Raw genomic sequence first — 144179 nt, forward strand, 5'->3', positions numbered from 1 at the left:
CGCCCTCTTCATCAACACAATTAAAGCCAGCAGGTGGGAGCCACAGAGGTCGAGGGCATAAAAAAACCTGATCAACTCAATTTTTCCCTACATCTTTCATAGCACCTTGTCCTCCTTGTGAGAAGGGTGAGCTCATGATCCAAACTGGGTCCCTCCCGGCAACTTTCTAAATATAGTGTAAATTGGTCCCTTTTAAAACTGTAAGGAGGTAGTTGTGATGCTGTCTCTGGCTGTGTTCCCTGCTAGTTGAAGAGATTTCTCTGTCAACAGGACAAAGGTAACTTTGCATGCAAATGAGGATTTTAGGCAAAGAAAATAAAGTGTGTCTAGAAGAGAGAGAGAACATGCCAGCCTTGATTAACTGCAGGAAGGTAAGCATGGTGGAGAATAAGACACAACGAGGCTGGAGAGGTGAGCAGTGCTCGAACCCCAAAGCTAAGAACAGGGTGTTAACTCAAGGCCATGGGAAGGAGTTGGAGGGACTCGGTGTTTCATGAAGTGGCAATCAGTGCTGTTGGATGCCAGCAAAGGTAACTGACATGGGCAGGAATGGAAGTTAGTGGTAGAATATTTATGGGTTAGTTTTGGAAATATCAGAACTAGAGAACAGAATTTAGAAAATGGACACCAACCAAGGGAGGCCAAGCAATAAGGACAATCCTGCCAGTGCTTTGCAATAGATATGGCTTCACAGAAACATACCACAACCAGACCCATGGCATTCTTATGGATGCCAGTTCCATCATGCTGAATAGTGTCCCCACTGTTCCTACAGTTAGGTGTCACTTCCTCCTCCTTTGGTGTCATATTCAAAGTTTTGGAGGTGATTGATGGCCACGTCTGAATCACAGACCCATAACTTAGCTGCCAAAAGACTCTTAGAATATCTAATTCCTATAGACTTCAACAATGGGGGGCTGGCTTCCTTCCCACCCAAATCTCACAAGGTGTGGAATTCTCCCACAAAATAGACAAAGGAAGAAAGAGTGGTTAGACTATCAGGCAGCCAGGAAAAGAGGTAAATATCTTATTCTCATGATTATTTTAGAGAAATCATTTCTTCTGCTTTTTCGGGAATGGAGGGGTAATGGTGGTGGCTGTCATGATGATCCAGATAAAGAGAGACAGTGGTGTCCCAGGCTACAGACATAGCATATGACAGTGCACATGGATTTAAGAGACCTTACTGATGTAAAGTTAAAATGGCTTATTGGTCTGGAGGTTGTGGGTGGTGGTAAAGAAGAGCAAGGTGTGAAGGAGACAGTTTCTAGGTTGGGCAGCTTGTTGGATAGTGGTATTTTCCACTTACAAAACAAAGAGATGGAACAGACTCCCTACAAGGTTCATTTTACCCCTACTTTGCAGATAAGAGACTCAAAAAAGTTAAATACCCTGCTTAGTCATCACTCATGAGTGACATAAGCAGGGTACAGCCCAGGCTTGTTTGAATAAAAAAAAAAAAGCTCCTGTCCTTTCTCTTATAACAAAGTGCTCTGAGTATCAGAATAGAAAGATTGGGTAGTCATCAATTAAAACCTTAGTCTTGGGGGCCTCCCTGGTGGTGCACGGGATTAAGTCTCAGCACTATCAAGCTATTGGCAGCCACTGCAGCATGAGTTCGATCCCCAGCCAGTCGGGGAGCAAACCCACATGGTACAGCAGACCTCTCCTGTCTTGCTCACTGCTTCCCTCAGAAGTGAATTTCAGTAGATATGCCTGTTCTGCTCCCCACTCTGTCTCTGGTGAATCCCCTGTACCTCTGGTCTACACCTCAGCTCTTGTATGCATTAAAAAAGCTCTTAGTCTTATATTTGCACATTCATATTTTCCTAAGAAATGTTTCCAATTAAAAAAATTTTAATGGAAGTTTTATTTTCATAGGAAAACAAATTGTTAGAATTTTTCAGTTTGTGGCCAGACTGGTCTTTCATCATACTTTATTCTGCATTGTTTAGTGACTAAAGTTACTTATATTTACACTTGTATATTATTATTATTTGGCCTTGTCTTTCTAAAGGCCTCTCAAATGTTCAGGGGTGCTTAAGTTAGCTAGAGAAAATGTCAGTTGTATATTATAAATACTCTAGAATTTACATGAACTTAACAAATATTTATTTTGTACTGCTATGTGTTCTAGGCACTGGGAATGAAGAAATAGGGAAAAATAGTCTGTGCCTTCATGAAGTTTCTATTGTAGCTGGCAGAAACTGACACTCTAAAAAATGAATATATAATGTCTTTGATTGAAAAGGACCATGGAAAGCGTGAGTAAGAAGTTCTGGTCATGTAGAGTAGAACGGTAATTCTTATTTTATTAAGGTAATACCTTATCAAACTAAAGGAAGAGGAAGGAAGTGGTCAATGTACCTGGAATAAGAGTTTCTTGGGCCTCCCTGGTGGCGCAGCGGTTGAGCGCTGGGTTGCGAAGCTGCCCACAGACTCTGCAGCGCTGGTTCGATCCCCTGGTTCGATCCCCTGGTTCGATCCCCTGGTTCGATCCCCGGCTGCTCCCTGGCCACCGAAGGAGGGTCCCACATGGCGCGCAGACCTCTCCTGCCGCCCGCTGCCCCCCTCAGCAGTGTACTTCGGTCCTTCTGCCTGCTCTGCTCCCCGCTCTGGCTCTAGTGAATTCTCTCACCCTCCCGCACTTCTGACTGTACCCAGTGCTTGTATAAATAAATAAATAAATCTTTAAAAAAAAAAAACAACTTATGCTCTCTGATAAAAATATTAAAAAAAAAAGAGTTTCTTGCTTTTTTTTTTGGCAGAAGGAACAGAATTGCAAGTGCAAAGGCACTATGGCAAAATCATTTTGACCTCATGTTTCACAAGTACATTGTCTATTCCCTTTGCCACAATGGGCAAAAAATGCTAGAAAAGAGGCAAAGAAAAAGGTATGTGAGGTTTTTGCTTGACTCCAAAACATTTCTGAATGTTTTTCCTCAGTTGTTTCTAGAGATATATCTGTGAGAAAGATGCTTTTCAGGCTTATGAGTTAGCAGTAAAACAAACGTTGAGTCACTGTGCCAAAAGAGCTGAGAGCTTTCCACAGTCTAAAATCTTCTGCATTTAGGTGCAGATCAAATTGGTCATGTGAATGATAGAAAAGTTAATTGCTATTGACTGTAGAATAGACTTATTTCTGAATTTTCTCTAATAGTAAAGACAGGTGTAAAATCATTCCTAATTTTGAGTGTTAAATATAGGAAAAAAAAAAACAATTGATAACTTGCTTTTATACCAGTTCTTAAACTCTGGATGAAACTGTTGAGTGTTTTTTTTCATGGTTCCATTTAGGCTTAATGTTTTGAAACTATCATTAGCACACTAAATAGTCAAATGGCATGTCAAGAACCTGTGCAGGACCATGAATGCACTCCACAAATCCTTATTTGCTTATACATGATGGAAGAAAATTGTTTTTATTCAATAATTAAGCATGAGGTTGCCTTTTGATTCAAGTTGTTTCTTTTTTCTATTTTATTAGAAGCTACTGTCAAATCTGTTTTTACTAAAGATTTTTTAAATCTAGGAAATGATTTTAAGCATGTTTTCTTTTGCTAGGATGATTGCAGCTTTCTGCAGTGATCATGTAATATGATATATAAAATTAGATTTTCTCATGTTGCATCATCTTTGCCTTATACTACTGATTTTAAAAAAATGACTTCATTTATGTCTTTTCAAGAGATTCTTTAAACGTGGCTTTATGTTCACAGCAAAATAGAATGGAAATTACAGAGATTTACTATATATCCCTGTCCCCATTTATAGCCTGCCCCATTATCGATAACCCTTACCATAGTAGGACATTGTTACAATCAATGAACACACTTTAAAACATGGATTGCAATTGTATGGGGAATATAAAAATAAAATTTATTAATTAAAAAAAATAAAACATAATTATTACCTTAAGTCTAAGGTTTACATTAGGGTTCACTCTTAGTGTTGTACATTCTATAGAGTAGTAGTAATGTTAATGAAAAGGATCACAGATTGACTGGTTTTGGTTAAGTATAAAATTAAGAAGTTTAGTTTAGCTACCAATTAAAAGTAGGCTTTGAGAGCTGGACCTCTTTGGCAGCCCTTAGAGAAGGTATCATTTGTGGCTGCAGAACATTTTAACTGATGATTGCATTTTATGGGTGGCAGAGCTACAAAGAGGACTGAATCTACAGTCTTGACAGGACACCTATACAAAGATGAAGAGGAAGGAGTAGGACTTCGAGACCTATTGTGGGGGAAGCTTAAGTGGCTAAGCCTAAGGTCCCCCTAAACACTCTGGGTTGACAGAAGCATCACACCTGGCCCTGATAAGAAAGAGCAGCTTCATCTTACCTAGTTACAGGCATACTGTTCACAGATGGAAGACATTTACTATCAGTGGATATCTCCTATGATGTTTTTCTCCCCCAGATAAGCCCCCACTTCCCTCATAGATTCTACACTAACTAGGATGAAGTGACAGCATGGCTAGAGGAGGAAAATACAGTTGTACTCCAGGAGGAAAGAACATATATAGAAAACCAACTGTGGCACCTACTGGCAGAAGCTAGAGAGCACATTTGGGCATGGATATTGAAAGTACTGGCATAGACAAGGCAGAATATATAACTGAAGAGGGTAAAAATTATTAAGTAGGTGCTGTCCTGTAGATTGCAGTCTGATATATGATTATGGTACCACTGTAGGACACCTGTCATTTATTCTTGTGCAACCTGAATAAGTGCGGTGTGCATCTGGGGCTGATAGAGAAATGACAGCCTTTGTTCAGGAAGATAATACTGAATTCTATGTGGTTCATCAAAGAATTCCTGGCATGATAGAGCTCTACATCCAAAGCAGTGTCCAATTCCATGATGCATGTTTACACTGGCTTTCTCTGCTCTGCTTTCCTTTCTCTAATTTCTCACTCCTCACTTCTGCTTCCAGGATTTATTCCTGAATAAACTGCCTGCACAAAAGTCCATGTTTCAGTCTCATTTTGGAGTATGAGGGAGCTAAGGTAGTATGTTATGTGGCTAATCAGTTCTTTGGATTGACCTCCAAATTGCTTACCTTATAATGCCTCTTTTTGGTTTATTTTATAGTCTTTTGTTAACTATATTTTCCCAGTACCCTAAGCTTAACTCCTTGATTGTCAATTTCTTATTTTTCATAAACAGCAGTCCCCTCTTATTCATCCTTTCACTTCCTGCAGTTTCAGTAACTGTCAACCATAGTCTGAAAATATTATATACAATATGATATAAAAGGGAACGAGAGAACATTCACGTAATTTTTATTAAAGCATATTATTATAATTGTTTTATCTTATTATTAATCTCCTGTTCATAATAGTTTGTTTATAAATGTTAGTTTATAAATTCAACTTTATCATAGGCATGGACATATAAGAAAAACCATAGTATAATGGATTGGTTTCCACCTATGGTTGAGGCATCTGCTTGGGAACTTGAAATAAATCCCCTGTGGACAAAAAAACTTAAGATTGTACATTTTCCACTGAGTCTGTTGTGATTTCTCCCCTTTCATTTATAATCCTATTTATATGTGTTTTCTCCCATTTTCTTCTTTGTGAGCCTGGCTAGAGGTTTGTCTATTTTGTTTATTTTTTCAAAGAACCAACTTTTGGTTTCATTGATCTTTTGGATTTTTTTTTTAATTTCTATTTTATTTATTTCTGCTTTGATTTTTTATTATTTCCTTTCTTCTACTGGCTTTAGGTTTTTTTTTTTTGTTGTTGTTCTTTTTCTAGCTCTTTGAGATGTGAGATTAGGTTGTTTCTTTGAGTTCTTTCTTGTTTCTTGATGTGAGCCTGCATTGCTATATATTTTCCTCTTATTACTGCTTTTGCTGCATCCCATACATTCTGGAAAGTGGTGTCCTCCTTGTTGTTCAACTCAAAGTATTTTTTAATTCTTCTTTGATCTTCTCATTAGTCCAGTGGTCTTCCAGTAGCGTGGATCTCCATCTCCATGAAGTGGGAGGGTTCCTTATTTTCTTTTCGTGATTTAGTTCTAGTTTGATGTTTTATGATTGGAAAAGATAGTTGGAATGATTTTGATCTTCATGTCTCTGTCGATGTTTGTCTTCTGACCCAGTATGTGATCGATTCTGGAGAGTAATCCATGCAAGCTTGAGAAAAATGTGTACTCGGATTTTTTTTTGGGTGCAGTGTCCTATAGATTTCTGTTAAGTCCATGAGTTCTATGTCTTTATTTAGGGCTCTAGTGTCTTTATTTTTTGTCTCGGTGATCTGTCCATTGGTTAGAGTGCGGTGTTGAAGTCTCCCACTGTATATGTATTTTCTTTAATGTCCATTTTCAGAGCTGATAATAACTGTCTAATATATTTTGGCGCTCCTTCATTTGGTGAGTATATGTTGATGAGTGTTATATCTTCCTGATGTATTATCCCTTTGATCATAATGTAGTGTCCATGTATGTATCTTTTTACTTTCTTTAATTTGAAGCCTGTTTCATCTAAGTATAGCTGCTCCTGCTCTCTTTTTTGGTCCATTTGTTTGTAGGATTGTTTTCCAAACTTTTACTTTCAGTCTGTGTTTATCTTTTGCGGTTAAATGTGTTTCCTGGAGACAGCAGAAGGTTGTATTTTGTTTTTTTAATACAGCACATGCTACTCTGTGTCTTTTTTATTGATGAGTTTAGTCCATTTACATTTAGAGTTAATATTGATATGTTGGCATCTGTATTTGCCATTTTGTTTGTCTTTTTTTGTGATTTTATTCCTTGCTTAATTCTGTTCTTCTTGATCATTCCTCTGTTGATTTTGGCTTTTGGACTTCTTGTAGAATTTTTTGGAGTAGGGATTTAGTTGTAATGAATTTCTGTTTGTCTGAGAAGGTCCATATTTTTTCTTCATAGCGGAAAGAGAGCTTTGCAGGGTAAAGTATTCATGGTTGGCATTTGCTATCTTGAAGTTTGTTGAATATGTTACTCCATTCTCTTCTTGCCCATAGTGTTTCTTCAGAGAAGTCTGAGGTTAACCTGCTTGATTTTCCCTTATAAGTTATCTGTTTCTTTCCCCTTGCCAGTTTCATTATTTTTTCTTTGCCTTGGACTCTTGCAAGCTTTACGATTAGGTGTCTTGCTGTAGTTTTCATTGTGGTAATTAGGTTTTCTTCTCACTTCTTGAATGTCTATATTTGTCTCCTTTTTCATGCTTGGGAAGTTTTCTTCAATTATCTCCTTGAACAATTTCTCAGTTCCTTTGTCTCTCTCCTCACCTTTCGGAATGCCTATAACTCTTATATTTCCACTCATAGAGTCTAATAATTGTCTAAGGGTATTTTCATTCTTCTTCCTTTGCACTTCTCTCTCTTTTTCTCTTTTGGTTCTTTTTATTTCTGTATCTTCAAGAGTATTGATCCATTCTTCCTTTTCCTCGGTTCTGGGTTCTGTTTTCAATGCTTTTCCAAGAGCTCTTTGTCTCCTCCAGTAATCTTTTAGTCTCCTCCTTTTCTTTTATTTCCTTTCTTAAGGTCTCATTTTCTCAGTTCCGGCAGGGAATCAGTTAGTTGGTGATTTTGCGCTAATCACTAGGTGGCGATAGAGATCTATACTTGGGGACCTGTGCTTTTCCCCTGTAGTTCGCTGAGAAACAGAGAGGGGGAGGGGAGCACCTTCACACAGAGGCTATTGCTCATGCTGGGTGCTGTGTCTGCCGGGTGCTGTGCCTGTGTGGATCCTGTATCCTGAATTCTGTGCTCTAGTTCTCAATCTCAAGGTCTCAGATCCAAAATGACTGCTGTCACCCTGTGCAGTGCCCACCGTTATGGTGCTTACCATGCCCTGGATCCCATGCCTGGCTCTCAGTTCCCGGATGGGGTCTTGCTCCACCCCTTGTTTCCCTTCTTACTCCCATTTGCATGGTCCACCCACTCTCAGAGCCTGACGATGGGAATAGCCAAAGTACTACTGATGAAAACAAAGGAGAATGGAGGTATCATACTTCCAAACTTCAAGCTATACTACAAAGACAAAATAATAAAAACAGTTTGGTATTGGAACAAAAATAAACACACAGACCAATGGAATGAATAGAGTCCCCAGAAATAAAACCACACTTATATGGACAACTGATCTTTGACAAAGGAGCAAAGAATATGCAATGGAACATGGACAGTTTGTTCAATAAATGGTGCTGAGAAAACTGGACCACCACATGCAAAAAAATGAAGCTAGACCACTACCTTTCATTATGCAAAAAAAATCAACTCAAAATGGATAAAAGAACTGGACATAAGACTTGAAACCATAAAATGTATAGAAGAAAATATAGGTAAAACACTACAAGACATACATCACAAAAACATCTTTGAAGACTCATCACCCCAAGCAAAGAAAGTTGTGGAAAAGATAAACACCTGGGATTACATCAAACTGAAAAGCTTCTGCACAGTGAAAGAGACATTAACCAAAACAGACAGACACCCCAATGATTGGGAAAAAAATCTTTGCACTCCAGTCAAAGGACTGGATAAGGGACTGATCACAAAGATATACACAGAACTCACGGGACTCAACAAAAAACAAAATAAACAATCTAGTCAAGAAATGGGCAGAAGAACTTAACAGACATTTCTCCAAAGAGGAAATGCAAGTGGCCAACAGGCATATGAAAAAATGTTCAACATTACTTATCAGGGAAATACAAATTAAAACCACATGGAGATACCACCTTACACCAGTAAGAATGGTACATGTCAAAACAACAACAACAAATGTTGGTGAGGATGTGGTGTAAAAGGAACTCTCCTACATTGCTGGTGGGAGTGCAAACTGGCCCAACCATTATGGAAAGCTGTCTGGAGGTTCCTCAGTCTACTAAAAATGCAGCTATCATATGACCCAGCAATTCCACTACTAGGGATCTACCCAAAGGACACAAAAACAATGATTCAAAAGAAGACCTATGCACCTATGTTTATTGCAGCACTATTTGCAATAGGTAAAACCTGGAAACAACCCAAATGCCCAAAAATAGATGACTGGATCAAGAAGATGTGGTATATATACACAATGGAATATTATTCAGCAATCAAAAAAGATAAATTCATGCCATTTGCAGCAACGTGGATGGAGCTAGAAGGAATTATGCTCAGTGTAATAAGCCAGAAGGAAAAAGAAAAATATCAGATGGTTTCACTTATAGCAGGAATATAGGGGAACCAAATAAGACAGCAGTGTAAAAAAAATAACAGTACAAAACACAACAAAGCAAAAACGGACAATTATATATCAGAGACATACTTCAGGGGAGGAGGAGGGAGAGGGATCAGAGGAAGGAAAGGAGGAGCACAGGGGACTGAGGTGATGGTGCACGGGTGCATTGGTGAAGGAAACTCTATGGGGACTACACCTGAGGGGGTGAGGGGGAAGCAAATATTGTTTAAAAATTAACAATGATGTAAAAAATTTTAAAAATTAAAAATATATAAAATAAAATGAGATACTAAAAAAGAAAAAATGACTGTACATTTCTGTACATTTTCCTGCTTACTATTATTGGTTCTGTCTAAATATTTTATAAGTTTAATTAAGATGATCTCTTTGATCTATGAATTATTTGAAAGTGTGTTTAAGTATGGGGACAGTTTTATTAATCTTTCTGCTGATCTCTAATTTTCCTGCTTGTAATTAAAGAACACAATCTTTAAATATCCATTTTGCAGGATTTGTTGGGGTTTTGTGAACTAGAATTTGGCAATTTTTTTTAGAGCACTGCATGTTAAATTCAGAATAATGTTTTTCAAATTGTGTTCTTTAGTCCATTTTTCCCAACTTTTTTTGTCCCAAGAAAAAGTTGAGTTTAATCTATCAGATTTGTTTTGTGTAATATGAAGTTATGTCATCAGTTGTTCCACAGAGTCGGGATTTTTGTCTCTGCCTACTGAGGTGTGCTTTGTGTTAAGATGAAAATGATCCTCTATTTCTAATAATACTTTCTACCTCCATGGCTTTTTTGTCTAATATTGTTTTAGCTTTCTTTTGATCAGCATTTCTTTTGTATATAATTTTTAATATGTTATTTTCATATTTTCTTATCATTTTAATCTATTCTGTGAGATTCTTTCTTTTGTATTAGTATATTTATATTCATATGATAATTGATATATTGAAATTTATTTATGCCATTTTATTTTGTGCTTTATTTTTGACCACTTCTTACTTCTCCATCCCCTCCTTTTCTGTCTCCTATAGAATGGGTAGATTTTTAAAATTCTCTTTTCTCCTTTAACTATCATGATTTTACATAATAGTGGATGTCTTTTTTTTTTTTTCAGCTTTATTAAGGTACAACTGACAAATAATATTGTAACATCTTTAAAGTGTAAGATGTGATGGCTTGAATTAGGTATACAATGTGAAAGAATTCCCACAGTCAATTAATTAACATAGCCCTCACCTCATCTATTACAGTGGATATCTTAATATTTACAATGAGCATTTTTGACTTAACTGTGTATCAACCTAATTACTATTCTACCGACATCCTGAAAAAGATAAGGAATTAACCTGCTCTAACACTGAGAGCTCCTGTTGTCTCTCATGCTATTATTGCCTACCATCTCATTCCTTTTTTCTGGGATCAATTTCTTTACTCCTGTGTTTATAATTTTTCTTTCTAACAGTCTTTGTAAGCACTTTTTGCCTCATCCTTACCTTGGCTTGATAATTTAGCCAGATATAAAATTTAAGAATGATAGTTATTTCCCCTGCTACTTTGAAGATTCAGTTAACTTTAGGGTTCATTTTTTGCTGATGAGAAATATTTTGTAATGTAATTATCATTTCTTTGGAAGTTACATTTATTTTGTCTTGGGCTGCTTCTAAGACTTTGTGTTTGGGGTTCTGCAGTTTTATTACAGCACATGTAGATTTGATTGTGCTTTTTCCCAGTTTGATTAAGGTATAGTTTACCTATATCACTGTACTTGTTTAAGGTACACAACATCATGGTTTTACTTACACATACTGTGAAATGATTGCCATAGAAACTTTTGTTAGCATCCATTATCTTATGTAAATATAATAAAAAACCATAGTGTGAAAATAATATTTTCCGGTGATGAGAACTCTTAGGATCTATCTACTCTCTTAACTTTCCTATATAATATAGAACAGGGATAACTATTGTGATGTTATAGGTATACATCTCTAGTATGCATTTATCTTATAACTGGAAGTTTGTACGTTTTGGTCATCTTATAATTCCCCACCTCCTACCTCTGGTAACTGTAGGACTGTTCTCTTTTTTCTATGAGGTGGTTGTTGTTGTTGTTGTTGTGTGTGTGTGTGTGTGTGTGTGTTTAGATTCCACATATGTGAAATCATAGAATAGTTGTCTTTCTCTGTCCATGTCATTTGGCAGAATGCCTTCAAGTTCTTTTCTATGCTGTTGCAAATAGCAGGATTTTTTCATTTTTATGACTGGATATTCCAATGTATTTATACTACAATTTCTTTGTCCGTACATTGGTTGATGGTCACTTAGGTTTTTCCCATATCTTGGCTATTGTGAGTAATGCTGTAATCAACACGGGGGTACAGCTATCTTTTTAAGTCAATATTTTCATTTCCTTTGGATATATTCCCAGAAGAGAAATTATATATCATACGGTTGTTCTATTTTTTTTTTGAGATATTTCCATATAATTTTCCATAGTGGCTGCAGCACTTTACAATTTGATGTATTTTTATTCACCTTGGTCAGTATGTGTCATTTTTAAATATAAGGTTTCAAAACATTAATTCTGGGAAGTTTACAGACTAGCTCTTCAAATATTACCTCTTCCCCATTCTCTCCTGGATACTGGATTAAGAAAGCCACAAATTGTTGTTTCTCTTAGAGAGGAAATCTAATTCATTTCCTTTCGAATATATGCTAGACTCAGAGACTTATATGACATATAGAATGTGGTGGAAATAATGTTCTAGAATTTCCAAACTAGATCATAAGAATTTTGCAGATTGTCCTAGGAGTTTAGAGCATTTTCACTGAGAATTGTGAGCCTCTATGAAAGAAGTCTGCCTACTCTGAGATCACTATGCCAGAGAATTCATGTAGTTCAAATATTGGCATGATAGTTGACAGTCTCAGCTGAACTCTTCCTTTTAGCCATCTATATTAAAGGACAAGATAGGTGAGTGAAACCTCCAGACCACAGTCAACACCATGTGAAACATCAATATCACCCAGATGAGCAAATACTAAGTAAATTACAAAATATTTTTATATTTTTATCTCATTTTCAGTGACATTCTTTTTCTTTGAAATTTTTACGGCACCAGAATAGTTATCACTTTCTTGTCATATACCACAGGGCATCATTAGTAGTGAGCTAATCTTTATATTAATTCCAGGCCCACGTGGGCAGGGTAAAACTGAATTTCAAACTCAAATGAAGCAGATTTTAAACTAAAATTCTTTCACCTAGAACTCAGGCAGAGACAAATAATTGTCAATGTGCAGGTGTGTGGATCTTTGTTTTTCTAGTTCACATACTTTGTTTTTAGCAACAATAAAAAAATCTCTGAGCACAAATTTTAATTCTAAGTCTGTCTCACCAGAAACCCAGTGTTCTTATTCCATTTACAACATAGATGTTAAAAGCAAACTTTTATGTTATCAGGATGATAAAAAATATATTCCAGGTGAACTGCTGGTCAGATCACACACTTAACTGTTATCTTTATGTTCTTCTTCAGTTCATTCCTCATTTCTGGAGCTGGGACTTTCCCTTTCTTTTTTGAAAGCTTAGCTATACATTACTTTTTTTATTGTTATACTTTGTAAAACATTTCTAAGTGTTTGTAACAGATCCATATATTACTGGAATATGTGTTTTTCTATCTTTAGCTGAAAGTCTGAGCTTTCTTTCTCCTCCACTCTTCTTTGGAAAATTTTTTGAAAAAAATTTTTTTGGCTAATAAACTTTTCATGATTTTACCATATATAGTCACCCTGAAAGATGAGGAAATTAATGCACTTTCAAAACATCCAACATTATTCTTATTTATTTTCCATTATTTACCATGAACTGGTACATTCTTTCCCAGATTTATTGCACCAATTTATTTTATATTTAGGTAGCAATTTTTAAAGAAAATGTAACATTTATATTGTAGAATTCTATTAGTTATATTCCATTCTAATATAAAAATAACCTATTACTCATCTGAGTATGTTACAATAAAGAATTCTTCATGTGAGTTCCTTATTTTGATCCATGTTTTATGGTTGGGTTATAACTCAAATTGATTTTTTCAAAGATGTATTATTATTCTGAGTCCTAAAATATTTGAAAATTTCCTATGTAAAATTATTTGCTTTCACTTATGAAAACTGTCCTAGCTGAGTACAGAATTTTGAGGTCACGTATTTCCTGCCCCCAAATACTGTAAATATGATTTTGTTCCTTTTTGAACCAATTATATTGAAATAAATTCAGAAGCAAGATTAATTTTTACCTGTTTCTTTTGTCTGGATGCGTTTAGGATTCTTTCATTGTCTTTGAATAATTTCTGCAAAATAACAAATCACGACATTAGTTGTTTTCTATTAAATTTCTCTGGAACGCAATGACTTTGGAAAATGAAACTCAACATAGCTGCCGATTCACTTATATCAGGAACATTTTATTCTATCATATACTTATTATACTTGTTAAACATTTTTAATATTTCATTTTTATTAAAAAAAACCTAATAGGCACATGCTATATTTCCACTATCTTTGATACATACAGTTCTTGTCCTAATCAATGTATTTTTCTTGTCCCTTTGTGTTTTCTGCAATTGTCATTAGCCCAAATCTATGACTGATTCAGACTTCTGCCATCTTAATTCTGTCCCTTAAATGTCTAAGACAGTTGTAAGTTCTACAATTTTTTGTTTTGTTTTTCACTATCATCAGCCATCAATTTATAACATTGCTTTGCTCTCTCTGCTTTCAATTCCTATTTCTCCTTTGGGTTCTTCCATCATAAAGTTTATAATATATTTAATTTCCTGGGGTGTATAAAGTGATTGTTATTTAAATATTCTGTTTCCTGGAATAAGTCTTATTCCAATTTATTTTATTTTCATTTTTATTGGTTACATTCCTTAATCTATAATTTGCAGATCTTTTGCTTATTGTTTTCTGCTACTTTCCATGAATGTTGTGAATAGAAAATCTTTTTATATTTACCTACTTACTGAAGCCTAGTTTTGCATTAAGGATTTGCTACTGGAAACAGTTACTTGGTTATCTACTTAAAGTTTAAATTGTATGGAATAAAAGGATAGGGAAGAGAAGATGAGAAAAGAAATATGGCAGATTTAGATATGAGAACTCTGCCCTGAACTCCTAGCTCCAAATCTGTTGAAACAACTGGAATTCTGCCTGGACCTGCAAATTCTGCAATTAGGTAAAATGCCCTGGGACATACATACTCTTTTAGTATAAAAACCAAAGGCTCAAGGGCCTTTTGATTATTTAATATGTAGGACAGGTGCTCACCTTTCTTTGACTTTAATCACTAGCTACAATATTCTCTTACAACATCTCCTCTCAAGGTTAGCATTAACTCTAGGTCATAATTTTTTCAATGGACTCATTGGAAACAGAAATACTGGTTATCATCTCTCTTAAATCTGCAACTGTGGTCATTCACACAGGTTGCTAGTCACTTTTGTTGTGATCTACTCCCAGCCTTAGTTATTCCAAACTGGGTAATAGTGGAGCCTTCAAAAAATTTTTCATTTTTTCTCACATAAATTTAAGATCATAAATAGGAGAGATGAGACTTGAACTTGGCATTCTTGTCCAATAGGTTCACTTTAACAGGCATTCCTGGGAGTTTTTTAGTTTCAGGATAAATGGTATCCATTTCTCGTTTAGTCCTTTATGATCTTCCACGTGGACTTCAGGGACAGGAATTTTAGAAGTTTGAGTATTCTATACATTAAAAATCTGCTTTAAAATGTGAACAATCACCTTTTTTTTGTTCTGTAATTTGAGTTATACTGCAAGTTGGATTTCTAATATATATAAGACACTATGGTATTTGTATATCATCCTAGGTGGGTTTTTTCCATACTGTAGGGTTCCTCTTCCCTGTCTCCCTCCACACCTCCTCTTAACCTCAGAGCCCTATTAATGTCCACTGGCTTTTGTGAATATTTTACTTTGTCAAATCATGCTAAATTATGTAAATGTTCAGTATTTAGTATTTGTTTTTGTCATTTTTACTTTCTTTATTATACAAAATTCCCTCAAATTCCCTCCATTTTGCTGTAAATGGTGCATTTCAACTTTCCTTCTGGATGAATAGAATTCCATAGTATGGGTATGCCATGCTTTGACCCAGTCATCTAATGTTGGGCATTTTGGCTGCTTCCATGTCCTAGTTATTGTAAACAGTGGTGCAACAAACATTTCATAGCACATAGGTTTTTTTTTTTTTTGCATTAATTGTTTTATGGTCTTTGTGTAGATGCCCAAGAGTGGGATTACTAGATAAGGCAGTATTTCCATTTTCAGTTTTTTCAGATGAATCAAGATCACTTTCCATAATGGCTGCACCATTTGACATTTCCACCCACAATCGGTATAAGAGGGCTCCTCTTTCTCTACATCCTTCCCAGCACTTGTTTTCAAGGGTGTTTTTTTTTTTTTAATTTATGCCATTCTTCTGGGTGTAAGATGGTATCTTTGTGTTTTTTTCCTGCACCTCTCTTGTTGGAAGTGATGCTGAATATTTTTTCACATATCTATTGACCTTCTGGCTATCCTCTTTGGTAAATTGTCTGTTCACATTTGTTGCCCATTTATTAATTGGGTGGGATGTTTTTCTATTGTTGAATTATATATGTTTTTATATTTCTTGGATCTTAACCCCTTGTTAATTACATCTCTCTCTCTCTCTCTCTCTCTCTCTCTCTCTATATATATATATATATATATATATATACAGCCATTTAAGAGCTTTTTAACTTGATATACTCCAAATTTTTTATTTTTATTTCCCTTTCCAAAGAGCTCAAATCTTCAAAAAAACCATCTTTATCATTGCTGTCATGGAACCCATTACCAATTTTGTCTTCTAAATATTTTCTTATTTCAGGTCTTACAGTTAAATCTTCAATTCACTTGGAATTTATGTTGTGTATATAGTCAGAGAGTGATTCAATCTCTTTTTATGTGTGATCTTCCAGTTTTCCCAGAACCATTTATTAAAGATACTCCTTTCTCTACTGTATGGTTGTAGCTGATTTATCATAAATTAATACTGATATGTGGGTGGATTTATTTTTAGGCCTTTGATTTTGTTCCACTGATCCATGTATCAGTTTTTGTGCCAATACCATATTGTTTTTAATACTGTTGCTTTAAAGTTTCCAAGTCAGGTAAAGTGATTCCTCCATTTCTCTCTTTTCTTAGAATTGATTTTGTTATTTACTAGGTATTGATTGTATCTTTTAAGTTAAAAGACTTTATACATGAACTTGCTTCAATTTTTTATATTCAATTAGAAATGGGCAAAAACATCTAATAAAACATATTTGAAAATACACCCCTATGGAGGGTTGTTGAGCTCTTAAAGTTATTTATACTTTTATTTCTATCCCATGATTTATTGAGAATATGCCGCCTTGGCTATACAATCATTATGAATTTTCTCCCCAAGGAATAGTTTACTATTTATAAATGTGGTATTGTCCTGCAGTCCTTTACAAAACCCTAAAACCAATCAAGTAGTCTGGAGACAATGGCAACCATTCTTTCTAGAAGGCAAACTTATTACCCAAATGAAGGAAGTGATTTTAGGTTCATAAATTCCCTTTGTTTCTGAGAGAATTTCTACCTTTCCCCTATAGTGAGAGTTCCCACTGGTGTACATCAGGGAATATTATAACACTTGGTAGCTGGTATTCTTCACAAATTCATGCATATTGAAATGTTTAAAATTGTACACCAAAAATGAGAAACTGCAACATCCAGGGAGAATTTCAATTACTTGGACAGTTTATATATATCAAAATGTCCCAATCATTTTTAAAAAATGTTATTTTATGACGATAAGGGTATTTGTGATGATAAATAAAGTATAACAAAGGCAAAATGAAAGGAATGACAGGCCAATGCTGGGCAGACTGGCTGCGAGAGGCAGGTTCATGCATCAGCTGGAGGTTTTGCACAGCAGCCTGAGTTTCTGTTTTGATCCTATGTCTTAGCAATATCTCACATTACTGCATGGCACAGATCTTTAGGGTTGCTGGTCAAACATGTTAACATGAAGTTATCAAAAGCACACTTTTCCAGGGTTGGTACTATGATTGATAATATCAAAGCAATCATGTTTTTGTCAGGTTCTTTTATCTTTCAAAAATAAGCAAGGCAATTCATATTTTAACAACCCACTTTTTCAGTTACAAAGCTTATGTTTCCTTCCTGTCGAATTTTAACACTTGGTTCAGAATTCCCAAATTTACACTTGGTTTTCCAATTAAAATGGACTTTTGTGAATCCCCTGCTGATAGCCACCGGCTTGATAAAAAGTAACTTCATTTTCAGCAAGGATGTTTAGGGAGCCCAGGCAAGGCTGACTCCTCTGCTATTGCCTTGAGCCCAGCTGTGCTGAAATATTAAACTTTAGTAAATTAGGTGAAATTGCAGCTTCCTGGCTGATACAATAATGCCCCTTTCTTTTTCTGCAAAGCAACTTGAGTCTGAGTTGTCTGCTCAGTTCTTCTGTTCTAAGAGAGGCAATATTCACACTATTTCCCCAAATCTACACAACTTTTTCATTTTCAGGTAATTGTGCCATCTCCTGCTTATCTAACTGAATGCTTAAACTTTCAGACAGATAGAAATGAATCACTTTATTATTTTAGCTCTATCTGATATTGCATTACTGTATCACACCACACTCAGATAATCATCTGGACCATAAACATGTCAGTCTTATGTACAGGTAACAACTTTAACTTTTATTGATTAGTTCATATTTTAACAGGAATAGTTGCACTTTGGAAGGAAATACTATTTCCAGACACATTTATTTTCAGATTTTTGCAACTTTTTGTCCTGAAAATAACACTGGTTAGAAAGTATGTTATTCATTGGCCAAATATCTATTTAGCAATTACTTTGTTTAAAGTTTCAGTTTATTTTCCACCAAAAATTTTTAATTAAAATAAATGCAGAATTAGCAAAAAGGAGCTACACATCCTTGTATTTCTCTTCTTGAGATGCTATTTTTTTCTGTGAGGAAATCACTGAGTAACAACTTTATTGAGTAGTTCAGCCCACTGGCTTTCTCCTAGATCCTCCACTGGTCTTTCAGATTAGTACCTTATATCCTAGAAGACTCTAGTTGAAATATATTTTGTTATTTGAGAAAATGGACTGATAAAAACCTTTTCAAGTTTAAGCCTTTTCTCAGTACCTTTATAAAGGAGCTAGCAAGATGATTAGGTCCAAAGGTTGCTTTTGCAGTTACAAAATAGTTTAATGAGCCCCGTAGAACCATGATGAGATTTATGGTTTTACTAACGTTTCCAGAGTTAGGGACAAAACCTAGAGCGATTGCACAGTGAGGCCTTGGGCACTGTGTGGGCCAGGTGAGGACAGCACAGAAAGATGAGAGACTCCCCAAATAATTGGGAAGTCAGACTATGCCATGAGATCGCTCTCCTGCCATAAAGGAGATACTTACTGATAAACGAATCTGATGTAGACCAAGATGATTTAGACCAGGGGGTTTGAACCTTTTCTGAAAAGGGACAGATAATAAATACTTCAGGCATTTTGGGCCATAGGATTCTGTCACCCCTACACAACTCAACTCTTGTACCTTAAAAACAGCTTTAAATAAGACAACCCTACATAGCCCTTTGATAATACAAAGGAATGGGCATTGAGGGGTTCCAAGATAACTATTTACAAAAACAGCAGGGGCTGAATTGGGGCTGTAGGAGGTAGTTTGCAGACCCCACTCGCTGCCCCTCTAATCTGCCTATAAGCAAAAGGTTATTGGCTTCTATTCGGTACAGTGAACACAACTGCCAAGTTCCCAGCAGCCTTTCTGCGTGGGATGATCAGCAGAGCGACTAAACAGTTTTAAAACTTTTTGACATGGGCCCTTTCCGTCTTCGCTTCCGCCCCCCCAAGTCCTGGCTCTCGGCCTCAGGGGCGCGCGCGCGGAGCTGTCGGTACCTGGTTGGGAGGCGTGGGCTCGGGCGCAGAGCACGCGGGCACTCGGGAGAAGGTGAGGGCGTACAAAAGTTGGAATCCAATCAGCAGGAGTCGAGCTCCGGAGCCCCAACCTTCAGGTGACCCCGCGCGGCAGCGCCAGCAGCGCGGCCACCAGAGCCCGCGGCTTTACGGGGCGCCTCGGGCAGGAGAGGCGGCGAGCGCCGCGCATCGTCGCTGCCATCCGGAGCCCAGTTCGGCGGGCCAGGGCCAGGGCCGGGCGGGAGAGCCAGGACGCGGCTCCTGCTTTGGCCCCAAAGCCGGGCCGGCTGGGCCGGGGGCGCCCGAGAGTGCGGGCCGCGCCGCGCGCCGTGGTCGCCCCCCGCGGCTGCCCGGAGACCCTGGAAGTGTGCGTGGCTGTGGCTGCCGCGGCGGGGGCCGCGAGTCGGGGCCGCTCTGGCTGCGCTTCGCCGGGGCGGCGGCGACTGCGACGGCGCCTGTGGCTCAGGATGCGGCCGGGGGGCGCGCTGCTGGTTCTGCTCGCCTGCCTGCTGCTGCTGCTGCTGCTGCGTCTGCTCTGGGGCTCGGCCGACGCGCCCGCCCGCTCCAGGTAACGCGCTCGCTGGACTCCCGCCGACCCGCCGGTTCCAGACACCCCCAGCCGGCTCGCGGGGTCCGCGCGGGCTCCCGGCGGCGCGCCCCATCTGCCCAGCCGGCCGCTCGCTGGACTTGGGCGCGTAGACTTTTGGCCGCAGCGAGACAAGCCGACGGGGTGCAGCGGCCTGAGGGTGGAGTGGGATGGGGCGTCCTGGAGGCTAGGAGGGATGGTGGAGGGTGTGGGAGAGGCGACACTCGGGGCGGGGCCAAGTGTCCGGGGGTCTGTAGGGCTCCAGCGGGCATCGCCCCGGGCGAAGGAGCTGCGGAACAGGACTTGGTGTCGGGTTCCGAGTAAGTGTTCAGGGCTCCCCACATTGTGGTCGGTGCCTTTCCTTCTTCCCGCCCTAAGCCCCTTCAAACTCCGGGCTTAGAATGCTGCCCGGGAGCCAGGGCGCGCGAGGATGTCCCGGCCAGGCTGAGAGCGCGAAGCTGAGCCTGCCAGACAGCTGCTCCCCGCGAGCTGTAACAACTTAGTTTTCCTCCTGGCTGTGCAGGCTTTTGGTGGAGGAAAGCAAAGAAGCCACTCATGGCACCCCTGCAGCGCTGAGGACGCTCCGGAGCCCGGCGACCCCGCTACCGCGCACCTGGAGCAGGTACCCGTGGCCCCGGGCGGTGGGCGGCAGGGGACTCTGGCTTTGGACCGGGGAAGCGGAGTGGCTGTGCCCGCAGGGCTTGCTTCGAGCTAGAACCACACGATTAAGTGGATTTGAGCGAGCGAGCGAGCGAGCGAGAGCGAGAGAGCGCGCTTGTATGCGTGTGTGTGCCTGTGTGTGTGTGTGTGTGTGTGTTTGTATAAGTGGGAAGGTGTGCACGTGCGCGCATGTAAACGCCTCACACTCCCTCAACCTTCCCTTTAAAGCCTATTCCTCCATTGGATGCTATTCCAACCAAGGAAGATAGTAAAGCAGCTGCACTTTAAAAAATGGGTGCTGGGTTCCCCTCTTGATAATGCGCTATTGAAAACCCCGGAGAGAAGCAGCTCAGCCTGTCTTTATTCAGGGATTTAGTTGGCTTGCTTTTGTTTTCTGTGCTTTAAGGTGCACCGGTGTAAGATGCTCCTTTGGGAGAATGCAATTCTGTGCACAGTGTTGAGAATGTTTTTCATCTTAGTGTATGGAGACTTAATTTTTTTCTTTCTAACTCGGAAGACTATCCAGGTAAAATAATTACTTGGTTTTGATCTTTTTTTCTGATTATAAAAGTAACATGCTTAGTGCAGAAAGTCAGGTAACATGGGAAATATATTAGGAAAAAACCCAAAACTCCCAGAGTCTCACCACTCAGAGATCCGATTAAAGTGGGGGTCTGTATTCTTCCTGAAGACATATGTTTTAAGATATACTTAAAGCTATATTTGTAATTTGTATTCTGCCCCCCATTCATATGCACATATATGTCATTAAATTTTTCCCAAAACATTGCTTTTGATTGTTGCATACTTCATCAAATGAATGTACCTTTCCATTTTCATTTGATTTGATTTTACATTCCACCTTCATCCTTGCAATAAATCTTTATCTTTATTCTAAATTAATTCTCCAAAATGGACTGACAGAAATTGTATTGTTAGGTTAAAGCATATGCTTTGGGTTCTACATGCTTATGGCTGATTGCTTCCTGGAAGAGTTGAGTCCAGCAGAATGTACTGCTTTATCCCTCAGCATTCTATTGCAATATTGTAAGTGGTCTCTTTTCCTCTATCCCGGAGAAATCCCGGAGGAACAAAACCTTTAAAAAAAAAAAGTTTTATGTTATACAGAGTTATGTGTATATTGGCCTAACTTTCCAGTGAGTGGAGAACTTTCCATCTTTTTCAAACCTCTGGGCCTAGTGCACATTCTAGGGTAGCTCTGTGGGGAAAGTTTGAAAAAATGTGCTAATTAAATGATCTGGTCCTAGGCCTTTTATGAAGTAATTCTTTGATGAATTTTTCAGTTTCTTTTGACATATTCTTTTCTACTGGGCGTACTGCTTGAGCTAATATAAGCAATACATATATTTTTCAGCATGTGGTCCATTTTATTACAATATTTAATATTTATTCCATTCCTTTATGCTTTTTAAAAGAAATCTTAAATATGTTTAAAAATATTTCTTTTAAAACATTTCTTTCTGCTTTTTATCACTTTTATCATTTATGATTTTGTTTTATAGCAGGGGTGCAAATTTTAATCCATACTATTTGATTATATAAAGAAATAGTAATTAACTTTTCAAATGGTTGAGTTGATTGTCCTCCATGAACCTCATATTCCAGGTAATAGATACAAGTGATAATATGATATGATTGATATATAATATAATATAATATAATATAATATAATATAATATAATATAATATAATATAATATAATATAATGATAATAGTAATAAAAATAGCCAGTACTTATTAAATCCTTCTTATGGTCCAAACTGACCTAATCAGAAAAAATATTATGCTTATTTTATAATGGAGGAAACTGAGACACAGAGAGGTGAGTTAATTGCCCAATGTTATAGTTAACAAATCATGGCACCAAGACTCAGACCCAGGCTATGTGTGCCTAGAATCCAAAATTCTTCATCTTCCTGCTGTGTAGCCTTCATCAGATCAGTGCTGGGCAAGATGGGGTGTGAGTGTGTGTGTGTGTGTGTGTGTGTGTTTCCCAGTCAGGTTAAAACTTAGTCAGATGTGACAGACAATTTAAGGAACTGTTTTTGGTATTATTTCGTATTTTGAGAAATAATTGTCTTTCAGATTGCTTTCACAATCCCTTCTTACTCTAAGATGATAGCCAGGTGGAAGGACAGGAGCTTAGATGCAGTTGTAGAGTCAAGAGTTGGGCTTTTTGATCCTGCTACCTTTGACTCCTCTGATTTCATTGGTGATGTTCATTTGCCATCTGATGACTGCTTACCCTGTTGACAGCCAATTTTGAAAACTGCAGCTTGTGGCTTATTCTCTCTCTTTAGACAGTCTACCTCCTAGTACTCCCCTTCCATGGTCTTGACCTCATCTGAGCTCCCACTGTTGCTACCTTTTAGGGATCTGTAGAGATTCTTTTTTCTTTTTTTTTTTTTTTTTTGATTTTCACCCTGCAACACCGTGCAACCTAAAATGCTATCTCATTCAGTTCTGGTTAGACACCTGCACAGATAGTCTCCCAGCTATTTCTGGGACCCATCTAAACATGTGGGGCCTCCCTGGTGGCTCAGGGATTAAAATCTCAGAACTATTAAGCTATCATCAGCCACTGTGGGATGAGTTCGATCCCCGGCCAGGGAGCTAACCCACATGGCGCAGCAGCCCTCTCCTCTCACACCTGCTGCTCCCCTCAGCTCAGCAGTGTATTTCAGTAGATCTGCCTGTTTTGCTCCCGACTCTGTCTCTGATGAGTCCTCTCACCTCCCCACACTTCTGGCCTGTACCCCAGTTCTTGTATGCATAAACAAATAAAAATAAATCTTTAAAAAAATCAATAAACATCCAAGGACTAAAGATGGTTCAGGAAACTAAATATCAAGACCTCCTGTACTAACCCCAGGAAGTGAATGTGATCCTGTTCTAAGTTAACATCAAGATGGAAATTGTCCAAGAGATGATCTATTTTCAGAGTCCTAACTGGGAGAGGAAGCAAAGCCCCCACTAAACTTAACGTTACCCTAATTTTTCTCTCTCCAAGTCAGAGCTAGCCTCATCCTCTCTTTTGTTTCTACCCTTTCTCTAGGCTGGAAATATACAGGCATCCCTCTGCCTCATGTTTCCTTTTGTCCTGTCTCAAACCTCCAATCCTGACTCAAATGCCTTCATGGTAGATTGTGGACACCAAGAATGAAGGATTGGGAAAACTCCAGGAGTTGTGTTTTCTAGGTGAAGTGGTTAATGTGCTAAAGAGAGGAATGAGAGGAATTTGGAAAACTTTAGAGCTAAAGCAAAGCCTATTTTGCTTGTCTAAAGCTGAACATTACCTTATATTTTCTCTGCATTCTTTCTTAATAAAAAATCTATCTATTCAATACTTCTCCAAAGGATGCTTCAACCTAATTACAGGAAATTCATGTCAAAGTCAGAAAGACAAAAGAGATAAATATGCTAAAAATTTTCCAAACATGGCTCCCATTACAATGGATTCTTTCTCTTTCCAATAAGCTTTGTTAAAGTCAGTCATCAGTTTTCTTGATTTTCAAACAACCAGCTCTTGAATTTATTTCTCAGTTCTGATACATTTCCATGTGTGATTTCCTTTCTTTTTTTGTATTTTTTAAAAAAATTATTATTGAGGTAACATTAGTTTAAAACACTATATGTGATTCAAGGGTATAGCATTGCACCTCTTCAGATGCATGTTACCAAGGCACCCTCAGCCTTCTAGTCTAGTCCTTCTTTGTTTTTCTCTTCCTGTCTCAGCCTCAATTCCATAATTAGATCTCTAGGACTTGTTATTGGTTTGATTTTGTCTGACTCTGTTTTGTTTCTTCTACAAATAAGTGAATCCATCTGGTATTTGGTTTTCACCTTATGATTTTGTGTTACTTTCATCTTTTAAAATATAATTTTTTCGAATTAATGCCTTCAAGTAAATGCCTGGTTTATTTGTTTTCCCTTTTTCTTTGTAACAAAAATATTTACTATGAATTTTCTTTTTAATGCAGCTTTGGACTTGTTCCTTAAATTTGGCTACATAGTGTTCTGATTTGTAAAAATGTATTTTAAATTATTTATGATTACATTTATATTATGCATATGAGAACTAGGTATAAGCCAGAAGCATAGGGGATGAGTGGATTCACCAGAGGCAGAGTGGGGAATAGAACAGGCAGACTGACTGAACTATGCTGCTGCGGCAAGTAGCAGGTAAGCAGGAGAGGTCTGCTGCGCCATGTGGGTCACCTCCCTGGTTGGGGATCAACTTATGCTGCAGAGGGTGTGGACAGCTTCATAGTGCTGTGACTTAACCCCTTGTACCACCACGGAGACCCTACACTTAAAAAAATTTATCTCCATAAATACTTAGAAGATGACTTTTAAATTTCCAAGGAGTTGGCTTTTTCCTTAAATATTAAATTTTGATTATAAAAGAAACTCAATAAAATCACATCATAATGTCATAGATTGAGTTCCCAAATATTCAATCATTAGAAGTAAGAGGTTGCATTATTGTGAGATTGATGACAATGTAACTAGAGAAAGTCAGTTAATGTAATTGCTTTAAAGTTCTAGAATTTTTCCATGGGAATATCCTAAGTCCTGGTTGTGGTTTCACATTAATAGTGGCAGTGTCCATAGTGACAATAGGGATCCTTTGACTGCCTGGAACTTTCTGATAGTAGCAGCTTTTTCTTTTTCTTTCTTCTTTATCTTCTTCTTCTTTTTTTTCTTTTGGTGTCTTAATTATTTGGTGGCTATTTGATTGACCATCTGAGATAATTGGATTATGAGTTGACCACAGATATGAGAGCCCACCTCTACTTCTCTGCTTTCTTAAAGAGGTTTGTCTGCTATTTCCTTTCACAGTCTTTCTTTTCCCTCCCTTTTACCCTGCAGTAAAGTTTGACTTGTTCATATTTGAGAATTGGTGCTTGTGGAGGGCAAACATTAGTCAATTGTCTTATATCACAACTCACAATGTTATAAGGAGTGTTATTATAGAGATTTTATTGCATCTTTTTAGAGGAATACCAAGAAAATGATAACTACCTTTAACACTATGATTTTAACACTTCAGTGGTGTTTCATTACTTTTTATGCACATTTCTGGTAATTTTCTTTGCTTATTTTAATAGTTTTTAACATCTTAAATTTTCTTCATGACATTAATATTTTTCTGCAATATAATTTTTAGAACATGGTGTTTGAATATATGCATGTACCATAATCTATTTATTTGTCCTTTTTGAATATGTCAAAAGGGGTGGACTTTTTATTAAGTTATTACTCTTCTATTATATATGTTCTCCTTTGAGGATTTTTTAAAATTTTGATTTAAGCTCTTGCTTACAAATTGAAAAATATGACTTGGATTTTCTTTTCAATGCCTGACGTTGAAAAGATGCTTCACATTAAGTGATCTGCTCTCCCGTCCTTTAGTTCCCTTTGTTCCCATTGCTTTCTTGACCTGTTGGCATGTCTTCTAATATTTTTAGTCTTGGAATGTAGATGATAGTATTTCTGAAACTTTAGATATTCAGGATACAAATCTTATTTTTCTTACAAATACTGAATTGTTGTATCACAGTTCTAACTTTTTTTGTCTTAAATTTTTATATGATGTTGCTCCTCCATTTTCTAACATTAAGGGCTCTGAAAAAGAAATAAGAACAATTTTACTTTTATTTCTTCAAAAGTAGCCTGTTGGATTATTTGTCTTACTGAATCCTGATAGAATTTTTAATTTACACTTAGCATTCTTAAAATTCACAGTGATATGTTTATGCAGTGACCTCTTTTGATTAATTTTGTTGGTAAGCCTTTTTAATCCTCTGGCTTGGTTACAACTAAATAAAAAATGTATTATATCTTTGATTATGTGATGTGTTGCACGTATTGTAGTTGCACTTTTGAAGTGAGTCTTCATTTTCCATCTTCTATAAATTCATTTCTCTTTTCCATAGCTGTTTATCATCCCTACATCCCCTTCCCATGTAAACAACTTTATTGTTCTTTCTGCTTTTAGTTTTCTCTTTGGCCTTTTTCTTCCTCCTCTGGGTTCATTTCCCATATTTGCCCCTTATATTACTGAACTATTTTCTGTAGTTTCAATCCTTTGTATTGCCCTGTCTAAAACAGTAAATTGATAGCATTTTATTCTTTATAATCTTTTTTCTTCTTTCAGCCTACAGCGTATCACTTTGGTTTGCATCTTAGAAAGCATCTAAATAACCTTTTAAGCCTCATCTTCCATTTTTTAGTTTATATTTTCTTGTACTTTATTGAGAACACAAAGAAATGCTCTCTAAAAGATTTCTCCTGTTCTTGTAGTAAATATTTTCAAGAGTATACTTTTATCTGCATCTTATGTTAGAGAATCTTTTCATAAGTTTTGTGATTTCTTTGGCTTGATTTTCATTTAGATATCCACAAATAAGAAGGCCTCTCTAGCATTTTACTCATTAGACAGGATTCCCGATAACTCCATTCAGTCTCCACCTGGGGCTGAAAGATTCTGTTTTGTAGTGCATCTATCAGATGAGAGGCTGAGTCATTTTACTTTAAAACAAATGTCTAATGCTTATAAAGTTGAATTTTTCAAAATATTATGGTAAAATAAATAATGTGATATTTACTAATTTGAACGTTTTTTTTTTAATACTGGCATCTCTAAGCTATCTTTTGGCCCCATGTCTTGATCTCATGTCTGTCAGAAGGCACATATATTTCTGGGTGATCCTAGTCAACATGGACTGCTGTTGCCAGGAATGGCGCATGACAAATGTCACCTGAAACCCAGAAAGGGGTATGCTCCTGGAGTTCTCTCCATGTCTGCCATCCTGTGCACATCCAGAGTACATCAACTAACTCCTTTTCTGCCCCCTTCCTTTCCTTCATTGTTGCTATATCATGTGAAATCTCAAGAAGACCTAAAGAAAGCAGTAGCCAACAGTAGTACAGATGCACCCCCACCCCCATTCCCCAAAGCCCCTACTGCCTCAGGAAGCAGGTCCTTCCAGTGTAGAAATAGTCACCTGATTTTCTAGTTGGGGCAGACTCTGTGCTCAGGTAAAGAAAGACAGACCATGGCAGTGGCTCAAAACTTGTCTGATATCCACTCCCATGTATCTGCTCTGTTTTATAGGTGAAAATTTACATCAGCTGATGGTAATTCATTCATTTTGTTGATAGCATTTCTTCCCCAAATCTGACAAATTTCTGAAGCAACTATCTGTTGCCATCAAAATGTGTGGCAGTCATTTTGTGCAGACTTGTGTATGTTCATAAGAATGTAAATAAGGGTATCCAAATTTTGCCTCAATTAAAAATAGAGAAAGAGAAGATTGTAAATAATCTGGAAAAGGAAGAATTGGGCATTGTTTGCTCTCTACTGTCTTGCACTGAAAGTTGTAACAATGTTTTATTTGACAATTTTTGGTTGTATATGTTCACACAGGGATCATAACTAGGAGCTTCAAGATGAATATGAGCTAGAGCTTGTAAAAAGAATCTTGTAACTAAACAAAACTTTGGAAGAGCTGATTTTAATCCTCTTACCGCTTCCTCTCTACCCCATCCTCCAAACTGTTGAATATTGCTTTCAAGAACAATATCAGCTTTTTTACTTTTATGTCTTTCCTTCTTTGCTTTTAGAAGTAATGCTACTATATGTGTCCTGATTTGAAAAATTTAGTATGTTTTAAAGTTGCCTTGAGTCTGCTTCCTGAAATGAGGCTATCAATCTTGCATTCTGCTTCTTTTTCTACTTCCCAGTGCTGTGTCTTCCTTGCAGCCCTTCTCCTTGAAGGTTTGGAGGGAGCTCTCCATTTCTGCTGTGGGATTGCTCTCTTCTTTCCTCCTTTGGGGCCTTTGGTTTCCCAGATTGGCACTTTTCAGCCCCTCTATTCTCTGGCACCCATGGCACAGCATTGTCTGCTCTGGTCTGGTGAAAGCAGTGGGCCCGATTGTCAGGAACAGGTGGGGGGCATCGACCTCAAGAGAGCCTCAGTCACTCCTAGGCTTCTCTGGGCTCATGGCACATAAACAGGAAAGCCAGGAAAAGCTTGAAGGACCCAAACAAATGCCCTTCTCTTTCCTTTGCTTTGTGGGGCGGTAGGATGAAGAGAGGCAGAGTTCATGAGGAAATGGTGTCTGCGTGGCCCAGCTCCCACTTCGGTGGTTGTGGAAGTGGAATTTTATTTTCTGTTACACTCATATAATGTCATTACTTCCTTGATAGAAACTCACTTTGCAAAGAAGCTGGGATGTTTCTTTTTATGACTTGAGTTGCGACGTTTGGCAGACAAGACTGTTCACACACGTATGTCAAAGTGAAGGTGGTTCCATTGCAACATAAATCAAGTTGCTTTAGGTTTTCTGGTCTTGTATATTAATTTACTGTGTTCTTAAGAGACATTTTCCTTGAGCAAGCAGACATTAGGGTGAATTGGAAACAATGATAAAAAGCCTGACTGCATGGTGAGGGGAATGGAGATTTTTGGAGGGAGATATAAAGGACCAAACATTTGGAGAGGTTAGGTGCTAACAAAGAAGATAGTGAGAAGAGACACTTGGGCAGGGTGGATGGGATATCAAGAGGAGGAAAGGAAAATAAATAAATCTGTCAAGTGCAGTGATTCTTTTTAGAACCATCAGTCTTTAACTGCTCTGTCTTTTAATGGTGTAAAGGTCCTATCACCTCTTTTTTGGAGTCAGGAAAAGTTGCTGTTTAAGGAGCCACTGAGTAAACTTGAGGGAAGTGTTCTTGTGTCCTGATATCTTATTTTATGGCTTCTTTTTGCTGCTAAAGAGATGAGTATTGCTGTAGTGTATTTACCTGTACACACCTAGGACATCAGCTTATCAGGGCATTAAATCTGTCTTGTCCATAACTTCATATTTAAAAGACTTTATTTTGCCTCACAAAGTACTAATAATGATTTGTGCTTGCTGTAGGTAATCAGTCAATAATTCCTGGACTCCCAGGAATTCATATCAAGTGGGAATACTATTTCTAAGAGTAATTTTATAGGATATAACCTGTGATTTCTAAATTATTGTAAAATAATTTCTACTAGTTAGTTATTGGTAAAACAAACTAGAATTCTCTAACATAATACTTAACAGCAATTTATTCCAGTGGCTTATAAGGTGTATAGCATTATAATTCAACATCTGTATACTATATTATGATCCTACCAAAAGTCTCATTTCCATCCTCCACCACTGGTCCTCTTTATGCATATGCCCACCCTGCATCTCCATGCCCCTCTGGTCACCACCATTTTGTTCTCATAAGCTAAGAGTTTGTTTTTGTTTGTTCAGTTGTTTTCTTTCTGGTTTCAGTCACCCAGTTTTGTATTTCAGCATCTGTATATACTACATATGATCACCACCAAACATCTGGTTTGCAGCCAACATTGACTCCCTTTGCCATTTTACCCACCTCCAACACTCTTCCCCTCTCATAACCACCATTCGGTTGTCATAATCTAAGTTTGTTTTGCTTTTTATTTGCTTTGTTTCTTTATCTTTCACATGAGTGAAATCATATGGTATTTGTCTTCTTTCTGTCTGACTTGCTTTGTTTAGAATAATACCCTCAAGGTTCATCTGTATTTTCACAACTGGCAAGAGTACATGGAAAATGTAATTTTTAAACTGTAGCATCCCAAGAAACTGAGGTTGTAGGTTGTAAACACCATGCATTTTCAAAATGCTGGAACCTCTGTTGGAATGCAAGTGGTATGTTTTGGTGCTATATTTGGAGGATATATTCTTATATAATCTTTTTAAGATTGTATGTCATCATTTTCTTGCCCTATTGGATAGAACATATCCTCCTCACACTTTTTTCAGAATGTATCCTTTAATGCTGTACTGTGCATTTTGTAAGATATTTGATACTTTGTTATTCAGTCTGCCATACGCTGCATGTTTATATTTGTCAACATAGTTTTACTAGTTGCACGTTAAGTTTGTGGGCAATATTTTTGTGTTTTTTGATTTGGGAATTCATCCATATTCCCCATTCATTTGAGGGTTACCAAAATACTCATATTTTCTATGTATGGAGAATATTATTCTTCAATAGATTTTAGGAGGTCTGTGCCTTGTTTATTTCTTTCACTACAGCCTCCTAACTATGAGTGGCAACTCCCATATATTGGGATTTGAGCCCTTTTGCCATGTCTAAATAATGGTACTAGGTGTTTGAAGGTAGGCTTTATCATGTTGCATTGCAAGATAGACAGGTAGTGGCTTTCACATGATAAAATACTTGTGATAGTCAAACCTAATTTTATAACTGTATGCTTGTGTATGAATATATAAGAACAATTTTGAAACTGGAGGAAGATGGATTAAATTTGGATGGTTGAAAGTAATATAATCATTTCTTAAAGAAAAACTTACAGAATCTGAATAAGCAGATGTAAAGTATTATATTTGTACTTAGAATTTTTTCCAATAAAAATTTCAGAAATTAGTGATTGCATCTCTTTGCTGTCCATTTTAGAACCTTTGCTCTAGAGGGATTTTAAACCCTCTTTGTAAAGAACCAGAACCTTAGAAACATTTTTTAAAAAGATTTATTTATTTATTTATTTATTTATTTATTTATTTATTTATTTATACACGCACTGGGTATAGTCAGAAGCGCGGGAGGGTGAGAGAATTCACCAGAGCCAGAGCAGGGAACAGAATAGGCAGACTGATGAAATACACTGCTGAGGGGAACAGTGGGCATGGCAAGAGAGGTCTGCGCGCCATGTGGGACCCTCGCAGGTGGCCGGGGAAGGAACCGGTGCTGCAGAGGCTGCGGGCAGCTTTGCAGACCAGCGCTCAACCGCTGGGCCACCAGGGGAGGCCAACCTTAGAAACATTTTATAAAATGTAACTTTAAATAAATAAAAATTAAGAAAATGCATGTCCAAAATAAATATCCATTGTTGCTTAACTTTCATGCTGTTTCTGCTGGAAGTTCCCTTTATAGCAAGATGGCAAATTGTGTATTCTAAGCAATGAGGCTGCCACATAAAAATTTTAATTACATAACATATTATCTATTCATATATGTAAATCTTTTTTTAAAAAATCTCTAACAAAATAAAAAATATATAGATTTTTACACAATTTTTAACACTAAGTTTTTTTTAATATTTTCATTAATAGTATTGAGAATAGGACAGGTATTACATTTAAAAGATTGTTTTATATCATCTGTGCTATGAAAATGATAAAAATCAGGACAGAGCTGTTGTTTGGGGTACTTTTGAATGCAGGACTTTCAGATAGATTTTTTAAAATAAGTGTAATTTTATTTAGCAGGGCAAATTATTTGAAATGAAACAAATCAGTTAACAGATCAGAAGTGGACTTCCACACGGTAGAGTAAGGATAGTCTGTACATGCAACTGGATCTCCTCATGCAAAATGATGACTTTAAACCCATACTTCACATTATATCCCCCAAATTATCTCAGCATGGATCATAGATTTAAGATCTTTCTTTCTGAAAGAAAACATAACACTTTGGTGCTGTTGAATCAGTGTAAGCAATAGAGGGAAAAAATAAGGGGGGTGCAATTGTATGGGGAATATAAAAATAAATAAATTTTAAAAATTGAAAAAAAAAAGTTATATTTATCAAAATTAAGAGCATTTGCGGGGCCTCCCCGGTGGCGCAGTGGTTGAGTGCTGGGTTGCGAAGCTGCCCGCAGCATTTGCAGTGTCGGTTCGATCCCCGGCTGCTCCCCGGTCACCTGAGGAGGGTCCCACATGGCGTGCAGACCTCTCCTGCCGCCCGCTGCTCCCCTCAGCAGTGTACTTCAGTCCTTCTGCCTGCTCTGCTCCCTGCTCTGGCTCTGGTGAATTCTCTCACCCTCCCGCGCTTCTGACTGTACCCAGTGCTTGAATAAATAAATAAATAAATAAATCTTAAAAAAAAAAGATTAAAAAAAAGAGCATTTGCAATTCCACATATACTTTAAGAATAAAAAAGATAAACCACACACCTATTTGTAAAACATACATCCCATAAGAGTTGTATTCAGAACATGTAAAGGACTCTTACAACACAATGACAAGAAGACCGTTAACCCAATTCAAAAATGGAAGATGATTTGAAAAGGTATTTCACCAAAGAAAATATACAGATGGTATAGCTGATAATGACCATATGAAAAAAATGCGTTAACAGTAGTAGCAACATCATTAGTCATTAGGGAAATACAGATCAAAATCATAATAAGATAACCATTTCACACCTTCTGCGACAGCTTTTCTAGCTAGTCTGCCATGATGAGGGGCAGCCCCTCTCAAGGTTAGGTTCTATTAGTGAAGCTCATGACAGTAATCCTTTAGTGTGGCCAAAGAAAACCTTATTACTCAGGTAGGGAAGTTCCAAGGTGGGGGAGGGGAGGATGGGTCTCCAGGAAAGGTTCTGCAACAGAGACAGTAGCAAGTGCATGAGTTCTGTAGATTCCTTGTGAATCTGGACATCTTTCAGACCTAAGGCAAAGCTTTACATTTGGCCATAAATTACTACAGAAGTGAGGGGGGAAAAATCAGCATTTCTTTAGCTGCTGTAATAGTGGTGGAATAATTTCTTATTTCTTCTTCTTATGAGCATCGTGGGCATCACCATCCTGAATCTTGCAGTATTTCTTCATTCAAATCACCATAATAGGCTGGAGTCAGAGCTGGTCCTATTTAAGAATATTGGTGCTGGGTATTAATTTAAGATATTCCTTTCCTTGTTGAAAGATCCATGTAGTTATAGGGGGTGTTGAGCCTCTGTTATACAATTGAAAATGCCTAAATATGTGTCTGTTATAGCAAAGATTGTGATGAAACCCACTCTCATAGTTTAAAAGAAGTCACTGAGACTTCTGTTTCCTTTGAAGAGGGACCTTCAATTAGCCAACCTTTGAAACAGTTATACTGGAGAGGAGAGGAAGCTTTGGCAGACATATTTCTTATGGCATGTATAGTAGCTTGTTTCAGGGGTTAGAACCCCTGCATTTTCAATGGGTTTTCTCACTGTGTTATCCACTTCAATCTGAGTTCCAGGTTTGAGAAGGGGTGTCACAAAGGGGTGTTGTTTTTAAGTGGGAATGAGAGTTTTATTTGTGTATTGTAGATCTGTAGGTGAGAAATGTCACTGTTTATGGATATAATGATAAGAGGGACCCTAGTTACATTTTGGTAGATGCCATAAGACCTAAAATTCAAGCATTCAAAGCAACTAAGGCACAGGGGAAAAGAGACATCCATTTGGGAGACCATTTTGTATTTTTTAGAGGGTGCCTTTCAGTAGGTCATTTTATCCCTTTATTAGAACTCCGTTAGGACAACAGACTATGGACAATAGGAAAAATGATATTCCAAATGATGCCTTGTTTTAAGATTCATGCTTGTGCTGAATGAGTAGCATATACTCATATCAGAGTGCACAATATTGGGGCACAAAGGGAACTGACAAAGTTTTGTTGAGCTTTTACTTTAGCAGTGTCAGCAGCAGCACATTAGGAAGGATAAATCCAAAGTAGACCCTTATAATTTTTAATTATTGAGAGGGCAAAGTGATTTGTGCTTACGTATTGGAGAAATAGCCCAATAAAATCAATTTGCCATGGAGTGAAGGGGCATTTACTCCTGGGTAGGATCCTCAGGGATCATGATACTGGAGCAGAACATTGGGAGGCTCAGGAGGATTTTTGGCTCCATTGCATTTGGCCCCAAATTTAAAGGTCCAAAGACCACAGTGACATGACAATTAGAGTCAAAAGAATGGGGATGCTTTATGTGCTTGCTTAGGAAATGTGAGCATTGGAAGGAGCCTCCTTCCCAGGACCATAAGGATGAATTGAGACATGGAGACATTAATTATAATAAATGAGATCTCAGTGACAATATATTTCCAAAGTGGAAAGTCCCATTGGGAACTTCTTGAATGTGAAACCTGTTTTGTGCCTATTGATCAGACCAAACAGTGGGGTCATTAACCACCATCCAGGAGGGTGTGATATATAGACAATTCATATAAATCTTGAAGAAATTCTCCAATAACAAATGTCCACCCTTGAGTTCCAGCCTTTATCAATGACGTACTGGAAAGAAGTAGCTCTCTCGTGAGTTTTATCACATGCGATGATGGGGCTGTTGACGGTAAAATAAATGGATTTCCTTTATGGTGGACCCAGGGCACCTTGCAAGTGGCCAGTGAAATCAAGCAAAAGGCAGTTTTTCTTGGATTATAGATTTGGAAAAGGAGACTCCAGAAAGTATGAGAATTAGTGGCTAGGGTTTTCATAGTAATGGAATCAACAGATGAGACTAATGACACTGTAATAAGCTAGATTTTTGGGTGGCCTCAAGGTCCTGTTGTTGGTGTGACCTCCACTGAAAGTGAGCAAGTTATCTCATGATTGCTTGAATAGATTTTAATGAAACACTGTATATAGGAAATATGTTGTTTCCAGAATCCTAGTAGGCAGGGAGATGATGAGAATGGGATTATTGACTGAATTATTGAGAGTGATGAGAATGGGATTATTGACTGGATATAATATAGAGCAGCCTTCTGGGGACCAAATCATGCCCCAACTTTAACTAAAGTGGTGGAAACTTGGATCTTTGGGGTGTAGGGTCCCAACTGTAGTTAATCAAATCTCAACCACAGTTCAAATGTCTTGTGCAATAGCTTCATGAGTAGACTATCCTTCGGTAGAATATTGTTAGTATAAGGCCAGGGATGGGTTCTTGAGAACACAGGAAGTCTGTGAAGGTCCTCTCTGCATATGTGGTGGGGATATTGATATATTATAGCCCCTAGGTAATTAGCAAATGCATTTTGGGACACCTCAAAGGTGAATGCAAATTTTAACTGTGATGCTGAAGAAAATGGGAACAAGATAAAACACATTAGCTAGATCAGTAACTCCAACAATATGCCTCAGGGTATTTACCATCCCATTACAATAACTCTATGCATAGATATAATTCTCAAATGTTGGAGTTTGGGCTATCATCCTTAGGCATCTGTCAAGTTGTTAGAGTAATAGGACAATTCATAATCCTTGTTGATTACCTTTATTTTGGCTTGAGTGTGTTCATTTCCTTGGGATACTTAGGAGGTGAGGAGGGTGATGCATCTAGAACTGGTAGCATATGAGTTTTAGCTCCTGGGTGCCACGATGAATCTCTGTGTAATAGTGATGATCAGAATCTTTATAGCAGTATCCAGGGAAGACATAGCTACAAAGATACTTGGTGCTGCTAGTGTTCTAATTAACCATTTCCCCTCAGGGTATGAGCCTCAGCAGGTCAGACAGTGATAGTGCTGCTGCACAATTCTTCATCTAGGGTACCCCACTGATGCACTGGGGTGGTAGTGGTGAAATAAGCTCATTAGGATTGTGTGAAAGGCAATAGACAGCAGTGGGAGATGAGACTTAAGGTTGCTGGCACCAAATCAATCAGTAAATCAGTCACTGGAAGTCCAAGTGCAACTATTTTGGAATTGAGTTGAGAATTTCTTAGTAAATTAAAGATAAACTTGCCATATGACCCAGAAATCGCTCTCCTAGGTATTTACCCAAGAAAAATAAAAACATACATCCACATAAATGACTTATATATGAGTATTTATAGCAACATTATTCACAATAGCCAAACAATGGAAACAATCCAAATATCCAACAGCAGGTGAACAGCTAAGTAAAATGTGCTGTAACCATACATGAAATACTACTCAGCATTAAAAATAAATGAAATATGAATACACTACTATATAGATGAACCTTAAAAACATTATCATAAGTTAAAGAAGACAGACACAAAAATACTGTGTGAGATGAGACAAAAAACAAATAAGTAGTTGTGTGAGGCTGGGGGTGGGTCTAGGGTGAGAATTGGGTACAAGGGATTTTTATGGAGTCATGGAAATGTAAAGCTGGATTGTGAAGGTAGTTGCTTCAATCTATGAAGTTACTAGGTATCCTTGAATTGTGCACTTAAAATTTTTATGTGCAGGAAATTTTGTGAGAAAATAACGTGCTTGCATCCATGATTTTGCTCTTTGTGTAAGCTTTATGTATTGTGTGTGCATCCGTGGGTGGGTTTTAAATATAGGAAGCTGATGCATAGAAGTAATGTTGTGTTGTTGGGATATGGAGAGGATTTAAGTAGTTTTGAAGCACACCAAATTAAAAAAGTCTTCTAAGGCAACCTACATAGTTATCAACAATATCCTGAGATGAGAAATAGACAAAATGTGTAAAATTCCCCACTAGCATTCAGATTGCCTACATATTTTTTTTCATGTTTTTCAAACAGTTCTTTTCAGGCCTAAAATGCTGTTTCAAACCTGTTTGTATTAATAAAGAGAATTGTCTCTCTGATGTGAACTGCTGCAATCCACATGGCATTGTGTCCAGTTCAACAAAACCAGGAGGTCTAGCAATAATTGCACTGTTAACATATGCCACAACTAGCAACTTTTGTGTATGACTTCATCTAATTCTCATGGCAACACTATTGTCGGACTATTAATATTCCCATTTTACAGAAAAAGACACTGAGATGCAGAGGGTTTTGTTACACAGGCCACATGCCAGAAAGGGGCAGCAGACTGACTTCTCAGGCGGTGCTCCAGATGGAGAGACAGTGGCCAGGCACACACTGTGTTCCCATACTAAATGTGGAATGATCTTTTGGAACATTTAGTGGTCTTGGGAGAGGAACTCAGAGGGTGATCACTAATTTCTGAGCTTATGTGGATGAGAGCCTGGGAGACACCGTGTCATCCTGGCAGATAGGGAACCAGCCCAGAGGAGCCCTTCGAATCCCTTTTGACTGTGAAGTAAGATTTAGTGATGTTAAGTGTGCTGCAGCTGGGAATGCAGACTAGACCAAGTGTGGAGATGGGAGTTTCAGTCAGCCAGCCAAGGACTGCACACCCTGTGCCCCAGGGGGCTAAGCCAGGTCCAGGCCATTCTTGAAAAAACCCAAGGAGAGCATTCCTCGGCATGGAGTCCTTACATTCTTGCTGATGGGAGATGAAGCCTCACTAGGGTGTGTGTGGACAGAGTCTGTGCCTGGCATCAAGGGCTGCAAGCTCTGGGGCCCACCTCTGGAAAGCAGTATCTTAGCTACAAGGGAAAATGCAAATCTCATCTGAGAAAGTGCACTGAGACCTCATTGTTTAGTTTACCCAAATTGAAATTAGCCAATTCAAGTCAAATCACTTCTTAGCTCTCTCTGGCCAATTTAATTCTTGTGTGTGTGGTGTGTAGTGTGGTGTGTGTTTATTGTGTGTTTTGTATATATGTTGTGCATATGCATCCTCCTCACAGTCATAGGTAAGGGTCACCTTTATTCCTGCACGAGTAGGCCATATTTGTGAGATTTCACTGTCCGTTGAGGAAGTCCAAGGAATACATACATCCATCATACTCACCCTGCTCTGAATCTCATTAAGAGCACGTCCCCCAAGAAAAGAATGAATTTGTATCCAAACGATTCTATCCTGACTTGCTCAAAAAGGTGATTTTCTTTTCTTTTGAAAATATTCTTCCAGCAGTACTGATTCCGGCACACAGTCGAAGGTTATTAATGGCTTCATTCATCCATTCAGTGGGTATTTATGCTGCAGGAAACCTGCACTGTTATCTGAGAGCTGGGTGCCAGGAGGGTGGATATGCAGGTGGCACCTAATTAGATTTGGGTAAAAACAGCCTTCCTTCCTTAGGGAGGCAATTGCTAAGTTCAGCTCAGCATTTGTGGTAAAGCACATCAATCCTCTCATCTCCACACATTTTCTGAGGCCCTTCTCTGTTCAGCCAGAGTTTCCCAATCTGTGACATTGCCCTGAGAAGTGTCAGTGACTGCTAAGTCTCAAGGACTAGAGAGGGAGAGACAGGCACCCGTGATGACCACCCAGTATAAACACTGTCATGGAGACAGGTCCAGGCCAGTGTGACAGCCCATAGCAAGGAGTTCAGGGAGGCTGAACAGGTGATGGTGCCTGCATTTGAATCTCAAAACATAAGCAAAAGTTCCACAAGCAAGCAAAGAAGAAAGTGGCTATTCAATACACATGTAATGTCCTGGGGGATTTATAGACCACATTATCTGGGAAATTGAAATTCTTTCAGGGTAGCTGGATTCCAGATGTGAGTGTAGGAGTTGGGAACAAAAGGTTGCAAAAGTAGGCAGGTACTAGAAAACTAAGGGATGCTCCTAGCTGAATAATATAGGTGTTATCTCACAGGTCAACAGAATCTGCTGATAGGTTTTCAGAAGGGTGATGTGATTTTCTTTGTAACTTAAAAGAGTGGACTCTGGGGCTAGTGTAAGGCAGGGAGGTGTTCACCTGGGACAACCATACCAGTTGTTCAAGTAATGGGAGAACTGCAGCCCTGGACCCTGGTGCTTCTCCCAGGACATCACAGGCAGCTACCTGCTGGGCCCCTTGCCTGGAACCGTGGGCTTAGTTCTGTTTCTGGATGGTTGGGCTCTATTGTGAGCATCCTCCTTGTGAAGATGATGGTTTGACAGGAGAAGAACTGGAAAACCCACAGCTGAATAGGCTGGACCTAAATAAAATACATGTGATGGGATGGATGGGAGTTTAAGAAGAGACCTGAGAAGTTTGAATTTCCAGGTCTTGATAATTAGATTGGAATTGCCAGGATGAAAAGTACCCAGTCAGTAACTTGGGTACAAAGCAATTATGAGCTTCATTATTCTGCTCTGGCTTTTGTAACAATATAGCAGTGTAACAATTGTAACCAATGTAACAATAGATTCAGGGCCTTAAATAACAGAAATTTATTGTCTTGCAGTTTTGGAGGCTAGAAATACAAGATCAAGGTGTTAGCAAGGTTGGTTTGTTCTGAGGATTTTGAGGGAACTGACTGTCCCTGACATCTGTCCTTGGCTTATAGGTGACCATTTTCTGCCACTCTCTTCTGATGGTCTCCCTCTGTGTGTCTGTGTCTAAACTTTCTCTTTAAGGGCACTAGTCATGTTGGATCAGAGCCCATTTCTATGAGCTCATTTTAACTTCATTGCTTCTTTAAAGGGCCTATCAACAAATATAGACACTTTCTGAGATACTAGGGACTAAGACCCCAACATACCAGTTTTGAGGATGGAGGGACACAATTCAGTCCAGAGCATAGAGATATAAACAAATTCAGTAAACATTCTTAAGTCATTCATTCTGAGGGCTCATATAATGGGGTTTGCCTATATTTCCAATGACCTGAATTGATGTGTGTGATTTGGAAGGTGGGAGGGTGACTGTCATAAAAAGAATCCGCTGACCTAAGTTGCCACAACAGATCTTAACATAGTCTAGGAAATTCAGATTTTCTCAAGGTGAGTACAATTCCTTTGACCGCTCAAAGATAATACCTTGAAGAGCTAGCAGAGTGGCAGTGGGTTTCACCCAGTGACTCAGGAATGGTTATAGTCTAGCAGTTGGAGCTCTTTATGGGGAGTGTGTGTGTGTGTGTGTGTGTGTATTGGGTTCTTTTGAGCTAGGAGAAATAGAGCTGCCAAAGAGGTAGGGTGAAGTCAGGTGAGCCTCCTTTTCTATCTTTTCTCAGCCCATCTTTCATAGTTAGCTGACTCAGGCTATTCTAACAAAATACCACAGACTGAGTGGCTTAAACAACAGAAATTTATTTCTCATAATTCTGGAGGCTAAAAGTCCAGGATCAGCATGGTTAGGTTCTGGTGAAGTCCCTCTTCTGGAGACAGGGAGAGCGGGAAGGGAGAGAGGAAAATCTGTGGGGTGTCTCTGGAGTGTCTCTGGGGACACTATTCCCATCAGAGGAACCATCATGACCTCAGCTAACAACCTGTTTATCTACCAAAGGCCCCACTTGCAAATACCAACATATGGGGAGTTAGGGCTTACACATATGAAGTTTGGGAGGAAGTTAAACATTCAGTCCATAACATCATCTTAACTGTGTGACCTCAGGACATTATCTACTGTCTCACAGTCACCTAGATCTATCTTTAAAGGTGATAGGGAGGGTTAAATGAGATTATATAAGGAACTCAGAGCCTAGCACAGAGGAAATACTAAATTGAGCCTCTTTTTGTATCTCATCACAGGAGAACATGCAAAGCAAATTCTGCCTCATTATGGTCTGCCTGTGGTGTTCCAGATTATTAATTGTATTTGATCTAATAAGAATTGAACTTTGTAATTTATATACACCTAACTCCTGTGCATAATTAATTACATAGATTGAGACAGACTTTTTTAAAGTCAATTTTTTTTTTAATAGAGGCATGTTTTATTTATTTATTTATTTATTTATTTATTTATTTATTTATTTATTTATTTATTTATTTATTTAGTTTATACATGCACTGGGTACAGTCAGATGCACGGGAGGGTGAGAGAATTCACCAGAGCCAGAGCGGGGAGCAGAACAGGCAGAAGGACCGAAGTACACTGCTGAGGGGAGCAGCGGGCGGCAGGAGAGGTCTGCACGCCGTGTGGGACCCTCCTCAGGTGGCCGGGGAGCAGCTGGGGATCGAACCGGCGCCGCGGAGGCTTTGGGCAGCTTCGCAATCTAGCGCTCAACCGCTGCGCCACCGGGGAGGCCCTAAAGTCAATTTTTATTGCTTATTAAGTAGTGTATTAAATAGTTAAATATCCAAAGAGCACTATTAAGTAATATTTTGCTCTAGAAAAAAAAGTGACTTTGACTAGTGTATGTTACACAATTGCTAGTATTATTTAAGTGTCATTTATAGTACTAAAAATTTTAGAATGACGACTAGCAATTTGCTCCCATTTTCCCCTAGGTTTAAAACTAGAGTTATATTAAAAACTATGGCAGAAATAGATTTATTATTTATTTTAGACATTACAGAATGTATATAAACTTCATTCATCTTATTTTTTATGGAATGGGAATATGTACACATTATTCATTAATAAATGCTAAATACTTTAAATTCACAATCATATTTTGCAGAAACTTGAAAGCCATTCCAAAGAAATGAAAAAAAGTACAGAAAATTTGTTTTTGCAATTTAAAATATAACTTTTTTTAAGATTATTTATTTATTTGTTTATTTATACAAGCACTGGGGTATAGTCAGCGGCAGGGGAGGGTGAGAGAATTCACCAGAGCCAGAGCAGAGAGCAGAACAGGCAGACTGATGAAGTACACTGCTGAGGGGAGCAGCGGGCACGGCAGGAGAGGTCTGTGGTGCCATGTGGGACCAGGGGTCGAACCAGCACTGCAGAGGCTGCGGGCAGCTTCACAACCCAGTGCTCAACCTCTGCGCCACTGGGGAGGCCCTCAAAATATAACATTTTTATTGCAGTCAAAACCTTTAATCAAAAATTCAGTCCGGTAGTCTCATAAGTTTAACAAAATGGGCACATTAAAATTTAATTATTTTGATTATTTCCACTGGGAGAAAACATCTGGTAACTCCTAAAACAAGGTAGTCTAGCGAGTAGTACAGTTATCTCTTCTCTGAACTCAAAGCTTAAAAATAGATTCAGTCCTTTTTACTTTCCCTCCTCCTCACCGAAAGAAACACAGACATTCCACCATTCTAATATAGTTCTATCAATTTTAAAATTAATTCTTTATGAAATTTGTATTATATGAGTTTGTAAATATTGTTCACAGCTGAGACATATCCTGGACCTGATTAGATCTTTTGTTTTCCTTGTGTTTTGCTTTAAGTCCTTTTAGTTGTTTTAGAACAGTTGTAAGTTCACAGCAAAGTTGAGAGGAAGGTACTGAGATTTCCAGTATACTGCCTGCTCCCATACTTGTACAGCTTCCCCTGCTATCAACATCCCCACCAGAATGTTGCTTTTTTTTACTGTTGATGAACTCCATTGAGCCATCATCATCACCCAGAGTTCATAGTTTACATTAAGGTTCACTGTTTGCAATGTATAGTCTCTGGGTTTGGACACATGTATAAAGACATGTATCCACCATCATGGTGTCATACAGAGTATTTTTACTGCCATCAAAATAACTCCAGTCATCACATATTGACAATTTAACTTTGATGGCCTATTGATATAATTCTGGGAAGATCTATTTTTCCATCTTAGATTCCTGTAAGAATTCTTATTTCATCACTTTTCCTATATCAGGTATTATTTTATTTTTATTTTTTGTTAGTTTGATGCATGTAAACAGTATGTTTTAATTTTAATTTCTTTGATTTTTTTTTACTAGTTGAATGTTATAGCTATCTTAGCACTTTGATCTAACAAATGGATTAATGATGCTCTGTCATTTTTTTTTTGACATTTGTCTTCAACAATTACTAAGGCAAGGGGTGTGCATGTGTGGGTGTGTTTGTATGTATGTGTGTTTGAGTTGGGTGTTTAACAAGGTGATGTATGGTGTTGTCCTGTCGAGGAAAGGTAGAGGTTATTATTTTTATCCAGATGTAGAATGCTAACAGTTTCTTGAGTCATATGAATAAGACAGAAAAGTCAGAATGTGCCTGTCCATGGTTTTACACATCTGTTTCCTTGGGCCATTAAGCAGGCCCTAAATGTGACACCAAGCTGTTGTGGATTCTTTGACAAGCTGAAAAGTGCATTTTCATTATCCCTTGTGAGCTCCTCATAATACAATATTGTGTTTGTTGGCTGATTTTTTTTCTCGCTAGAGTGTTTTTTACCATAAAGGTTATAGACCGGCAATAATACTCAACCTTAAATGCCTTCCATGTTTTGAAACTTACACTCATAACATTACATCATAGTGGGGCAGGAAAGGCACATATCCATCCACCTGGTAGGATTGTTGTAACTGCCTGTGAACGCGGTCCCCTCTCAAGCTCAACACAGTGAACTGAATGGGCTTCTTTTAAATGTAAACCCTGTCATGTCACTTTTCTAGTAATGCCTCATCTCACTCAGAGCAAAAGCCAGGACCCTTTCACAGGCCTATGAGTCACTGTAAAATCTGGCCCCACTGCTTCTCTGACTTCATCTCTTTCAAGTTTCCTCCTGGCTCACTGCATCACATAGAAAGCCTAGCTGTTTTAGAACACAGACAGTGTGTCCTCTGCCCAGACAACTGTGCCCCAGATCTCACCCCCAAATCTCCACCTGCTAGTTCCTTCCCCTCATTTTAGATAACTGAGGCATTCCTTTTCACTCCATTGACCACAGAAGTCACCATTCCATAATCCTATTCTCCAGTTACCCTTTCTCTGCCTTTTTTTTCTATACCACTTTGCATCTTATGATATGAGGTATATTTTACTTTCATTGTTTTTTCACTGTATTTTCTTGAGTCATTATTTTGGCAGGAATCGTCACTTGTTGCTTATATAGCTGCACATGGAATAATACCTGGCACATAGTAGACCTTGAATAAATACTTGCTCAGTTAATCCTTGTTTACAAGTGAAGAATACAGGATGTAGAGAATTGGAATGATTTATCTAATATCCCATAGGTAACAGGTATAAGACTTGTGACTTGAGCCAAGATTCATTCCCCCAGGGATATTTTTATATCAGAAAGTGTTCAATATTGGCTTTCTGAATTCTCCCTTTGTTTTTACAGTGGACTCTGATGCTCTTCTAGTTTATGTGTAACCTGAGTAACCTATATTTTTCAAAAATCCAAATAAATCTAACTTATATCTCCTCCCTTTTAAATTAAACTTTCTAAAATAACCTGTTTCAAATCAGTGCATCATTATTTTCATCACACCTTGAAGTGATGTGCTTAAAATACCTTTAAACAGCTCTGTGAAGAAATCCCTTTTATATAAAGGTTATGAATGTGGTTTAAAATATATACCCCAACTTTCTTTCCTTTATCCTCCATCTAGGATGGAATCTGCCAGATCTTTGGAATGGACCACAAATATTTCCCCTGTGTTTTCTGCCATTCTATTAAAGTCATGCTGTCTTTGCTGGAATGGAGTCAGGCCACTTGGCTTGGTGATGCCTGGAGCCTCTTGGCTTGGTGATGCCTGGAGCCTCAGGCTTCCTCAGAGGAATGTGGCAGGGTTAGAGGGATTAGGTGGCACTTTAGGTCCCCATTCTGTTTCAGTCAGAAGTGTGTTTCTTTCTTCAATTTGCTATGTTCAGTATTTGTATTTAGTCATATTAATTAAAAAAAAAGCAAGAAATTGTCCTGCAGCAAAAGAGTTTGAGAGCTATTTAGTTAGTTACTTAACAGCTGAGTCTCAGGAAGCTACTGACTCAATAAGTTTCTTTCTCATTCCAGACTTCCCTTCACTAGCTCAGGGTTTTATAGCCTTTAGCAGAGTTTTAAAATGGAAAAGCACATGCATATTTATCACCTGAGGTGCTAATTAAAAATGGAAATTCCTGGCCCCCATTTCAGATCTATGGCTTTAGAATCCCTAAGCCGGCTCCCAGGAATCTGTATCTCTAAACAAGCCATGGTGCGTCTGCCCTGGTGTATCCTGGGGCCTTCTCTCAGTGTACACTCCCCTTGCTTCCGGTGCTCCCGGCATCAGGGCCTCAAGACCCTGCCTACTCTTCACTGCCCACTCTTGCACCGTCTCTCCAATTCTCCCCCTCTGTTCCTCTCCATCAGTAATTTTATATTACTGGTGGTGGTAGGGTGAGTATTAACACCCCACATTTGCAGAGCTATGACCCAGGCAGATATTTTCTTACTCAGACAAGTTTTTCTGGTTCCTTCTGTGGTTTTTGCCAGGAGTCAAGAATTTCCAGGACCTGTGTGTAAACTGGATTTCAGGGTTATCTGGTTAGAGAGGTCTTATCAGCAGAAGCTGTGGGGGTACATGAGGCAGCAGTGCAACAAGGTGCAGTTCTATTTGCATAGACTTAGACCCTCCAAGTAGTAGATTGTTAGAGAGGAGTGTGGATGCCCTAGCCTCCCCAGTCTCAACAGGGCCCACAGAACAATGAGAATGAACCAAGTGCCTGTTTTCTCATGGTACAAATGTAGATCTTCTAGGATGGTCTTTAATAATGAGTAACAGAGCATAGACAACAAAGATTTAACTTCTCACTGTGCAAAAAGTGCTTAGGTAGCAGTCCAGACTGCTGTGGCAGCTCCCCAGTGTCATCAGAGTCCCAGTCCCTTCTCTCTCCATCATCACCTGTGTGATTCTTGTCTTCATGTCAGCAAGTGGTGGCGGCCCACTGCCCTGTACATTGTAGTTTGGAGGAAGAGGGATGGATTGAGGGCAAAGGGCTTTTCCTAAGAAAGCTTTATCTTTCCACTTGCAAAGAAAATGCCCACCCGAAGATTTCTGCCTAAATGTTTTGGCCCATAGCTATCCCATATCCAGCCTGGGTAGAAGGAAGTCCAAGAAAGAGAAATGTTCCATTTTTTTTTTACCTGTGTGGTCTTTACAGGAAGGCCAAGGAGAAAGGACTTTGCGAGTGGCTTTGGGGCTGTTGACCCACAGTCTGTCACAAGGGGGAGCCCTGAGTCACATGAAGCAAGTATACCAGAAGAATAGAGCTACTTGGAAGAGGAGGGGGTACCACAAAGAGGAGGGGTTACCACAAAGCAAAGCTCCATTTAGCTAAATGGAGCCCCAGGCCGTAAGAATGTGAGGTCCATATCAGAGTGGAGTAAGTACCCAGGAGCATGTGAGGTATTGGTAGTGAGCGGTGGCAGTGGTGTATCCTGAACGGAGATTTAAACTTGTAAAGGGTCATAAACTGTAAGGACAATAGATGTATTCTAAAATAGGAAACATGGATGTCAAAAGACATATCTGCAAATCCCAGCTGTGAGCCAACAGCGGCCTACCTCTGTGCTTACTATATGAGATCTTGGGTATCCATGACTGCCAACACGAAGGGAGGTGGTGGAGATGGTGGTGCAGCTCAGGCCTCAAAAGCCACCTAGTGAGTCTATGCTTGACCTAGTTCACTTCCCTAGAGCCCTAGCTCAGCTGCCCCTTCCCTTGCGAACCCTTCCTTTTGCTCCCTCTTTCTAACTTCCTCCCTTTGTGTCTCTCTGGCGGAGCTCATTATCACACTCGAGCAAATTGACTATTTTCCCATTTCCTGGGGAGACTGAAAGCTATCTGTGTGAGAACAGGGACTACCCATCATTTTTACGTCTCCAGCATTTCTGTCATATCAAAATAAGGGGAAATATTTGTTGAATGAATGTATTAGGATCTGTAATGCACTTTATCTCTACAGGGAGAAGACACTTATCTTGTCAAGTAGTGATGAGGACAGCGTGTGGGAGGGGCAGGAGCCGTGGCAGCTCACACTGGCTACAGTGGGAGGCCCAGCAAGAAATTCACACTTGTTTATCATCTCAGTGGAATACATGTTAGAATATCTGTGTTATAGAATTTTATAAGGTGGACATTCAGAAAGATTTAGTTACTAGGCTAATAAGTGAGGAAAACTTGTAGAGGATAATAGTAGAAGTTAATAAGGCTTAAAATGACATCAAAATAATGCCTTGAAAGTCCCTGACAATAAACAAAATGATGTTTCTTTTCTTCATACCAGAGAAGGATGTTTCACAGATTTAGGAAAAACCTTCCCTTCCTATTGACTCCCTCCCTCCTTGGGCTCCTGGAAGGTGTCTGGCTTTGCCCTCACAGGGGAAGGCAGCAGGAAGACAGATGCTCATCTAGATTTATAGACAAGATTATGAAGTGGACCATACAAATCTTCCTTCCTTGCCTCAAGCATTGTTTGCTCCTTGGACTGTCCATCTCCTCTAGATGTTGTATTTCCTGTTAGTGTTTCGGGATCTGTATTGAAGCATCTCGCCTAATCCTGATTTGTCACTGCTTCTCCTCTTATTTTGTTTTGCGTGGAGTTACCCATCCCTTAGCAAACAGTATCACATATTAATTTCCATACAGATATTTCTGCAGGGTTCTTGCTTGGTATTGGGGCTACTTACCAACTCGATCACAAGTCACTGGGAGTCTCTTCAAAATTGTGTCCTTGCTGGGAAAGAGTGAATGTGAAACTGAATTTCAAATAGACTGGATTGATCTATTTGGATCCGTCTCTTCTTGCAATGCTCTTTTAAACATTATGAGACTGAAAAGTGCGTATTCTGAATATATTTTATTGCTCAATGCATACCACACAAGAGGCACTCAATAAACATTTGAGAAATGAAAACCTTATGAATGGTGATACTAACCCTCGCTGTGAAAGGTCTGGGATTCTAGAGCTTTTGAAGCCAAATTCCTCTGGGGGCTGAACTTTGGGTTTCAGTGGGGATTTTGGGGAGGAAACACTTCCTCCATCCTGCCTTGCTCTCTTACACCTCAATGGACTGCTGTGATGGGCTTTCATTGGTCACTGGATATAAAATCTCAGGACTTGCTTCCTGTTTCTTTTCCAACCAATGATGATTTACTAATTGCTTACTGGGCATCTGAATTCAGAAGCAAAAGAATAAAACACTAGTCAGGGTTGTCCTCTTTTCATGAGCAAGTGGATTTCCATGAGGCCAGGACACCAGGCTATTGCCAAAGGCAGCAAATGATTCTTGCTGGACTAAAGAATGAAAGGATTAAAGCACCGAAACACAAGGCATCCCCTTATTAACATCCCCTTATCAACCCACGCCCAGTTGTGACCTGGGAATGAGTGAACCTGACTCCAGTCCCAACATCGACTCCATTGGAAACACTTGTCACTCTGCCCAGGGAGACAATGTCCATGTACACCAGACCTTGGGTGGAGGCATGTTGAATTGCTCTCCTCTTGTGCTTTTCCCCAGACTGTCTCCTTGACTTTGATCTATAAGGAAATCTCACTATCTCTGCTAATTACAATGTAGCAAAGTAAGCTGATGATTTTTCTTGTGTTATTTAACCTTATGCTTTATTGTTTATCCCAGTGTGGTAGAAACCTGCTCTAAGGTCATTTTGGTTTTGTTACTTTCCTAGCATTCAGCACAAAACTCCATAACTCCACACTTCCAGGCCTTTGATGGCAAAACTTCAGTCTAGAATCCAAGGTGGTCCTTTGTACCAGCAGCATCAGCATCACCAGGGAAGTTGTTAGAAATACAGATTCTCAGGCCTCACCCCAGACTACTTAATGAGAAACTGGAGTTGAGACCTAGTCCCTCCATGTGATTTGGATACATGTTAAGGTCTGAGAACCACCAGCAGAATACTTCATTTCTGAATGGTAAAGATTAGAGGAAAGAATTGGGACTTTATCAAGCTATGATCATCAACATGTTTTTTTTACTGCAAAAACCTACATTCATACATAGAAATTTCTACTAAAAAATTCACAGAGTCCTTCTGTGAATTTTATAGAAGAATTTGGGAACTATAGGATTTCAGCATAATGGATCATTGCTCTTTGTTAGTTACATAAACTCCCGGCGTGGGAAGGGGGACATCGCATGCCACATGGGGCCAAATACTCAGGAACACAGTGAACAGGCAGGGAATGTGGGAGGCAGGATACTTTTTTTTTCCCTAAAGATTTATTTATTTATTCATATAAGCACTGGGTACAGTCAGAAGCACAGGAGGGTGAGAGAATTCACCAGAGCCAGAGTGGGGAACAGAACAGGCAGACTGACGAAATACACTGCTGAGGAGAGTAGCGGACGTGGCAGGAGAGGTCTGTTGCAACATGTGGGACCCTCGCCAGTGGCCGGGGATCAAACCAGCGCTGCAGAGGCTGTGGGCAGCTTCACAGCCCAGTGCTCAACCGATGCGCCACCAGGGGAGGCCTGAGGCAGGATACTTTGTGGTATCAAGAGGGTACGGTGACTTGGGTTCTTATAGGGGACTGTGATTTGTTTGTTCAAATAATTCTACATAATGGCAAAGAATGAAAGCTCAGGGGAAAATGGGGGCTGTCTATTCCCCATGATAAGGGAAACCCTTTGACTGAGGGACCTTATCTATGGGAGAAGACTAGGAAGGGGAACTTGCACTTAGGCCATTCAAGATCCTCATCATTGTTCCAAATGTTAAGGCACACATCATATTGGACCTTGTGTTAGGACTTATGTCTCAATATCTGAACATACTACTTACATTTGAATCTTTGTCTCATGGTCTGCTTTTGGGAGAATCCAGGCTTCCACAGCCATGTGCAAGCTTGTCCTACTACCTGGCTTTTTTGTACTGACCAGTATATTTTGTAGTTTCTGCAAATCATCTTATTTAATCAAACATTCTTAAGTTGCAACTTCAGTTTTAAATCTCAAGTTGCTGGTGGCAAGGTAAGGTAGTTCTTTAGATGACCACTTATTTATGGTAACACCATAATGTTATATGTTACTCCTTTCTAGAAGAAAAACAAACAAACAAAAAGTGAATGCTTGCTAGATGCAAGCTGTAAGTAAAAAATTGACATATATTAAATCACTATGAATAAGTGGAGAGGAAATCTCATGTCTTGGGTAATGAAAATAAAATCTTCTTTTATAATTGACAGTAAGAGTAAATCTTAAAATGATAGGTTTACACACACACCATTTGTGCAGAATAAAGGCAGCATTGAAATATGGTGTCTGTTACAGTGACAATCAGGCAAAAATAGAACTTAATTGACTTAATGCTATAAATGCTATAATGCAATAAACGTTGTTTAAGGTAAGGGATGGGTATAAAGCATGATATGGGGATCATGGGAGGCATATTGCTACAAAACATAAAGTTGGAAAGTATAACAATAACCTTAGCTGTACAAAAATAATTCAGTGAAAATCAGTGATACATCTATTCTTGATGTTGGATAATTTTATAATAACTGGCACATGGTAGGTACTCAGTTAAAACCTGTGATTTCTGCATCAATTTACTTTTCTATAAAGAGCCCAGTGGAATATATAGTGTTGTTCTGAAGATGATTTCACACAAAGATGTAAGATTCCCCTTAAGATTATTGCTTATGTATTTCGGGACCCATCACAGGTGCCTGAATGCACTTGAATAAGTGATCTATTTCTGTGCGCATAGAACAAAGGGGTAGGAGGGATATGTCCCTTTCCTGTACTTGTCGTGTTGTTCTAGGGATGCTGTCTGCTATTGTATTCTCATGCGAGTGGTAGCAGAAGAGAAAGAAAGAAAGTCTAGAGAACAATGCAGGAAGTAGCATAGACAAGAAAATGGAGAAAATCGTTGATGTGTCGAGATCATTCACTTGCATAAAAAGTATATTTGGAGCTCCTGTGATGTATCACACACTGCACCACCCACACAGGGAACCAGTCCTGGGATTTCTGGCCTAAATGATGTGGTGGCCCAATTGGGGGAGGGGAACATTAACACAGAACCCCAGCAATATCAAATTATATGAAGAAGAAATAAGTAAGGGACTATGAAAATAAGGAAACCAGGTCTGCAAAATTCCAGAAGGCTTCCCTGAGGAGATTATTAGGGTTTGGAAAATAAGAATGAGAGTTAGAAATGCAGTGAATTTTACAAGCTTCCATTTACTTGTTGTCTATGGTTGGAATTTTGGGGGTGGGCACTGCTTCTTGTGCGTTTTCAATATTTCCATCTAATTGCTTGCTGATTTGGCTGCAAAATATATCAGGCACATATTTTTTGTTACCAAACACTCTCTGAGTATCTTGTTGGCTCTGGTGCTGCCAAATGAATGGTAACAGTATGCTATTAAATATTGTTCCTGTGCACATTTCTTTTCTGTCCTATTGAAAAAGATTTCCAGCATTTTTTAGTCAGTTCTATTTAAAGTGAAATTACCATTACCCATCATCCTGTGTTGTTCACGTTGTTAAACAATTTATATATTTTCTATCATTCCCTTCCCTATCTCTTAGCATGCTTTATGTTGTTTAGTAGTTCTTGTTTATTTTTTTCTTGAAAATTTTAGCAGAACTTTGTGGACTTTGTATGGTATGGGAGCCAAAAAACACATGTATTTCAAATACATGACTGTAAAAATATAGATACTGCTCTGTTATTAAAGAAGGAGAAGATGAATTGTTGCCCCTGAGAGTCAGTAAAACAGTGTGTTTTCACTCCATTTCACTGAGTGTTTAGAAGGAGTATTACCTTGATCAATCAATATATTGTGAGCCATATTAATGCATATTCACTGTTCAGCCCAAGGATGGTGGTAAGGGAGGAGCAGAATTATTTAAGACTTGGTTTGCCATGGACAAATACAGTATCTGTTTGTTTTTTTTTTTTAAAGATTTATTTATTTATTTATACAAGCACTGGGTATGGTCAGAAGAGAGAATTCACTAGAGCCAGAGCGGGGAGCAGAGCAGGCAGAAGGACCGAAGTACACTGCTGAGGGGAGCAGCGGGCGGCAGGAGAGGTCTGCGCGCCATGAGGGACCCTCCTCCGGTGGCCGGGAGCAGCCGGGGATTGAACTGGCACTGCAGAGGCTGCGGGCAGCTTTGGAACCCAGAGATCAACCCCTGCACCACCAGGGAGGTGCTACAGTATCTGTTTTTAATGAAGGAAGTAGCTATTTGCTACCTTTTGATAAAGAGAAGATTGGCATTGTGGGAAGACAGAAGGAGATTATATAAATTTTGTCTCTCTGTAATTGCCTCTGACTGGCTCAATGCTATCCCATACAATATTTCCTACTTGTGGGGAGTTTCTTTAGGGAAGATGAACAGAAATTCATTATTTTGGAGATTAAAAATATTTCATATTTCCCCCAAAGTTTAAAAAAAATTTTGTTCTTAAATAGCAAATGTCTGATTTTGTAGCATGATTTAAGACTGTTTCTACTGACTGAAAGATTGTTCATCTCTTCATTAAGTGAAATGAGGGTCCTAATATCCGGTGCTCTTACTTTAAGATCAAAATTCTCTATACATTTGACATAAATTCTATAATATTATATATAGTAAATTAACAATCTATATTAGATTCAGAAAAGAAATGTTTTATAAATTATACATTTGTAGAAACTTTATGTTTCTCCACTTTCTTCCTTTATATTTTGGGGGTTGTACACCTTCAGAAAATGTTTATCTCCAAGAGGAAATAAAATGTAGTTTGACTTGTTCTAACTTTGTATGCATCCTTTTAATTCTGAGATCAGGTTAATTCATGTTTAGTTAATTAAGCAGTTTGTATACATTTTTTCTATTAACCAATTAGAAGCACAAAGAAATTGAGTTATACACTATATACTTTCTAATGTATTCGGGATTGTTGGGAGTTGAATTCCTTGGGAAATAGAGTCTGGGATGGAGATTTGCATGCAGAAAGTGTACTAGGAATTGTTCTCATGAACAATGCCTGTAAGGAAGTAACGGAAGCATGATGGAGTAGTAGGAGGAGTTGAACTTCAGTCCAGTTGCAAAGGAGGACCATGAGAAGTTGGAATGGCCCCTCTGAGTTGCACTGAATTGAGGTAAAGGACTGGGACATTGATCATCTTAGGATGCAGATGCCCTCTTCCCCCTAAGAATGTGACCTTGGGGGAGGCAGCACCTTTTCCCTGGATGGACCCTTAGGGGCCATCAGCAGACAATAGTCTGAGCAGCAGGATGACTGAACAGTTCTGAAGGAAGCATCTGGGCGGCACCCCATAGCATGCTCTGTGTGTGAACACTCATTTGTTAGCACTTGAATATTTTAGCACCTAAATTACCTCTGAGAGCTTGTCCTCCATATTTGTTTCCAGGAAAACCCCCATTGAGCATTTTTGGGGTGATCACAAATGATGCAGGTGTTCACAGTACATTGTACCACCATGGAAAAGTACACTTTTATTTATTTATTTATTTATTTTAGGTGTCTATATTTTTTTTTAATAATAAACTTTATTTTTATATTCCCCATACAATTGCAACCCCCCCATTCTGACCCCAATCCTTCCCCTCCCGCCCCCCACCCCCCAAAAAGTGTCTCTGGTTCATAGTTTTTTGTTGATTTTGATTTTCACTTTCTTGTAGTTATTCATTTTCCTGGTCCCTTATTTAAGTTTTCTAGATTCCTGCTATGAGTGAGACCATCCGGTATTTTTCTTTTTCTTTTTGGCTTATTTCACTGAGCATGATCCCTTCCAGTGCCATCCATGTTGCTGCAAATTGCATGTGTTTATCTGAAAAAGTACACTTTTAAAAAGCACTTCAGAGTCATCAATCTTTGTGATTATACTCTTAAAAAATTAACTATTTCGTAGTTATCATTTAAAAACCTCATTCTTATCTCTTCAGAAAATGTGTTTATTTAACAACTGCCAGCTAGAAAAACTCTTTAAAAATAAAATTCTGAAGATATGAATTCAAAATAGTATGACTACAGGATCTCAACTTCAGAAAAGGTGAATGGAAAAAAAAATAAGGGTGTATAATATATGTACACCAAAGAGTGGCATGAAGATTGAAGAAGATTGTAAAAAAGACTTAAGGAAAGAATACAATGAACTGATATTTTTGAATAGCCATGTTTTAAGCAAAAAAAAAAGAGACAGGGATATGCTCACCGCTTGCAGGCAGATTGGATATTGTTCCCTGCAGTGGGGAAATCAGAACTATTTCTTTTCTTTTGTGTTTCCAATTTCCAGTTCAAGAACAATGATCTTCAACTCAGAAGCATCTCACTCAGTAGAGAGAGAATGGAACCAAAGACAGGTGAAGAGATAGTCAGAGATCACACTTGTCATTTTAAGTCAATTCAGTTCTCTAGACGTAGACATGTCATTGGATGCCCACTACTGATAATATTTAAGCAATCATGGAGGAGAGAACAGGTGATAGAAAGCTATGAAGGGAACAGATGTTATTTTGGTATTTATTGGGAGGATAATGATATATTTTGGAGGCCACAAGTTAGTGAATTTGACTTAAATTACTGTGAGTAGTTATAAGGGAAAATGGCGACCATTAGACGTCACGATGCTTATTAGAAAAAAGACAAATCTGATTAACCTCATTTCTTCTTTTGGAAGGGCAGCAGATGGTGTAGGATTATTAACCAAGGCCTTGTAGGTGGAAGTCCTGGGTTTGAATCTTCATTTGTCACTTTTTAGCTGAATGACTATTTATGTCACAGTACCTCCCAAAACTTCATTTTTTTCAGATATAGGTGATCCTACTGAAAACAACTGCCATGTAGCTCAAACCCAAGCTGGTATTTAAAAAAGCACAACTGAGACCTCCATGGTGGCACAAGGGGGTAAGCACAGCACTTTCAAGCTATCCCCAGCCTCTGTAGCATGAGTTAGATCCCCGACCTGCCAGGGAGCTACCCACAGGGCGCAGCAGACCTCTCCTGTCTCGCCCGCTGCTCCCCTCGGCAGTGTTTTTCAGTCAGTCTGCCTGTTCTGCTGCCCACTCTATCTCTGGTGAATCTTCTCACCACCCCCCACACCTCTGACCTGTATCCCAGCTCTTGTATGCATAAATAAATAAATCTTAAAAAAAGAAAGAGGCACAAAATAATATGCAAAAAATTATATCCTTACTCTCCTTTCTCTTAAAGTAAGTAAATGGGGTTCAGTTCAGAACCCTTAGCTATGCTAGTCAATCCCATTTACTATTTTTCAGCCCTCCAGAAGCTCAAATTTGACAAATGCTCAATGTCTCTGGCTTCTACCTAGACCAAATGTATTTTTCCCCCTTACCAACGTTCCCTCCTTACCAACTCCTCCCTCCTCCCTCCTTGCCACATCTCTACTCGTTATTATTTTTGACTGACAACCAATTTCTTCAAGTCGTTTCCTTTCTGAGACTTTCAGTTCTATCTTCCTCTATTAATTCTTTGTCAACTTTCTGACTCTGATGTACAAAGAGGCTGGAACCATTCTGGCTGTAACTATTCTCCTTAGAAAATAGGTGGGGTGGGACAGATGTAGGATTGGGGAAGGCAATTATGGACTTCTTTTGGCAGCCTGAAGAAAGGTGAGAGTTTTTTGATTAATTTCATTCTTTCAGTGAGTTTTTGTATGCTTCTGTTAGTGATGCAGCAAGGGGCATGGCGGATCAGAGCTCTACCCTCAGAGCACACTGTGATAGGTGGTATGAAAGAAAGTCAGAGCTGGGGAAGGGTGTGAGCAAGCATTAGCTAGGGAGTAGGAAAGGTCACTTTGAGAGGCTGACATTTGAAATGAATGTTCATGGCAGAGGGAATGGTGAATACTTAGATCTGAGTTTGGTATATTTTTGAAAGGCAGAAAGAATGGAGCATAGAGAGCAGGGTGGGTGGGAATAGTGAGAGAAATCTGAGAAATCTGGTAAATCAGATAATGTTGTAGGACACAAGTCTTGGTGATGATTTTTTTTTTTTATGATGAGGGAGATCACTGAAGAACTATTTATATTCTACCTTCCATGCATTGAACAAGGGACTGACACATGATTTAAGTTTTTAAAAGATTCTTTGGATAGCTGTATAGAGCATAGATAACAGTAGGTTCAGAAGAGAAACATAAAGACTGGTTAAGAGGCTGTGACTCCAGTTCAGACAAGAGAAAGATGAGTCTTGGACAGGAGTAATAGAGGCAGAGTTAAAGGGAAGTAGATAAATTTGAGACAGAATTGCCAAAAGACTGGATGTAGCAGGTAAGAGAAAGGGAAAAATCAAGGATGATAAATTTTTGACTTGAGCAGTTCACAGCCATTTGTGGAAATGGGGAAGCCCGGGAAAGAGAGAAGGAAGTCAAGGGTTATGTTTTGGTGCATTATATTTGACAGGATTACCAGACATCCCAGCAGAACTGTCAGATAGGCATTCAGACCATGTAAATGAAGCTGGAATTCATCAGAGAGGTCAGAGTTGAAAGTATAAAATTGGGAATCATCACCAGAGTGTCAATATTCACAGTGAGGGAAGCTGGATGAGATCACTTAACACTCGAAGGAGCTGGAGAAAAGAAGATGATGCAGGAGCAAATTCTAGGGCATTCAATATTTAGAGGTTCGAAAGAGACACAGAAGCTAGCAGAATCAAACTAGGATCAGGTCCAATAAGAAGACAGTTTTCAGGGAATGAGTCATCAACTGAGTCAAATACTGCTGAAAGATGGCATAAGATGAACGAAGTGTTCATTGAATTGGGAACATGGGGGATACTGAGGAAACAGTATTAGCCAGATGGGGGTGTTCTGATAAGTGAATAAATAGTTGAGGGGGGTGGGGCAGTGGTTTTAGATAATTCCTTCGAGAAATGTTTCAGAGGAAGGGAGAAAAATGAGTTGGAAGGTGAAAAAGGATTGTTGAGTCTAGGGAGACACATGTTTGAATGCTTGGGAAAACAACCCAGTGGGGAGAAAGAAACAGACTATGCAAAAGGACAGGGAGGTGAGGGGGTCAGAAGGCATAAGGATTATGATGTAGAGCACATTGGGGCTGTTGGCTTTTGGTGGGAGCAGCACTTTTCTTTGTTGTAAGACTTGGTAAGATGAAGAAGAGGGACACTGTTAAGGACTGGTTTGGTCCCCCAAACTTATAAACTGAATTTATAAACTGAAGCCCTAACCCCCAAAGTGACTATTTAGAGATGTGGCCTTTAGAGAAACAATTAAGGTCAAATGAGGTTATAAGGTTGGGCCCTTAATTCAGCATAACTGGTGTCTCTGTAAAACACGGAAGACACTCCAGAGAGTTCTCTCTCCATTTGTGTGCACACAGAAAAAGGCCATGAAAAGATTCTATCTGCAAGCCAGGGAGGGAGGTCTCACCAGAACCAATCACATGGTGCTTTGATCTTGGACTTTTAGCCTCCCGCACTGTGAGAAATGAATGTCTGTTGTTTAAGCCACCCAGCCTGCAGTATTTTGTTGTGGCTGCCTGAACATATTAATAGAGGCACAAGCTGACGGGTTTTAGATATAGTGGAAGGCATGTGAAAGTGTTGCCCTCTGCAGGCTTCTGTTTTCTCAGTAAATCTTGAGGTAAGACCATCAGCTGAAGTGAGTGGGGAGGTAAGAAGCAGGGTGGGAGATGATTTGGAACAGAGGGAAGAAAAGAAAGTAATGGTTTCGAAAGAGAAGAATGCAATTTATCAGGGAGCCAACGTAGGTTTGCCAGGTATCATTAAATGTCCGTTTGGAGTTTGTAAAGCTGTATAAAGTGAAGTCACTGAGCAGAGTGATGTGATTTTTCTTCAGCAGGATTTGGCTTGTTGGGGGTAGGTCCAGATGGCATAGTTGAGTACATTCAGGATACCAAAACTGCCAGGCAAGAACAACAGCGTTCAGAGATGCAAGAAAATGAAGAATGTTTCTTGAGTCGGGGAAGGAGGCAAATGAAAATAGGACATATGTGTTGGGGAGGGGAGGGGTTTGTCTCAGCAAGATTAAAGAATTCTTGCCTAGAGAATACTAGAGTAAGTGAGCTAGACAAATAGAATACATTAATAAATACATCAGTAATATAGTAATAAGTTAAATTCATGCTATGAAACTGGTGATAAAAATACTTCACAAATTCATTCCAGGGATCAGATGGAATTACATGCTAAAGGACAGGGTGAGTGATCAGCCTGGCAAGCTAATGCAGTGGATAGGATGTATCTTCATTTCCTTAAGGCGTTCTGCACAGCTGTAGAAACCATGAATAAAATCATATTATGTAAATAATAACACATAAGCTGGAATCATTAATAACTAAATAATTGCATCAGAAGCTGCTGGCTTTTATCTTTGTGCCAACTCTCTTAGCAAAATGATGGTCAGTACTCTAATGTCAGGCAAGTGAGATGTTTGGGTGGGACACTGAATAAGTGGGTTAGTAAGGTTTTGGTGTTTTCCAGACACCAACACCATAATATATCAGATGTCAAAAGTCCATAGTATTTATTTTAGGACTCATAAGCAAAAAGCTACAGAAACTCTGAATAAATGTATACAGTCTTTAGCTTTTCTCTGCACTAATTTTCTGTACTGAGAATTGCTCAGGCAGAATGAGACTATGATAAGACTTGTAAATTCCAAATTACTTTCAATTTGATCTATTAAAGCAACTTAAACAGCTGAGAAAATACAGATATTATTACTGGAAAAGAAATAGAGGAGTTGAGAAAAAAACAAGTAGATGGATTAGATGGAAATAGTTATTGCCTAAAGAAAAATGAAAAGCTATAATAAAAATAATCATTCTGAATATTATATTTCTTAAATTAAAAATGTATTCATGTTTTGACAGAATGGAATAAAAGAGGTGTGTTCGATAAGAAAATGCTGTGTGCATTTATCTCAACTTCTTGAATCTCATACATTAATGGAACTTGCATTGATTACAGAACTATTCCTGTACATTCTAGTCAAAGTTCCCAGAAGACCTGCATGTTAGGAAAATGCAGGTCACAACAAAGAGTCCATACCAATGCAGTCATTTTGACATAGCAGTAGCTGGTCCGCTAAATTCAAATTAAGGATTCTCAGCAAATGGTCTTTACTCAGAGTCATCCTGTTTGTGGCTTTGTTAAGCTCCCACCTATTACCTGACACTTCATGCAGGAATGGGGGCTCACATGGTTTGGTTTTAGGTGGGACCCATCTCTTCAAAATTTGGAGCCTACTTCAGTCTCAAATCCCTACCTTAGCATCTTTGATTGAAATGCTAATTTCTCTGAACTGAAGTTAAGAGGGGCTGTGAACAGCCTGCTTGGTAGGAGGTTGGTTGGTGGGCTGCAGGCAAGTAGGAGGTCAGAGGTGGGAGTAGGTGGACATCAGGTACTGTCCAGAACAACAAGAGCCAGATGTCAGTGATGTGAGGGTGGCCACAATGATTGGTAACCATGGCCACGGGGATCCCCCAGGAGACAAGCCAGAAAAGCAAATGTATCTAGTGGGAGTAGGACTGGCTGGAAGTTGAGAACTGGGTAGATGTAGACATGAATGCATGAAGAGAGGGGACAGGGCCCCTCCCAAGGCTCACAGTGTTTGCAGTCCTAGGACCAGTCATGAGCAGGCTCACTTTTCATCTTCTGAAAGAAAGGCAACAAGGTTGGGCATAAGGGCAGGAAAATACATTTTTTAAAGCATTTTTAAAACGCAAATATGTTTATTGTAAGCTAGGATCCATTAAAAACTCATTAGAACTCATTACCATGTATGATCCTACTCACAAAGTGTAGTTTTTCAGATGAATAGAAAATGGAACTGGGAATTAGTTAAAGAGCAAGAAAGAATATCTGTTAGCTGGAAGGTGCTTTGAAGGAGAACCTGAGATGAGTGGGGAAAAGATCCTGCTGCAAATGGACTCAGAGTGGTTGGGCTCTGCTGAGTAGAAAGACAGCACAGCAAAAAGTAAACATCCAAACCAAAAAACCCATGACCAGGGCCTCCCTGGTGGCGCAACGGGTTGAGGACAGTGCTGTGAAGCTGTCCGCAGCTTCTGCAGCGCGAGTTCCATTCCCAGCCGGCCAGGGAGCTACCCACATGGTGCAGCAGACCTCTCCGACTCACCCGCTGCTCCCCTCAGCAGTGCTTTCGGTCTGTCTGTTCTGTTCCCCACTCTGTCTCTGGTGAATCCTCTCATCCTCCTGTGCCTCTGACCTGTACCCCAGCTCTTGTATAAATAAATAAATCCTAAAAAAAAGAACTTGTAACCACACAAAACTCTGATTTTCCCTAGAGATTATTCCAAATTTTAAGTGAAAGAGCAGCAGGACATTTTGTTGGCTGGGAAATTGTGAATATACAGATATCAGATGAATACAGTTTAATCAAGAGTTCAATATTGTTGAGTAGGTTTATTGCTCCTGAGTTGCGTGAAATGAGTCTTGATTGACTGCACTGCTCAGAACCCAACACCACATTCGAGTAATTGTATTCCATTTTTTTGAGGATTATTACTTTGTGCTGTTTCTTGTTGAATTTCATCTATAATTATATTGCTCCATTTTGAGATAGATAGGTCTCTTAGGACTGTCTCATAACCCTTTCTAATTACAGTTTACCTAAGCACAGTAAATCTGGTTAGCCAATTCTCTTACACTTTCATTCAATATTAATGAGAACATTTGGACATCATTTTAAGTACAGTAAAATCTCAATTAAATAGAATGAACAAGGACTGGGTTCTTCCTTTAATTAAATCTTGTAATTAGCTAGAGGGTTAATCAGAAGACTCATAATTTCTAATTTTTCCTATTGATTTTCTTTTTTTTTTTTTTTTAGAATTTTAATTTGCTTTCAACCTGTTTGGCTCCAAAATCTATTTTCACTCATTGAGTTACAATCTTACAGTTCAGTTATCATTTATTTATTCACGCATTATTATTCAAATTTACTAGGGGGCTACTTCAGATGAAAAAGACACATCATGTAAAAGACAAACATAAAAGCGGTATAATATTGAATTATGGACACATTCTAGAGATTGCTATTGAATAAATTCTAGTTTATAGGTTTTTCATTGTTGGCTTACAAAACGTGGGTCATAGAAAAAAAATCTTGATTAATGGGGAGATTCTGGTATGCTTCCTGCTAACTAAATGAAATAGTTGCCATCTTTGCATTTTATAATTTTGAAAATCATTATAGTTCTATGACAGGACTTTTGCCTCATTTCACATTTTTAAAATTGTACAATAAAAGGTAAAATGTGCCATTTGTTGTTTTTTTTTATTTTTGTATATTCTTCTTGCCATTCCATTTCCCATTTTAGGTGTCCCAAATGTTTGGCTATGATTTCTGAAAGATTTTTTGCACTGTGTTGTCATTCTGCTGACACGAACCATACAAAAACTCAAATGGCCTCTGTAAAATATAGGACCATCCACTTGTTTTAAATGCTGAATCAGTAAATTTATGATTTTGCACGAATGTGTGCAGTGGCCAGTTTTTATAGTATATGATTTCCCAGATTTCCCAATATCAGCATCCAGTCATGGCACCAGTTTTCATTGCTTCAAGTTTTCCTTGCTCCGATGATCTGAAACTGTTTTATCAACTTATTCAACTTCGTTCATTTTGGTTTATTTTTAAAAGGCCATTCCATAAAATTCTCTATCTGAGGTCCATTGTTTTTAAACCTCATGCTTCCCTGAAAGTGAGTCTGAAATATGAATATTTAAGATTTGAGCCATTGGGGTCCCCCTGATAGGGTGAGGGGTTAAGCACCACATTATGAAGCAATCTGCAGCCTCTGCAGCACGAGTTTGATCCTCAGCCAGCCAGGGAGCAACCCACATGGCACAGCAGACCTCTCCTGTCTCGCCCGCTGCTCCCCTCAGCAGTGTACTTCAGTCAGTCTTCCTGTTCTGTTCCCCACTCTGTCTCTGGCAGATCCTCTCATCCCCCCCCCCCCACATCTCTGGCCTGTACTCCAGCTCTTGTATGCATAAATAAATAAATGTTAGCCCAAATGCCCAAAAATAGATGAATGGATCAAGAAGATGTGGTACATATATACCATGGAATATTACTCAGCATTCAAAAAAGATAAACACATGCAATTTGCAGCAACATGGATGGCGCTGGAAGGGATCATGCTCAGCGAAATAAGCCAAAAAGAAAAAGAAAAATACCGGATGGTCTCACTCATAGCAGGAATCTAGAAAACTTAAGTAAGGGACCAGGAAAATGAATATAAGAAAGTGAAAATCAAAATCAACAAAAAACTATGAACCAGAGACACTTTTTGGGAGGTGGGGGGCGGCAGGGGAGGGATTGGGGTCAGAATGGGGGGTTTGCAATTGTATGGGGGAATATAACAATAAAATTTATTATTTAAATAAAAAAATAAATTTATAGCAAAAAATAAATAAATAAATAAATGTTAAAAAAAATATTTGAGCCATGGATTTACAGGTTATAAGGAAGTTTTTACTCTTTGATGACTAAACTTACTTTTAAAATGGACTTATGGTTCAAATATTTAAGTGTTTGAAAATCCTTGAGTGTTCTACAGTGATTATATATTTATTATTTATTTATTTATTATTTATTTGACTATATAGTTATTATTTCAAACACAACCATAGAGTCAACATGGAATGAGGAAAAAAGTTGTTTTCTCATGGAAGTTCTCATTGCAGAATGCACTTCTCTAAGTTTTATTGAAGAAATATTTAGTTGACAGAGAAATATGTTTATATTTTTGATTGAGACAAAGACCTTTTTGATTGGGATTGTTTAGCTAATATGGACACTTAAACATGAATTTCAGCTGGCATTTTAGAGACATTTTCAGAACTCATGTCCTTTGGCCTTTTCTCAGAGCGGCCAGCTTCCTTCAGTTATCATGTTATCATCCAGTTTGCTGGAATCATGCCCACTGAAGGGGAGGGGGTGCTGCCTTTGAAGGGCCAGGTGGAACTGAGGGGAGACAGCGATGACGGAGCTCCCAGGAGGATGAGCTCAAGAAAGCAATTATGTTATTCCCTTAAGTACCTTTTTATTATTTCCTTTGTTATGCTTTTCATCTGAAAATTAAAAAAAAAATGCACCAAAAATCTTTTATTGGTGACAAAGTACCTTAGCTCATTTTACTCTTCCTGTTTTTCAAGTCGATTTATTACCTTTCTCACTAATGCTCTGGCCATAAGACAGTCCCACATTTGTTGAAAGTTTTGCTTTAGATTGACATGAAGAGCTAGTATTATCCCAATTTGCACCATCAACCTTAAAAAAAGAGGAGGTAAATGACTTTCTTGGGACTAAGGTAGTATGGAGTAAAACTGGGATCTGAATTCATTTGCCACCCAGATTTGTCCTCTTGACCAGGGTTAATGTGTCTATTCAATTCACAATTATTTTCAGTACTCCCATTCAGTGTCTCCCTTCAATAAAAAGGGAGACAAAGCTAATTTTTCCATCAGGAGTGGGGAGAGTTATCTCTCTTCAGAACGTAAGTCACGTGCATGCCTACAGACAAGAATTATTTTGTGTTGCTGTCACTTTGCTACAATTTATAGAATCACAAAATAGCTCTGTTAAAAACAATTATTCATGATGCTTGTTAAAGTAATAAGGCAGATTTATTCAATAATGTCGCGTAAGTACAGGGACTGCTGCGGTGGGGTTTTGCAATAGGGCAGAGAGACTGGACTCAACTCTGAATGCAGCAAAGAAATACAGGAATTCATAGTCAAAAGTCAGAATAGAGGTCAGTAGACGGAACTTTACAGTGAGAAAGTGTCAACAAATAAGAGAGATCCTGACTTAGCCTACTTGAGAGGATTCTTGCTGAAGGCAAGTCAGGGTGATTGGACACTACCTGGGGGTGGTGGAGGATGAAGAATTTGATCAGATACTGAGGGTGATCACATGTGGCTGATGGGAGATCCTGACTAAACTGACTTAGCAGGACTCTGTCCAGTTTTAAGGATATGCCCAAGGTTGGAGCCCAGTTCCAAAAGAGTTCTGAGGAGCCTTGTAGGAGAAAATCTATGTCAGACTCCACAGACTCAGAGTGAAGTAACCTGAAGGGGGTGGTGATATGATAGACAATGAATAACTCTCCATTGAAGGGCAAGTTCCCCCCTCTCTTGTAAGAGGAGGTAGGGTGTCATAATGGCTAAGAACACAGAACCATGGTGTTTGGGTTTAGAACTCTGCTCCACTTCTAACTAGCAGAGTGACTTTGGAGATATTATTTAATCTTACAGCGTGCCCAATTTTCCTCATCTATAAAATGGACACAATACCTGACTTGTACAGTACATTGTAAACAAACATATTTAAAGTGTGAATTGTATATGTAGATGTAATTACATATGCATATACAAATAACATCTGTTTAAAGTGTTTAAAACAATACCTGGCACCTAATGACCATCCATTATCTGTTGCTAACATGATCCCTATCCTTAACTGGGAGAGCATACCAGAATTTTTGCATAAAGAAATGTGGATATTAGCGTTAAAAAACACTCAGTTTATCTGGTGTTTTCAAATTCAAAACACGTTAAAGAAAGGTCAGGACAATCTTGGCTGTGTGGAATAAAAGAGTATTGCTGGAGGTTAAAAGAAAGACTTAGAAACACTGACTATAAATGAATTTCACTCTGATTTTACACTTCTGAGCTTGCGTCAGCCCCTGAGGATCGATACTGAAGGACAAGGGAGGGAGACACAGATGCTCCTTGCTGTCATTATTTTCTTCTGCTTGTTCCCAAGTCGGGTCCTATTTTATCTCTACCTGCTAAAGACTCCACTTCCAATTTAGGACCCTCCTCTTCCCTTTCTGGATTTAAAGTTTTAATAAAGCTCCATGTCAGTCTTGATCTTTGGTAACCTGTTTCTCAGTGATTCCTCTCTGTCCCAAAGGACTCACCTGAGTCACGTCCGCTGGAGACCTCAGGGCAAGCAGGGGACTGAAATTTAGAGGGCGAGTGAATTAGGTTCCTCACTGTAGAGCTTTCCTTTAAGATTAGAGTGATGGACAATGATATTGTTAATGGTTTAGAGAAAATTTTGTGCTTCAGTGGGAAGTGCTATCTCTTTCATTGAGGTACTATTGTCTTAGAATAGAGTGTGTCAGGAGTATAGTTTTATACCTCAATAAATGTATGTACTACACCACACCCACCACAAATGTTAGTCACCGTTTGCCTCTGTCAATTAGCCCCTTTGACCCATCCTCCCTCCCTCTAGCCCCTTCCCATCTGCTAACCACTATTCTGCTGTTAGTCTTAGGTTTTGTTTCTACTTTGTTTTATTCGTTCATTTGCTTTGTTTCTTTAATATTCCACATTTAATAAATCATCCTGTATTTGTCTTTCTCTTTCTGACTTGTTTTGCTTAGCCTAATCCCTTCAAGTTCCAGCTATGTGGTTGCAGACAACAGGAGTTCATCTTCTTTCTATAGCTGAGTAACTTCTTTTTTTTTTAAGATTTTATTTTTTATTCATACAAGAGCTGGGGTACAGGCCAGAGGTGCAGGAGGGTGAGAGGATTCACCAGAGACAGAGCGGAGAGCAGAACAGGCAGACGGACCAAAAGCACTGCTGAGGGGAGCAGTGGGTGAGACAGGAGAGTTCTGCTGCGCCATATGGGTATCTCCTGGGCCGGCCAGGAATTGAACCCACACTGCAGAGGCTGTGGACAGCTTCACAGCACTGTACTCAACCTGCTGTGCCATCGGGGAGGCCCTATAGTTGAGTAATTTCAATGGATAAGTTTGCATTGTTCAGGTCACACACCTGAGTTATCTGATTCTGATCCTATGTGAATAATTTTACAACTCTGTAAGTTGTAGTTAGAACAATGCAAAATAATTTTTGTCCATAAATATGCAAATTATATCCTGTCTGGTAGAGGTCCAATTCACTTCTCTGCCCCCACTCACCTCTTGCCCCAGTTTGGGCTTCATTTGCACACCCATCTCAATATTCCTGATCTAGAAATGTGTCTGTGTTTTGGATTCGTCTTTGAACCAGTTTCCTTATGATAAATAAAATCAAATATTTAATGTGTTCAGTTCCTACTTGTACAGGATTTATTCTTTCATATGCTTGAAAACTACCAACAATGGTAGGAAAGCCAGAATGGTAACTGATTTAGTAGTCAAGAGCTAGATAATTAAACTTTGTCAAGGGTAACCAAAGACAGGTAAGAGTTAAGGTAAAACCATGTTAACAGTATTTGCAGAAATGTTTGCAATATAAGTTGACTGCAGTGTTTATGTATAAAAGAGTGAAGTTCTCTATGGTCCTTTTAAAAGCAGTTTCTATGCTTTGAATTAAATGACACCAACCAAAACACAGAGCTGTGGTTTCATGAAATTAATATGATTATGGAAGATAGCCAGCACTCATTCTGCAGACTCAGTGTGGTGTTTGTTTACTTGACTGTCGACCTCATTACACTCTTTGCTCCATGGCAGCAGGGACACTGTGTACTTTTCTGTCATATCTTCAATAGCTACCACACTCTGGGCACACGATAGGACTCCACAAGATACTTCATGAAGGACTAAACAAAGAGGCAGGACAGGGACTCATTTCTGAGGCCCCAAAATATGATTTTGTAGGTTCTAGAATATGATTGGTATTTCAAAGACAGATTTATGTTAGCTAGACTCATATAGAAGGGTGATTTATAAACCAGAATATTAGTTTATAGGTTAAAGAGAGTAATCAACTCTAAGTAGTGGTCTGGGAAGCTTGCCTTCCTCCCTCAGGGAAAACCCAGGGTGCTCAGATTTGGGGAGGTGAGCATGATGGTTAGAAGCTTGCTTGATGACAGAGCACAGGTAGCACTCACTACTGCTCTTGTCCTAGAGGCAGGCCAGCATGTTAGATGCCTCTGTAGGGATTTCTGCTAGTTTTCAGGATGACAACTCCTGGCTCATCAGCAACTCTTCCCTGGATTTCAGGAAAATTCTTATTCTTTAGGCTTTCCATTTCTAGGTCACATTTCCCACTTGAAATGACAGTCTTTCTTCAGAGAGTAAAATTGATTAGGTTTAAGTTTTTCATTTTGGTTCACATTCCATTTTTTCCTCTGCTATGGCCACTGTAAATAGAATTTGAAAGTTCTTGAAACTCCTTAGTCACCTGCAAGCAGATTATTCTTTGAAATGCTTCTCTTGTTTGGGGGACTGATTGCATGATTGCACTAATTACAAGTCATGCTCAGAAGGTGACATTAGCTCAGCGTATTAGAGGTTCTTGTGAATGCCCACTAAGTACTGATGCCACTATTTTGTAGTGATTGAATCACTTATTTTTTAAAAAAGAGATGTTCTTTGTGTTACCAGAATCTTAAGTTTTATTGTTTTGCAGCAGATGTAGTCTCTAAGCTTCTCATTATTCTGTAAAATCTTGCTAGGTGATCTTATAAAGTGATCACTTTCAACTGAAGCCTGGCTTTCATACAGATAGAATTTCTACAGTGCAGATCAGCTACATAGACAACATGATAACAAAAATGCTTGTTTTTTGTATTTTTTCTCCTAATCTTATTAAAGAATCTCTCCTTCATTACTCACCCAAACTTACATACTGAAGAAAATGTGCCTGAAGGCTTGGTTGCCAGTACCAAATAAATAAATCCTATATTGAAATAATAAAACTAGTTAGAATCCATAACATAGGACTTGCAAGAAATGGAAAAAGAATTTGTTCCATTTAAAGCTTAGCTCACTGTCAGTGGACAATAAGACTGGAACTGCAGTCAGGGGCCTGGTGCTGGATGGCTATATATGTCCAGCCAAGAAGTGTGGAGCATGTCCTGAGGGGTTGTGGTCACAAAGTTTCATTGAGCAGGGAAATGACATGATCAAATGTATATGCAATACTACCCATCTTGGGGCCGGTGACGATGGAGCAGAAGACAGAAAACGAGACTGGTCGAGATGTTCAGAGAAAACAGGCAGACTGAGACAATGAGACCTGGAGACAGTCCTGGGAATCCCTGTAACTGCACCCCACCATGGAAAATAGGAAACATGTTAAAGTCACAGAAAAAGAACTGTGAGAAACGCCAGCACTTATAGGTGGGTCCAAGAAAGAACTTGCAAGAGGGCGCCGGTCAGCACTCACAGAGAGTGAGGCCTGTCATGGGAACGTGGTGCAGAATGAGTGGTCTGCATTTCAGATAGGGTTGGTTAAGTTTGAGGTCAACAAGTAGAGTCCAGATTAGAGGCTGGCCTTGCTGATGCCTAAAAGCTCATTTTTTCCTTAGAATTTCATTCTGTCATCTTCACTTGACCCCAGAGAGTCTCACTTGCTTCCACATCTTCTGTGATATTACTTGGGCAAAACTGTTTTGACTTTTTATTAACAAAGATACTATCTGATTTCAGGAAAGTTATATGACACCAAATCCTATTGGTGCCTGCTTGTCACAGCTTCACCATTTGATGCTGCAAAACCATCATAATTCAAAGCACTGCCGGCTCAGTAATTCACTTCATTAATGGTGCTGCCTGAATAAAACACACAGCAAATTAGAAATAAACAAATCCTTGGAAAGTACAATAATACATTCAGAAAGCGCAGAAGGTGAGGCATGTAAACAAAAGGAGGGAGAAGGAGGCAGAAGGTGATGGGGGTGGGGGAGAAAATTCTTCTCAGGATGGAGATTGTGAGCCTAGATTGACCCTTGCACAGTCCTTTTAAGAAGCATTTCTGAGAAATATTGGAAGATTAATTATGAATCTGTCTTGTTTGTATCTTTACCTTTACATCACCTTCTACTCCTTCACCTCCCATATCCAATTTATTATGAAGTCCTGTCAGTTTTACCTCTAGAATAGATCCCGATCTGTCAGCTTCTCTTCACGCTGATGGACACAGGTGATGGACTCATCACCTGTGGGCTGAGCATCCAGGGCTCCATTGCACTCTGTGTCCTCATCTCCTCTCTCTGGACACATGGGTGTTTGCTCTTTTCTTTAATCTTTTCCCAGTTTGTGACCAGCTTGGCCACACGACCTCTCAGGCCAGGTTAAAGCATTCAGATACAGGGTAAGGTCTTCTAGCACTGTCTTCTCTAGCTACGTAATTATGGAAGCGGGTTGTTGGAACATAGGCCCCACAGGAACCAGTTGGTATGGATCCCCATATTGCATGGAACACAGCTTCCCCACAAAGCCACCCAGACAAAAAGTGGGCATTTCATGAGTGAAAAACAAAGCTTTGTTACGTGAAGCAGCTGTGGGTTCGGTGGTGGTTGTTATCCTCACATCACAGTCTGTTCTGTGCTGACTAATTAAACAAGTTGCCATCATCTCTTTCCTGCAATCCTGCAGCAACTGCCTGACTTTCCCAGCTCTGCTATATCTAACCGTCCATCATATCATTTCTCTGCATAGAAATGAAATGCATGACTTCCCTCTCCTGCCCCCCTTGTTATTAGGATAAATTCCAAGCATGACTCCCAGCCCTGTGTGCTCTGCCTGCTCCCTCTGCATGATGCTCTAAATGTCCTTAACCTTTTAGTCTTTTACCCACTTGCCTTCTTTCAGTTCCTCACATTCTGGGCCCTTTGCACGTGTTTTCCCCTTTGTCTGGAATGTCTCTCCCCAACCCCATTCAGTTTATCCAGCTCATCTGAATTTTCCTTGAGATCTCAGCCTAAATGACCCTATCCCTGAGATGCTCTTAAGATTGTCCCCTTCACACTCCTCCAGGGCATTTCCACTCTTAATGATCCTAACCATAGTTCAGAATTCCATATGCATTAGAGTGGTTATTTGTTTGGAAAATGTCCATCCCCCTAACCATCTGCAAGCACCTCCAGGGGAAGGGACCATGTCTGTTTTATCCATCTCCATACTGGAAGCATCCTATGCCTGGCCCCCTGCCCGTAGTAGGTTCCCAGCAGAATCTTCATGGTGGTTAAATAAATGCACTAACAGTAAGTTGGAGTTGTATGCATATTTTTGAAGTGTAAGTGGTAATTGATAAATTTTTGAGCATTTACTTTATCAGGTGGAGTACCAAGGGCTTTGCATTGTGTGTACATATAACAATAACCTTATGCAGTAAGGACTATCATTCCAGTAGAGATGTGGGGACTGGTATCTACATGGTTAACTAACATGCATATGCTGGTGAGGCTCTTTGGGCAGCCCAACTCCATACCCTGTGTCTAAAGTTTGCATTTTGATTTGGCCTTGTTCCAACTCCAGATCATAAAACAATAGCAACAGGCCTTTATGCCACAGCTATTATAATAATCAAAGCCCAGATGTACCTTGCATTCTTTTTGTGTCTGAGATGCTTCCTACCAGACATTTTTTAAAAATAAAGGCTGTTTCCATACCCAATGATTAAAATTATTCAATAACTTGTACATTGTAAATACTAGCCTTAAAATATGAAAACCTGAAAATATAAAGTCTCCCATAGGGAGTTCTTTTTTGTTTGACTTTATAGAATAATTTTTAAAAAAATTGGACTCTTTACAGGTAAAAATATCAATTTCCTTTTCCACGGAGAAATCCAATAATGGAAAGAAAAGCAGACTTTGTTTGGGCACACATTATCAATTAAATTGGATTTTTGTTAGCAATATCTTAGAAGCTCTCATTTTAAATAATCTTTTTTTAAAATCTCTTTCAAGAAACAGCACATATCTAAATGAGAAGTCTCTTGAATGGAAAGAAACATGCAAAAATCTGCAAGGTGACTTTGAGACTTTATCTAACAAAACTAAAAGGTAAGTTCTACTCTTTATAGTTCATTAATTTAAATGATGAGTGTTTGGTATTCAGAATGTCTCACAGCATCTTTGAAATCCTTTGGAAAATAAGACTGCTCATCCTCAGGCTTGACCTGGGCTCTGAGACCTCCGATAGTGAGCAGTCAGAAGGAGGCCCCAACAGAGCAGACCAGGGTTGGGTGTGGGCAGTGGGGACTTTACTAATTTGTCCCTGGATCCACATTCACCAAAACACCATGACGTTTTTCCAGCTGAACTTCTATAGACTGTCAAAAAGATTCAGTCTTTTTGAGAATCCTTAAACTTTCTGGATTCTATTCTAGAAAAATGCACAGTTATGTTAAGTTGCTTATACTACCAGAAGTTAAACAGTTTTACCCACAGTCCCACCTGTGGTACGCTCCCGGCTTCCCCATATCTGCTCCCAAACCTGTATTTTGCAGAGTTCATGATACCATGTTCTTCAAAGAGTTACATTGTTCATATCTGACTGTACCCAGAGGGAGCAGAGTCTGACTGTGCTGGACAAGGGTGTGCTTGTAGGCCAGCAGCTTGTGGTTATGTATGCAGTCTCCCTCAAGAAACTAACCTGAGTTGCATTTTGCCCTGTGCTTGCCTAAAAATGTTGGAAGATTTTTGCAGGGTAAGGATAGGTTTGCTAGTGCCAAACTCATATAAGGGAGACCCAGTGACCATCCCTTCTACCCATTTTTCTCTTTCTCTTACTATTAATCAGTCTCTCTCCTCTCCTCTCCTCACACACACACACACAAACAAACCCCACTTACACTCTTCTAATTTTTAAAGTAGCATTCATGGGAGGAAGGAGTTAAAGCATCTGCCTATAAGCCATTCACTCCCTTCCTTGGAGGTGTGAAGAGACTGACCTGGGGAAAAGAAACCAATAAAGTAACCTTGTCTTACCTCTTTGCAGTTGGTCCTCTGGGCCCTAGGCTTAGTAGTTCTCCCCTATCTGCAGGGGATATGTCCCAAGACCCCAGTGGATGCCTGAAACCATGCATAGATAGGACCAAACCCCATATTATATTTTTTCTTGTATTATATTTTTTCTTATTTTTTCTTATACTTATATTTTTTCTTATATATTTTTTCTTATATTTTTTCATATTATATTTTTTCTTACATACCTGTGAATTGAGTTTCGCTTATAAATTTATAGATAAGAGTACCTAATAAGAAAACATACAATTAGAAAAATATACTATAATAAAAGTTATGTGAATGTGTTCCCTCAAAATATTGTACATACTATTTTTGAAATACATTGATTACAGGTAATTGAAACCATGGAAAGCAGAACCACAGATTTGGGGTGAGGGGGACTACTCTAATAATATTTGCTATGAAGAAGAGAACTTTTTCACTGGATATCCCTGGAAGGCTAAGGTACTACTTATAGTAACTGGAACTTAGGAACCGTGAGGCAGGGCTCTCTGTAGAGTAGCACATGGTCTCCAACTCTCTGGATAGAAAAAGAAAATGTTCCAGACTTAAAATGTTCCAGCTTTGAAGGACCACCACAGACCTCTGTCAGAGACCTCACCTACTATTCTGAGCCACGGATGCGTGTTCAGTGCAGGAACGCAGCTTGGTCACCCTTGATGTCTCAGGCCTCTCTCTGCTTTGTCTGATCCTCTTGGCCTGCTTAGATCCTTAATATTATTAGGAAAGCCAAATGCTGCATAAGCCCTCTCAATTGAGTTAATCTGGTCTGACAGTCCAATCCTGTGTGTTGGCTCAGTTTATTACAAAAGGACAGCCCTATTGAAATTTTTGTTTCCTTTACATTAAATTCCAACTGATGGGCCCAAAGCTTCATGGAGAAATTCCCATGCTGTGTACTTGCCATTTGCTCACCAAAACTACCTACCTCCTTCCTTCCCTTTACTTCAGTTTAGCCCTCGTCTGTCTTGGCCCTGGGAAGCAGATCTACAAGGACTTCCTTTGTCATTATGCTCCTTTGTCATCTGGTGTGGGTTTTTTTTTTTTTTTTTTATGTTGACTCAGAGAGGAGAACAAAAAAGAGACTGGAAAGAGGGAGGAAGGATCAAAAGCTTTTTCTTGTGGTGTTGCTGCAGGTTAACTACATTCTTACCTCGGAGAAAGGTGCTGCGTTTTAAGAGAAGACTATGGCTTTTTAAAAAATATTTATTTATTTATGCATACAAGAACTGGGGTACAAGCCAGAGGTGCGGGGGATGAGAGGATTCACCAGAGACAGAGTGTGGAACAGAACAGGTGGATTGACTGAAATACACTGCTAAGGGGAGCAGCAGGTGAGACAGGAAAGGTCCTAGCTGGCAGGGGATCGAACCCATGCTGCAGAGGCTGTGGATAGCCTCACAGTGCTGTGCTTAATCCCTTGCACCACCAGAGAGGCCCTGTGGCTTTTGTTAAGAGCTCTCACTCCCACCATCTCCTACTGGACCCTTCAACTACAGGATAAGTTGTTAACAGTCCCCTGATATTGTTCTTGGATTTCCCTACATCTACCCAGCCTTTTGGGAAAAGTTCTTTTCTTTGAATTTTCTTTAAGTGAAGTGACACTGACTCATAACTATATAGGTTTCAGGTGCACAGACTGATACATCGACATCTGTGTGTATTGTATCATGCTGGCCACCCAAAGTGTAGTTTTCGCCCACTACCGTACAATTGACCCCTCTCCCTCAACTTGCCCAGCCCCTCTTCTTTTTGCATTCTGGTGAACACTGTTTTGTTCTTATAGTCCCTTCGGTGAGCTCTTCTTAACTGAAGCAGTATGAGTGGGTCATCATTTCTGCCCCTGCTTAGCATAGATCAACTGTGATGAACACTTTCGAAGGCTCCTCTTCTTGCAGGATAAACTCATTGAATGTTGGGGTGGACTTAACATAGCTCATGCATTATAGATGGCATAACACATCTTTTTTGCTCTTGCTGGAGTTTATCTTTATTTTGTTTTGCTTATCTGTTTATTGGAATGTGAATGTTGCAAGGCTCTTTCTGAAACTGTTCTGGAGGGATTCAAATTCCAAATCTCTTACAGCGCCATCCCACCTGCCTCTTATAAAGTAGAATGTGGAAAAATCGTTCTTACTCCACTATCCCCTATGGAAGGTGGATGAATTCCTTGCCCAATGTGTGGATCGGCATATAAAGTCAACTTTGATCTTCTTCAGCTCTCTCCCTGTTATCTTTTGCTCTCCAAAGTGTCAGAAGTCTTCAGTGTAAGAACAATCCAGAACTGCACATTGGAGAAAAGCAGTGAAGTCAATACAGGGAAAAATTCTTTAGTCAAGGAAGGAGTTTTTTTCTAAAGCAGAGAATTCTACAACTCTTTTATGTGCATCCACAAAATGGCTAGCTGTAGTGTGCTATTGAAACTGCCTGTGCATATGCTCTTGTGTTTGCTCTCTCATTTTTTCCCTGTTGTTTTGTGTGTGGTGCTAAGACCTTTCCTCATCTGTTCTTTAGGGGGAAGCCTTTCCATTACACACACAATTTTCAGCTGGCTCATATAATTAGCCTTTACTGGTATCCTGTTCTGCAAAGGTCTAGAGAGAGCAGGCATGAATTGCCCATTGTTATAAAAGTGTTATTTGCACACAGGAGACTAATTTTTTCAGTTGTATTATCTATTGTCAGAAATTGTGTATTCTGCAACCAGTGCTATTACAGACTTAAACAGGGGACAATTGGGAAAGCCATTTAGTGTGTGGTGATAAAAAGTAATTTCATTTTCTTAGAAATAATTATTTAGCTCTATTTTTGTCATGGTCTGATAAAGACATGGAATTTTCTCTTTCTTCAACCAATTTGTCCCTAACATAGATTTTAAGGAGATGAAATTATAATGTGAGGGAAACAGTGCTCTTTTTCTCCGCTGGTCTCACTGCATTTTTAAATAAAAGAAAATTAAACAGTAACCATTCAGAGGAGCAATGGGATAGGGAACTGTGTGTGACAATTCTTTATTTTCTATTTAAAACTGTGTGCTTCAAAGAACTTATTTTGGGTTCTGTCCCTGGTGCCTGTTACAGAGCTCAGCACAGAGTAGTTGCTCAGTAAATATTTGTTGAATAAACAAATGAATCGATTACTATATTTCGTAGGTCTTCAAAGCATTTTCTTTTTTTTAAAAAAAGATTTATTTATTTATTTATACAAGCACTGGGTACAGTCAGAAGCGCGGGAGGGTGAGAGAATTCACCAGAGCCAGAGTGGGGAACAGAACAGGCAGACTGACGAAATACACTACTGAGGAGAGCAGCAGGCGCAGCAGGAGAGGTCTCTGCGCCATCTGGGACCCTCCTCCGGTGGCCTGGGAGCAGCCGGGGATCCAACCAGTACTACAGAGGCTGCGGGCAGCTTCGCAACCCAGCGCTCAACCGCTGCACCACCAGGGAGGCCCTCAAAGCATTTTCTGTACCATGTCTAATACATAGGTATTAAAATTATCCATAAATCCATAAACTTCAGCTCCTTTTTGAAACCAATTTTTAATTTTTCAGATTCTTTTGCTTTAAATCTTCAGTTTTCTGTTTTTGCCTCTTTTTACCTTTATCCTTTTCCCCTGAATCTTTCTATGGGTTTCTCAGCCCAGTCCTATTCATGAGGTTATCTTCAGATAAAGTATTTTACTGTCCTAAAAATGCTACATAGCCATCTTATCACACCAGTTTGCTCATCTTTTAGTATAGTGGAAGATTATTTATAATCTTTTTTGCTTATAATTTTAGAGAAGTGGTGATTATATAGGTATCCAAGTTGTCCATCTTAGTCTGCATTGCTTCAGACGTATGAACTGATTTTTATAAGAGCAGATACTTCAGAGGAACTGATGCAGGAAATAAACTCATTTCATCCTTCCTGGGTTTTTCTGCTTCTGTTGCTGTGCCTTTTTCTTTCTGTGTGCCTGTTCCATTGTCCGAGGTGATTCCAGAATCCCAAGAGTATATATGCTTATTTTTTGTCCAATTTCCACCAATTGGTCAGGATAGGTGAATTGCTCCCAAAATGCAGTGTCATAGCACAAAATTTTATTCTCTCGATCATGTTCCATATGGATAATCCTTCTTGATCTGGTAACTCTCCTCTATGTTGACCTCCATCCAGCGTATAATACAGCCATTGTTAACAGGTGATCCCAGCCCTGCTGTTGTAAGAGAAGATGCAATGAGAAAGCACACCCAGCTTGGAGGGGACACACATCATTTCCATCTACATTCTACAGGCTGGAACTGGACCATCCAGATGTTTGGGATTATGGGACCAATTTTAGGCAGTAGAATAGAAGTGGAATTGGTATGCAGTTGGTGGAGGGGAATGTAGTACCTGAGTGGGAAATTGCTTGCAATAACAGCTGTATGCTCTGGAAAGGAAGCACCACCAGATATGTCCACCATATGTTTTTGCCACAGATAATATATTAAAGAATCTGTCATTTTGATCATTCCATTGACTGTAGGCTTCTAAGGTGGATTGAAAACCAACAGCAATCTTTTACATCTTTTGAATGCTTGAACAGTTTTAATAATATCTCCAGTAAAAGGAGAGATTTAGAGATTACGGGAACAGAGTATAAGCCACTGTTCTATAACTTCCTACACAATCACTAAGCCATGAAAAATTCACTTGCATTCAAATAGCTTTTTATTTTTTTGAAAGATCCAAATGCTCAGAATTAAGATTTGGAACACTGCCTTGCATAGGCTAGGGTAGCTTGAATCATACACTGGTGATTGTATGTGTTTGATGAGTTATTTTATGCAGTAGCATTTAAAATTACTGAGAACAATAGAATTTTCAGAAAGATATCTTCCTAATGGGGCAGCATAACGATGCCTGTTAGAAGGAGTTGTTTTGCAGGGTGAAAGGCAAAGTGTATTGAAAACTGGTCCTACATGTTCTTCACTATTTATTATCTTGGAGAGAACAACATGACCTTGAAAAGAAGAGGCGTAAATTATGGCAGATCAAATTTCAAAAAACGCAAATGTGAGCATATCACTTGACAGCCTGCTAACAAAGCAAGTATTTTAAGTTTCAAGTTGTCTATCAAGAAAAACAATTCTTGGTCATATACAAGATTTCTCTGGCATAGAATTATATCTGACTTGTTTCCTGTCAGCCTTAAATCTATGGTGCTTTCATTGCTTTTTAAAAATGACACCCACACTTTAGTCTTTCTGTTCACCTCTGCTCCTTTAACTTCCCTCTTACTGCCCTTCTAAATCTAGCACTACTTCCAGTCCTTGGTATAGAGGTATAGGTCAGAAAAAGAATGAACACAACACAACCATTCATACCAATACAGTATTCTCTTAATATCTAGGAAATTTCTCTTGGTAACCAAAATAGTGACTATTTGCTGATAGAAAATTTTAGATTGGGGCCCATGAGCTAATATTGAAACTATGATTGAAGTCTCTGAACCTCTTTGCATTTGTACCAAAAAAAAATTTATGTTAAATCTATTAAAAGGTAGTTTAACTATCATTTTGTATCTCAAAGAAACAACCAATAAGAACTTGAAGGGATAGACTCTTTAATTCTTCTAAACCTGATACTTTTTCTCTTTCCATGAAAATTATATGACTTTAGCTTTTCTAAAATCTGATTCCTTCAGTTTAAAGATAAAAAGGTATGCTTTTTTCAAAATGAGAAACAAATTAATGGGAGGGTAGGAAATAATGGGTGTGTGTGTGTGTGTTGTTGCTATTGGAAGATAATTATCATAATCCTAATTTGATTTCCTTAATTAATACTTAGTAGTAGTTACTTAGTTTCATTTTATACCATGATGAAGACTGAAATGGTGTTATTTTAAGTGTTTTTCAGTGGAAATAAAACTGAATTTTCCCTCAGAGAAAACTGAAATGCTGACTTTCTAGTTATACTAAGATGTTAATCATGTATTCACAACAGATGACATCCTCATACTTCCTCAAATAGCTAGTTATTTGAAAGAAACCTTTACTAGGAAGACCATGATTTTAAAATATCACACTTATTTAAGGTTATTGAGAAATAACTGGAATTATTTGCAATTTTACTAGTGGTACAGAGAAAAAAGCAAATGTGTTGCTTTTGTTCAGTGTTCTCAAATATGACAGATAATACAAAGGGGACAGTTTATTTACTACTTGTGGCAGCCACACATCCAAAATGGCACCCAGTGATCCTCTCCTTTTCATAGTCACAAGCTTTTCCTCCCCAACATTATGTATTTCCTCCCCCCAGTGTTTGGGTAACTGGTGTAATGTAACAGAAATAGCAATATGTGCTTTCAAAGTCAGGTCAAAAAGAGTTGTGTGTTCGTTTTACTGTCTCTTAGAATGCTTGTTCTGGGGGAAGCCAGCTACTTTGTCATGAGGACATGTAATGATCCACATGATAAGGAATTGAGGTCTCTTGCCAGTAAGTAGCACCAGTTTGTCAAACATGTTAGTGAGCCACCTTGGAAGTAGATGCTTTAGATCAACCAACATCTGGATTTTGCAACCTAATGAGAGCTTCTGGATCATAACAGCCTGACTCTGGTATTCATGATTTTTTTTTCCACCTACAGGAACTGTGCAAATAACAAATGTTGATTATTGATTTAAGTCACTAAGTTTTGAGTTAATTCATCACATAGTCATAGATAATAAAGTGACTACTTAATTTATAAGCATTTACATTATATATTTTATCAAAAAGATAATTTCTATTATCGCTATTGATAGCAATAACAACTACTATTTTTATGTACCTACCATATGCAAAATAATTTAAATGTATCTAAGTCCATGTGATTGTTCTTCAGAAAACATTTTATTATTCTAATTTTGCAAGTGAGAAAAATGAATTGAGAGGGTTGAAATGGCTCACAGAACATCAGACAGTTACAAATGGCACAGCCAGGATTTGCTCAAAATTCTGACTGTTCTCTTTTCACTATTCCATGGTACCACTCCTAATGAAAATAAAGTTTCATGTCACAAGTATAAGAAGAGAAAGGCATTTGACTTTATAATGTGAAACTACTCAAAAGCAATCCATCTCCAAAACACTATACACTTTTCTATTTTTGTTACTTTTTTACTTAAGTTTCTGTAATATAAATATACTTAGATAGCATTATTGTGTATACTTAGATAGCAATTACTCTGATTGCGTCTTGGTGATCAATGTGGCTTCTCTTGGTAAGATTATGACTGATGACTAATTGTTAACACTTCACATATTAATAACTAAGATATTAATAGCTCAAAATTAATATTTATAAACTTCGTTACTGATATGTTCTAATCATTAAATTTTACAGAAACACACACCTTCTATGTGCCCAGCCCTATGACAGGCACAGAGATATTTATCCTCCCATTTGGAGTTGCATATCATACTCATTGGGAAAAATTTTCCAAAGAATGTATGCTTGAGAACTCTTGCATGAGGGACATGACTATAATGAAATTATTGCTGCATTCTAATAACTCCATAGATTGGGAGAGTTAAGTGCATATACTGTATTGGTTTCTCCTTATTCTTTGCAGATTCTCCTCAGGCCTCACTTCTTTTTTCTTAGTCTTCAAGGATATCACTTTGTCACATGGATTTAAATATCATCTATATGTGGCTTATTTCCAAATTTATATCGTCCACCTAAAACTACTCCCAAATTTGAATGAACCTTTGCCCAGTCAACACTTCCTGGGTGTCTATAAAGATCTCAGTCTTAACATGTCTCACATGATCTCCTGGACTTTCTCCTAAACTTTGTACTTTAGTGCTCTTCTCCTATCATTTAAAAATAAGTTGTTTCTATTTATTTCAATCAAACAAATAGGAAAGAATCACTGCTTACCAACCACAATGCTTGTATCCTCATATCAAAGAAAGAGTCAGATATTTCCTCTAATTCTTGGGTAAGGATGATCACTCCTTTCATAGCAAGTTGAAGGTCATTCAAAGATTTATGTATAATAAGTAATAACTTATCAAAAATAAATAAAAATTAAAAATAATTTGGTTTTTCCAGTGCTCAGTACAAATGCTCAGCATTATTCTGATTCCTCTTTTTATCTGTCCCATATTCTATTACTAATTCTTGCTGGTTTCCTTCAAATCACATTCAGAAGATTATTAAATTTTTTACTAACTCCCCCACTTTCACCCTTAGACGGTTGGAACAAAGCTGTATTGGGCTAAGGAAATGACTACAGATGGTAATAATTATAACAATGTGTCTTGGTACTTAAAATATCAGTATATATAATATTGTATAAAAATACCTCAAAAAAGGGGAAGGTAATAGAGCTATAGAAGAGTAATAACATTTCTTTTTGTCAGTATAGTTAAGCAACTATAAACTAGAAGATGATTTTGATAATATGTATATGATAAATCTTAGAGAAAGCACTAAAAATATGTAGTTAAAAATTACTAAAGGGGCCTCCCCAGTGGCGCAGAGGTTGAGCACTGGGCTGCGAAGCTGCCTGCAGCCTCTGCAGCTCTGGTTCGATCCCTGGCCCCTGGTGAGGGTCCCACATGGCGCGCAGACTTCTCCTGCTGCCCGCTGCTCCCCTCAGCAGTGTACTTAGTCACTCTGCCTGTTCCGCTCTCCACTCTGACTCTGGTGAATTCTCTCACCCGCCCATGCTTCCGACTGTACCCAGTGCTTGTATAAATAAATAAATAAATAAATCTTTAAAAAAAAATTACTGAAGCTCTTAAAATGCTACCTTAGAAAAATATAAGCAAAAGAAAGCTGTAAAGGAGGAATAAAGACACAAGATTACATGAGACATAAGTACAAAAAACAAAGTGACAGTTGGTAAATCTATTAATAATAATATATATAGTTATATCATGCAATCAAAAATCAGATTATTTGACTGGATTGAAAAACATAACCCAACTATATGATGTCCACAGAAGACACACTTCAAATTCAAAAATACAAATAAGTTGAAAGTTAAAGAATGTGCAAATCTATAGTATGCATACATCAACTATAAGGAGACTTGAGTGCCTATACTGATATAAAACAACATAGAATTAAAATAAAAAAGTGATTATGAATAAAGGACATTTTATGGTGATAAAAAGGTCAATCTGGAATGAAAATATGACAATTATAAACATAGATGCTCCTCATAAGAGAGCACCAAAGTTAATAAAGCAAAAAACTGACCAAAATAAGGGAGAAATAAACAATTCAACAATAATTGGAGATTTCAATACCCTGCTTTCTATAGTGCATAGAACAATTAGACTGAAGATCAACAAGGAGATAGATTTGAACAATGATATAAACCAAGTAGACCTACTGAACACCTATAGAATGCACCATGCAATAGAATATGTGTTCTTCTCAAATGCATACAAAATATTCTCCAGAATAAATCACATGCTAGACCATGAAACAAACCTCAATAAATTTAAAAGGATAGCGACACTACACAATATATTACCTGACTAGTTGTCATTAAGTTAGAAATCAATATTCAGAAAAAAATTGGGAATCTCAAAATTTGTAGAAATTAAACAACATACTTCTAACTAGGCAGTGGGTCCAAGAAACAATAAAAAGGTTCTTCATCTCACAATGAGATGCTACCTCACAATGAGATGAAGAAAGATGAAACACAACATACCAAAAGTAACAGAATTCAGGAAATGATAGCTGAAGTGTACAAGATTTCTTTTTGAGTTTATGAAAATATCTTAAAATTGACTGTGGTGATAGTTGAAGATATCTGTGACTGTCATAAAATACATTAACTTGTACACTTTAAATGGGTGATCTGTATGATATACAAATTATACCTCGGTAAAACTTGAAAGCATTAATGTACAAATCACATGGGGATGTTATTTTAATGCAGATTCTGATTCTGTAGGTATGGAAGAGGGGCTGAAATTCTGAATTTTTACCAGTAATATACTATATGATACAAGTGTTGCTACTCTGAGATCCATACTTCAAATAACAAGACTTATATTTTCAGTTTCTTATCATCTCTATTTTTTCATTTGTTGCTACCTTCATGAGCGACTCGTGGTAGTTTCCAGCCACTATCCATCTCGTTCCTCCAATATACCATGCCTGCTTCTACCACTATCTATAGTGCTCTTCTGCTTCCCACAGCCTATATGCATATAGATTTCTTAATCAGCTCCTTTGATTCTCTATGCAACCATTACCTCCAAGTTAGAGCTTCTCTGAACACCCTATCTAAACTGCAGCAGTATTTCACATACTTCTTCCTTTTTTCCATTTTGTTTTTAGTCATAGTACTGAGAACAGAGCACTTCAATATGCTATTAATTTACTTTTTATTTGGTGCATTAGTTTGCTAGGACTTCTACATCAAACTAATACAGATGGGGTGGCTTACGTAACTGATATTTATTTTCTCACAGTTTTGGAGTCTAGAAGTCCAAGATCAAGATACCAGCAAGTTTGGTTTCTCCTACAGAAATATCTGTGTTTTTGCATTGGTGTTTTCTCTATGCACACCATTCTCTGGGGCGGGGGGGGGGGTCTCTCTGTATATATAAATTTCCTTTTTCTGTTAGGAACACCAGACACATTGGATAGGGCCACTTTCATCACCTTGTTTTAATTTAATCCCCCCTTTAAGGGCCCTCTTTCCAAATGTAGTCCATCCTGAGGTATTGGATATGACGGCTTCAACATGGATTTGAAGAAACACAATTCAGCCCATGATGAATAGACTTTGTTTTATTGTCCATTGCCCCCTGCTACAATATAAATTTCACAAGACCATAGATTTTTTTTAAAGAAATCTGTATGATTCACTGTTGTGTTATTGGCCCCTAGATTAGCACATAGCAGATGCCCAGTGCTTATTGAATAAATACATGAAAACAAAGGATAAATGTTGTAAAGATATAATAGCTATAGGATGGTGCAAACGACAGAGAAGGGAGAGACCAACCCCACTTATGTGAGTCAAATAAATTTGAAAGGCAAAGAGTTCATATATACCAGGGATCTCTCCGTGCTAGTTCTATCACTATTGTAACTCACTATAACCATATAACATTGCTCTACAGGAGATGGAGAGACTCTAAATGTATTGATTCTCTTAGGTTTCTCATAGGTTTTATTCTTGAAATACATAGGACCCCATTTCTAAAAATTTATAGTATAAGATCACTAAGTAGTTGTTTTAATCTCTGGATATCCTTTTTATGTCTGGAGATTTCTTTATATAAACTTGAATAGTGGATTATCATTTTTTCATCTCCAGAAATCTTGTATTATGTTGCAAGAAGAAAAGCAGTTTCATTCTTTTTTTCTTCATTTATCCTGTCCTTGTGATATTTTTCATGTTGCAGATATTTGAGGAGAAGATACTTAAAATTACATTTTTCATTTTGAGATGAGGTACTACTTGATTTTGACATTATATCAAACTGGTCCAATGAAATGACTACAGTTATTCCAAAATAATTCTGATAAATGGCATGAATAGGTTTCCATTTGTGCTACATATTACTTTTTAAAAATTTATTTTTTAAAAGATTTATTTATGCATACAAGAGCTGGGGTACAGGGGTGAGAGGATTCACCAGAGACAGAGTGGGGAACAGAACAGGCAGATTGACCAAAGTACACTGCTGAGGGAAGTAGTGGGTGAGTCAGGAGAGGTCTGCTGTGCCATGTGGGTTGCTCCCTGGCCTGCCGGGGGATCGAACTCATGCTGCAGAGGCTGCAGGAGGCTTCATAAGTTGCATCCTAACCCAATGCACCACCAGGGAGGCCCTGTCCAAAAAATATTTAATGATAAAATTAACTATAAATTATAGTCATTATAAATCCCTATTTATATCTTAATTGAGATCAAAATTGTCACAGTGTGTGGTTTTATCTCCAAAGAGAAGTTCCTAAAAATATTTTGAATTTTAATATATTATTTAGTATCATTTGGTATGTTATTTATAATTCGTACCCCATTTTGAGTATTATTAATAATGATTTAAATGGACATTATTCTTTTGATAATAACTTGCTACATTATTTTGTATGATTTATTGTTTGTCTTAGAACCAGAAAATGTTTCTGATGAGATTAATTTTCAGTTTCATTATGAAAATAGATGAGATGCAGCATGATATATTAGAAAGGGAGCCACACTATGAATCAAAAGACATGAGCTTAATTCTTTGTTCATCAACTTACAATACAATATTGAGCGAGTTGTTTATCTTCTCAAAACTCTTACTTTTGTCATTCATACAAAAGGGGTTAATATCATGGGAATAATTGTCTCTCAAATTATGGGGCCTTGTATATATTTTTTAACCTGAAAACCAACTATAAATGTAAATTTATGGAAAGTATGATGTGATTTAGAGCATTTTACTTTACAAAGGCAACTTTTATAGAGACACTCTTATCCCACTATGTAAGCCCACAAGTGTAGCATACATGTGATTTTTCCTGGTCAGATGGGCTGGTCATGTCAGCCATCCTCCGACTTCACAAATTGTTATGGTATTGTGCCATCTTCTCCATTAATTTACAAACTAATTCTATCTAAACAAAGACAGTGACCCTTGAATGGCGGATGGATGCCAAGTATCAAGAGCACTGGCGTGGTAGAAGGGATTAATAAAACTGTAATTAAACTGTACTACAACCTATGAGAGGAAGGGGCAGCTGAATAACCCCTGCCAGTTCTGTCCATGTCGCCCACAAGTGGCATGATTTTATCTTTTTTGATCGCTGAGTAGTATTTCATAGTGTATATGCACCACATCTTCTTAATCCACTTATCTGTTCTGGGGTATTTAGGTTGTTTCCATATTTGGACATTGTAAATAATTTATACCACCTTATTTCAGAAGAAGGTTAGAAGGCTAAAATGAATTGTTTATGAGTGTTCTTTAAAAGACTTATGTTTGTTTAGTAATGTGTGAGATCTCTATTTTCTAATTTCATTGACATTTGACTTTTAGGTATTCAGAGAATGACTATCTTCAGATTATCACAAATATACAGAACTGTCCATGGAAGCGACAATCAGAAGAATATGAGAATTTTAGGTAAAAAACTTCTTCATAAATACTATGAGATAAAAATGTTTTGTACATTTGCTTTGTAGGGAAAATAAGCAGCATGTTGTTACAAAGGAAAATAGAAAGAACCAACTGACAATCAGGGTCATTTAATTCTAGGGCTGTCTCAGGAGGCACATGGCACTCCATCTCCAGATTTTACATAGAAATTTGTATGTGTAAGCACACTACTTGGAATTAATGTAAAAATCTCAAGTTCAAAACAGAGTTTTTGGTATACATTTTAAAAGCATTTTAGAAAATATTGCTATTTCTTTGTACCATTTGTATTTGACATTTATTTATTTGTTTTATAAATAAAATGTAGTAATAATCAGGGCATTAGAAAAACAGATGCGGAAAAAATCACCCACAATCTTATTACTTTAGGATAAAAACTGTGTTCCTTTCTGCATATTCACTTCCAATTTTTCTCAGTAGATTTTTAACACAAGCAACATTCAGGAGTGTGAGTTGTTTCAGGTAATCACCTGGGGAGAAGCCATCAACCTGTTAAGACCAGGTTATCAGTTGATGATTATAGAGCTGTCTTCTCTGCTAGGATAACTTGGAACCCAGCCAGACAGAAATCAATTGTGTTAAAACAACATGCTGTGGGGGTACATGAATACTTGCACCCCTGCTTAACTATTTCATTTCCAGGATAGTTTATGCTACACAGTCTGCCACAGACTGAATGTGTCCACTCAAAAATCTTAAACTGAAAACCTAATCCCTAAAGTAGAGGGTATCTGGAGGTGGGGTCTGACCTTACAATACAGACCCTAGGGACATCACACTGCTTCCACCATCTGAGAACACAGCAAAATGGCTCTTTAAAAATCAGGAGCCAAATCTGCTGGTACCTTGATCTTGGATTTCTCAGCCTCCAGAACTGTGAAAATAACTGTTGTTTATAAGCCACCCAGACTATGATTTTCTGATATAGCAGTCTGACCAGACTAAGACTCAGTCCTACTTAAGAGTAGTTTTGGGAGATCCTAGTGATAGAGACACCATATATAAAGGTGCATGGGAAATTGTAACCTAAGTGATCACAGGGTCAATAAGTGTAAAAGAATCTGATGTTGAGAAGCCCTTCTACACTTGCAGATAGGCAAAAAAGGATGGAGATATTGAGATATTGAGCTACTGAAAATCAATCCAAGATAATTAGCTAAAAAGACTAGATAGTGACACCAATAATCAAAGTAGGGATTAAAGAGTTCCTACCTGTGACAGTAAAGATGATTTAGACCATGCCTCATGGGCATAATACAAATAGAACAAACTATACTAAATACCTGTTTGAGGGCATTGGCAATATACCAAGGCAGGGAGAATTTATAGGACCAAGATCCAGGAGGAAAGCTAAGGTACACGAGCCCTGCACTTGGAGCTGCTTTTTCTCACAGCGGACTTTCGGAATGTAAATGCAGAAGCATGGCTAAAAGGCAGGAAGCTAAGCGCTTCTAGCAATCAAATTGCTAGAAAAGACCAGTTCTCTAAAAAACTGAAGCCCAAATTTGAGTCATTTCCATCCTCAATTGGATTTAGATCTGCCCTTAGCCAAGATGCCCGCCGATAAAAACAAAAGTAAATCCTCTCTGGAAGAAGGTAATCTCATTTTGAGTCTTAAATGATGTAATTTTCACACACAATGTCCGACTCAATTAAAAAAAAGAATTGTCTTTAAAGGTTTTTCCTTTCTCTTTCCCTCTTTAAAAAAAAAAAAAAATCAGGAGTCTTTTTAAATCCAAAGCTGCATGAGAGTCACTGCTGCAAATTATGATGAATAGAAGCTGTATAGATGGATGGAAAGCAGACAGAATAGCCATTTTTCCCTAGTACCACACTGGTATAAAAAGTGCATCAGTAATCATGATGATCACCCGATGGCCTATCTGTCACTTCAGGGCCAATCCAGTAAACATCTGGGACAATAACACTTGCTGTTTGTTGTCGTTTGAGACAATATTCTTGGTGACATTTATTGATTTACTTGACCATTGTAATGTTCTTTTTATGACATATAAACTAAATTATATAAACCCTTAATAGACATACAATTGAATCATAATAAATGATCCATATTTGTAAGTTTTTCTTAATATAGCTGCTCACATGTGGGGAGTTTCTGGATTATTTATAATGCTGGTATTATAGAAAGTTCCCCTATTATTAAAGATGTCATGTAGCTAATAGTTTCCATTTTATTTATGTACAGCATTTTATACCAAATTGAGGAAAAGTGAAATGTGAGCTTTAAAAAGGTGGTAATATTCTTTGACCAGAATATAAAAGTTACATTAAATTTAGAATTACATGAGCAAGTAAATATATTCTAAATCCAGCTGCAATATGATAGTTGAAGCTTCCCAAAATTGACTCCTAGGAATTAGTTAAAAATTATAAGACTTCTCTGGCCATGTGACCTTAACATAAGAGAACTTTTCAGTTATTTTGAACAAATATGCCGCTTGGTAGCAAAGGAGATAAATTTGATTTATCAATAAATGTTCACTTATGGTGTATTACATCAAAACACAGTAGACTCCTTTCAAAAAAACACTGAATATTTAGTATTTAGTGTCAAATGTGTGATTTTTGCAGCTACCAGACTATATCAATGCATGATCATTGTAGGATATAATTTCTTGGAATATTTTGTGGGAAGAGCAAGGATTTGAGCTGTAACTCTGAGGATGATTAGAAAGGGAGGGAGAGACAAATACAGGCATGTCAGACCAGGAATAAACATGAGTATGTTTCAGCACCAATTTGATAGGAGCGGTGAACTTGTACAGAGGGTACTTGGGATAAAGGTGATAACTTTATCACAGTGTGGACCTGTTGATGTACCAGGCTTTGATCATCTCCAGGTTTTCTGTCAAAACCAGGATCCCAATAGAGATCTTCCTAGCAAGGGAATTACATGATGAATGTATTATTTTATGAACATATTCAGTCAGTCAAATGTTACAATGACCTCAAATGAATTGAGGTTTTTTTTTTTATATAAAGATTTATTTATTCATGCACGCAAGAGCTGGGATACAGGCCAGAGATGTGGGGGTTGGGGGGTGGTGAGAGGATCCACCAGAGACAGAGAGGGGAACAGAACAGGCAGACTGACTGAAATACACTGCTGAGGGGAGCAACGGGTGAGACAGGAGAGGTCTGCTTCACCATGTGGGTAGCTCTCTGGCTGGGGATTGAACTCGTGCTGCAGAGGCTGCGGATTGCTTCATAGTGCAGTGCTTAACCCCCTGTGCCACCAGGGAGGCCCGAATTGAGCTCTTAAGTAGAGTAGACTAAAGGAAATAGTGCATTTAGGATCTGATTGTAGGCAGGTGACTGTAGAATGATGAAGATTTAAAACCTCAAAGGTAACTATCAAAATATAAGGGAAGAGACACTCGACTGTGAGCTCCTGAGGGGCATGGCAGATTTTATTTATCTTTGTATCTCCAGGCCCAGTATGTGGCGACTAAATAGCTATAGCAGACATGACTGAGGATTGGTAGGAATTAGTTCCTTGTTGATTCCTAGTTTTCAATTGAAGAAGAAAAACAAAGCACCAAAAACAAATGAGAAATTTTGTGTCTGATTGATTGGAATCATAGTAATTCTACTGACAAATACAAACATTTCAAAGGGAAGTTGCTTTCAAGATGGTAAGTCTATATTGGACAGGCTGTGTCTGAGCTGACATTGGGACATCCAAATGCAGAAGATGTTTCCTTGGTCTAAGATAAATATCAGTGTTAAGATAAAATGGACCCTCCCCCCATTAAGGTAAGTACAGTTTAAATCTAGCTTCTGTAAAAATGATGGCCCTTTATGGGTGCCTTGATGGTGGGTGTGTCGTGGTGACATGCAATCTGAAGAGGTGTGATCTTATACCTTTGAGTCATACAGTTTTGTAACCAGAGTTACCTCAATAAAATGAAAAATAGGAAGAAATATGACCCTCTGAAATTCTGTCTTCTCAGAAATCTTCCCTCACTACTACTTAACAGTATTTGCTCTCTTTATATAATTCTTAACCTTTTATTCATCTAGCACCTAATTGTGAATCTGACACCTTTTAGCTTGAGCTTTGCATCCCTAACTTCTCCTCAGCCTTTATCTGGAAACGTCTGAGGTCCACTTCAGTGGTTCCATGAAGTTAGTGATATTATGTATAAAATTTTGTACATGTTTCTGGGAAAAAGATCCCTAACTTTTCTCAGATTCTCAGGGAGTCTAGGATCCCAGAGAGGATGAAAATATTTCTAAGAACTCTTTGGACCTGAGGCTCTGTTTGCTTTGGGATTTTTATTAACTTCCCTGTGAGCATAGTTATCATCTGAGAGTTTTCCCTCCCAGACATCCTAATTGGTGTTTCTGTGAGATTCTAGTTGAACCTAAAAAGAGATTTAAATTAAAGTTGAGCATGTCCTACCTCCTGCTTTTTCTCGGCCTCTAATTTCATTACATATAGCTAGGAATATAGCTAAGTGTGCTGTCCACCTTCTGTTTTTAAAATCATTAATTAATTCTCTTGGTTTTAAAATCATTAATTGATTCTCTTATTAAAATGTTTCCCCTAAGCACAAGGCAATCCACATACAATAATCTGTGGAAAATCTATCAGAAAATGAGCTGAAGAAATTATGGTTCTTTACATCCTCTCTCATTTTTAGAAACTGAGATGCATTATCATCTGCTTAAACAGTACTGTTAAACGTACTGCTTAAACATCTGCTTAAACATACTGCTTAAACATCTGCTTAAACGTACTGTTCAGATATTTGAGAAAAACACCAAGATGCTGAAACTTAAACACGATATGAAACATCCTCTTCCCTTTCCCCACTTGCTATATTGCACCCTTGAAAGCTCCTTTGTGACGCTCCAGACTTCTTGGAAGCAGGTTTGATCCCAGTAGAAGATCTTAGAACATCAATAATTAGTCTTAAGTTCCCTAGTTAGCTTTCATGTAATAACTGTCTTAGCTTTCCTCTGTCAGTTAACTTAAAAGAACTGTATTAAATTGTGTAATCAATTACTGAAAACTAATGGATATACAAACAACAGTTCTTAATTTTCATTTAAGTTTCATTTTCTCTCATAAACACTCATACTATGATTTTGTTTAGTTACCTTTGTACTCTCTAATACCATCGATTTCTTTGTATGGCCTCCTGTTTCATTGATGTGAACTTGAATCCAGAATAATTGGATATTATCAATCACATATTTGCTGAAAACTTGGGGGCAGAAAACAATCCTATTATACAAATGCACACTTCAAGGTTCTCACAAAGGAGAGTGTGAAATGGATTTTGTTTTACATGTAAAACGTATTTTGTACCTGATTACTTTGATACAGATAACTATTACTGATAACAATTTTATTAAATCTTAAATTATCCCCTCAGGTTTTATGAGATTAAAATTCTTTGCACAGAATTTGTGTTGGATATGTAAGAACAAACTCCAATGCTATATTAGCACATTAATTGATCTTTCCAAAAAATGGGTTGTATAAAACAGCCAGTGTGTTGATTTCATTTTTATTTTAGTGCCTTAGAAAAAAATACAATGTTAAACTAAATAAACTTATGTAGCATACCACATTTGGTAGGTTTTGACTACATGACATTTACATAATTAACCCAGTGCTGTTTAATGTTTTACATTTGTGAAAGAATATATAAATTCTGCAAATAAAACATGTGGTTAAATTAATCAATGTTTTTAGAGAAAGTATAGAATGGAGCAATGAAACTTGCTTTAACTAACAAAGTTTTCAGTTGTCTCCTGAAATATTTCTTCAAAAACAGCTATGGTTGATTTTGGATAGCATTTCATGAGGTTATACTTTCCTTCATTCAGTCAACACTTACTGAACATGGTTATGTCCCAGACATTTGTTTTGTTGTACAGATTTCTTGGAGAGAAGCAAAAATCATCTTATTTGGGGCTTCTTTTGATTATGCCAAACCATGTTTATTTTTCTGAGCTCCTGATCCCTTCCTCCTCACACTCTTTAAATGTTTACGCTTTATGATTCACATGGGGTTGACATGATGATGACTCAAAGCGATACATATTTTTTTTTTAATTTAAGAAGATGTGTATACTTTATGATAGGTGTTTTGGGTCAGTTGTCAGAGTGAAAAAGCTTCTTTTCCTTGTTTCCTCTGCATCGAGACCATTTTTCATTGTTAATATCCTGTCATATCATCTTCCATTTGTCATGCCACATAGCATGCCCGTTAGAGAAGTAACAAAACCCTCACCATGCCATTACTCTTGCTGTATTTAATAATAGGAACTGGCTCTTATACATTTAAGGACTAGTGCCACTCTTAGTTTTCAGAATATAAACTTTGCCATAAAAATGCATCCAACCACATGGAATTTGCTTGATCTTTTATATTTTATTTCAAAACTTATCTCCCAAGCTGTCCTCAGTATTAACAGTGTTGTTTTATGCTATCTTATAAGCCTATTTCTAGACTGTCATGCCCTTCAACTCTGCTCCTTACTACATTTCAATGTCTTCATTGGTTCATTCCATTGTTGAAACACAAGTACGATGTCCTGTATACAGCTCTTCAGTGTTTCTGTGTCTTCTCTTCTGAATTTACATTTCAGTTAATTTCCTGCTTTTTGGTTTGGTAATCATGTTCTTTTATAACTTATTTTACCCCCATTTAGTTCTTATAGTCTACTCAAACATATGAGCTCATCTTTCATAAAATTAAAAATATTGGTGCCCACATTAGCTAATAATGGGAAAATTCAGTTATCCAAATTGCTGACTGAATTTGGACTTTATTCTTTCTTCTTAGACTGAAATTTTTGTTAATCCTGTATTGAATATGGGATCATATAACCTTCCTGAACTTTTCTTTGACTGCCAGGTTATGAAACAGAGCTTTATGTGTGGGATGCATAGATAGATGAACCTTCAGCAAAATTGCAAAGTATGTGAAATTTTCATTTATTTATTTTTTAATTTCATGTGTATTTCAACATCCACTCAGTTTCAGGTACCTTATATCAGGCATCTTGTCCCCCCCTCCCTTTTTTCATTTTCTACAAATTGTCCTACCTCCTTCTTCATTTATCTCTTGCTTCTCAATGCAATGCCTCAATGACCCAGTGGCTAGGAACCATGTCAAGTTTCCACGTTCCAAATTTTCTCTCTCATTCTTCCTCAAGTCTCTATTTTCTCTATGCCAGACCTCCATTGACATGCAATGTACAAGTTCACGTTAAGATGTGAATGATTAATGGATTGGATCTAGAAGGAAAGGAAGCAAATGAATGCATAATGAGGGCTCAATGCATGCCACATGCAGTGAGCTGCTCATTTGATCACATTTAACCTGCACAGCAATTTGTGAATTTTGTGATACAATTTTGTTAATAAGTGAATTGAAAACTAATAAATAGTCTGCCTGCCTCGTAGGCAGTTTTTCTTGGATTTCCCACTGTCATGTCAGATTCAACATGGAAAACACTCTATGGTTTAATTCATTGTCCCTTGGCTTGGTCAAAATCTTACCTGCAGGGCCTCCCCTCGTGGCACAGCGGTTGAGCACTGGGCTGCAAGGCTGCCCGCAGCCTCTGAAGCACTGGTTCGTTCCCTGGCCACTGGTGAGGGTCCCACAAAAAAAAAAAAAATCTTACCTGCAGCGAATTGTGCAGGTCAAAAATCCAAATGACATTGATTAGAGCTTCCCCTAATCTCCCAGATCCAATCAGCCCAACTGCATCATTCTATTTCATTTATATCTTTGCAATCTATTTTTCTTTACCTCTCCTGATAGTATTATGTAGGATGGATTGCATTATAGTTTCCTTTGCCACTTTCCCTACTGTGTAGTTTTTTTTTTTTAACGCAATTTTTTTATTTTATTTTATTATTTTTTTAAAGATTTATTCATTTATTTATACAAGCACTGGGTACAGTCAAAAGTGCGGGAGGGTAAGAGAATTCGCCAGAGCCAGAGCAGGAAGCAGAACAGGCAGAGTGATGAAATACACTGCTGAGGGGAGCAGCGGGCGGCAGGAGAGGTCTGCCATACCATGTGGGACTCTCGCCCGGTGGCTGGGGATCGAACCGGCGCTGCAGAGGCTGTGGGCAGCTTCGCAACCCAGCGCTCAACCACTGCACGACTGGGGAGGCCCCCTACTGTGTAGTTTTCATCCAGTGCAGTCTTTCCCTGCAACTACATCACTCCACCATACACGATCATTTATGTGAACTGCTCCCAACTACTCACCACCACCAAAATCACTTACAGGAATGATAACAAAGCCCTTTGTGGTCTGGCCTGCTTATCTCTTCAAGTTTCTTTCTTACTGCTATTCCTACTGTGCTCTTATGTCGATCACTTGCTATTTTCTCTTTTAAATTTTAGCCATATTAGTGAGTATGAAGTGGTATCTCATTGTGCTTTGGATTTGCATTTCCTTAATGATTACAAATGTTGAGTATTTTTCATGGGCTTTTTGTATATTTTCTTTGGAGCACTTCATTCCTTTTTTTTTTACTGTCAAATAAAAAAAGATATGCCATATTTTGTTTATCATTCATTAATAATAAACACTTGATTTGTTTCCAGTTTTTGGTTATTATGAATATTATTACTATGGACATTTAGGGGTTTTTTTGGTGAATATATTTTATAATTTCTCTTGTATAAACCTAGCAGTGGAATTGATGGGTTACATGGTAATTTTAGGTTTAACATTTTGATAAATAGCCCATCAATGGGCTATTTGTATATTTTCTTTGGAGAAACATCTTTTCCAATCTTTTACCTTTTTTAAAGATTTATTTATTTATGCATACAAGAGCTGGGGTGTAGGCCAGAGTTGCAGAGGGTGAGAGGATTCACCAGAGACAGAGTGGGGAGCAGAACAGGCTGATTGACTGAAATACACTGCTGAGGGGAGCAGCAGGCAAGAAAGGAGAGGTCTACTGAGCCATGTGGGTCAGCTCCCTGGCCAGGGATCAATCTCGTGCTGCAGTGGCAGCAGAATGCTTCATAGTGGTGAGACTCAACCCCTTGTGCCACCAGGGAGACCCCCTTTTGCTTATTTTATTTTTTTGTTGTTGTTGTTTGGTATGGGGTGTCTTGAGGAAAGTTGGGACTGGAGAATGACAGGACAGATTTTGCATTTTGAATTCACCTTCTAGTTTACTGGGGGGTTAAAGAGAAATAATTAGCTAGAGAACAATTGGGTAGTCTTGATAGAAGATGAAGCACCGCACTATGAAGCAATCTGCAATCCCTTTTGCTTATTTTAAATTAGACTCATTTTATAGTTAAATTGTAAAAGTTCTTTTAGATTTTAGATGTAAGTTTCTTATCTGATATTCAGTTTGAAAATAGTATCTCCAATATCATTTCCACTTTTTTGACAGTATCTTTTGAAGACCAAAACTTGTACATTTTAATCACAAATGTACTTATTTTTCTTTTGCCCTTGTGCTGTTGATATTATATTTAAGAAGCCATTCCCTGGCCCAGGGTCATGAAAATGACCTTGAAGTATTATCCTTTGAAGTATTACTCCTTGAAATATTGTCCTTGAAGAATTTATGTTTAGATCTATGAATTAATTTCAATTATTTTTTTTTTGTATATGGTATGAGGTAGGGACCTAGCTTCATATCCAGTTGTCCCAACTAGATATTATTTTTTTTTGAGGGAAATAAAATAATAATCTTTTCTTTCTTGAATTATCTTGGCAGCCTTGTCAAAAGTCAATTTATAAAAAGCGTAAGGGTTTATTTCTGGACTCTTAGTTTTATTTCATTGATTTGTCTATTCTTTTGCCAGCATATCACACAGTGTTGATTACTGTACCCTTGCATTGACTTTTGAAATTGAAAAGTGTGAGCACTATTCTGTATCATACATTTTCAGTTAACCTTGAAAGGATATAGTTTTCTAAAAGTGAAAGTGCAAGTGCCTCCATTCTTTTTGTCCCTTTAGATACAGTAGTCAATTTTGAACAGTTCCTCTTTTCCATTCACTTCTTATTCTTCCGTTCATTGCAACCCTTACATATTCATATTTATTGACAATTTGGCTTTGTAATCAGGTTTCTCTATTCCTGTCCCTCTTTCAGGGATCACATTAGTTGTTTCATTCATGTATTTTAATAGCATGTGCAAATCTAGCCAGTATGTTTTGGTCATTATTTAGATATACTGCTTTACTGTCCAATCATTGCTTGTTTGTCTCTAACATCATCCAGTGGAGTAGTTTTGTTACTATGTAAATATAAAGATGAAATCTCAGTGGGAAACTGAAGGAAATTATAGGGATTAAGAGGTTGGAAGAAGCAGCATAAGGATGGAAAAGTATGATACCAAGATTATCTGCAGTCTCATAATAGCCACATCCAAGGCATACAGCAAATAAAATATTTAAGGATTTAAGGATTTAAGGATTTAAGGTTGCAGTCTTAGCTCTGTGAGTGCCTGACCAGTGATTCTGAAGAAATCTCTAGTTCCCTGTTTTCTCTTCTGTACAGTAAGGATCATTTCTGAGATCACAACCAGCTTCAAGTTCGGTAATTATCTTCCTCCTCCTCCCTCAGAGGAGCCCCTTAGGATGTGGCAGGGTGTGTATCTCATTGAATATTAAGAGGAATGTAGTGTTCCCAAGCTGACCATACATAGCAAAGCAAATTTTTATGAGTATTTTTACATATGTAAATGTAACTACTACATGCTATGTATTTTTGATGTTTCTCTCTTATCTTAGTGTAATAAGATACAGCCCTCTCCCAAACCTTTAGTATACATGATGACAGGTGACATATATGCAAAGTTAGATGACTAACGATAAAATATGGTTTATGGCATAAAAAGATAGATTTATGTTAAGACTTAGAGGAAGTCTGGATCCCTGAAAAATGGAGATGTAAAGGAAGGTTTCATGAAGGAGGGAAAGGAGGCTCGTGGAGTCTTCAAGAAGGACTGTAGAAGAACAGGAAGAATTCATACAGGAGGAGAGAAAGGTTTGGGTGTTGACAAGTGTCTGCAGAGCCATTACAAAGTCTCAGAAAGAGGACTAGTAAACCATTTGCGGGAGACTGATGTCATACTCTGTAGGAGTTTAGATTGTCTTATAAGTGATGTGAAGTAATTCAAGGTTAAATATAGGCATCATATTTATAATGCTAAACAACAACTCTACTTAGTTCCTGGAGGTGATTTCACTATATTTGTTTTACCCATTTAATACCATAAAGAGGTAGAGTTATGGAGAGTTTGGTGGAATTTTCTAAGGTGTCACCATTAGTGAATGTGGGAACTAGGCATCTAATCTCAAAACAGTTTCCATTGCCCACTGTCATACATATAAAAAAATTTAGGGTGATTAATCTGGTAATTGCAAGCAAAATGAGTAACAGAAGGGCTTTTACTGCAGTAAGCCAGGTGTGACATAATGAAGGCTCAGTCTAAGGATCCCAACAGAGCATTCTGGAAGAGAGACACTGGGCTGAAGTGGGACAGGGTATGCTCAACAGTTCCAGAGAAAAGGAAAAGTGGCAAGATGATGGATAACGTTAGGCTTCTGCATTATAATTTGATAATGTTTTTTAGTTTTCTAAAGCCATGAGTCTGATTCTGTATCCAACAGGATTTATTAAGGACAATCACTGGTGTCTGACTTCCCAATTCTAAATGTTTGGAACCTAAACATTTAGACCTAACCATTTTGCAACAGAGCCAGAAATTTGAAAATAAAATTTCTTTGGGTGATTAGGGTCATGAATGAACCCTGAACCAGGGATTCCTATCCTTTCTTCCATCTTCACTCTCAGTGTGATGCCAACCGAAGGGCCACACAAATTACTAACAGATTCCCTCTGGGTTACTGGAATTTTCCCAGTGTTCTGGGAGCTAACTCAATCTTGTGGATGACTCTACTTTAACTTAGGCACAAACATGTTGCTAACTAGAAGCTGGTGTCTATTTTAAACTCTTAATTCTTTTCGTCTTTTGGGGCTGAAACAAAATGTTTTCATGCCTCAGAATTCATAGATCAGTATTCTTAATAACAAACTATTCCTTTAGCTTGCAACATGGATTCCTTGGAAACCTACTCATTTTAAAAATCAGTCTTTTAACAATTAACATACTATCTTGATTTTATTTTTCAATTCATTGCATACACACTCAAAGATGCTTTCTCCTCTACTATCCAGCCATATTCTGGAAAGAGTTGTCCATATACTATCTTCCACCTACATCTTTAACACTGATCCTGTCATCAGCAACAGCACACATGCCAGATCCAAAAGACATTTTCAATTTGCATTTTGTTCAATGTCTTACCTTTACCAGTATTTTGAAATTATAGATGATTCTTATACTTGATTTCTTTGTTTTCTATTTGTTCTTTCAGCTCCTTCCTCCTCATCTACATATCAGTCCTTCCTCAAGTTTTGTTTGTATTTCAGAAACCTCTTTCTCTAGAACAAGGAAATGTCTGCTGACATATTGCACACAATCAATCAGGACTGACTATTATTGGGTGCAATTTGTTTGCTTCCCCATTATCTCTCCATTGGACTATTACCATCACCTTCACCTGGTTATCATGTACCATGCTGGTGTCTTCATCTTTTCTCTACACAATAACTGGATTGATTTTTTAAAAATGGAAATTGGACTACCATTTATGGTCACGATTCCCTTCTATCACTCTCACTCTTACTCATATCTTTTGGGAATCTATTGTTCTTTTTATTACATTGAAAACAAAAGCTCAAGGCCTGACCACTCTCTACTTCTCTGGCCTCACCGCACAACACACCTCTCCTTGGTTCTTTTTTCTATCTTGGTCTTTTACATCATTATATGTACTGTGCTTACTTTAGCCACAGATCTTGGACAACACTATCCTTTCTCTATCCTTTGCTACTCCTAGTTAATGTGTGCTAATCCTTCATATCACAAATCAGACATCCCTTCTTCAAGGAATACCTTCCCTGAATGACCTGCTGCTGTACTTCAATGAGATTCTCCTTCATAACTGATCACAACTATGCATTTCCACTTTGTGCTTGTGATTAATTTATAGACCTACTTAATCTGTGATCCATACACTTTATAGAGTATGAAACAATGACAGAGACATGCTTTCATCCAAAGGAACCCAGAATCTTTTTAAATAGTTTTACAAGTAGGTCCAGACTCAGAGTTTGAATAAGGATTTGGAAAGAATAGTCAGTTTTCTGGGTTCAGGATCAGAGACTATCTCAGGTTGACTTCAAGCATCTTATTTTTGACATTTTTTTGTTTATTTTCCATTGCCTTTTATTTTAAGTCTGTCTCCTCCAAGTGTGGCTGAGTTCCCACTAGAACATCTTAAAGGAAGTGTTTTGCTTTTGACAGGAGGCATTTGTAAAAGGTGAAAAATTTATGTGAGCTGAAAAGAAAATAGAGTATACCAGAAGGCATTTGGTAGTTGGTTATTTGTGGATTTAGCATTATTTTTATTAGACTAAACCACTTCTCCTAGCCAGCCTCTTTTATCATAAAAAGGACATAATATCATTGAGTTTTTAATGAATATTTCCCTATGTGAAATGCTCAAAAAGAATCTGTTATATGATACTATCTCAATACATGATCACTATTATTATTATTAAACTGGTAAGAACAGATGCTATGCTTGATCTTAGACAAAAGGCTGAGAAGCAATAATAAATTATTATTATCAGTTTAACATTTTCCTAGCATACAATTAATATTTTTTCTAAAAGTAGTTGGCATCTGTAATAAAGATAGCAAGGCCATGAGTAACAATAAAACTATAATAGTTTTCATCCCAAGCCTCTGCCTAGAGAAACATGTAAACATTGATAAGCCCCAGTTTTGCCTTTGTGGTGTATTTCATATGGATTATGCCACATTTTTGAAAAGGACCAATCAGGGAGGTGACCCACATGGCACAGCAGACCTCTCCTGTCTCGCCCGCTACTCCCCTCAGCAGTGTATTTCAGTAGATCTTCCTATTCTGCTCCCCACTCTGTTTCTGGTAAATCCTCTCACTCCCTACACCTCTGGCCTGTACCCCAGTTCTTGTATGCATAAATAAATAAATCTTTAAAAAATAAATAAAATGTTCAAAAAAAAAGAAAAGGGCTACGCTTCCTATTCAGTTTGTTCTGTTTGAACATTCTTCGATCTTTTCACCATGGAAAATAGGTCACAGAGAGCAGAAACCATTAATCGTTAACATTATAGGTTTACAAACTTCCAGTGCATTATTTGCAATAGTAAAGGAGTTAACTTGGTATAAGTCTGCAGCTTGTCATTTGCTTTCAAGAGACAATCTAGTCAAATCACTTTGTTAAGTTAAAGATTATGCTCTAAGGCCTGACTACCATTAACTATGAGTCGCCTGAAAATCTATCAACCCGATTATAGACAGAATGAAAAGTTACACATCGCCCTTTCTTCAGATTGTTTAGCCCCCAGATGGAACTAAATAAGGGCTGACAAGCTCAGGGTAGAACTGAATAATTCTCCGCTTGGTCAAGCCTGAGGGCAGAGATGAAAAGTCAGGACATGGAGGGAAGCCAGAGGCCAAAAGGGGATTATGAGGACAGTTCCCAGAGGCCATAAAGAAATAGGAGCTGAGTCTGGGGCTGAAGCCAAAATGCAGATGATGAATTTTACCATACAAGAGCTATGAGAGCTGTTCTGAAAGAGCGCCTGAGATGGGAGCTTGCCTGCATGGCTGTTGAGAGCACTTAGGGGCCATTTGTGCATGTGTATCAGGCTCATTAAATGTTGGTTCTCAGAACTGGCCTCCTACTTGTTCTTCCATCTGTGCAGGACAGACACCCTTCCATGTACAGAAGGAGCCCTATGCAATGTCGCATATTGCATTGCTTTTCCTGAAACATACAATTAGAACTTGGTTTGGTAAGGAAAAGATAATGAAATAATGAAATCTTTTATTTAAAAAAGTGCCATAAACACAAAGTGTACAAGAATATTTTCCTTAGGAAATGCTTCACAAAGTAGCATGTTGGTAGAATTATGGAGAAGATTGATTCAGCATACCGTAAGAGAACTGTTTTCATGGGGTTCGGAGTGTTAATTCAAGACCAAGTATGTTGCAATAAAAATATCTACAAAAAAAAGTTTCTTACCCCTCCCTTTTCCTCCCCTACAAAACATGTAACTAAACATGATACCGGAATTGTCAGGCCTAGTCTCTCAGCCAGGAACGGATCTCAGGCTGCAGGGGCAGCGCTGAGCCCCCAGCACGGGTTGGTGTCTCACGAAGCCGCAGCAGGAACTTTGCAGACGCTCAGGCAAGCAAGCAAGAAGAGGCAGGTTTCTTTAGAAGAAGAAAAAGTTTATTGAGGAGAAAAAGAGCAGAAATAAAGTGGGACTCCCAGGCCAGGAAACCAGGCCTGGGAGGGGCAAGGAAGCCAAAGTGGAGTCGTGTCTCAGGGAATATATACTTTCTTTCCCTGATTATTCTAAAGCTCCACCAGCCTCTTTGTGATTGGTCAGTTCTCGGCTGTCTCACTTAATCTGCTACTGAGTGGGGGATCTTCACATTCCTTATCTAACAGCTTTCTCTTTCCCCATTTGTTACATCTTTATCTTTATGGCCTAGTCTTCCGGGAGAGCATCTCCACACTTTATCACCTGAAGAAAACCAGGACCATCCTGGATATTGTCCGTGGTCCTGGAATGTTTGTTTTTCCCATTTTGTTAACAATGGTCCTGGGATGTTTGTTTTTCCCAGTGGAATTGGTTACATTCCCTTGGTTGTCCTTATCTCTAAAGCCTCCCTAAATTCTTCAGAGGTCCCCTCCTGCACTGTCCCTAAAACTGCCTAATAACCCTAGCTTGCCCTGTGTCTCAAACAGAAGTATAAACTCTGTTAACAAAGTTTTGAAATAAATGACTTTTTAACATGTTGAACAATAAAGCAGTGACCTAGATTTTTTGTTGGTCTACAAAGTAAAATATATTCAGAAATCTCAACATCCATCTTAACGGCTGATTTTGTATTTTTAGAATTGTGTTTTCCACACTCATGCAATTTGCAATTGACTTGAACTTCATTTTTAAAAGGTAGGACCAACCATGTGACTAGACTGTTGTGAGTCAATTTGAGAGGTCGGTTTGGTCATAGCTTTGTGCTTATTCCCGATCACATCTAAAGTCAGCCAGATGGTTGACTTTATTTTCAAATCCTATTTTCAAATCTCTCCAGCCCTGCTTTTTCACAATCTAACTTCTAGTTCTACTGCTGTAATGTGAGCTCATTCTCCCTTTAGGACCTTTAAGAAAAAAACAGGTAACTGCTTTTCGTTTAGGCTACTCCCTGTGTATAGCTCTCCTGATGTTAGTAAGCTCCCAAAGGGCTGGGTCTACCCACACTTTATTTATATTTGTATATTTAACAATTGTACTTTGTAATGACCTTGAACTATGGTAATCACCTGATGAAAATGTGTGCTGAATTGTTGTATGCTTTGATCCCACTTCTGTATCTTGCAGTTATACAAGTCAAATATAATTTCTCCTAAGTCCATATTGAAAACTGCAAGTGAATCCTCCTGAATTTGTTATTGTCCAATCTGTACATTATTAGTTCTTTATCTGTTTAAGATCACAATTCTTCTACATGGACAGCTGGTTTCTCAGTATGTCTTTGAAAACTATTTCCAAAGCAGCACAACGAGTGTGGGTGCTGTGAGTACCACAGAGTAGACTCTATCTCTTCCCTCTCGCATCACTGTTCTTTTAATGATATTGTTTCAGATAACATTAGAACTTTAGTAAGCACAAGACTCTTGAATTATATCAAGTCAATTTCAAACCTGTAAATCTTGTTCACTCCTTAAGTGGACTCTGACTGTAACAGGGTGGTCCCCAGGAAAGGGGGAGGTTCCCTGCCCCTCCGAAGGGAGGGTGGAGCTGAGCAGGGAGAGGAGAAGCTGCAGAAGAGACTGAGGAAGGAAGCAGGATGGAGCCAGGAGACCTGGAGGAGGCGCATGGAGCCTAGAGACACATGAGGAAACTGTGCTTGTCTTTTGGTCGTGGACTGGGTGACAGATGTGGGTGAGACCTGTGGGGAGGTGACAGTGGCAGCTTTTATCTTGATGTTGATTTTGCTCTTTTCCTTCTGGGCTTGTCTGGTTGTTTCTGACCCTTTTCTGTGGGTCCGCACTGGAAGATGCTTTAGACTTGTGGCAGGCTTTGGGGCCTTGCTCTGGGCCATTCCCACGTGGATGGACTTTTACCCACAAGGGGATGGGTAACTTTGGGTGCTTCATTTAGAAACTAGACTCTTTGCCTTACCTGTATTGTTTCCTAGTTTTATTAAAGTTCCTTCCCATTAAAGTCTCCTATGTTTTGTGTTGATGCGGCGGATGGCAGAACCCATTTAGAATAGGCAGGTTTGCGGGGTTTGGGCTGCTCCTCTCCCTGTCCTATAACATGACCAGGAATAACTTGTTCTTAATTTCCAATACCAAATTTTTCTTACTTTCCCAACTTTCAGAGTTACATGCACACACACACGCACACACACAGAGTTTAATGCAGCCACCCGGCATGATGACTGCGTGTGAACGCCAAGCTGGGGGTCGTCTACATGACACAACATTAGCATCTGCATGATATGAAAGGTCCTTTGAGCTCATAGCACCATCTTAACTTTCTTTTCTTTTTTTAAGATATGCTTCTGATTATGAATGTGAAGATTCTAGAAAAAACCTGAGGTGTAGGTAGCAAGATATGGTGATTGTAATAAGAACATGTTAATCATCTTAATCTTCCCTAAATCCCAAGTAGGGAGCATGGCACACCCTGGTACTTTATAAGGTATCCTCTGAGAGTGGGTTCTGGAGTAAGGTTTTGAATCTCAGCTTTGCCATTTTCATTCTCTTACACTTTGTAAGGAGGCTTTAACAGTTTTTCCTCTACCATTCTCAGTTGTTGGCTGAGATCCCTGTAATGAAAGACAGATTAACAAGAGAATAAAAACAGAAGTTTATTAATATGTATACCTCATATATACATGGGAGACTTTAAGGAAAAATGAGTGACTTAGAAATCAGATTTAAATAGCATCTTACTAAGGAAAAGAGAGGTCACATTGGCTTCTTAGGAAAAAGTACATGATTTAGGCAAGATGAATGAGCCCTTAGGAGAAAGGATGGAAAGTGTGATAGTTTGTGACAAAGTTCTCTGGTCTCTCCTGTGGTGAGTCCTTCTTATCTGGTTGATGAAACTGCCAGCAGGGGATTTATGACAGCTGAGTTTCTTTTGGAGGATCTGTTTTTACGCAAAATAGGAAAGTTCAGAAAAAGCCTCTCCCTGCTTTTGTTGTTTTTCAGGTAACTACAACTCAAAATAATCAATATACCATAGTGTGATATTTGAGGGTAGGTAGCATATTCTGCTACCCTTCAAATTATCCTTATAAACGTTTAAATTTTCTGCCTCACTTGATCACAATAAAAGTAAAGTCAGGGAGGGCCTCCCCAGTGGCGCAGCGGTTGAGCGCTGGGTTGCGAAGCTGCCCACAGCCTCTACAGCGCCAGTTCGAACCCCGGCTGCTCCCCGGCCACCAGAGGAGGGTCCCACATGGCGCGCAGACCTCTCCTGCCGCCCGCTGCTCCCCTCAGCAGTGTACTTCGGTCCTTCTGCCTGCTCTGCTTCCCGCTCTGGCTCTGGTGAATTCTTTCACCCTCCCTCACTTCTGACTGTACCCAGTGCTTGTATAAATAAATAAATAAATCTTTAAAAAATAAAAAAATAAAAAATAAATAAATAATGTCAGGGAAAATGCCTATTTTATTCATAATATGTAGACAGGGCTTCTCACAGTGCTTAATGCCTGCCTGGAAGCTAAACAACTATAAGCAAATGAAAGAATATGTCACATGTGACCTACTTTCCTTTCATAAACCTGAGTTGTCCTCAACTGTAAAGTGAGTGTTAATTGTACCTGCAGGGTTATTGTGGGGCTTACATATAGCATATCAGAATATATATAAAATATTTAACACATTGTGAGAATGCATTAAATATTTGGTGTTATTATTGGTCAATCAATGATATAAAATATAGAGCAGCGAAAGAAGAAAAAAGTTTTTTAAAAGGAAGCATCAATAGGAGAGACATTTGGTATATTGCTTGGCCTGGGTACATTATAGTTTTAATGAAGGAAAAGAAATTTGACTAGTCTAGGAATCATTACAATGGTAAATAAATCCCTTGGAATTTATATAGGTGCTTACGTTTTAAAACTCCTTTTCTCAAGATGTCCCCCCTACCACATAGAATCCTAGCAAGTGGTTTCCTTAAAAAGGTAACCCTTTTTTAATACCCTAAATGGCCCTTTCATTAGAGAGCCTTAAAGAGTTTGATAGGCAGAAGATATGTCCCTGAGCTCCAGGCTGAAAAAGTCAGGTCATTAGTATTCAGTGTCCTTTAGTGCTCCACTCTGTAAGCCTTGAGCAGTCATTAACATTTCATGGAAATCCAGGAAGCATCCCATTTAGAACTGAAGAAGATTTTGACCTAAGACTTGAAATGAACCCAAAACAATAAAAATAAATAAATAAATAAAAACAAAGGACATACTCAGCACATAGAGTAAAAATAAAAATGAATTTCCGGTTTTATCAAAAATCCCTTTCTCAGAAGTTTATTGCAATATCTGTGATACAAAGAGGATTTTGCACATTTGCAGAGTCTCTTTCTAGATCAAGGTATAAAGCATTGGGCCTCCCTGGTGGCACAAGGGGTTAAGACACAACCTATGAGGCTATCCACAGCCACTGTAGCATGAGTTCAATCCCTGGCCAACCAGGGAGCTACCCACATGGCACAGCAGACCTCTCCTGTCTCTCCCACTGCTCCCCTCAGCAGTGTATTTCAGTCAATCTGCCTGTTCTGTTCCCCACTCTTTCTCTGGTGAATCCTCTCAAGCCCCATACCTCTGGCTGGTACCCCAGTTCTTGTATGCATAAATAAATAAATCTTAAAAAAAAAGGTACAAAGTATTAAGCCAGATTCTCCTAGAACAAACCTAATTCTTGAGAGTTAAGAACTTTTGAAAATTAAAAAGTTAAGCTTTTGAATTCTGGAACTATGAGAAGTGCTCCCATTTTTTTCCTGGAAGTGGAGGGTAGTGTATTCTCCTTTTGAAACTTCATGATGGGGAGAAAGTTGCTAATGGTATGATACAGCAAAGGTTAGATCATCATCAAGTCAGTTACTGATCACTTGATAAACTTGACCCCTGGTGGATGAATCCTCTCTGTGAAATGAGATGCTTTAATGCCTCAATTATATATAGGGTTTGAAGCAGCCTTTGAGTAGTGTCTGGGCAAATTCTCAGAAAGGTGCTGCCAGCTTTATGTTGCTCTGGTGCCCTGTTGGAAAGCCTCCTGAAGGAAGAACCCAAACGAGAGCATCACTCTGCAATTACAACTTACTTTAAAGTAAGTTGCAAATGCGTCAATGTCAAAAAATATAGCTTGGGGGACAGTGGTATAAGTCCTGGTCTGACTCCGAAGGCCTAAGAACAGGGAGCACCAATGTCTGACAGCAGAAGTTGGGTGTCCCACCTCAAGTATCGAGCAAATTTGCCTTCCTCTGCCTCTTTATTCTATTCAGGTTCTCAACAGATTGGATCATGCCCACCTGCATCTGTGAGGACAACATTCTTCCTCAGTCTACTAATTCAAATGCAAATCTCTTCTGGAAACATCTTCATAGACACTTCCAGAAATTATATTTACCAGCTATATGGCATCCCTTAGCCCAGTCCAAAATTAATATAAAGTTAACCATCACATCTAGTCAATACTGACATTGTCTTTGTTTCTTAATTTCTCGTGCTCTTTTTACACAAGAAGGGAAGAATTGTCATGCCTATTGTGACAATAACCTCATTGACTTTTGAGTCATCAGGAATCAGAATTGACTCTGTCCTTTGGGGTGATGGGCAATGGAATAACAGAGATAAACACTCCATTTTGTTTTATTTGTTATAAGTAACTCAGTTTTATACTAACACTGGCTATCACAGAGGTCTCTAGAACAGTGAGCTGGAAAGTTACAAATGGCATCAACTTACAATTTTGCCACTGAATATGAAGACTTAAAAAGTCCCTTTAATCTATGATCTAAGGAAGGTTTCTAAAATGACATTTTTGATAATTATTCTGATATTTTTCCTGGGAGATTACTATAAGTGATTAGGTATTTAACATTGATTTTTGAGAGTAATTTCTTAGAACTGGCTAGGCCAACTCTGACACAGACATGTTGTGGAATACTATTCCAGAAAAAAAAAAAGGAAAAAGCTGTTATTGATACAGCAATGTAACATGAATTATAAAAACAATATGCTGAATGAAAGAAATTTTACACAAAGCATTATGCTCTGTGATTGTTTTTATATAGACTGAGAACAAGCAAAATTAATGTATGATAAAAAAATAATCACAAAAGTGTTTTCCTTAAGCTGGGGGAAGGCTGGAGAGAGACTGGGAAGTATAGGGAACCTCTGGGAGCTGGTAACATTCTGTATCTCGATAGAGATTGGGTAACAAAGGTGTATGCATGTCTCAAAATCCATAGGATGCATTTGTAGCTTTATTGTATATAAATTGTACCCCCCAAAATGTAAACAAAATAATGACATTCATGATGAAATATTTAGGGGTGAAGTATACTAGGACCTGCAATTTACTTAGAATTGCAGTAATCACAACAAAAATGAACTGATGGATAAATACACAACAAGGCAAATATAGTAATTGTAGCATTCAGGTGGTTTTTCAAGTGCTCATTTTCCAGGTCTTTCAAGATTTTGGTAAATTTGAAAATTTTAGTAAAACACTAAAGATACAGTTTTAGAAGAATCTATTTACATAAAAAAACATGGAGGGAACCCTGGGTAGTGTTTTTAATGATGCAATATTGTTTAAAGTACTGAATATTCTTAAAGAAATTGTTACTTGTAAAAGTTAAATGAGAATTTATTACATTGCCTTTTGCAAAATGCTATTTTTAAGAGACATATAGTTGTAAACACATAAGGGTTTCTGAATTTGTAGCATGTCACGTGGACTGTTATGAAATTAAATTTGTAATTAAAAACTAGTGTTCTGATACCTCAACATCATAAAGGCCATCTATGACAAGCCAACAGCCAGTATCATTCTCAATGGTGAAAAGCTGAAAGCAATTCCATTAAGATCTGGAACAAGACAAGGATGTCCACTCTCACCACTGCTTTTCAATATAATACTGGAAGTCCTAGCCAGGGCAATAAGACAAGAGAAAGACATCCAAGGAATCCAAATAGGAAAAGAAGAAGTCAAACTGTCACTATTTGCAGACGATATGATATTATACATAGAGAACCCCAAAAACTCCACAGAAAAGCTAACTCAACTCATCAATCAGTTCAGTAAAGTGGCAGGATACAAAATCAACACGCAAAAGTCAGTAGCCTTCCTATACACAAACAATAAATCTGAAGAAGAAGAAATCAAAAAGACCATCCCTTTTGTTATTGAAACAAAAAAAATCAAATATTTGGGAATAAATCTAACAAAAGAGGTAAAGGACCTATACAAAGAAAACTATAAAACACTGTTAAAAGAAATAGAAGAAGACACAAAGAAATGGAGAGACATCCCCTGCTCATGGATTGGAAGAATAAACATTATTAAAATGGCCATCCTTCCAAAAGCAATATACAGATTCAATGCTATTCCAATCAAAATTTCAATGTCATTCTTCAAAGAAATAGAACAATTATTGATGAAATTGATATGGAATCACAAAAAACCCCGAATAGCCAAAGCTCTCCTGAAAAAAAAAGAAGGGAATGGAGGCATCAGACTCCCAGACTTCAAACTATACTACAAAGCCATAATCATCAAAACTGCATGGTATTGGAACAAGAACAGACATACAGACCAATGGAATCGAATAGAAAATCCAGAAATAAACCCACAGATTTATGGTCAACTAATCTTTGACAAAGGAGCAAAGACTATGCATTGGAGCAAAGAAAGTTTGTTCAATAAATGGTGCTGGGAAAACTGGGTCGCTACATGCAGAAGAATGAAGCTTGACCACCACCTCACACCATACACAAAAATCAACTCAAAATGGATTAAAGAACTAGACATAAGACCTGAAACCATAAAATATATAGAAGGAAATATAGGCAAAACACTACGTGATTTGCACATCAAAGACATCTTTACAGACACATCACCCAAAGCAGTGATAGTGAAGGCAAAGATAAACAGCTGGGACTATATCAAATTAAAGAGCTTTTGCACAGCAAAAGAGACAATAACAAAAACAAAGAGAAACCCCACCAACTGGGAGAACATTTTTGCACCCAACACTAATGATAAAGGACTGATCACAAAAATCTGCAAAGAGCTGATGAGACTCAACAACAACAAAGAAAATAATCCAGTCAAAAAATGGGCAGAAGAGCTTAAAAGAAACTTCTCTGAAGAGGAAATGCAAATGGCCAACAGGCATATGAAAAAATGTTCAACATCACTTGTCATCAGGGAAATGCAAATCAAAACTACCATGAGATACCATCTTACACCAGTAAGAATGGCACATATTAAAAAAACTAGCAACAACAAATGTTGGCGAGGGTGTGGAGAAAAAGGAACTCTTCTGCACTGTTGGTGGGAGTGCAAACTGGTCCAACCACTGTGGAAAGCTGTGTGGAGATTTCTGGACCTACTAAACATAGAGCTTCCATATGACCCAGCAATTCCACTCCTAGGTATTTACCCAAAGGACACAGAAACATCAATTCCAAAGAACACCTGCACCCCTATGTTTATAGCAGCACTGTTTACAATAGCTAAGCTTTGGAAACAACCCAAATGCCCAAAAATAGATGACTGGATCAAGAAGATGTGGTACATATATACCATGGAATATTACTCAGCATTCAAAAAAGATAAACACATGCAATTTGCTGCAACATGGATGGCGCTGGAAGGGATCATGCTCAGCGAAATAAGCCAAAAAGAAAAAGAAAAATACCGGATGGTCTCACTCATAGCAGGAATCTAGAAAACTTAAATAATGGACCAGGAAAATGAATAACTATAAGAAAGTGAAAATCAAAATCAACAAAAAACTATGAACCAGAGACACTTTTAGGGGGGCGGGGGCGGGAGGGGAGGGATTGGGGTCAGAATGGGGGGCTGCAATTGTATGGGGAATATAACAATAAAATTTATAAAATAAATAAAAAAAAAAAAAAAAACTAGTGTTCTGGTTTTGACTACACAGCACTTTAGTTTTAATTTTTTTCTCTTGTTAATCCCCATCAACTCTCTTTTAGAAATGATAGGTTCTGAAATGCAAAGAGGGATAATAAGCTGACGATAAAATTCAGGGAAGAGTATTGCTGGTGGGAGTGCAAGTATGCTGGTGGGAGTGCAAACTGGTCCAACCACTGGAGAGCTGTGTGGAGATTTCTTGACCTACTAAAGATAGAGCTTCCATATGATCCAGCAATTCCACTCCTAGGTATTTACCCAAATGACACAGAAACATTAATTCCAAAGGGCACCTGCACCCCTATGTTTATAGCAGTGCTATTTACAATAGCTAAGCTACGGAAACAACCCAAATGCCCAAAAATAATGACTGGATCAAGAAGATATGGTACATATACACAATGGAATGTTACTCAGCAGTCAAAAAAGATAAACACATGCAGTTTGCAGCGACATGGATGGAGCTAGAAGGGATCATGCTCAGCAAAATAAGTCAGAAAGAAAAAGAAAAATACTGGATGGTCTCACTCATAGCAGGAATTTAGAAAACCTAAATAAGGGACCAGGAAAAAGACTAATTAATACAAAGTAAAAATCAAAATCAACAAGCAACTATAAACCAGAGACACACTGTAGGGTTAGGGGTGGCGGGACGGGTAGGGAGAGGAAGGGATAGGGTACTAGGGTCAAAATAAGGGGGGTGCAATTGTATAGGAAATATAACCAAAATGAAAATGTATACATTGTGCAAAAATGAAAAATGATGTAAGAATTATATAAAATAAAATATTAAAAAAATTCAGGGAAGAGTAAAGTATATTTTAATGATGTAAATTAACTCATAAGAAATAACATTAAAAATCTTGACTTTATGTTCTCCCCTCTGGCTCTAGTGAATTCTCTCACTCTCCCACGCTTCTGACTTTACCCAGTGCTTGTATAAATAAATAAATAAATCTTTAAAAAAAACCCTTGACTTTGTGGTAAAATAATATCATAGCACTGACTTTTCATACCCTAAGAATTACTGGATTTTAGGAAGACTAGAGTATAATTCAGAATGACCATGACCGATAAGGACATTGTGCTTTTTTCAAATGCACAAAGTCCAGCAGGAACATGCATACAAGTTCACTGTTCAGGACCAAAACCAAGGAAAAATGTGGAATGAGGAAGGAACCAGGCATGAATCTATGATTTCACATGCAGTGTGTTCACGGAATATTCACTGTCCCTTGTGTAATGATTGTGTCAACCTTGAGATATATTTATACACACACACACATCTATAATACATTTATATTATACAAGTCTATATATTTAAATATGTTTAAGTAATTGAAGAAATGAGTAAATGTTCAAAGAGGAGCAAGATAACTAAAATAATGAAAAACTGGACCTGTGAGGAAAATCTAAGGGAAGAAAAAAATTCTCAGAATACTTAAAGGCCAAGAAGATTCAGGATTTGCTTGCTTTCCATTTTGAATTACATGAAGTGCTTTATGAGGAGTTTCTATGAAAAACTAACAAGGAAAATTGATTTAAGCCGTACTTCACTGTGTAAATGGAAGTAGCTCTTGACTTCAAAGTTGATTAAACTCTGGAGTAATTACCAAGAGACATGATGGAATCCACATACTGGGAAATTATAAAAAATATAAATTCTGGTGGTTCTATGTTCATCTGCCAGAGGTTGAGGGCAAATTCAGATGATTTCTGGAAAAACCTTCCTGAGTTTGCAGTCTTCTAATGTTTCACTCCACAGTAAGATTTTGATGTACAGCTTGGAACTACATTTTGTATTTCAGGGCTTTCTATAAGAAATGACATATTTAAATATGCTTTACTTAAAAATTCACTAATATACAGTGAACCACTATGCTTAGCAATACTGTACTGTAGTCTTGAAATCTGCTGAGATTTTAAATGTTCTTATCACAGAAAAAAGAAAAGAACAAAAACTAACTGTGTAAATGGATATATTAACTAGTGTGATTCTGATGATTATTTCACAATGTTTATATATCTCAAGTTATAGACCTTAGATATAAACAATTTTAAGCAGTTTTTATTTGTGAATTATACCTCAGTAAAACTTGACAAAGTCACTATATTGAATTATTCCCCTTTTCATTAGGTTTGTTTCATAACAGATAATTACATATTGCTTTGATGACCTTGTAACACACTGCTTAATTTAGTTTCTTACTTTATTTTTATTATAAAATAGAATGAATTCTGTCATTTTTCTCTTATTTCATAACATAATTAAAAGGGAGTTTTTATAGTTAAATATAATATTATTATATTAATCAGTGCTTCCTATTGGTTAAAGGGTCCCTACTTGAGAATAAGTATGTCTAACAGCCTTTGCTTCTTATCCTGCAGGTACCCTATTTCACCATCCAAGGCCAGTTAGAAAGAACTGAGACGAAAATGTTGTCTCTGTGAATGATTTATCTTCTCTCTGAGAGTCCATATGGCAAAATCCCTTTTGCAAATTTTCCATTGTAGTCTCCCTTTTTGATTTCTTAATCTTATTCCTTGACTCATTTGATTTTTATTCTTTGCAGAACAAAACTTGCTTCCTGTTGTGATGCTGTCCAAAACTTCGTTGTTTCTCAAAATAACACTCCAGTTGGGACTAACATCAGTTATGAGGTGGAAAGCAAATACGAGATTTTAATTAGACAGAACATTTTTAATATGTTTCCAGTGGTGAGTAAAGATTTGCTGTGGTTTATTTGGGTGAGAATTCCAGGGAATTTATTCACTCACTTTAAGTTATAGTAATGGAGGAGTTAATTAAAACACCATACTTATACTCTGATATGTTGTATAAAATATGTATAGCAGTCCATTTTTAAAAGGTATTTCTGGATGCAGGGTGGCTCTGTAAGGAATGGCATTTATCCCTTAAATGATAAGCTCTCCTAGTCCTTGAGTCTTCATGACTCATCTTGAAGGAGATGAGGTACTTAGGCTCTCTGCATAGTAATTACTGGCACTTGGGAGATGTCCATTTTTCACCTGGAATAAGATTCTTCCAGTTGTCAGGCTGGTTGACTAAATCAATTTCTTTACAAAGAACTTAAGGTATATTTGGGGGGAAGTAAATATGTGAGAATTTGTGGTCAATAAACACCTCTGTAAGACATGGATTTTTTTGTCTTATGTGTTCAGAGCTACTAGAACATTCCCTAGTGCACTCATTACATATTTGCTAAATAAACTAATGGGTAATTATATGGTATCTTTATAAGAAGAAACTCATTCCTTTATATAAATCCAAACTGGGAGGGAGAAATTTTGTCATGAAGAACATTCCATTGCTTATAAATATACACTTTCAGGCATATTTTAAGGAATTGGTTAAAAGCCATCAGGCCAAGTCAGTATTGTCAAAACTAGGATTATTTTATAAATGCTGTGGGGTATTTGATACTTACAATTAATTCCCTTTTGTTAGAACTTTGCTTTCAAATAATTTGTCATGTATGTTTTCCCATTTTTCTTAATATTATAATTCAATGGAGAATAATTTTTTGAGAACAAATAAGAAATAAACAGAATTTTTTTTTTTAAGATTTATTTATTTATTTATATAAGCACTGGGTACAGTCAGAAGTGTGGGAGGGTGAGAAAATTTACCAGAGCCAGAGCGGGGAGCAGAGCAGGCAGAAGGACCAAAGCACACTGCTGAGGGGAGCAGCGGGCGGCAGGAGAGGTCTATGCGCCATGTGGGTGGGACCCTCCTCAGGTGGCCAGGGAGCAGCCGGGGATCAAACCTGCACTGCAGAGGCTGCAGGCGGCTTCGCAACCCAGCGCTCAACCGCTGCGCCACCAGGGAGGCCCATAAACAGAAAATTATAGAGAAAAATGAAACTTTTCTGGAAGGATAGGAGGACAAAAAATAACAAACAGCATTCTAAAAATGCCCTCATGTTGCATTGAAATGACCAAAAGTTGAAAATTTAATAATAGCTAAAGAATATTTATGTTCCCTATCAGGGAAGGTCTTGAAAAGTTCCACAAAGAGCCACCTATTCAGCAGTTTTTGCTAGTGTTCCCTTGCTTTACATGACCAGAACAAAGGAACAAGAGGTCCCTTGCCTCTATTGGGCCCCCTGAAAAGAATATATTTACCTAGTTTTGTTAATTCTGTATGTGATTAACAGCATTCATTTTCCAAGTTTGTACTGAATTTTAAGGCTGGGGGGAGAAAATTCTGAATTCAATATAGAACAATTGCAACACTTCTCTGTGTTGCTTCAGCATTTGCTCTCAATGGACATGACTTCCAGTGAGAGAGCCTCTTCCTACCCAGCTTCCCACACACACCCTGCCCTGCTCTGTCTCACTCTGCCCTGCTCTGCTGCATTCGGGTCCCCAGGACTCGGCCATAAGGCAGAATGCAATAAATGCATTTGGATAATGTGAATGCTTTTTCCTTCAAAAGCTTTCTAAGTTGCTTGAAAAAAAATGACAAAGTTGGCTTTCAACCAGACTGAGAAATGAGCAGGCAGTTGAGTGGCACAAATTTGCATTTTCTTAGCAGGTTTATTTTAGGTAACATTGAAGTTTGTAATTTATTGAAACTCTTACTGAATATGAGATCCCAAGTATATGGATGTTTTCCCCCAGATGACCAAGAAACCAGAGAAAAACATTCATTATTTTGAGTGTTTAATTGGAGATAGGTTTCCCTCAGTAATCTTTTCCATTGTATGATAAATCACATATTTGCATTCTGCCCTATCTATAAAATTCAGGATTTATTGTGGTACTGTGAGTAAGCACTGTCTGAAGACATCTTGAGCTAGAAGTTCAGTAAGTTATGATAACCTGAGATATCTGAAAACCACCCATTTAAAAGCCAAACAATATGCTAAGCATCGCAGATATAAAAAGAAATAAGACTTGTACTGAAGTTAACATTTTATCCACTAAGCGAGAGGAGTGGTATCACGTGTAGGTTAAGGTCATGGGCTCTGGAGCATACTGCCTGCGTTTGAAGACACATTTGCCCCTTCCTTGCCACTCCTTAATCTCCTGCCTCCATTTCCCCATCTGTGAAATGCTCCTGTGGTGGTTGTATGAATTACATGTGTTGATAAGGTGTGCACTGTGAACAGTAGCTCATGCATAACAAGCATTATATATGATTGTTAACTTTTAGAGTCAAACCTAGACATGCTGAAACAGGTTTTTGTGGGTTTTTTGCTAGTTTGGTATCTTCTAGATGCAGCATTGGGAACACAGTGTTTGAGGGGTCTGTTGAATTGCCCAGAACTACCTTAAACCTGGGGTGTTTCCAGTGATGCTAGTAAACTGACTTTTGTCGGTAGGATGCCCTGATCTGTAGCATGTGCCAATTTTAAGGATGTAAATATTCCTACTGTGGCCAGTTTTAATTTATCAAAGGTTTCACAACCAGATATCAAATTCTGGAATAATTACTTGTTGGCTCCCACAAGTAGGTAGAAGTGGGCTCCAACACAGTGCTGGGGCTCATGTAGGGTGGGTCGTTGGGTCAGCAAGCTCTTATAGAAAAGTCACTGCATGCATTGCCTGGTGCTAGGTCTGCAAACGATGAGAGGGATTTAAAGTGGTCCACACACTCTGTGCCCTCAAGAATGTACACTTGAATTCCAGAGACAAAAGAGGTAAGTCGGCAACTCATCACTGTGAAGTCTGAGCTGGCATCTTACCTGCCAATCAAGGTCACACCTTTACTTCACAGAATGTTACCAACAAAGAAAAGGTATTGAACTGAAAAGTTATGTTTCAGACTAAGAAGGATTGGAAGAAACCTTCTGGGGAAAGTAAGTTGGGTTCTTGGAGGAAATAAAAAGGACTCATTCTTGGAAATTAGTTTGAAATAGGTCAGCACAGAGCTGGAAGACCTCCCTGAAGCACCCTTGTGGGTCATTTGTGAGGGTGGCAGGCATATGTCTCACACCACCCCTGAACCTGGAGGTCTAAGTTTCACTACATTAACTATTCATTTTATTTCCAAGATAGATAACAATGTTCCTTTCTAATGCTTTATTTTCTCTTTTTTTGCTGAAAACATTCTGCTTGTTGGAAAGGTCCAAAGTAGAATTTTGCCATTCTCTTTTTATCTACTTCATTATGTGACATAAATACGTTATATTACCTGTTATATACAAACATATATTTGTTTTATTATATTAAACTGCATATGATAGGCTGCCTATTTCTCTCAAGAGAAATGAAACTTAGGTTTTTAGGACTTTTTATTATAGTCATAAGTTGATCAGCAATGCTATAGTGTTTCTACTTCTGCTACTTCTACTTTCCTTAGGGTGTATAAAAATTAAGCTACATGAATTAAACTGGTGGTGGTGGTGGTGGTTTTTTAAAACTAAATACTTTCTGTGGTGCTTTTCTACTTTCTCCTGATAGTCCCAGCCATTTATGGAGTACCCTTACAATCAGTGTGCAGTGGTTGGAAATGGAGGGATCCTGAATAAGTCTCTCTGTGGAGCTGAAATAGATAAATCCGACTTCGTTTTTAGGTAAGAGCTGTCAAGCTGGTTTCTTTGTAACCAAAGATCAGTTGGATATTGTAAAGGCATAGTGTTAAGAAAATTCATGTAAATTTCAACTTTTGAGCCAGGTGCTTAAATCTACAAATTATCTTGAAAGAGTTTTCTTAAGTATTGAATGAATCACGAGCTCTAAAGAACGCTGATGCCTGAAGGATCAAAATGTGCTGTGGTCACTTGTCAGAAACTGTGGGTGAAATCATGGTGGAAGAGAGTCTGTGCCGCAGGACTGTCAGAGCATATTCATGTTAGCATCGCTCCCTGGAAAGCATTTTAGGGGTCATTTCCCGGGTTTCCTCCTACTCGCTTTAATAGCGCATTTCAAAAAAGTTTCATTCTCAGGTACTTAGGAAAATGCTGGCCTAGGCATTATACAGCCACGCAGCATCATTATTTATTGTGTTTTTTGGCTTGAAATTAAAACTTTCCTTCTGCAGTTTCTACATTCTGTTTTTTAAATGCTTATATCTCAGTACCAGCAAGCTTGCAAAAATAGAAACAAAAGTGGTTTCTGTGTGTGCCAATACTAAGTCAAGCTGTAGAACAGCTCTACGTTCAGAATATGATAGAAAGGTGATTCATCCCTGTGAGGATGGATTTCCATTGAAATGCACCTTTTATAAAAAAGTAACTAGAAATCCGTTTCTTCTTATTTTAGGAGCACTGATTTCATACATCAGAGGACCTCCTTTGATCCTTATTGATTTAATGTTGTTGCTCTTTTAAGCAATGAAAAGGAAATACAGTTTTGAATCAGTAGCTCTCCCTCATTTTAAAATTCTCATTTTAAAATTTTCTGTTGAAGGTAATGACAGAACAACAGACCTGACAGTCCCACAATTATTGGATGTGTTCCTTATAATTCATGTTAAAATAGCCAATACCTGAATGATTTAGTCGTTTTGTTAAGGTATTTGGTATGAAAAAAGCCATAATAATGGTAAATAATTCTTGTACTTGTTATTAATAGACTTAAAATTCCAAACAATATCTGTGGTATTATACTGAAGCATCCATTTTCCTTTGTAGCAAATATAGGAAATAGAACTTTAGTTTTTAAAATTAAAAAAACCATTCTCAACAGATACGTAATTTATAATTCTAAAATAAATGCATGTATTTCTAGATTCTGCATTTGCAGATGCCAGGTATTTTCCTGAACATAGAGATCCCTTTGAAGTTAAGTTTCCCAACTGAAAGGCTAGAAATGATTAGCATCATTAAAATTTATTCAATTATTAAGCCTGTACTTATTTTGACTGTACATGTTCATAATTTATAAGCAAAGGGAAAAGTTATTGCTTCTCCTCATTTCAAAATGTTGAGAGGTTTCAGTTAAGAGGATAAGGAACAAAAACTGTCAATGAGTAACTGTACTGCACTGTTGTAGATATCACAACACTCAGTATTTCCTGTAGGAGTTGTCCATACCTTTAATTGGACTATGGGAGCCTTGGTGATGGGTATGGTTTGGTAACATACATCTGAAGAGGTGTGATCCTATACCTCTGCATCATATACAATGTTGTAATACAATGATATTTCAATAAATAAAAGAGAGAGAGCGAGAGAGAGAGAGAGAGAGAGAAATAATATGGGGGATGTTCTAGAATACAAATTTGTTACAGGAAGCCAATTAAATAAATACAGGATTACTATTTATTTTTTCCCAAGTGCCATTATTTATTTAGTAATTCTATGATGTATATATATATATTTTGTGTGTGTGTGTGTGTGTGTGTGTGTGACCCTCGCTGGTGGCTGGGGATCGAACTGGCGCTGCAGAGGCCTCGAGCAGCCTCACAATCCAGCGCTCAACCACTGCGCCACGAGGGGAGGCCCTGATGTATATTTTTTATGAGAAACGTACAAGTTTCATTCCTTTTATTTCATAGAGCATGGAATCCAATGCTTCAATCTTATTTGCATACTGCAGAACACATCAACTTTAGGACTTCTTAAGAAGTACCCAGAGATGCTCCTTTTCTATGTATGGCTTTAAAGGAATGGCCTTCTTGAAATTCTGTAAATGACCCTTAAGGAGACATAACCAACTTTCTCTTTTTTTGAAACAGAAATATAATTACTCAATACAATTCTGAATTTGTCTTCCAACTTAAAGAACAAATTAATACTCAAAAGGAGATGAGAATATCAACATGAAAACAGCATTATAATAACATTAAGCTTTTATTTATTAGCAGCATAATTGATGGGAAAGCTATCCATATGGGAATCAGGAGATTTTGAGTTTTTTATATAATCTTTGCTTCTGGTAGAGTGCATAATCTCAGTCACAGTGCCCGTTTTTTTAAATCTGTAAACTGTTGATTGTTGGGAATACAATCAATACAAACAATGACAACTTTAATAAAAGATTATATATTCTTCTAAGGCTAGGCACAGTGTAATTGTTATTTCCAACTTTGTTGCTTATGAAATCTTACTATCAAGACCATTTATTAAATTTGTATACTTTTACAATGCTGAAATGGCAACTAAGAGTTCAGTACTTACTAAATAGTTTTAAATGGAAATCAAATGGATTTTGAGAGACTCTAAGAGATCGCTTTCAGAGAACAGTATCTGGCATTTTTTTCAGTGTAAAGATAATGGTGATAAATGTGTGCTTAAGTGAACACACTATTTTTACTATTTTGAAAATAATTTCCCTTCCAAATTTCAGGTGTAACCTCCCTCCAGTAACAGGAAATATTAGTAAAGACGTTGGCAGTAAAACCAATCTTGTAACTATAAATCCCAGTATCATAAAGCTAAAGTAAGTACCTACATATTTCCTAATACTTAAGAATATTTTCCTCCATTGCTTAACATGTTTCTTAATCTGAGCATTAATCTTGTTGCTGAGACTGACTTGCAATATTACTGACTTGGGGAAATATATATGAAAACACTTGTATTTTTTGACATTCTGTCAAATTTGTTGTTCATAAGAAATATGGTCAGTTATAAGCTGAATGTTTCTAGTCAAATAAGAGTTTATTTATCTCTTCATCATTTTAACAATAGTGAAGTTACTTTTTCAATTTTATTTTAGAATTTTAGCATTATTCTTTTTTCTTGGTAGTACTTTTTCAATGAGACAATATTTAGAAACTTCAGAGAGTAAGCCTTAGGAGAACCTGGCAAAATTAATTTTTCATTTTGGATAATTTATTATTAAAAAAATAATCCCCATGGTTTTTTTTTACTGCAGCATAACTACTAAAATAATGTTGCTTGGTAAATAAAAGTTCCATGCATAGTTTTACACCATTTTTCATGAAATATGGCTAATAATTACTATTAGTATAACATGCCCCCAAATAGTTCTAGCATATCTTGAAAGAATATAAAATATTATGCTTGTCTCCCAAGAGCTCATTTTCTAAACATACATAAATTGTACGTATAAGTATATTTACTAATCTATTGTTTGAATCAAACATATAGATATATTGCAACGTGTGAAGAAAATTTAAAATACATTTGTATCTGTGTGTATATATAGAGATGATATCATAGGTTTTATAAGGAAACCTTTATTTCATAATAACATGTAAAAAAGGTGCACAAATGAGATTATAAAGGTTCAGCTATATGATTTTTTTAATGTGTAAATATTTGAAGAGTGTGCTATATTTGAGATAGCATTTTATCATTATACATTTGGAAGGTGTTTCAGCATCAAAAAAACAATCTCAGAAAAAAAAATGACTGAGTTGGAAAATAAAATAATGCAAGTGCTGTGCTTATCTAGTCAGGGTATCACCTGGTGAGAAAATAGAAATAAAGCCTGATATACCAAGAAAGAGAGATGAATATGGAGGGCTTAGCTCTTGATATTGAGGGCTTAGCTCTTGATATTTAACAGTTGCTTACTTGTAGTGTTTTCCTCAAATCAATCATTTCTCTTATATACAGCAATACAAATGGTTCAGTTTTAATGTCAGTTGTTAATTCAAACTCATGTTACCAAAACTACTACTTTGACTATTATTGATGTCATTATCATAATCTTTTAAAAATTTGGCAGATATGGAAACTTAAAGGAAAAGAGAACAATATTCCTGAAGGATATTGCAAACTACGGAGATGCATACCTTCTTCTGCCAGCATTTTCCTTTAGAGCCAACACCATTGCCTCTTTTAGAGTGTATGAAACATTGAAAGTGTTTCAAGCAAGACCAAGAGTCATATTTTTCCATCCCAAGTACCTGAAAAATCTTGCCCTTTTCTGGAGAACTAAAGGTGTGACAGAATATCGCCTGTCATCTGGCTTGATGATCACAAGTGTGGCAGTTGAACTGTGTGAGAATGTGAAGCTGTATGGATTCTGGCCCTTCTCAAAAACTGTAGAAGATACACCTGTCAGCCATCATTACTATGACAACAATTTACCTAAACGTGGTTTCCATGAGATGCCCAAAGAATATAGCCAAATTCTCCAACTTCACCTCAAAGGAATACTCAAATTACAATTTAGCAAATGTGAAACAGCCTAAGCAAAATATCTTAAAATGGGAAAAATTTTAATACAATATAGTGGGTAACTAACAGTGTTTCCAAATGTGAAGAAAGATCATATTAAGATATAGTAGGAATGGCCCCAACACTTGGTTTGATCAAACTTCCCAATTAGTTCACTCATTCAATTGTTCTGAGATAGCATCTTATCATTATACATTTGGAAGATATTTCAGCATCAAAAAAAAAGGTACTATGTTATTTAGCTCGTATTTGTAAAATGTGATAATCTATGAAAACATTTGTTGAAGTATTTGGTGTGAGGTAGGGACTGGATGAGTATTTCCTTGTTGATATTTGTGACAGCTGTTTCCACCCTCACAAACTATGATTAAAGTCATGCTATCTTAGAGATCTTTTCTGGAGAAATCAGCCCAATTGCTGATTGGCCCTTCTCAAAAACGGTAGAGATACACATTGGGGTTCTTTTCTGACAGTCCTCTGTATTATCAATAATATCTTTCACATCTTTCTTCCTATCTTAAAGAATGCATGTAACAAAAAGGATGTACTGAAACAAGAATCCCTTGGTTATTCAGAAATGAAATCCTTCACTTCATGTAGTAATATGTCTACTTCTGATTATGTTCATTTGTATTATTAGCTGCTATGACATTTTGGTTAGATTTAGACCAATTCTTTTCCCATTTTATTTAATTCAAAATGATTCTTTAGAATTTATATTAACTTCCTATCTCATTCATAAGCCTCTCCCACTGAAAGGATCTACATCAAGGATCTACTTTATTATATACTTTAATATATATATTAAAGCTTGTTTATGCCAAACTCTGTGGAAGGAATGGAAAGATGGCTAGGAATTAGATGTGTGTATCACCTACTATGATGTAGTTCATAAATGCTATTGCAATAGTTTTTAATGTAAGTACTGTGAGGAACAAAAGCAGGAAAAATTAAATTTATTTTGGTGGAATCTATTTCAGAGAACAAATGAATCCTGAATTAAACCTAGAAAATAAATAAGATTTTACCAAATGATAAAAGTTCAGGTAGTGGAAATATGAAAAAGGAGAAAGTTATTCTTTTGATTTTGATTCTTCACAATGAGGATATTTGATGATAAATCATAGACTTTGCCCCAAGAACTGCCACATCCCATGTCATATGGTAAGCTGTAGTATGTAGGGGTGGTGACTTGGGCCCACATCTATGAAATGGAAATAATCTGATCTGATTGATTTCATAGTAAAGCTATTAAAGATTAAAGCACAAAAAAACTTAATCCTCATAAGGAAAGATATATGTTTACATGAGAAATAAGACTAATAAATTAAACATCAATAAAGTAAAGCATTAGATATTAAATATTAGCATTTCCACACATCTCCCCTTACATTTTGATCATACCTGTGAATAGAGGTCATCTATGCATCTACTGCATAAGTAATTTGACTTAAATAAATAATTATGTGTATATCTTACTGCTTATCTTTATACCATCACATAAAGAGCTGAAATAGAAGTGGAGCATGCTGAATTAATTACAAATTAAATTTTAATTATCATTAATTATTATTTTATGAACATTATATTAAATGTTCATTTGTAAGAATACTTTGCTATAAATTGCTTATTTTTTAAAAAGTACACCTTAAATTTGATGGTAGTTGATATTTGTGATGTTATTCTTCATTCACATTTTCATTTATTCTTTTATAGCAAATGAAACCAATAGCTCCATAAACTTTCATATATAAATATGTTCCAGGAAGAACGTGCCCTTAGTTACATAAAGTCTACATTTATCTTTCTTTTTATGATGTTGAAAAGATGGCTATTTTCTACTACATTTGATGGATTTAATTTTTTTAAAAAATCTATTACCAGTATTGGTAATGTATCAATCATGTTACTACTGATGGGTTATTTAAAATAGATCATAACACTCTTGTATTTTATATTTAGTAAAATGTTTTTCACAAAGCATTCTCTGGAAAAAAGAAACTTTTCAATGATATTGGAAATATATGATTGATTTAATCAAAGTAGCACAAATTGAAATAAATCATTAAAAATGCAATATGGAGACTTTATAAGTTATTTTAATAAAAAACTACATATGATTTGACATTTAGAATTTACCTAAGTTTTTCCCACATACCTTCCTATCTTAATTTAGAAAATATCCTCTAAAATCTCAAGACATAATCTTTAATGTCATTTATGGAGATCTCAGAAATATTCAAAATGGTACATAAGCAAGAAGCATCATCCTAATGGTACCCAGTGAAAGTTCAGTAGAAAAATATTTTTAAGTTGTGGAGAAAATTGTAGAACTTTCCACATGAACATAACAGTTTACTTCTTTTTTTTTGAGATTACTTCTTATTTAAAGTTTGTGTTGCAATTCTAAAAGCATGTTGAAATTTTATAACAGTTGGACAGGCACATTAATCTGAAGTCTTTACCAAAAAGAATATGTGTACTCATTCTATCTCTTTCCCTGTAGTTGTTGTATTTTCACAACTTGAATTTTTCTGCCATTATTGGCAATTATTCTACAATCCTACTGCAAGGAAGTAAAGGGGGTTGGAGGCATGTGTCTCATTCACAGTATAACATTTCCTCCCTGCCAGTGGATGACTTTCCACAGCATGTACTGTTGTGGTGTGCCAATAGTGTTCTTTGTTCCTAAACAAAAAAAAAAAAAAAAGAGAGAGAGAGAGAGAGAGAGAACTTTCTAAAATAGAACATGAATTTTGATAATATGACACTTCAGCTATGTGAATTTTAAATCAAACATCACAGTTCTTTTTGTTCTATAGTGGTGAATTACTATAAGTTTTTCTCCATGATAAAACAAAAATAAGAACTATGAGCTTCATCTTGTAGGTTTGTAGATTAACCAAAACCAAGTTTGACTGTGACGTTTTCCAGGAATCTCTGCGTGCAAGGAGCTTAAATGTTGTTAGATGGATTGGATGTGGTCTGCTCTTAAACAAATATGTCCATGGGCATTGACATGGAAAATCTGAGCATTGGTACTAGACAGTACTAACACTTCAGTGAAGACTCCAGCTCCTAATTCCACGCAATCAGTTTCTAAGAGAAATTTCAGCTTGCTTTATTCTATTTTCTACCTGTTGTTTTAGCATCACTGAACAATGTAACCAAATAACAATATCCTGAAATAACTTCCATCCAAATCCAAGGGTAAAGCATAAATATTCCTTTAGGCATATGGTCCATTGAATGGTGGCTGGAAAGGACTCACTGAACAATGGCATAGAGTTAAGTTTTTTACAGTACAATAATCCTTGAAGTCTTTGGTGTTTTTTTTTCCCTCCTAACAAAAAACAAAGACAAATAGATTATGACTCTTATGAAAGAAGATTTTCTTCTGCATGCAAATTGCAACCCATTCAATATGTAGGCTCTCAGCCAGGTAATCAGCCAAGGACTTTTTTTTTAGGACTTTCTATGTATAGAATACTGAATTAAGCCATAAATCAGAGCTGTTTGGGGCTAGCTTTTTCCTTGCTTATAAAAAATTTACCAGTTAAATACTTTGTCACGTCAAGAACCCTAAGGTGTTCCATGAATTTGAGGAAGTGTTAGGAAAATTGGAAATTTTATGGATAGCACATCTTTTCACATCCCAAATAGCTACTGCAGAAGTATAGTTATGATACAATGTATAGTATAATTATGACATTCAAAATATTTTATTTTGTTACATAATAGGGCACAAAAACCCACTGTTATGCTACTAAGCATTGAAAAAAATGTAGAAATTCAAATGAAATATCTGGAACACTTGGCCTAATAAGACTATTTTCTCTTGATCCAAAAAAAAAAAAATCAATTTAGAGCTGCTGGGTGATTTAAGAATTCCTATTTGCCTTTGGCTTCAGGAGGCTGATTCCACAATGAGTAGTTATCATTATGCTTCTGAAGATGGATGGGAAGAAATATTTCTCTTGCTGGTTTTATCTTATCTCAGTCATCATTTTTCTTTTTATTATTATTATTATTCTTTTTATCAAAAACTACAAGTGATATTTGATAAAGATGTAGCACTTATATATAATGGAGAAAAGACAAACTCTTTAGCAATTGTTGTTGGAACACTGGCTTATTATATGGAACATAACAAATGCCTACAGTGCATAGTTCAAAAAGTCACACTCCGTATAGAATAAAGATGGATTGAAGGTTAAACTGTAAAACAAATAGAACAAAATGTAGGTGAGGGACTGTACTTTATATAATTTTTAAAGTTAACATTTAAGAAATGATGACTATGGCCCTATTACAATGAAGAATTTCTAGTCAATGAATATTAGGTTCAACAAAGTTAATAGACTGGTGACAGACTGGAGTAATTTTTAGCAATGGGTAAAATTAATGATTGTATAAAACATTCTTAGGAACTATAAATCAACAAATAAAAGACTAGAAATGCAATATTAAAAAAGAGCCACAGGTAAAAATGTTATGTACAAAGGGAGAAGCTGAGTAGCTGGTAAGAATAGGAAGTGATGTTTCAACTTATTAGTGTCTGAGAATGAAAATGAAAATTAATATTATGACTATTATATTGGGAAAAATTAGTAGGATCATTCATTGCAAATGCTGGTGGAAGTATAAACCAATTCAACCATTTTGGAAAGCAGTCTCTTAGTAGTGAGTTAGTAAAAGCAATTATTTATCTATCCTGTGGTCCAGCACTTCTGCCTTTTGGATATATGTTCACAGAATTTTTTGTTTAAGTTCACAAGGAGATGCATACTCAGATGTTTACTTCATTACTATTCATGGTAACAGAAGCTATAGGGATGTCCCCGCTTGTCTTTCAGATAGGCAATTTGTGTTTTTTCTCTCTTTCCTGGTCTGTCTGGCTAGAGATCTATTAATTTTATTGATCATTTAAAAGAATCAGCTTTTAGATCTCTAACTTCTGCTCTCATTTTTAGTATTTTCTTTCTTCTTCCATTGAATTTCATTTATTTCTGCTTGTATAATTGCTTAAGGTAATTGAATTGATACCTCTTTTTTAAAAAATTATAACTTCTTTGATTTTTTTTAAAGATTTATTTTTGTATAAAGAAGGGGTACAGGCCAGAGGCACAGGAGGGTGAGAGGATTCACCAGAGACAGAGCAGGGAGCAGAACAGGCAGAGGGACTGAAGACACTGCTGAGGGTAGCTTTGGGTGAGGCAGGAGAGGGCTGCTTCAACATGTGGGAATCTTCCTGGCTGGTCGGGTATCGAACCCTCATTGCAGAGGCTGCGGACAGCTTCACAGTGAGACGCTCAACTTGCTGCGACACCGGGGAGGCCCTGACACCTCATTTTGCTTTGAACATAAGAATTTAGTGCTATCGATTTCCCTTTAAATTTTAACTACTTCTGGGTGAAAGAACTTTTTTTTAAAGATTTATTTATTTATTTATACAAGAATCAGGGTACAGGGCAGATGCGTGGGAGGGTGAGTGGATTCACCAGAGACAGAGTGGGAAGCAGAACAGGCAAACTGATGAAATACACTGCTGAGGAGAGCAGCGGGCGAGACAGGAAAGGTCTGCTGCACCATGTGGGACCCTCACCGACCTGCCGGGAATGAACCCGTGCTGCAGAGGCTGCAGACAGCTTTACAGCCCAGCGCTCAACCTCTTGTGCCACCAGGGGTGGCCCTGAAAGAACTTTTAAGTAAACACCTTATTACTTCCTCAAAAAATAAAAAACAAAATGTTTAGCAGCTTTTCACAATTTTGATGTGTCCGGTTTTCATTATCATTCAGTTTAAAATATGTTCTGTCTTTTGATGACATCTTTGAACCATGTGTTATTTAGAAAGTGTTTAACTTCCAAATATTTCTGGATTATTTCAGATATGTTGCTATAGATCATTTTAAATTAATTTCAGTGTAGTCAGTGGCACGCTTTGTATGTTTTGAATTCATTTAAATTTATTCAGATTTTATTTCTCTGGCCAGAATATGGTCTTTCTTGGTAAATATTTTATGTGCTCTTGAAAAGAATGTGTATTCTAAAATTGTTTGGTGGAGAGTTCTACTAATGTCAGTTAGATCAGAATGGTTGATATTGTCATTCAAGCCATCTATATCTTTACTGATTTTTTGTGTGCTTAGTTATTGAGAAAAAAGTATTAAAACTATAACTGTGGATTGCTGGAAATAGATTCTTGGATTTCCCTTTGCCCATCTATGATAATCAGAAGTAAGTGGGGTCCCCTGGGAATAATTTTATTAAAAGTTTACTACACATATAACACCTATACAAGAACTTGGCATACATTATATTTTCTTATTTAAACCAAATCTATGAGCTAGATTTTATTCCCGTTTTATACATGACAAAACTCAGACTAAGAAACCTTCCAAGGTTTGCAAATCTCCAAGCAAAATTTCAAATTCAGGTTCTATGTCTGAAACCTATGTGTTTAATCATATTTCATCCTATCTAGTTTTATTGTAGATGTCGTTTTGTTTGGAAACATTCTAAAACTTACAGAATTTTATTTTTATCACATTGATTTTTTTAATTGCATTATTCTTCTTGATAAATCCCAAGTTTTAACTATTCTAAATTCAGGAATTACGGATTATGGCTCAAACTTAGACTGTATCTCTTTTTATTTTCTGCTCTATTCATTATAGAGTTTGATTAATTTTGGAAGTACCCAAAATACTGTATTCTTCTGAGTTCTTTTTGAAATGAGCATTTAATATGATACATGAATTTCTTTTCTCAGCCTGACTTTTTTTTTGCATGTGTGTGTGTGTGGTTTTTATAAAATATGCATTATTATTTTATTCCTTGTCTTTTGAGAACCTCAAAGAGTTTTAAACCCAACCTCAGCCATTTCATTGTGTTCACTGGAGGCTAATATCACCAGTCGCATCTGAAATGGAAATGTGAACAATCAAAAATCAAGATTGTTAAAGATTTGCCAAAGTTAATTGTTAGCGAAGTTAATAGCAGCCACTTGGTATGCTAGGCAACCAGCACCTCAAGCCTGCTATCACATATTGAAAGCTTGTACTGCCAAGTGCTGTACATAATACTTTTTAAGTATTAAGAATTCTTGCAAGGTTGCAATACAGCTATCAATCTGATTTTCCCAGAGGAGAAATTGAGTGAAGAAGATTGAGGTGCCATTAGTTACAAAAAATTCCAGTCAAAGTGGGTTAAATGTTTTGCATTCTTGGCCTACAGACAGAGAAGTCCAGAATTAGAGCAACCTAAGAACATTGGTTCTAGTTTCAGTTCCCTGTGAAAGCCTTCATCCAGCTTACTTCCCTGTGTGGACTTCATCCTAAGGCTGGTTATTGAAAAAAAAAAGCTGCACATGCAGGTCTCATATCTGTACATCTGTACAAATCAAAAGAAGAGCAGCGTGTCTAGATCCCAGAAGGAGGAGGAATAACTTTCCCCAGAGTCCCAGCAAACATTTCTCATTTCTCATTGTCGCAAATAGGTCATATGTACCTCAGCCAATCATTGACAAAGGGAATACAGGGGACATGGAGTTAAACTTTACAATTCTATCCCTGATGATCACAGAGAAATTATGCTCTCTAACATTTCATTTTTCCCCATTAAAATTAGCTGTTAGGCATTAAATGCATTCACTCCAGAAATCTTATAGAAATACTTTAATTTTTTTCACTTTGGGCACTAATCCCTCTTCTGTATTAATCAAATTGTAATATATAGGAGCCAGTACTTTTATTTGTTAAATTTGTAAGATAATACTTTGATTAATTTTCATCCAATATATGGAGTGGAATGTTTGCTTATGTATACAGTCTTAAAAATATCTATTAAGACAGTTTACCTTATAGTAGTAGACTTTCTGAGCTCAGTGATCTGAGTAAATACAATATCTTAACAACTTTATTTATGAGGAACCCAATGCTGATGGCTTCCCAGAAGAGTTGCCTTCTCATTAGGTATTTACCCAAGTTTCTCTTCTAAGAATCATTAAATCCTCTCTATGTTAATAGCATCATAGTAGTCACAGAGTAATGCTTAGTCCCCTAGTAATAAGTAATAAACATCTCTGAAGAAAACTGCCTTCCACTTTGTGTTACTAAGACAACAGTTTACTGAAACTTTATTCATATTAGTAATATGTCTTTGTTTGCCCAGAATCCTTAGTTTATGCCTTTCATTCTCAAAATTGTGCAGTTTGAATGAGCAGCATATATCGTCACCCAAGTGCTTTGAAATCAGAATTTCATAAAAAGTATTCAATGGGTTCAGACCATATGGCTTTCCAAAAGTTTAAAGTTTTGGTTTTAAAAATTCTTACTAGAGAAGTAATATAGCCACCTCTCTGAAATTCAAGAGAGTGGTGACACCTGCTCATATTGAAGTGTAAGGTTCACAAGAATTGCTTTTGTCTCCACAGTGAATGGATTTAGTTTTCTGGATGTACAACTCTCTTTTTAAAAAGTGCACAATTAGAGGGTTGTAGGGTCAGCTCCATTGCTCCCCTCAGCCACTCTAATGCCAGCTTTCTTTCAGAGCTATGAATATATTCTATCTCTTTTCTTTTTTTTCTATGCCAAGAAATGTGGATAGAGGTACCTCTCCTACAGAATAGCTTCATGAATTAATATGTTCAGTGTTTTAAAGAAAGCAGCAATCTATCATTTTAACTGTTTTAAACATTTAATTATTGTTAGTTAATATATTTCTCAGTAGAGTTGAAGTTTGACATTGAAGTTGCTAAAGTAACTATGACTAACGAAGATCAGAAAAACAATCGATTGTGTGAAAAAAAATTGATTTTAATTACAATGCTAGTATCATTTGATACTTTCTTTGTTGATAAAATATTTTTCCCACCAGCATGATCACAGTAAATGATCTCATTGTCTATAAAAGCCAAAAAATATTAACATTTTGATTGCAATTAGGAAAACTAAACATTTTTTCTTTCCTGTTTTTTTTAATCTGTCTTTTCTGCTTTCTTGAGAAACTGCTAAAAATTTCATCATTTCTAAATATTAGCATCTGATAAATTCCCAGTCCACTCAGTTTCATTTAATGAATATCTTTGTATTTATGTAGTTTTTATATACTTACACAGAGTGCTTCTATAATAGCCTGCTTTATAATGTTGCTACATTTACAAAAATGTAATATCATTGAGTACAGATGGCCCTTTACAAAAGATAATAACATAAAAGTTACTTCCAGTTGGTGAAAATCAAATTATATAATCAAGCACAAGTGAAAAAAAAATTTAAGATTTGTGTTAAAACTATTACTCTATGAGTTATTGACTATTCCATTGAATTATTTGAGGCTATACCAGTTTCATTTTCACTTTATTGATGAGAATACTGAGGTTTCAAAAACAGTGTGTAACATGACCTAGAGTATATATATATATGGATAATTTTGGAAGTGGAAGATTGATAAAGTGAGAGTTCCTGTAGAGGCCACGTCTTAATGTGGTTCCTGTTGTTGCAGTCTTTCCTAGGGTAAGACTTGAAGACTGGGGTTTCCCATGTTCACTCCTTTGCAGCAGAATGGTGATGAACCCTGCTGTAAATATCTCCATAAGCAGAGAACTCCGAAGGCTCCCATGGCATGTATTCAAAAGATGCTCTCCTTCCCATATTAGAACCAGTGAATTCTGACCCTGATGACCTCATAAAATACCTAGATCAAACCAAACACCTACTGTTTTATGAGCTCTCAACATTGGCATCCTTGTAAGACAAAATATGGAAGCAAAACAACACCCCATGTTCCATCACAAGCGACAAATCTGGTTTTTAATTCAAAGTCCTCAGTAAATATGCAATAAAAAAGTATAATATTAGACTCTTGGAAGAATTACTTGTCAACTTCTAAGACATATAGATTACAAATCATCTTTATTTAATAGTAAGTAGCATTATTTCTGACACTAAGCATAACATGATTCTTTTCTTCGACATGTCATGTAAGGCATATTCCTGAGGAGACAGTGATATTCTAATTTTATTTTTCATATACCTCTGGTCTCAAAGCTTAAAGCTGTCATATTCTTTAGGTTCCCCCTGTTTCAACTGTGTATTAGATCTACTGAATTTATGAGCATGAATACCCTCCCTGCTCCCTGCTTAGCTGTCTGCCTGGTGTGACAAGAGAGCTCAGGGACGTCTACTTTTAGGGGTTTGCTGCTTCATCTCTAAATTTATTTATTACAAAAAGTCAGCAACAAACCAGTGGAGAGTATTTTGCCCAAGACAAGAAAAACAAAAAACAAGTGAGAAAAAGGGGCCTCCCTGATGGTGCCAGAGGTTAAGTCGCAGCACTATGAAGCTGTCCGCAGTCTCTGCAGCACAAGTTCGATCCCCGGCCAGCCAGGGAGCTACCCACATGGTGCAGCAGACCTCTCCTGTCTCGCCCGCTGCTCCCCTCAGCAGTGTATTTCAGTGTATTTCTGTTCCTCACTCTATCTCTGGTGAATCTTCTCACCGCCCCCCCTCCCCACACCCTGCACACCTCTGGCCTGTACCCAGTTCTTGTATGTATAAATAAATAAACCTTTAAAAAAAACACAGAAAAAGGGCATTTTAGAAGCAAGACGGTCCTTGGAATAATTTTAGATACAATCAATTATTTCTTCAAGTTGCTCTGAAAACTTTTTGGAAGCAGTTGGTTCTAAACTAAAATATATTTTTTCTTCAACACTAAATAATCTAAGAGCTCAAATTAGTTCAAACTTTAGGAAATGAGGGATTGAAACTATAAAAAGAAAACCTTTTTACTGTTAAACTTGTCTTAATGTGATGTATCTCATACTGGGTTTTTTTGTCAAATAACCATGCATAGTTTAACTGTTGGGATTTTATGATAAAATCCATTTTTAAAAGCTTCCTTTGATTGTCAAATAACATTTTCCTCTGTTTCCTGTCAGCTTGACTTCTGAAATATGTTGAGGTTTTGGTTCTTATGTGTGATTCATAGAAAACCGATCTAAAACTTTTTGTATAAACTTTTTAAACTAGTATCCTTTTCTTTAATTCACCAGAAACTAATAAAATATCTATTGTGTGCTAATTTCTAGAGATATAATTATGGGACAGTTTGCCCTTAAGGAACTCAGATTACGGTGGGCGAGCTCCCATGTTAGAGAGTTACAAAAATGCATTTGGTTTATTGTCAGTCATTTCCTAAGATGTTGTACCTGTAACTGTTATTTTAGAATATTTTTTAAAAAGATGTGCTGAGCATATTTTTGTGCTTGCGTCAATGTAAACTCTAAAACAGAATATTTGCCTAGTGAATTTCTGTAGCTATTTATCTTCATGGATGTGCCTCTAGGCACAGATTTCACTTTCTTTAATTTTTTTTCTCCTCTCTTTGTGACCCTCAGTTTCCTCACCTCTAATGTGAGAATAATGAAAGTCAGAACCCCTCTTGACTTTGGAGACTGTGCACTGCACAACTCCATTAACCATTATTTGCACACACCCTTATATATTAGGGCCCCCCGCCCCAGGAGGTGAGCAGCTATTATTCATTGTACCTTTCCATAGGACTTCAGGGAATATTAAATGATCCATGTAAAGTGATTAAGTATAAAAGGATTCAGAACATGTAGCCATTGCTACTGCTATTATTATTATTATCATCTCACATTCTTTTTATATCTTTTAAAAATGTGCAACAGAGATATCAGTGAGAAACTTCTAAAAGCTGGTGACGTGCAAACTAAACTTTTACTGAAATAAATCTAGAGTTATATATTTAAAGAGACTTCTCTATTATATTTACTTTGTAATCAATCATGACAATATTGTAAAGTGTCTTGTATTGTTTCTTTTGTGGTGTATAAATAATTGTCTTCTATTATTTTTATTTCCAGGTGGAGGGATTTTTTTAGGTATCTTGGGTTTCTGCTAACTTATTTTTGTTGTAGTGTAATGGATTTTATTATATCAGCCTCCCATAGTTTTTAGATATCTATACTTTAAGGTATTTTTCAAAATAAACTACAACTGGCATCAAAGATATGGTTGTGTTTTTTTAAAGGTTGATTAATATTTCAAAGAGACAAAATTAACACATTTGGACTTGCTTTTAAAGGAAATATCTAGTATTGCTAATATATTTATGTACTATATCTTGTGCCTAAATCATTAAAGAGCTGTGAAGATACATTTGATCTGTTATTGGTCATTTCCCAGAGCTGTATCTATTATTGATATTTTAGAACGTTTCTTAATAAAGATTGATGAACATAATTTTGTGCTTTCATTGATGTAAGTCCTAAAACTGGGTATTTGTTTAACAAATTTCTCCAGCTATTTAACTTTATGAACCATTGTTAAATATAATATACTTACTTTCTTGACATTTCTATTTCAGGAAATATCCAACATATAGAACAATCACTATTGTCAGAAAATTACATCAAAAGTTAAAAGGAGGGCCTCCCCTGGTGGCGCAGTGGTTGAGCACTGGGCTGCAAAGCTGCCCACAGCCTCTGCAGCGCTGGTTCAATCCCCGGCCCCTGTAGAGGATCCCCACATGGCGCGACAGACCTCTCCTGCCACGCCCACTGCTCCCCTCAGCAGTGTATTTCGTTAGTCTGCCTGTTCTGTTCCCCGCTCTGGCTCTGCTGAATTCTCTCACCCTCCTGCGCTTTTGACTGTACCCAGTGCTTGTATAAATAAAGAAATTGTTAAAAAAAAAAAGTTAAAAGGAATTGGAAATATTAAATATATGATTTAGGGTAAGATGAACAAGCATAACCAAGAGACTTCAAAATTATCATAATGATTCAAACAATATTGATATTTAGTTACAATTTTTGTAAAGTCAGTAATAGTTGTTTCTGATTGGTAGATTACTCACCTTCAAGCAGTAATCCTGACATGCTTGTCCCATTTTTTGATTTTGCTGTCTTGAACATATGATTTTGAAATGTATCTGTGCCTATTTATCCATCAGAAAAAGAACAGACATGGAAGCATTCTGATTGGAGTGCTTTTATGAGCCAGCTCTAAATATAATGCCAACACTTCGAGTCACAGGTCACTGGCATAGTTACATGGCTGTATGTCTTGCACAGAAGGGTAAGAAATGTCATTTATGTGTATACAAAGGAAAGAAAAAATGCTTGGGTGAGCTCTAGAAGGCAGACATTTTTTTCCCGCCACCCATAGAACATTCTCTTTCCCCAAAGGAGGATACCTAACATATCATCTCATCACTGAAATTGCTTAGGAACTGAAGTCTCTGAGTGAGGAGACATCTTCTCCAGAAGGTACAGATGTGGCTTTCATCAGCTAAAAGTGTGTCATATTAATAGCGCTTGAATCAGTGTCTTTGGTTTTCACATTCTGGATTCAGGTGTGTCTAAATCCTACATGAATAGATAAGCCATTATTGTCATAGGAGTTATTAGAGATTTTAATAAATGTTCAGTGGATATGTCTTTTTTAGGATTTCTTCAACACCAATGCATACTAAAGAAATAAATAAGACTTTAAAAACCTTCTATTAATTTATGTTGATATGTTAAGTGTTAGGAGATGGCACTTTAGTTCAGGGGGCTGGTTGTTGTTGAGGCCTTGTAATTCTCCTTTATAACCAAAATGAAAGAACACAGCTTGAACAAACTGCCTTTCTACTTGTGACACTTCTTTTCTGTAGGAAGAAGTAAAGGGTGAAGGGAGGGTGAAATGTTTGCTGTCGTCAGGAAACAAAGATTTTGTAATTCTGGGGCAACGAGTAGCTTGGAGACTACCAGGCAATGGATTCTGTTCAAAAATGGTTCCACTTTGAATCTTACAAGTTAGAGAGAAGTAATTCCACTCTGTGGTGCTTGAACCTGTCTAAATGGAAACAGGCTGTCCCATAAAATCAGTACAAATCCGTACATACAGTGCCTTTTTGATATGGATGTACTATCCTGCAGGGCCCTCTAGGGACTACATTGCAATCTCCAAAGCTCATTTCAATCAGACCTGAGAATGAGAGGTGAAATGATAATGTTTCAGGCCACGCAGGACTTCAGCTCAACTTGCCGTCAAGAGATTTCCTTCAATATGTTATTTGACTTCATTCAGTAGGTGGAAAACAAATACTTGAGGGATGAAGAAAGGAAGCACAGTCATATTTTCTTAAAGGATTATTATTTTTTCGTTAAGAGTATCTATCAGAGGACAGAAGTTTCATAATCACCACTATTTCCTAATAACTTGTACTCTGGCTAAATCAGATTCACTCTTCTACTGAAATGAAGGATTAGCAGAATTGCAGGTGCTGAAATGGCAATTTGCTGTAAGCTTCTATTTTCTGCAGTTCAGAAGAGGCGAGCGCATTTGGCACTCTGTGACACACAAAGGTGTCCAGTGGACTGCAGGATGCTGCCAGCCATGGGGAGATGGACTTGCCCCAATAAATGATTCTCTCTTGAACACAGAGTGCTACTAACAAGCCATTACCTCTGGGCAGTCTAACGAATTGACTTTGCTACTTCTTATATCTACTTAATGGGACTCGTGAAGAATTAAACCAAGCCTTTCAGACTGCTGAATGGTGACCGCAATAGTAGGAATCAAAGCCTCTGACTTTCAGAGGCCTCTGTGTACACTTTGCTTTGCTCAGGGTCAGCAGTCCTCTTTGTTTCATAGGAAACTGTTGTCAATGTGAGGACAATTTTACACACTCAGAAAAAAGTGCAATAAGGGAGACTCTTCAAGATCCTTGCTCTGGCTTTGGCTTATGAAACCTCCAGAATTCACAAATTTCAGATCATGTGATCTTTATTGTAGACAATTTGAAAAATTCTAGCCTGGATCTTTTATGAAGTGGGTATTCTCTGTTATAAATGATTTAATGGGGAGAAAAATATTTATTGATTCACAATTCCACAATGTGATGCAAGTGACTGGGGGAAATCAAAGAATGTGTTTCTTTTAAAATAAAATAACACTTAAAATTAGTTCTTCCCTCCTTTCTCATAATAGACATGAAAAGAGCCTATGGTGTTCCTAATATTTTGAAATACAGAAGTTGAGAAAATATTTCTTTTTTATATGCATATGTGCATGTGAAATACATAAGCCATCTTCAGTGTTTTCAGCTGATTTTGATGGTTACTGGTAATACAGTAATGTAAATGCTATAAAGAGCCATTTAACCAGCATCAGCAATTTTGACACCAGATTGTAAAAAAGAATTATGGCTTCTTGCCATTTAATTCTTTACATGAAGTCGTCAGTGTGACAGACAGCGCTTAATCACTTGTTAAAAGAATGACTTTTATATTTGACTTGAAAAGGAAAAGCTAACTACATACCCCAACAATCCTAACCTAATATTATTTTTAAATGACTCTTGAGAAGGGAGAGAAGTAGGACCTGTCACAGTGCACATAGCAGCCTATTTTTGCTCTTTGTGTTATGCATCTGCCATGTATTTAGGAAGAAATATTGTATTTGGGTTATTCAAACTAGAAATATTTAATTAGTACCTACTATTGTCTGTAACTATACCTCTAGCTTGAACTTTTAACAGCTTCATGGTAAAATTTGTAAGTGTCTAAAGTTGATGTTACGTATTCATAAATTCAGGTGGAATGTTGTGTGAGTAGAGTGAGTATATGGGAGAGAAAGGTCAGCACTACTACAGATTATTGGCCTAGCTTAACCTTAAACCACTGTCAAAAAGGGAATGTATTTAGGAAGCAAATGAAAACATTAACTCTCCAGTAAATAAGAGATTGGTGTCAGGACAATAATCTGTTATACTCAAGAGGCACGAAGAGCAACTAGCTGAACAATTGTAATAGCTGAGGGAAACTTGACTTCACACCATGAAACATTATGTTTTAGAGAAATGATTATTACAGCAGAAATAAATTACTGACGATTTGTTTCATATTACGAGTCTCTAGGTCCCGCCAAGTATTTCATAGCTTTGCACATTCCTAAGAATAAATCAGATATGGATCTCATTCAGAAGCTAACAAGCTAGTTAGGGAAGTAATATACAGAATAAATAATTCTAATATAAAGAGGGGAGTGAGATATGAGCTATAAAAGCATAACAGTCACAACACTCTGCACGGTTCCTCCTTCTGGAAGGAATCTGTTGCAGGGAATGTAGATGGCTGATGGGCTCCAGCTGCCATGCCTTGGCCACCCATCTTACCGAGGCCATGCTCTACCTTGATGACAACCTACCATAGGGATGGGGCGCTGGAGCCAAGCCGCTTCTCATTGCTGCTGAATGTGGAGCAAGCAGGCAGCCTTTGTTGTAGGGCTCCCCACAGCCTGACAATGTTCTCAGCCACACTGCAGTCTAAGGCTCTCCCTGTGCAATCCTCCTACTCTCCTCCCTCCTTCCTCTCCTTTCACGGGTACCTGACTTGCTTCTGGGTCTGAAGATTGCTGTCTATTTGTACTCTTGTCTCTTTACTTTTCAAAGGTGATTCTCCTAATAAATCTCTAGCATCTTCTTAGGGCCTCCCTGGTGGCGCAGTGGTTGAGCACTGGGCTGTGAAGCTGCCGCAGCCTCTGCAGCGCTGGTTCTATCCCTGGCCTCCGGGAGGGTTCCACATGGCGCACAGACCTCTCCTGCCATGCCCACTGCTCCCCTCAGCAGTGTATTTCATCAGTTTGCCTGTTCTGCTCCCCGCTCTGGCTCTGGTGAATTCTCTCACCCTCCCGCACTTCTGACTATACCCAGTGCTTGTATAAATAAATAAATCTTTTTTTTTAAAAAAATCTCTAGCATCTTTAATTCTTTCTAAACATCTCTTCCCATGAACAGCTATGTAAAGATAACATATTCTGAAGATTCAGAAAAAGACAACAGTTTGTTCATCTGTTGGGGATACAAAGGACTATGAAGATAAGGAATCATTTGAGCTGGGCCTCATTATGAGGATGGTCTTAGTGAAAATAGACAAAGTGTTTGGCATATTTGAAAATAAGTATGAAGTGGTTTATAGTAATGAGAATATCATTCATGAAGACTGCTATAGTGTTGTTCCCTTTATTTCAACACCAGTTATAGCAAAATTCATCCTTGAGAGCTTTTATACCAGATGTCCTAACAGAAAGTTTACATTAACCCATTTTCTCCCCCTCTACCTATTCCACAGATAAATAAACTATAAAGTTGTGAAGTTACATAAATCACTAGGGACAGCCAAGTGACAAAGTAAAGAGAAATGTTCCAATGATCTCAGTCTGCTCAACAGCCAGGCTGGGATTTATGTCTCAGAGAAGAAAAACTACTCATGTCTAACACATCAGTCTACATTAATTTTCCTAAAACATTTACTACCTTGTTCAAAAGCCTTCAGTAGTTTCCTTTTCCTCGGGAAGGTGCAGGGAATACCAGAGTCTCAAAGTGCTCCTCAACCCCCCAAGACAGGAGGTAGAGAACACAGAACACTGCATGGTTAATTAAGATCAAGAAACATTCTGGACAACATCCTACAGTGGAAGACGCTGAAAGTTCCCAAATAAGGAAAGTCATTCAGGGCCTCTCTGGTGGCACAGGGGGTTGGGCATCGCACCATGAAGCAATCCACAGCCATTTCAGTCTGCCTGTTCTGTTCCCCACTCTGTTTCTGGTGAAACCTCTCACCCCTCCCCACCCCACCGCGTCTCTGGCCTGCACCCAGTTCTTGTATGCATAAATAAATAAATCTTTTAAAAAAAAGAAAGTCGTTCAACTTCATGTATTTCAATATTTTCTAAATCGATTTGACCACAGAATCCTTAATTCAGCCACACCTGATAAGTATCTCACAAATTAGTCTTTTTTAAGGAATTCTGGTTGAGAGAAGCAAGATTAATGTATGCACATATGGGTTGTAGGTAGATGCATATATTCTTATATCATAAGTTTTATTTTTAATCATAATTAAAATTAATATGAAAATAAAAGGAAGAGAAAGTTTAAATTACTTGACATTCCATCAGTCTACACCACTTAATTTTGAAAACTTCCACACATCACTTTATAATCATGTAGAAGGTAGATAAATATCATACATCTTATTTAAGTGTGGGAACTTCCATGTTCTCTCTTAGATACCTGGAAATTTGCACCTGGTTTCTCTTAGACTTGGTCCCATGCAACTTTTCCCTTTGCTGATTGTACTCTTTATCTTTTCTGCAGTAAACCATAACTGTGAGTGTAATAGCATTTTTGAGTGCTGTCTAGGAATCAAACGCATCTGAGGGTGGTCTTAGAGACCTCCAACATAGTATTCAAGGTTATAATTTTTTGGTAGTGAACTGTTCACTGAGTTCCAGAGGCTTTTAGGATATGATAGTCTTCCCTTCATTGCTTTCTCTATAGTTCATGATTTCATTTTGACTTTTCTCATCTAAATTATATTTAGAATCAAATCTGTGAATGTGTTATCTTCTATTCAAACAGGGAATTGAAAATTGTGGATGGAAGTAAGGTTGCTAATCAGCTGACCTTGATGTAGGGAGATTATCATGGATTAACTGAGTATGACCAATATAATCATAAGAGTTCTCAGAAGTGAATAAGGGAGGCAAAAGGGTCCAGTCAGACAAAGACTCAAGGTGCTCCTGTGTTGCCTTGAAGATGGGAGAAGAAGGCATAAGCCATGGAATGCAGGTGGCCACTGAAAGCTGGGAAAAGCAAGGACACTGGTTTCCCTGAGAGTCTCCGAAAGAATTTAGCTCTACTAACCATTGATTTTAACCCAGTGAGACCCAGTTTGGACTTCTGACTTCCAGAACTGTAAGTCCTCTCATTTTGCATTAAGCCATAAATTTTTGACAATTTGTTTTTTTAAAGATTTATTTATTTATACATACAAGAACTGGAGTACAGGTCAGATGTACAAGAGGTAAGAGGATTCACCAGAGACAGAGTGGGGAGCAGAACAGGTGGATTCACCCAAATACACTGCTGAGGGGATCAGTGGGCAGTGGAAGGGACAGGAGAGGTCTGCTGCGCCATGTGGGTCACTTCCCTGGTTGGGGATTGAACTCTTGCTGCAGTGACTGTGGACAGTTTCACAGTGCTGCACTAAACCCCTTGTGCCACCAGGGAGGCCCAATTTTTGATAATTTGTTTAAGCAACTGGAAACTAATGATCTGGTATTAAGGGAGGAAAATTCTACCTAAGTTTTCTCCTCCTGACCTGGTCAGAGACTTTACTCACATCCTTCAACTCTGCTCATGGTTACCAGGTGCCAAGTTGTGGAAAAACATCTGGAAATTACTGTCAATTAGGGAAAGAACAGAGAAATACTCAAATGCCAAATCCTTATTACTTACCTCTTCACACTTGTACCTGACATCCTCTAACACCATGTCTTCACCTGTCTCTGGACTTCATATTTCTAGTTAAATGTTTATTATTCATTTATGTCATTTGTTTGAATTTTAATGTTATATTATAATTGTAGTGGTTGTGTGCAAAAAAGAAAAAAAAAGAAATAGGCCTGAAATATAAACAAAACCATAGTCAGGTTTTATTTGTTCGTTTGTTTGTTTATTAGGCTGGGAAATAAAAGTAAGAGAACTATGGGTCAGAGAAATTTTGACATTCCCTGACCTCTAAAGAGTAAGAGATCCTCTATCTGAGGTTAACAAATTATTGGAAATAATTAACATGACTAGAGTACAGCCAAGATTAGGCTAAAGAAATGAAGTGACTGGATAAAGGATAAAGTCAAGCCTGAAACTTCCAGTAGGGGAATTTAAAAAGCAACTGATCAAATTAAGTAGTTTGGCACACCACTTAGAATTTGGAATTTGCTTGTTAATTAGAAGTCTTGCTCTATTTGGTGGTAACTACTATTGACTGGAAAATTTACAAATACTGTGGTGTTCTCTTTAATGAAAGAAATATGCTTGTCTATCAAAAATAGGAGTTATCATGGGCAGAAATCTGATAAAAAGCATAGGAATATTTCAGTATATCAGACTGAAGGAAAACAGCAGTTTTGAAATGTAAATAAAATAACATCACTTGTTCAGGGACAAATGAAATATGCATTGGTGAGGATTTTTTTTTCTGGAGGGGAGAGGATAGTGAAGGAGAGAGGGTCATCAGAGATGATCCAAGACTAGATGAACTGGGTTCCTCTGAAATTGGAAGGGAGAGAGCTGGTTAGAGTTGGATCAGCAAACTACTGACCCGCGAGCAAGCCCAATCCAGCCTGCTTGTTTCTGTTTTATTAGGAACAAAGAAGCTCATTTGTTTAGAATGAGTGACATATGTTTTTGTACAAACATAGAGTAAATAGACACTACAGAGACTGTATGGCTCAGAAAGATGAAGGCATTTGCAGTCTGGCTCTTTGGAGAGGCTGCTGCCCCCATGGTCAGAGGAAAGTGTCTAGTACTTCTCTCCTCAATAGAAATATTGAGACAGGCTGTGAGGTAGCTTATGAGTAAGTTATAATAACTAAAACACAAAAATTACCCAAATTAGTCAATGATACACAAAAAAAAAGGAAGGAAGGAAGTAGAGTGGATTCGAGGTTATCCCCATGATCAGCTCTGCTGTGCTTTGTTTGGAAAGAGATGGTTAGAGCCACCAAGCTGAAGTTCATGTTTCCAAGGTAACCCTGAGGATGAATTGGGTAATGGATATGACTTACATCTATCATGAAAAGACAAAATTGAAAACTCCTTACCCAGAGAAGCCTCTGTAAAGGGCTTCAGGATTTTATCAACTATTTTTAAGGTTGAAAGAGACCAGAACTTTCTCTACTAGCATCACAAACTCCTTCAGCTCTGATGGCGCAATCTGACAGTGCCTTCTTGGCACTCCTTACAGGCCATTAAAAATTCAACATCAGGTTTTCCTTTAGACCAGCTGAAAAGGCCTCATGTAATTTTAGGAATCCCTAGATCCTAGCATTTCCTACCCTTTTTGTTGGAAGTTTGGGGTGGTAAAGGTAAAAGGGAGATGGGGGTTTGAGGAGGCAGAAGATTGGAAATTTAAAGAAAAGGCCATGTGAACAAACATGTTAGAGGGAATTGCATTCTGTCAAAGTCTCTACTTTCTGTTGCACTTTCACAATATGAGAAATAGGGAGGCAATGAAAAGAACAGCAACATACTAGGCGCCTAGAAAGTAGAATATTAGGAGGTTTTCCTGAGGCTAAAATGGGAAGCTGTTGAAGGCAGAAATGGGTGGCCGGGATATAAAGTTTGGAAACATTAATTTTTTGAAGTGAGGAATTATTTACCTTTAACTGGATGAGGACAAATGAAGCTTAAAAGCAAAATATATCATTTATTTATAAAGCAGACCTTTGCTTTACATGACATAGAAAGAACCTTGGGTTTGTGTCCTGTTTGCTTTTATATATACGTAAACTTCAAACACCTTAAAAGCTAGGAAATCTATTTTATCTCACATGAAATGCATCTTTTCCAGTACCTGACCATATTTTCATCCACTACTCAATGAGTCAGTTAATTGTAATTAATCATAAGAGCCTCATAAATGATCATTTAACCAGACAAGAAATACTTGTCCGGGTGGTTAATACAGAATAAAGATTCATTCGTGGAGACAGGGAATAACTGGGATACTTTTTGGTGTCTACATTCATAGGCTCCACAAATATGTTGTTCTGCATTTCCTTTTATACTGGTAGCCTAAAAAGGGAAAAAATAAGAATACATTGTATTTTTTTACATCATGTTTGCAATACAATAAGTGACCTTGGAGGACAGATTTTTATCTTGTTCATTGTGTATACTCAACACTTAAAATATTGTCTGGCACACAAATGGGACTTAGTATTTACTCATGGGATTTTTTATGTGTGTGATCTTGCTACAGTTTTAACATTTGGAGCCAAATATTTTGATTTTCAAATGTCTTCCAGCAACCGCAGAGACTCCTTATTAGTAGTATGTATACCAAGTTTTAGATACTAATAAAGAAAGAATGGAGTAGACTATATATTTGATGTCTCAATAAAGACTTCATTTTCTTCCCTGGCTTTTATGTTTCATCTAATTTTTATTCATTTTGCCTTATCAGTTCAAAGATACCATTTTTAGTGTTTATTTTCACAGGCGACCCCATGAGGTTTCATTAGTTATTGCTTTATTTAGAGAAAAATAAGCAACAACTATAGCATACGACACACTCCTTAATTCACAGAGCAAGAATCTTGTATAAAGAGAGAGTAAGTAACATACCTAAGAGCATTTATTTAAATCTTGGGGATGAGGGCATAAAAAATAATTCCCTTGGGCTCCTAAGAAACCTTTACTCTGCCTCATTTTTTCTCTTTAAAAGGAAATAAATATATAAAATTGGAATCTATAATGGGGTTATTATTTTGGGAGTATTATGACCCCATCTGTTTAGAAAGAGAGAAATAGGAAAACCTTTCACATCTTAAAAGTTCTTTTGAAAGTATTTGAAGTAAGTGCAAGAACATAATGGGTCTCATAACTTTGATCTACTGCACATAATAGATATTTTACTATTCTGCAGGAGGAATGGTATGTACCATGGCTAAGTATTCACAGTCAAATGTAGTGTAGTTTACTTCAAACTATCTCAAACTTGAAATGCTCATGAACCTGGGATTTTTATATTTACAACTCAGGAAAGCTACAAAGAAGGAACAAGGACAGCAAAAATATGTTTATAAAGATGGGATGCTGATATTTAGACTAACGGATAGATAGGATCTCAGATTTGAAAATAATTAAAACTAATATGGTGTTAACATTAATTTGGAGACCACAGGATGAATTTGAAAGAACAGAATAAAAGGTCAGTTTCCTTTTCATTAAAGTTATAAAATGCATATATTTCTGAATAAAAGAGGTTACAATTTTTATTTTACTTTAAGTTTTTCAGTGTGATCATCTCCAGCTCAGTTTTTAGGGCTATCACAATCAAGCAAGTCCCAGGAAGAGATGGGTCTTTCTCATCTGAATTGGAAGGAATTGGAAAGTTCATCTTGTTCAATCTTTGAAGTTCACTTTACATCAACTTTAAGAATTCATTGGAAATCCGATGGATCTCAAGGTTAAAGAAGCAATTAGAGCATTAGGACACGAAGGAAATAGGTATTCTGGCTGAACCAGTTTCTGTCTGAGTAATACTATAATTTGGATTTAATCTTCTGGCACTGTGGTTTATTATGCAGTATGCTTTAAAGCTTTCTCAAAATATTGAATGTTTTTATGGAGTTCTTCATGTGCTGGCTATAGATTATATCATAGCAACATGGTTTTTATTTCTCAGGTTAAAATGAAACTCTTTTATTCTTGAAGAAAGAAAAATGACAAGTTGACCCTCTTATTTATGCCACAGCCGTGCACCATGATAGTAAAACTTGCTTGCATCATTTTTTTTTTAATTTTAGGAGCGATTTGAATTAAAGTGCCTTTTAATTATCCAGCTAATAGAGCATCCATGTGTTCTGATGAAAATGAGGCTGCCCAGCTTTGTCATGTGCATTTGATAGGAAATAATTGCCCTCCCTTCACATCACCTTAGCTAAATGGATTTTATCTCATTTCTGGGCTGTTTATATACCATGATCAGATAGAACTTGAAAGGGACATAAAAGTTTGCCTTTGTTGATAAATCTCTCCATCTTTGATTATCTAAACCTCTACTTTTCATTAATTTCCTTCTAAGAGTTTTCACAGTTCATTGGACCACAAACCAGTGTCTATTCTTTCCATTTCATTGATCTTCAATAATAATGATACCTTTATAGGTGAGTAGGACTTTGCTGTTTTTCAGTGATTTTACCTGTATCACCACCTCAGAGAGTCTACTGAAGTGCTCGTTTCCATCTTGTGAAGGGAAGGTGTCCATCAGCAAGGTTCAGTGATCTGCATGTCAACCCTGCAATTAATAATTGGCAGACCGGTGTTGGGCTTCCCGTCCTGAGGCACAAAGAACTGTCTCGTTCTACGTGTGGGCTTTTTAAGCTGCCAGCAATGACAACCTGTTATCCACTAATGATGCTGAATGAAAACTTCTATTTTCTAGAGCACTGATTTCTATTTTAAAGAGCACTGCTATATCACACAAGAGGGATCTGTTTCATTTTTTAATGTAATCCAGGCACTGGAAGTCTTCATACTGGAGATTCTCCATAAAATCCTATGTTCTTTAAACCACAGAAA

General features: G+C 37.6%; 1 protein-coding gene across 1 annotated transcript; it reads left to right on the plus strand.

The window, feature by feature from the left end:
* Positions 1 to 19718: 19718 nt before the first annotated feature.
* ST8SIA6 (ST8 alpha-N-acetyl-neuraminide alpha-2,8-sialyltransferase 6) lies at positions 19719 to 120023 on the plus strand (the record flags this gene model as incomplete). Its single annotated transcript, XM_084254235.1, has 8 exons — positions 19719 to 19819; positions 20361 to 20459; positions 70412 to 70501; positions 84482 to 84568; positions 111520 to 111664; positions 115376 to 115488; positions 118205 to 118297; positions 119555 to 120023. 8 exons carry the CDS (start codon positions 19719 to 19721, stop codon positions 120021 to 120023), a joined length of 1197 nt encoding a protein of 398 aa, XP_084110361.1.
* Positions 120024 to 144179: the final 24156 nt, after the last annotated feature.

The sequence above is a fragment of the Talpa europaea genome (assembly GCF_964194135.1).
Source record: "Talpa europaea genome assembly, chromosome: 14".
Taxonomy (NCBI): Eukaryota; Metazoa; Chordata; class Mammalia; order Eulipotyphla; family Talpidae; genus Talpa; species Talpa europaea.